Source organism: Coregonus lavaretus (genome assembly GCF_964263955.1).
Source record: "Coregonus lavaretus genome assembly, chromosome: 10".
Lineage (NCBI taxonomy): Eukaryota > Metazoa > Chordata > Actinopteri > Salmoniformes > Salmonidae > Coregonus > Coregonus lavaretus.
In genome coordinates, this window is record NC_139997.1 from 56,467,249 (window position 1) to 56,595,347 (window position 128,099).

Consider the following 128,099-nt stretch of genomic DNA (forward strand, 5'->3'; position numbering starts at 1 on the left):
ATTCCCAGGTGTTTTCTGAAAACAACAAAGATTTGGCAGATACAGTTGTTTTTAATCACCTTTGTACAATTTTCACAAGTACAGTGTGTGGTACATTTTCAAAACTCTAAACACATTTTCAATTGACTGAGTACAGCAAACAAAGTAACTTGTTCACCGCACCGAAACACTCTTTCAATGTGGATACATATTCAATCTAAGTATCTGCTTTTCAAAATGCAATATTCACTATTTTTGATATGATTTTCTTGTCATTTGTTAACAACATGATGAACTACTACATAATCAAACTGCTCAAAACTGATAACTACTGAACCAAAATCAGTTGACAAGTCATGTAGAAAAGGTGATCTTGTACAATGCTGCATGGGGCAGAAATGGCATACAACACCGTGTTACGTTTTTTAAATAGCCAACTGCTTAATAATAGGCTACCTCTATTTCTAATGATTTTGTCCTACATATGTCCTGTTTAAGGATAATGAAACTGTAAGACTGACATATTTCTCAACATGCTCTGTTCACAAACTGCCATTGGATACAAAATATGTTTTAAAAATTGCATGTCAAGTTGTAGTCAAATACTGTATGTAAAATGATGTTTACCATCTACTGCACTTAAAAAATAACAGTTTAGAAATGTGTAGCTTGTATTTTTTGCTATTGGATTACATGGTAGTTAAAATGAAAATAATGTTGAGCCTATCATTATCTGATGTATTGGTGACTAAACTAAATGTTCTCATGGTATTTCATGGAAAACTTTTGCATGAATGACTCAGGCATAATGAATGCACAATCAAAGCTTCTGAACATAAGCTACGGGGCATTACAAGTCTAATCAGTTTAGAGTTTTGTAGGTTTTTAAAATTCACCATGTACTTCTGGAAATAGCACCAAAGCGTTTTTTTTATATAATATTTGGCCTGCCAAGGGAGACTGTGTGTGTGCGGGGACGGTTCCAAGCATAATCGACATAAGCAGTCGCTTAGGGCCGGGGTCGCTAGCAGGCCCCCGATGAAAAAAAATAAAAAAATAAAAATAAAAAATAATAAGTCGCCGTCTCAACTTACTATTGAGGGTAAGAATAGTAGAATACACCAGGTGCAATTTCTAAATTTGGTTGTGCATCAGCAATTTTTCTCTTGTTGTGTCAGTCACTGACAGCCACATATTCAGCCATGTCAGCTAAAGTGCACAAGGGCCCTGACCTCCAGGGGGCTCCCATTGATTTTGTTAGTCATTCTCACTCAGATATTATAACATGGCATTACAAAATGTGTATAATTGCAGGAAATGTGCTTTAAAACTGCAAAAATGTATCTCATCCCCATGACAAAATGAGTAGAATTGCATGACATTTGTTATAAAATTGCTACACTTTCTCTCCATCCCATGGCAAAATGTGTAGAATTGCAGAACACTTGCTTTAAATGTCCAATACAGCCGTTTTCTATCTCAATATCAAATATTTTCTGTGTAACAATTAAGTACCTCACTGTGATTGTTTTCAATTAAAATTGGTCAAATTAAACAAAAATAGCTTCTTAGCAAAGAGCAATTTCTCAAGCAGGGGCCCAACCAAATCTCCCTTAGTGCCCCTAAAAGGCTAGAGCAGGCCATGTGTGTGTGAGTGTGTGAGCCTACTGTGAATTAGCCATGCATTAGTCATAAATTAAGAGAACATTTTAAATGTTGTTACTTTATGTTTTGTCTGCACAAAACACTTTTATTTAGAATTAACTTACACACGTGTCTCTTTGCTTTCAATAGCATTCGCTAGTTGGTTTGAGTTACCTTATGCGATTGCAGATGATTTGTTGGAATATTTGGCCACACTGCCATCCTTTAATGCTGGGCTCCGGAGTGGCTGGGACGGGATCCACGTGACTGCCTGCCCCTTCCCTCACGCAGTTAATTTGTAATAGCCTACTACCTAAGAATGTTTACTCGTTGTGCTAAGTGCTAATAATAAAACACACATTGTAAACGTCTAACTTTCGGTAGTAGACTGCACGTAATGGTCCCCTTTAAAGATATCAAAAGTGTTGCCTAAATTATATATTCACAATAAATTGCCCATGAGTTTGTGTAGATTGCAGTCTACTTATAAGACAACGACTATATGTGTAATTACCAGTACAGGTTATTGCTTTGATTTGTAGTCCTTACTATAGCAATGCAACAAGTTATTGTTGTTGGCGCGCTGGTCTTGACAGACAGTATATTGCTTAGGGCTCTAAATATAGCCTAGATCCTATAATAATTGGGGAGGGTTGATGGCACGTGCTATATGCCTGTGACTTAAATTACCTGTCGATATAGCCCAGTGCTTATCAGTTTTAGGGTTGCCGCGTTGGTCAATCCTGGAAACAATTGCATGGGCATGTCGGATGACGTCTTGTGCCAAAATGTTTCGGTCAGTCCAGAAAGGGGAGGAAAGGTTGTATCTTGTGCGCATGGATGCTGGAAGGGTCATTCAGTGGTGTCGCTGTGTTTCAACAGTTTGTATTACCACGGTGGGAGCGCTGCAGTGGGGAGGGAACGGAGTGAGTATGGAACCACGCCATAAAAGGTCATTGCGCTTTTCCTCGCAGTTTTGCGCTCATTCTTAGTAATTGTTTCAGTTTGAAAGCCATTGAAAATTAAGTTCACAGGTGATGTAACAAAATAAACAATGTTTGTGTTTATCCATAGATTTACACATATCAGGTATGGAGGAACTGGGTCGTCAACATGAATTTTGATACTGCTGATGAAGCCAACTTCTGGAGTAACCGTTCCTCGGAGCTGTACTCGGAGACACAGGCACCGTTATCTGCAAAAAAATCAAACTTTACCACAGTGAATGACACAGACACGAGTCCGCTGGACCTTACCCGAGCCGTGCCCGTTGGTATAGTTCTGGGCGCGTTCATTCTGTTCGCAATCGTGGGCAATATACTCGTAATACTTTCCGTTGTGTGCAACAGACACCTGCGCATCCCAACAAACTATTTCATTATCAACCTAGCCATTGCGGACCTGTTGCTGGGTACCACAGTGCTGCCCGTGTCCGCAACATTGGAGATTCTTGACTACTGGGTATTCGGGAGGATATTCTGTGACATCTGGGCAGCAGTGGACGTGCTATGTTGCACTGCTTCCATCATGAGTCTGTGCGTAATATCCATAGACCGTTATATAGGCGTGCGCTACCCACTGCAGTACCCCTGTATAGTAACGGAGAAAAGAGCCCTTTTGGCCATGCTCGGTGTTTGGGTTCTCGCTACCGTCATCTCCATCGGACCTCTGCTCGGGTGGAAACAACCACCCTCAAATGACGACACAATTTGCCCCATCACCGAAGAGCCCTTTTACGCACTGTTCTCGTCATTGGGTTCATTTTACATACCTCTGGCTGTCATCCTGTGCATGTACTGTCAGGTTTATGTAGTTGCCAAACGAACCACTAAGAACTTGGAGGCGGGGGTCATGAAAGAGCACATGGACTCGAATGAGCTCACGCTCAGGATCCACTGCAAAAACGCACAGCTGCAGGAATACTGCGGCGCAGGCAAGGGCCAGACACGGAGCACTCTGACAGTCAAACTGTTCAAGTTCTCCCGAGAGAAGAAAGCTGCCAAAACGCTCGGTGTCGTGGTGGGCATGTTTATTCTCTGCTGGCTGCCATTCTTCCTCGTGCTGCCCATCGGTAGGTTTGGAGTTTTGTTGAGCAAACTGTTGTTATTCCCCCCTAGTTGCATTAGGTTAAATTTAACCACATAACTGTTAGATAGGACACTGAATGCATTCATTCTGTTTTACAAAGAAACCTTGAAAATGAGTGTGGTCACCAGGCACGAGCACAGAAGGGCTCTACCTGTGCAGAGCACATGCCCCTTTGCCCTTCCGGTCTCCAAAGTGCCCTTTTGGGTGGTGGTATAATTTTCCCCCAAAATATGTTTTTTGTATACATTCGTTGTCATTGTTGTTCGGAACCCACTTCCTGCAAGTAATCAACTTCGCCACCCCCCACCCTGTCTGTTGGTTGTGCCTGTTGATCGTTGTTGTCCTTCCGCGTAACTTTACACACAGACAATGTCAGCTAAACATAGAATGAATATGTTTATCTGTCTCTCTGTGGAAAAACTTCATCGTTGAATATAAATAGCCTAAAACGTTCGCTATGTTATAAACAAGCGAAGCAAGGCCATATTTTTTTAAAATTAAAAGCAAGATAACTGAATTATATAACGCTAGATTATGAAGCTAAATATTGACATCACTTTCATGTAGGCCTATGTGCAATCGATAGACCTACCTAGTTAAACCACTAGGCTACATCTGAGCCGCTACAATGTTCTTATCTATTAGGCCTATAGGCTACTATTATCTAAAAGCTACGCATTTCACTGTAGCCTAACCAATAACCTAAAGGTCAACATATTATGTATATTACTTAGCTTGCTACTTCATGTTTAATTATTTTAATTATTTTAATTGTTTAAGTATTTAATTGTAGAATATCTGTAGCCTAGGCCTACTTTAAGCTCAATTCCTGCCTGACGTTAGACTACAATGATTTGTTGAGCAACATTTGCGAAAACCATTGTCATCATATCCTGTTTTTAGGTCACATTGATATTTTTATAGCAAATGAGGGAATTAGTGACTTTTACAGTTTACACAAACTGAAGATATGTAGAATTTACATAAACCAACATTGCATACAAAATAGCACAAGAAAACACTTAGAGTACATAACACATGGCAAACATAATGCAAACACTTCAATACATAATAGGCTACAGAACATTTCTTCTCTTAATTCGAAAACTGTATTGTGTAAAAAAAAAATATGGATAAAAAAAGAGTGCTTTGAAGAGCCATAAATCATGTAAGAGCTACAGTGTGCTCTTTGGCCTATATACTGGAATCATTTTCAGCACGGGACAGCTCCTGTATAGACCGTTCAGTTTCAGATTGTAACAAGTGCACTACGTGGTGTTTTGGGAAACGGGTGTGACATCTTCGGCCGTTATTTTTAGGATGCATCATTAAAACACTCGTAAGCCTGAATTCCATCGCTAACGGGATTCGGGAAACCGGGCCCTGGCCTTTGTCCCAGTCTGCCCTGTACGGGGATTGCGCACGCCCGGTATCCAAACATGCAGCTTGAGAGATGCGGTCACTGTCCGAGTGTGTGCAGCTAGCTGCCTCGTATAAATATCAGCAGTACTGCCACAACAGCATTATATTTGATTAATACTTGATAACACTTGATTTAGCCTACATCATTCGGTCTGGTTGGCTGATATGCGCAGCCGAGAGAGGCAAAAAGACAGAGGTAGGCCAAATCTCAATCAGTAAAAGAAGCTAGCTAGCAGATCAACATCAGTCAGCTGATAGCCCACCCTCTTTTACCGATGTCAATCATGTCTTTAGGATGCACTGTAACTAGGTTGCTTACAATTTGCGATGATGAGAGAATGTTTTTTTTTTTTTTTTATCGTTACAGGGATTTGGTATGTTATGAATTTCGAGTTATGATGTATGAAAGTAAAACAAAAAATCAAGCAGGGTGCCCTTTTTTCATTTTGAGCACCTGCCCCCTGAAAGGTCTGTGCATGGCCCTGTTTGTGTGACATGAAAGGACAGCATCTATCTGTACATGATATTCTCTGCTAGTGACCTCCAACACACATGCTTATCACTCTCACACAAGCACACAGGCATATACACACACACAGTCTCTCTCTTTCTCTCTCTCTCTCTCTGACACACACACACAGATCATATGTTTTCCACGTACAGTATGCCAATAATGTAGAGTTTTCATAAGTCTGATGGTAGTCGTGTCAAAAATGAAATTATTTGGTTAGGCAGAAAAGGGTTTAATCAGACGCAGTAGGTCTACACCCTTGCCAAAATGTGAACATGGGGCATGACAGTCAAATACAACTTCCTTTTAGTATCAAAATATTAACTTTTCCATTCATTAACTTGCCAAAAATGTTATGATTGAAAAATACCATACTTCCCAGCCAGTGGCACCAGAATTGGGGTAGCTAGGTCATAGCATAAGGGTGCTTGCAATCTGGTGTATTAATACATTATTTATTGTGGGTGTTTTAGCACCGGCAAGCCTCTCTCTTGAGCTTCCAATGTTCCCAGCACCTCTTAAATCAAGCGAGCAACACATTACACATCACAGTGGATTCCTCCTACATCTGTTGTTGACATGGCAAAGTTCAGAGAGATGAAACAGACTTTTATACATTTTTATTTTTATTATTTTTATTGTCATTTAGCAGACGCTCTTATCCAGAGCGACTTACAGGAGCGATTAGGGTTAAGTGCCTTGCTCAAGGGCACATCGACAGATTTTTCACCTAGTCGGCTCGGGGATTAGAACCAGCGACCTTTCGGTTATTGCCACACCGCTCTTAACCACTAAACTACCTGCCGCCCATGTCCTTACCATCCCCTGCCCTCTATATTTACAGAATTATGCCAACCCTGAATACCGTATCCATTTAGAAATGTATACCGTAGCATGCTCATGCTCTTTGAAAGTCTCATTTCCAAATCTCAGGCCCATAATCTTAATTCTCTCCATATGGTCTTCACACAGTTAACTGGAGATTTTTAATTTCAATTCTGTAAAGCAAAAAGTCAATAGGCCTATACCACTAGGAGAGTATATAAATACAGGAGCTACTATATTTTCAATGATTGATTATCGGTATACTAATTATTCTGTGCTTTTACTAAACCAGTGTGTCTATCACATAAATAAATCCTGAATTATTTTTTCAAGGCTGATATTTTTTTCAGTCATGACCGTGTGTGAGATAACAGAAATGGTCAGTTTTGTGGTGATAATCAGGTTATTTGGCTTTTCTCAAATTACCCAGAGTGATAATGTCCAATTGTGGCTCTCTATTGGTTCCTGAGGCCTCCTCAGGGTGTGATAGAAACTGTCTGTGTGGATGACAGAGATGGAGACATATACACACTGAGCAGAGCGGTGACCTAGCCTGGCCACACCATGGAGGCACTGTGTAGAGGAGAAGGATGACGGCTAGTGAAGATCACACAGAGTAATTGATGGTGCACAATCAGACAGTGCTTTGGGTAGAAGCCTAGTTAGTCAAGTTCAAGTTTCACGTTTTTATTGTCACGTGCACAGTACAGTGAAATGCCTTTCTTGCTTGCTCATTGCGGTAATCAATATCAGTAGTACTATAAAAAATCAATGCAAAAAGTCAAGTAGAACAAAAACACACGAGAAATAGAAATAAGAACACAAGAAAGTAAGTAAGCTATATACAGGGTCAGTTCCAGGGTCAGTGCCAATACCATATTTACAATATGCAGTCTACTGGAGTGGTAGATATGTATAGGGCTAAGGTCACTATAGGCATCAGGATATTTGATAAACTGAGTAGCAGCAGCGTATATGATGATTGTATGTGAGTGTGTAGAGTCAGTATGAATGTGTGTGTTATGTGTGAGCAAACTAACATTTAAGTCATTTAGCAGACGCTCTTAGCCAGAGCGACTTACAGGAGCAATTAGGGTTAAGTGCCTTGCTCAAGGGAACATCGGCAGATTTTTCACCAGCGACCTTTCGGTTACTGGCACAACGCTCTTAACCACTAAGCTACCTGCCGCCCTGTGTGAGCCTGTTTGTTTTGGAGTGTCAGTGTGAGTGAGTGTGCAGAGTGCGCGTAGAGTGTGTAGAGTGACTGCTGCAGACGTCTGTGTGTACCATACGGCACCCTGTTGGACCCTCATCCAGACACTCGGGGACTTCTATTAAAGATAATACAAATGTAATTGGTTTGAAGGATTACAGCGTTCCTGACATTGGTTGTAATTTCCTCCTACGGTTTTTGGAATAGGATGTCTGATATATTTGTTATGAGTCCTGGAAGCAACAATAAGCCCTGAATAGCCCTGTCTTTGCTATCTCTGCCCTCAAAATGCTTTGAGACTGCCAGTATATCAGTGATATTATCTACATTATATTAAAACGACATAATTTGTTACATCACCTGTTATTTTTATAATTAAAGCATGGAGAATGGGGGCAGTAATTATCCCAGTTATGCAATAAAGCCCTAGATATAAACAGTAATAATTGGCATATAAATGGTGTTTTCATTGGAAATGAATGGGAGTCCTTACAAAGCACTCTCTTAGACAAATTGGATAAGAAAATAGCTGGGTGAAGAATTCTTGGTGTTCATAGATGCCCACATTCGACAGACTTGTTGCTATTGCAACTGCCAGGATTTTAAATAATCTTTCTGAGAGCTTTTGCAGATTGTGTTTGACGATAGTGCCACTTTTCACTGCTAATGTAAATTGTGCAATTCTCAAACTCTCTGCCTTGACCCGCCATAGGCATGTTTTGTTTTTGTCACCCGACAAACTATAGTGCTCTGTGGTCTATTGTGTCTGTATTTTACGGCTTGTCCTCTGGCGGAGGTGGTGAACAATAGAAGGATAGATTTTATGGGACAAACAGGAAACAGCATTTGTTCAATCGAACACTGATGGTGGTGATCAGTATAGCGGTTGAGGGCTTTAGCTTTTTTAGTCTCACGACTCACCAGATGAACCAAAACATTACCTGGTAAAGATCTTGACCCTCCAATGATTGTTGCTTTCCATGTTATGTAACCAATATTAACTATGTTACCAAGGTTACAGTTAAATGCATGTGGACAATAATATTGCATTCCCACCATATTTAATAGATGTTTCCCAGAATGTTTGAGATTAGTTCATTTATCAACCCAAATTCTCCAGTGAGCTGGACCTTGAGCGTGATATGATGGTGATGGGTTCCTGATGCTTCTAGAAGGCAGGGGGCAGGATTGCAGTGGGAATGCCAGGGTGCTCATACAGTAAGTCCCACTGACTATCATGCCTCTTAAGCCCTCTTTAAAAATGGCTTTAGACATGATATATTCCATGCTTTTGTCCATTCATGTGTGTATGGAGCTGTCCAAGGGCATTACGTTCCCAGGTAGATCTCAGGGTCTTTTGTAGATTCCTTGCCTACACTATCATAATCAGGTATGTGTTAGCAAACATGCCCAAACCAGAAAATAGATAAATCCCTCCATATACACATGAACTGCTCCTTGCTGAATCTGTAGTCAATGCTTCTATCCTAAAATGGAAATACCAGTTATGTAGCTAACATGCGTAGTAAAAATAGTAATTTGACAGCACCAGTGATAAAAGTAAAAATATTCCCAGTCTGTCTGGACCTCTGAGAACTTAATGCGCCCACATTACTGTTGTTTTCTCATGCCATGTTACTCAATCAATGCCCGGGGCATAAAGTTCCTCTAAGGACCTCCACATTGGTAGAAGAGGGCATGGACTGAGAGATTCCATTTGAGATTATTTCTATGTATGGCGATTGATTGTGAAATGTGTCCAGAAACAATGATAGATGGAGGTGTTTGCTGCATTTTCCTGAGTTCTCCTCCCCCTCTCTCTAGCATGCTGTTCTTTAGCAGCACTCAGGACGTAACCAGGAGATGTGTTGAAAGCCAGCAGCCTCACAGGGCACTGCATACTGTAAGCCTACTGTAAATTTGACTGTATTGCATCAGTCTTTACTTTGTTGTTTGCTACCTCTTCTCTAGAGCAACATTGACTACCTTTCTGTGTTTGGCTCATTAGTTTGTCAGAGTTCAGCAGCCGTCAAGCAGGACTCAGTCATTTTGTAGATACGACGGGCAGTCAATGTTGTCTGGGTGTGTGAAAGACGTGGCGAGTAGTAGTGGTCAATTAGTACGAGTAAATTAATCACTAGGAGATGGACTTTGCAAGTGGAATTGAGAGAGAAGTTGGACAGAGTGCACTGTGATTTGTTAGCCTGGATTCCACAGTTGCACGGCACGAAGAAGCATCCTAAATCTTTGCATGTAAGCACTATCAGAGTAAAGTGGGTTCCTGGCTTCCGGTGACTAGGGAGGTTAGGGGATGAGGAGGTTACAGTTTGTGGAATAGCCTTGTGGAGGCTCCAGCTATGAAGGCACTTTGCGCTGGAGAATAAAGCCAGCCAGTAGCACATTATTAAAGTGTAAACACAGTCTCTCCTACGGACAGGCTGGGAAATGAGAAATGTGTCCTTGAATTAGATGGTTCTATGAGCCATGGCTCTATTCTGAGGAAACACTGTAATAACTCTTCTTAAACCTCTCTACATCCCAAAGCCTAAAGAGAGAAATAGGATGGAATGCAACATCTTTCTTTTCAGGTTTTCATCCAATAACGTGACAGCCAGGGCTTCTGTGGCAGGACATACCAAAGTGGATGAGTACCCACAATGCTGAGTCCAAAAAGGCCAAAAAAGGCGATGTGATGTGCAGCACGGGGTTGTTAAAGAGACTCCCAGCAGTGAAGGCCTCTGGGATTAGTGTGCCTGTAAAATGGGGAAGAATTTGGAATGATGACGGATGTCTGTGACCTTTGTTTATGAGCTGGAGACAGCAAAGATTAAACTTGAGAAAATGCTTCTTTGAAATTGATACTGTCTCATGTCGGCACAGTTGTGGTATAGCTTACTGTAATGATTTCTTTATTGGATGAGGCTGCTTGTAAATCCTGCCTTTAACTTTTTTTCATTAGTATTAGAAGCTTAGTAACTTATTCAGAATCAGTGGAAGCGCATGCAATGTCGGTAGGGTTGACCTCAGTGATTAAAGGCCCAGTGCATTCAAAATGCAGTTTTTCCAGCTGATGAAACTAACACTGTAAAAGTGTGAAAACATTTTATTAGTGTTATTTCCTGATAATTGCTGGTTGAAAATACAATCTACACAGGACTTTCTAATCAGCAGATTTGCATGGGCGGGAATTTCGTCTTTCCATGATGGCATCACCATGTGGTAAATTGGTTAATAGACCAATAACAAAGAGTTCTAAACCTGTCTGCCAATAATAGTTAGTTTTCAGTTTCCCCCTCTCAGGCCACTCCCAGACAGTCCTAGAGAAATTATTGCTGGTGAAATAGTTTTTTGCTAAAAAGCTATTTTTGCCCATTTTAATTAAAATCTATTACAGTAAGGTATTTAATTGTGACCCAGAAATTATTTGATATTGATATAAAAACAGCTGAATTGGGCCTTTAAGGAGAGTATAGTACAGTAATGATGTGTGCTGTCAGTGAGTCATGCTATCTTTCTCTAAAACATTCCAAAACAGGAAACAGTCAAGACAGTAGAATCAGCATCAAAATGGTAATACTTGGAATCACTGTGTAATCATTGTAATAATTGGAGACCCACCAATCTCTATATCGCTATAGTGTATGATACTCCCGTGTCATTACACACCAGAGGCACGGGAGTATCATACACTATAGATTGTGCCCTCAATACTTGAATGAATGTATGATGAAAAATAAATCATTTTTCAGAAGTACAATTGAAAATTAGTGTATGACGCTTCAATAAAACCATCAGACAGACACAGAAGCGTGTAGTAAAGAGTTGAGTGAAGCCCCAGCCTGCACTCTTTAAAAGTTCTCATCTGCTTCGTCACTGATTATTGATCTTAAAGGTCTGGGAAGGTGAAAGCTGAGCGATTGAAACACCACCAAGCCTATATTTCACCTTTCCCGTCTTTCCAGATCCGTGGTCTCGAGCGAGAGGAGGATGTCAGTGATACAGTAGTTACCGGTACATTGACTATCTGTGAGGTTCTTTTGATGAATGCTGCCATCTATTGATCACCAAACATAATGGATTAAAGAGATGGTTCAGCATTTACATTGTTTTCTCAGATACAGTATATCTACCACCACATCTTATATCTAAAATGTTAAGTTAAAATATATAACAGATATAAAATATATATAATAACATCGTTTTTTGAAATGTCTGTAAATGTATAACATGTTTTCTCTATGTAATGTCCCAGGGTCGTTCAATGCCAACCTGCGTCCCCCAGAAACGTTCTTTAAGGTGATCTTCTGGCTGGGCTACTTCAACAGCTGCCTGAATCCCATCATCTACCCCTACTACAGCCGAGAGTTCAAACAGGCCTTCATCCGCATCCTCAAGTGCCGCTGCCATCAGAAGAAAAAGCAGAAGGGCTGGAGGGTCTACTACAACCACCGCTCCTCCCACCTGGGCTCCACCAACAACTCCTACTTGAACGGGAGCCAGCAGACCCTGTCCTCTGTCAACCCCAGCCCTCGCTGTGTCAGCAAAGGATCAGGCTCTCGCCTGGAGTCAGGGTGGGGCCGTGGCTCCCTGTCCCCCTGCCCGTCTCTGCCTGGGAGCCCCTTCACCAGCCAGATGAGGGCCCTTCCTGGGGCTGTCTGCCAGAGCACCAGCAGAACCAGTAGAGTCAACCTGGTCTCCCCCCTGGCCGGGGAGCCAGTGCATGCCAATGGACAGAGTGGGAATGGAAAGGTGGAGCATGGCGCAATCAGGGCAACACCTGAGACAATGATGTAATGGCAGTGCGGAGCACCAGTCATAAGCCTGGACAATGCCGTTTGATAGTCTGTACTTATACTTATGTGGGTATTTTATGCTGGATGCTGAAATATGGACAGAAACCTAACTACTGTAGCAGTCTGGATGTAAGATTTACGCATCACACCAAAGGGTCAATGGTCAATGTGTACATAAGTATTTATTACTAAGAGTCTGATTTCTTGTAGTTCCATGTCCTCCAAATGTCATCCTAAATAGTTATTTGTATTATTAAAGGACACTTTTAGATAGAACACTGAAGGCATCTGCTACTGCACAAAATCTTTTCAGAATAACATATGCAGCTCTGGCACATACTACTTTTATTTTTTAAATCGTTTTGGTACTATTTTCACAATTATGTGGTGAATTTCTAAACTCTTAGTACAAAACTCAAAACTGGTAACACTTGTAACACAGCCAGTCTTACATTCAAACCCTTTCATTGTCCATTTATTTTGTTTGTAGGCATCTTTTACCCCACAACCATTGATCCACAATATAGGTTTACTGTGAAATATAATGAGTACATTGGTTTAATCACCAAAACACAACATAATAATATCTTCTCAATTTAATTATTTTAAAAACCAGTTAATCCACTTGCAAAACATGTAAGATACATGTTTCAAAATTGCCTTTTGAATGTAGTATGCTACAGTACTGTAAATTACAGTACATTACACTTTTTTCACATTAGGCAAAACACTTGCACTACCCATTAAAATTGACTGAACATCACATTTTCATAATTTCTATTATCCCATGTGTGATCAAAGGTGTTGTCACTCCCTGGCTCTGGGGACTCTTAAATGTTGAGCCAGGGTGTGTAGTTTCTATGTTGTGTTTTCTATGTTTAGTTTCTAGATCGTTTAGATCTATGTTGGCCAGGGTGGTTCCCAATCAGAGGCAGCTGTAGCTCGTTGTCTCTGATTGGGGACCATACTTAGGTAGCCTGTTGGCACTAGTGGGTTGTGGGATCTTGTTCCGTATAGGTTTGTTGTGTGTAACCTTAAGACTTCACGTATCGTTTGTTTGTTGTTTTGTCGCGTTTGCACAGTTATAATAAACATGTACGCTTATCACGCTGCGCCTTGGTTCGACCAATCTTTAAACGATCGTGACAGAAGATCCCACCAAATGAGGACCAAGCAGCGTGTCCAGGAGCAGACAGCCTGGACCTGGGAGGAGATCCTCGACGGGAAGGGATCCTGGACTTGGGAGGAGATTCAGGCCGGAATGGATCGCCGTCCTTGGGAGGAGACAGTGGAGGCGCGCTATAGAGAGGAGCAGCGGCGGCAACGCAGAAGGTGCCGGCCGAGGAGGAAGCCCGAGAGACAGCCCCAAGACATTTTTTGGGGGGGGCTAAAAGGGTGGTTGGTGGAGCCTAGTGTTAGAGCAGAGCCAACTTCCCGTACTCATGCAAGGAAGCGTGTGACTGGGCAGGCTCCGTGTTATGCGGAGCTACGTACTCTGCCGCGAGTGTTCCGGCACAGTCCTGTACGTCCTGTGCTAGCACCACGCACGTGTCGTGCGAAGATGGGCATTCAGCCAGGACGGGGTGTGCCGGCTCAACGCTCGTGGTCTCCAGTACGCCTCCTCGGTCCCGTATATCCTGCGCCGGTGCTACGTACTGTATCGCCAGTACGCGTGCACAGCCCCGTACGTCCTGTGCTAATGCCTCACACATATTGTGTGGAAGTAGGCATCCAGCCAGGACGGGTTGTGTCAGCTCTCCGCTCCAGACCTCCAGTCCGCCTCCACAGTCCAGTATGGCCCGTTCCTGCTCCCCGCACCAAGCCAGTGGTGCGTGTTCCCAGTCCGGCCCGGCACGTTCCTGCTCCCCGCACCAAGCCAGTGGTGCGTGTTCCCAGTCCAGCCCGGCCCGTTCCTGCTCCCCGCACCAAGCCAGTGGGGCGTGTTCCTAGTCCGGCCCGGCCCGTTCCTGCTCCCCGCACCAAGCCAGTGGTGCACGTCTCCAGCCCGGTCCGGCCTGTTCCTGTCCCTCGCACCAAGACAGTGGTGTGCGTCTCCAGACCGGTCCGGCCTGTTCCTGTCCCTCGCACCAAACCAGTGGTGCGCGTCGCCAGCCTGGTCCGGCCTGTTCCTGCTCCTCGCATCAAGCCAGTGGTGCGTGGGTCCAGTCCGGCACGGCCCGTGCCTGTTCCACTGGTGCCTGGTCCGGCATCGGTCAGCTGCTCCACTCCGGAGCTAGAGCAGTCCGCTCCACCGGTGCCTGATCCAGCTCCGGTCAGCGGCTCCACGCCGGAGTCAGAGCAGTTCGCTCCACCGTCGTCGGGTCCAGCTCCAGTCAGCGGTTCCAGTCCAGACCCAGACGTCAGCCCCTCTCTAGGTTCGGGGTCTCCCACACCAGGGTCCAGACAGGGCTTGGTACTTTGTGGGAGGAAGGAGAGGGGAAGCAGCGCGCCGAGGTCCAGACCAGACCAGGGGCGCAACAGGGAGGCGGATAATAGGTGGTGGTCACGCCCGGAGCCGGTTCCGCCTCCGAGGCGGAATGCCCACCCGGCCCCTACCCTGTTATGTTTAGGTTGCGCGGTCGGAGTCCGCACCTTTGGGGGGGGTACTGTCACGCCCTGGCTCTGGGGACTCTTAAATGTTGAGCCAGGGTGTGTAGTTTCTATGTTGTGTTTTCTATGTTTAGTTTCTAGATCGTTTAGATCTATGTTGGCCAGGGTGGTTCCCAATCAGAGGCAGCTGTAGCTCGTTGTCTCTGATTGGGGACCATACTTAGGTAGCCTGTTGGCACTAGTGGGTTGTGGGATCTTGTTCCGTATAGGTTTGTTGTGTGTAACCTTAAGACTTCACGTATCGTTTGTTTGTTGTTTTGTCGTGTTTGCACAGTTATAATAAACATGTACGCTTATCACGCTGCGGCTTGGTTCGACCAATCTTTAAACGATCGTGACAGGTGTGACCATTGAAGACATATTTCACAATGTAATTAAATTAAAGAATTGAAAGAAACAATGTTTAACAGGCACAGGTTTACAGTAAATATCCTCATTGTTCGTGCAACTGGGGAAAAAGCTTTTGGCATGGCGAATCCAAGCCTGAAGGAGGGTGTTACCCTCATGGAGATAGCAATCATACATCTTCCAACTGTATTGTAATCGTGTGTTTTATTTGTCCTGTACATGGCTCAGTTCATAAGAGCATGGGACTAGGAAAAGGGGATGCACAACTGAATGCATTCAACTGAAATGTGTCTTCCGCATTTAACCCAACCCCTCTGAATCAGAGAGGTGCAGGGGGCTGCCTTAATTGACATCAGCGAGCAGTTGTTGTTTAACTGCCTTGCTCAAGGGCAGAATGGCAGATTTTTTCACTTTGCCGGCTCTGGGATTAGAACCAGCTACCTTTCGGTTACAGGCCCAACACTCTTTTAACCGCCAGGCTACTTGCTGCTACCAAGCAACACTAGAGTTGTGGGTTCGATTCCGACTGGGGTCACATACCAAAATGTGTGCACTGTTTTCACTTTGGATAAAAGTGTCTGCTACGTAAATGGCAAATATTATGGTATTACAGTACTGTACTGGCCAATGCAATTTTAATAAAGCCCCAATAAATGTTGATTTGTTACATACAGTACATCTCTGATCTTGTCAATATCAGATTTTCAAAAAGTGTACTGTGAAGTAAAATCATAAAAGTAGTACATTAGAGTATATATATATATATATATCATACCTTTTATGTGTCTACTTTACAAACATACATTTTCATTATGTAGTTCTCAAAATCTGTAGTAGACAAACCAATTTACATGTAAAATCTATAGGTTTACCAAACATTTAAGTGATCATCAATTAAAAGCAGTCGGATTAAGTAATAGTAAATGTCTCTTAACAAAAGAGAAGAGAATCATATCAAAAGTAATGACTTTATATGAACATGTATTGCAATGTGAAACATGTTTTTCTAGATGAAACACTTAGTCAATTGAAAATGTGCTTAGACTTTTGAAACAACTGCCTTTTTTATTATCTGTTTTTAGTTTTGTACTAAGAGTTGTGAAAATGTACCACATACTTGTGAAAATTGCACCAAAGCGATATAAAAACTGTAACTAGGCCCTTGAAAGGGACCAACTTTGCCCACGTTTTGACTTTGGTTGCACTGCTCTGCATCACAACATACGCGTAGAGTACAAAAAATTAGGAACACCTTTCCATGACATAGACTGACCAGGTGAATCCAAGTGAAAGCTATGATCCCTTATTGATGTCACTTGTTAAATCCACTTCAATCAGTGTAGATGAAGGGGAGGAGACAAGTTAAAGAATGATTTTTAAGCCTTGAGACAATTGAGACATGGATTGTGTATGTGTACCATTCAAAGGGTGAATGGGCAAGACAAAATATTTAAGTGCCTTTGAACGGCGTATGGTAGTAGGTGCCAGGCATACCGGTTTGTGTCAAGAACTGCAACGCTGCTGGGTTTTCACATGTGTATCAAGAATGGTCCACCACCCAAAGGACATCCAGACAACTTGACACAACTGTGGGAAGTAGTGGAGTCAACATGGGCCAGCATCCCTGTGGAACGCTTTCGACACCTTGTAGAGTCCATGCCCTGAGAAATTGAGGCTGTTCTGAGGGCAAAAGGGGGTGCAACTCAATAATAGGAAGGTATTCCTAATGTTTCGTACACTCAGCGTGTATAAAATACAATTGTCTCTAATATCTTTGAGGGTGAGACATATTCTTCTTGTCATAATGTATTTGTTCTATTTGTATGTTTAGTGAAACATTTCTGTATGCTAGCTGGCTGCCCAGTCAAGGCTGTTGAAAGCATTGTGTTGAGATCATTCAGGTTCATTATTGACATCAATCCCCATGTGCATTTGTGTTTGTTCTCTCAATTTAAGAATGTATACGTAATATTCCATAACAGCCACTGTGTAATGTAATATTAAAAATGCAATCTTATTGTATGGAGGCATGTATATACAGTACCAGTCAAAACTTTGGACACACCTACTCATTCAAGGGTCTTTCTTTATTTTACTATTTTCTACATTGTAGAATGATACTGGAGACATCAAAACAATGAAATAACACATATGGAATCATGTAGTAACCAAAAAAGTGTTAAACAAATTTGAGATTCTTCGAAGCAGCCACCCTTTGCCTTGATGATAGCTTTGCAAACTCTTGGCATTCTCTCAACCAGCTTCATGAGGTAGTCACCTGGACTGCATTTCAATTAACAGGTGTGCCTTGTTAAAAGTTAATTTGTGGAATTTCTTTCCTTCTTAATGCATTTCAGGCAATCAGTTGTGTTGCGACAAGGTAGGGATGGTATACAGAAGATAGCCCTATTTGGTAAAAAACCAAGTCCGTATTATGGCAAGAACAGCTCAAATAAGCAAAGAGAAATGACAGTCCATCATTACTTTAAGATATGAAGGTCAGTCAATCCGGAAAATTTCAAGAACTTTTAAAGTTTCTAAAAGTGCAGTCGCAAAAACCATCAGGGGCTATGATGAAACTGGCTCTCATGAGGACCGCCACAGGAAAGGAAGACCCAGAGTTACCTCTGCTGCAGAGGATAAGTTCATTAAAGTTAACTGCACCTCAGATTGCAGTCCAAATAAATGCTTCACAGAGTTCAAGTAACTGCGTGAGGAGACTGTGTGAATCAGGCCTTCATATAAATGGTTGAATGCTGCAAAGAAACCACTACTAAAGGACACCAATAATAAGAAGAGACTTGCGTGGTCCAAGAAACACGAGCAATGGACATTAGACCGGTGGAAATCTGTCCTTTGGTCTGATGAGTCCAAATTGGTGATTTTTGGTTCCAACCGCTGTGTCTTTGTGAGACGCAGAGTAGGTGAACGGATGATCTCCGCATGTGTGGTTCCCACCATGAAGCATGGAGGAGGAGGCGTGATGGTGTGGGGGTGCTTTGCTGGTGACACTGTCTGTGATTTATTTAGAATTCAAGGCACACTTAACCAGTATGGCTACCACAGCATTCTGCAGCGATACGCCATCCCATCTGGTTTGCGCTTAGTGGGACTATAATTTGTTTTTCAACAGGACAATGACCAAAAACACACCTCCATGCTGTGTAAGGGCTATTTGACCAAGGAGAGTGATGGAGCCTTGCATCAGATGACCTGGCCTCCACAATCATCCGACCTCAACTCAATTGAGATGGTTTGGGATGAGTTGGAACGCAGAGTGAAGGAAAAGCAGCCAACAAGTGCTCAGCATATGTGGGAAGTCCTTCAAGACTGTTGGAAAAGCATTCCTCATGAAGCTGGTTGAGAGAATGCCAAGAGTGTGCAAAGCTGTCATCAAGAGTTTGGTCCACCAATATAAAATATATTTTGATTTGTTTAACACTTTTGGTTACTACATATTTCCATATGTGTTATTTCATAGTTTTGATGTCTTCACTATTATTCTACAATGATGAAAATAGTCAAAATAAAGAAAAACCCTTGAATGAGTAGGTGTGCCAAACTTTTGACTGGTACTGTGTATGTGTGATGTATCTTGATTTACAGTACCGTATTGCTGCGTTTGTTGCTCACATCTGCTAAACTTGGGATTGATATTGTATTTATTCATTTAGATGTCTATATATGTGATAGAAAATGTTGTTTTATTTAAGGAGGGAATTTGCTTTTTATCTCAAACAATTTAGAGGGACAGTGTAGTAAAAACATAACTATGCCGATTTAAGATTTAAATTACATATATTAAATGAAATTAAAATCAAAGACTGGCTGTTCAGATTTCAAGTTGTAATGTCACGTGCACAAGTACAGTGAAATTCCTTTCTTGCAAGTTCTAAAGCTCTAAGATGGATCTAAATTTAAGTATATTGTCAAATAAAATGCTTTAATTCAGAAACATTACTGATAATGATAATAGTTGTTAGCCCTCTTGAAAATATGTAGTCATATTAAAATGTAGCAATCTTAATTCAGACAAATGATGACTTTTAATATTTCTTATACCACTATGGTGTGTATTACCAGCTGGACTAAGTGAGGGAGAACAGACCTTTAGAAATGTACAATATAGTACTCCATTACTCCTTCCATTCACTGTATATTCTGTCCAGCAGACACAGGTAAGACAGCACAGAGGTGATATCTGTGTAAAGAAATGGATTTGTAGTACATTGTTATTTTTTAAATGGTTTTGGGTGCGGAGGTTAAATAAATGTGATTTAAGAACGTTCCTGGCTGTTCCTCATCATTTCTCAGTTTCATTATTGTAATGAAAGTTATAACACCCTCCTTTTAAGGGCATGGGACAAATATTTATGGATTCTTATAAGATCACACATTCCAGTATCAACAATATTTATTGTGGGTGACCAACAGCATTCGCTAGGTGAGAATGGTCAGGACCAGAAAATAAGCTCCTTATTAAGTGTGGCAACACATGTTTGTCTGGGTCTTGTGGAATTTGGTAGCCTGAAGTGGTTATAGAATGATGCAAGTAATGATCTTCAGCACTGTCTGTTCCATGGCAGCATGAAATCATAGAAGCAGAGGTCAATGCAGGATGTTTAACATCAGGGTCAAGAACACACTCCTTTGCAAATATGTCCCTAATTCATTCAGTGAAACAGCATACTGTGTACATCATAAAAATAGATGTTCAGCAGAGAATGTGAGAGAGACATTTTCAATGTCAGCATTCAGCTATAAAGCACATTTTGAAGATGTATCTGTCCATGTCATTTGATCTCAATAATACCCTTTTCTCCCTTCCAAAATGGCCCCACTACTTTTATAATTTGTACACAAGATACCAGAATTTGGATTTGTAGAGCAAGTACTATGTAAAAAAAATACTATCTCTTATACATATTTCTGACTTTTTCTGGCAAATAGAAAAAAGTGATCTTGATGATGAATGTTTTAGAGCTAGCTGGGCTCCACAAATGAGAAATGACTGAGACAGGGTTTTATCCAGTCAAATAACCTTCTCTCCACTCCGTCACCAACCAGTTCAACCAAGCCCGTTCATTGATTCCAGAGCCCTTCAATAAACAGAATGTGGGCTAATCTTCACACAGATCCCAGCAAACATTCCCACAGCTTTAGAGAATCTTCCTTTAAGAGTCTCATTAGGTCATTAACATTTCAGTCATTTAGCAGATGTTCTTATCCAGAGCATACATATACATTTTCATACTGGTCCCCGCAGGAATTGAACCCACAACCCTGGCATTGCAAGTGCCATGCTCTACCAACTGAGCCGCACGGGATACAACTAATGTTTTCATAGGAACGTTTCCGTGATGTGCAAGGAATATTTCCAAGAGTCCATTCCCTTAATGTAAAATATAACTTACCCAGAACGTGGTTACCATGTTCTCAGAATATAAAATAATGTTCTAGACACGTTTCATGGGAACATTGCAAGAACATTTATGTGTCGAGTTTTCTGTGGGTTTGGAGAATATTCCATCAACATCCCACCAAACATACACAAAACATAGGGGCTATTAAGGGGTTAATATCTTATATTCTGAGAATATGGCAACCATTTTCTGTGAATGTTTGGTGGGACGTTGATGGAATATTCTCCTAACGTGGCAAAAATGAGTAGGGTTACTCCCACCAGCAACAATGACTGTCCCAATAAGGGATATGTGCTCATTGGGCCAGTATAGTTAGGCCCTGTCCAGAAGAAACCCTAACCCATCTGAACAAGGCACTTTTGTAGATATGAAACAACTTGATATGTCTAAGCAATAGGGTGAATACACTTTGAAGTACATCTGAGCTCTGTTAAAAGTACACTCAAGAAAAACTTGTATTGATCATAGTGATTCAGGAGTATCATTAAAACAGATTAATATGCCCCAAAAACATTAGACAACTATACAGAAATCCCTTAAATTGTTGAAATAAGGAAATCAAATCAATGATGAGAGAATAGTCAAATTAACTGCTAACTGACACAGCCATGGTGGCGTAGCAAGAAGATCTGAGTATTATGAACCAAGAGGTTTGTGAGTTCAAAGCCCAGGTGAGGACATGTTGAATAACAATTACTGTATAAATGATTTGCTTTCATTTTTTACTTATCTGCATTGTTGGTTAAGGGCTTGTAAGTAAGCATTTCACTGTAAGGTCTACACCTGTTGTATTCGGCGCATGTGGCAAATAAAATTTGATTTGATTTGATTTAAATGAACATGCACAATGTAATCATCTGTGTCAAATATGTAAGTTGAAAACACTATCTTAAACACACTGTGTGTGTATGTTTGGTGGGACGTTGAGGGAATATTCTCCTAACCCTCAGAAAACTGGACACATGAATGCTCTTGCAATGTCCCATATAACACGTCTAGAACATTAATGTAGAATATTCTATGAACATTGCAACCATGTTCTAGATAAGTTCTGCTTGACATTAAGGGAATGTTCACCTAACTATAACACCAAAATATTAGAACATTCTTGCTAACATAGATAGAATGTTCCCCTAACTAACGGAAAACTGGACACTCAAACATTAGGGAAACATTACAAAAACGTTTTCTCTCCCCAGAATTTAGAGAGATTAATTCACTGATTAGTAGGTTTTTAATGGTTATCCTCAGGGTGAAACCAAATAATAATTATGTGATAAAACATAGACAGTATTTATGTGAAACATTCATTTGCACATCATCTCTTGCACATCTATCATTCCAGTGTTAATACTAAACTGTGGCCTATTTATTGCCTTACCTCCATAACTTGCTACATTTGCACACACTGTATATATATATATTTTCTGTTGTATTTTTGACTTTATGTTTTGTTTACCCCATATGTAACTCTGTGTTGTTGTTTTTTATCGCACTGCTTTGCTTTATCTTGGCCAGGTCGCAGTTGTAAATGAGAACTTGTCCCAACTGGCTTACCTGGTTAAATAAAGGTTAAATAAAAAAAAATAAAAAAAAGCCAAGTGTTTCCTTAATGACTACATCTCCCAGAGTTCCTCGGGGTCGTAACCCTTATGTGATTGGATAAGCAAGCGGAAGCGCTGTTTACAGAGGAAACGTCATCGTGAGTAGAGGTAGGAATGTACTAAATCGTAAATATGCAATATTATACTCCTTACCGAACAATTTTTTGAATATATGTTTACGTTGGGGTAGAAGTAATTTAGCTTCAAGTATTGAAATATATATAGAATACATAATTCATATGTCACAATGTGTATAATTTGGGTCTGTAACTGTTAGCTAGCATTATGCTAGCTAGCATTACTTAGGTGACTAGCTAGCAAGCTAACGTTAGCTTTATCGCTGAAGTAAAAATGTTTTTTGCTGCCAGATAAGCAAACATAATACTAATATTATGTTAACAGTTTTGTAGCTAGAAGTTAAAGAGTGTCCATGCCTTTACATTCGTGTTAGAGAGCGCGCTGACAACAAGAGGCTTAAACGGCAGGGATACAGTGCCCCTTGACTTATTCCACATTTGTTGTGTTACAGACAGAATTCAAAATTAATTACATTCGTTTCTCACCCATCTACACACAATACCCCATAATGACAAAGTAATGTTTTTAGAAATTTACTGAAAATGAAATACAGAAATATCACTTTTACATTTTAGTTATTTAGCAGACGTCTATTTGTAAGTCGCTCTGGATAAGAGCGTCTGCTAAATGACGTAAATGTAATGTAATGTAAGTATTCACACCCCTGAGTCAATACTTTGTAGAATCACATTTGGCAGTGATTACAGATGTTTGTCTTTCTGGCAAAGTCTAAGAGCTTTACACACCTGGATTGTGCAACATTTGCCCATTATTCTTTTCAAAATTCTTCAAGCTTTGTCAAATTGGTTGTTGATCATTGCTAGACAACCATTTTCAGGTCTTGCCATAGATTCTCAAGTAAATTTAAGTCACAACTGTAACTCGGCCACTCAGGAACATTCACCGTCTTCTTGGTAAGCAACTCCAGTGTAGATTTGGCCTTGTGTTTTAGGTTATTGTACTGCTGAAAGGTGAATTAATCTCCCAGTGTCTGTTGGAAAGCAGACTGAACCAGGTTTTCCTCTAGGATTTTGCCTGTGCTTAGCTCCATTCCTTTTATTTATTTATAAATTTTTATCCTAAAAAACTCCCCAGTCCTTAATGATTACAAGCGTACCCATAACATGATGCAGCCACCACTATGCTTGAAAATAACTAACTCCAGCAACTGAGTTAGGAAGGACGCCTTTATCTTTGTAGTGACTGGGTGTATTGATACAACATCAAAAGTGTAATTAATAACTTCACCATGCTCAAAGGGATATTCAATGTCTACTTATTATTATTTTGACCCATCTACCAATAGGTGCTTTGTGGTTGAATCTGTGTTTGAAATTCACTGCTCGACTGAGGGTACATAGATGTGGTAGTCATTCAAAAATCATATTAAACACTATTATTGCACACAGTGAGTGCATGTAACATATTATGTGACTTGTTAAGCACATTTTTACTCCTGAACGTATTTAGGCTTGCCATAACAAAGAAGTTGAATGCTTATTGACTCAATACAGTTCAGCTTTTCATTTTTAATTAATTTGTAAAACATTTTGAAAAACATAAATCCACATTGACATTATGGTGTATTGTGTGAGGCCAGTGACAAAAAAAATTCTAAATGCAATCAATTTAAAATTCAGGCTGTAACACAACAAAATGTGGAAAAAGTCAAGGGGTGTGAATACTTCCTGAAGGCACTGTATATGAATGCTTCCATACAGGCTTTACACAGTAGGTAGTGTAAAGCATAGCACAGAGAATGTTCGACCAACCTTTACTTGGCGATACTTCCTAAATTCCTGACTTGGAAGACAAGCGCGTCTTCTAAACTTCACTGTGTAGTTGCAGGGGGTTTGTTTGAATGTAGAAAATGCTCTGTTATTCAATTAAATAAAAATGTTTCTCCATGAAGTAATCCAATAATGTGTACGCCGCCATCTTGTCTATTTCAAATGTTCTCTTATTGATTGAGACAGGTAGGTGTCCACCCCAAAGTGCCGCATGTCATGATGACACTTGCCTCTCAATCAATGGGAAGATTTTAAAAAGACAAGATGGCGGAGTACACATTGTTGGATTACTTCATGGAGAAACATTTTTATTTAATTGAATAACAGAGCATTTTCTACATTCAAAAATTGTGTAGGAATGTGAATGGGAAATGTGTGTTCACCAGTATGTCCTAAAACTCTGCTCATCACTACTCAAATTACAACATCATCAGTACTGATTTACCACTCATATACACTATATATATATATATGTGGACACCCCTTCAAATTAGTGGATTCGGCTATTTCAGCCACACCCGTTGCTAACAGATGTATAAAATCGAGCACACAGCCATGCAATCCCCATAGACAAACATTGGCAGTAGAATGGCCTTACTGAAGAGCTCAGTGACTTTCAACATGGCACCGTCATAGGATGCCACCTTTCCAACAAGTCAGTTTGTCAAATTTCTACCCTGCTAGAGCTGCCCTGGTCAACTGTAAGTGCTGTTATTGTGAAGTGGAAACTTCTAGGAGCAACAACGGCTCAGCCGCAAAGTGGTAGGCCACACAAGCTCACAGAACAGGACCGCCGAGTGCTGAAGCACGTAGCGCCTAAAAATCGTCTGTCCTCGGTTGCACCACTCACTACCGAGTTCCAAACTGCCTCTGGAAGCAACGTCAGCACAATAACTGTTCGTCGGAAGCTTCATGAAATGGGTTTCCATGGCCGAGCAGCCGCACACAAGCCTACGATCACCATGCGCAATGTCAAGTGTTGGCTGGAGTGGTGTAAAGCTCGCCGCCATTGGACTCTGGAGCAGTGGAAACGCGTTCTCTGGAGTGATGAATCACGCTTCACCATCTGGCAGTCCGATGGACGAATCTGGGTTTGGCGGATGCCAGGCAACGCTCCCTGCCCCAATGCATAGTGCCAACTGTAAAGTTTGGTGCAGGAGGAATAATGGTCAGGGGTTGTTTTTCAAGGTTCGGGCTAGGCCCCTTAGTTCCAGTGAAGGGAAGTCTTAAAGCTACAGCATACAATGACATTCTAGACGATTCTGTGCTTCCAACTTTGTAGCAACAGTTTGGGGAAGGCCCTTTCCTATTTCAGCATGACAATGCCCCCGTGAACAAAGCGAGGTCCATACAGAAATTATCGGTGTGGAAGAACTTGACTGGCCCTCACAGAGCCCTGACCTCAACCCCATCGAACACCTTTGGGATAAATTGGAACGCCGTCTGCGAGCCAGGTCTAATCGCCCAACATCGGTGCCCGACCTCACTAATGCTCTTGTGGCTGAATGGAAGCAAGTCCCCGCAGCAATGTTCCAACATCTAGTGGAAAGCCTTCCCAGAAGAGTGGAGACTGTTATAGCAGCAAAGGGGGGACCAACTCCATATTAATGCCCATGATTTTGGAATGAGATGTTCCAGGAGCAGGTATCCACATATCTTTGGTCATGTAGTGTATGTAGTAAATAAGTCTTGAAACAACTTGTAAGGTAGTTGTTGTTTTTTTGAGGTTGTGGCAATATCCTGCCATCTGGTGGCGACTAGAAACAATTGCATAATAGGTACTATTACAAGTTGATGGTCCTTGAAAATAAATACACTACATGACCAAAAGTATGTGGACACCTGCTTGTCGATCATCTCATTCCAAAATCATGGGCATTAATATGCAGTTGGTCCCCCCTTTGCTGCTATAATAGCCTCAACTCCTAATATTGAGTTGCACCCCTTTTTGCCCTCAGAACAGCCTCAATTTGTCAGGTCATGGACTCTAAAAGGTGTCAGGCGTTCCACAATGATGCTGGCCCATGTTGACTCCAATGCTTCCAACAGTTTTGTCAAGTTGGCTGACTGTCCTTTGGGTGGTGGACCATTCATGATAAACATGGGAATCTGTTGAGCGTGAAAAACCCATTAGTGTTGCAGTTCTTGACACAAACCGGTGTGCATGGCACCTACTACCGTACCCCGTTCAAAGGCACTTATATTTTATACCCTGTGAATGGCACACATACACAATCCATGTCTCAATTGTCTCAAGGCTTAAACGTCTTTCTTTAACCTGTCTCCTCCCCTTTGTTAGGTTCTGAACATATTTCAAGCTACAATCCAACACCTTCATATACACTGACGGGATCATAGACTGACCAGGTGAAAGCTATGTCATGGAAAGAGCAGGTGTTCCTAATGCTTTGTACACTCTGTATTTTGTTTTATTCAAATAAGTTAGGTTTTTCTAAATAAAAAATTGCATAAAATGACCCGAGAATTTAGTCCGGACTCATTTCGGTAATGAGATTGTGGGGTGACAATTAAAAAAAAATCTGTTAAATGTTAATGTACACTGCTCAAAAAAATAAAGGGAACACTAAAATAACACATCCTAGATCTGAATGTGCTGACAACAAAATCACACAAAAATTATCAATGGAAATCAAATGTATCAACCCATGGAGGTCTGGATTTGGAGTCACCCTCAAAATTTAAAGTGGAAAACCACACTACAGGCTGATCCAACTTTGATGTAATGTCCTTAAAACAAGTCAAAATGAGGCTCAGTAGTGTGTGTGGCCTCGACGTGCCTGTATGACCTCCCTACAACGCCTGGGCATGCTCCTGATGAGGTGGCGGATGGTCTCCTGAGGGATCTTCTCCCAGACCTGGACTAAAGCATCCACCAACTCCTGGACAGTCTGTGGTGCAACGTGGCGTTGGTGGATGGAGCGAGACATGATGTCCCAGATGTGCTCAATTAGATTCAGGTCTGGGGAACGGGCGGGCCAGTCCATAGCATCAATGCCTTCCTCTTGCAGGAACTGCTGACACACTCCAGCCACATGAGGTCTAGCATTGTCTTGCATTAGGAGGAACCCAGGGCCAACCGCACCAGCATATGGTCTCACAAGGGGTCTGAGGATCTCATCTCGGTACCTAATGGCAGTCAGGCTACCTCTGGCGAGCACATGGAGGGCTGTGCGGCCCCCCAAAGAAATGCCACCCCACACCATGACTGACCCACCACCAAACCGGTCATGCTGGAGGATGTTGCAGGCAGCAGAACATTCTCAACGGCGTCTCCAGACTCTGTCACGTCTGTCACGTGCTCAGTGTGAACCTGCTTTCATCTGTGAAGAGCACAGGGCGCCAGTGGTGAATTTGCCAATCTTGGTGTTCTCTGGCAAATGCCAAACGTCCTGCACGGTGTTGGGCTGTAAGCACAACCCCCACCTGTGGACGTCGGGCCCTCATACCACCCTCATGGAGTCTGTTTCTGACCGTTTGAGCAGACACATGCACATTTGTGGCCTGCTGGAGGTCATTTTGCAGGGCTCTGGCAGTGCTCCTCCTGCTCCTCCTTGCACAAAGGTGGAGGTAGCAGTCCTGCTGCTGGGTTGTTGCCCTCCTACGGCCTCCTCCACGTCTCCTGATGTACTGGCCTGTCTCCTGGTAGCGCCTCCATGCTCTGGACACTACGCTGACAGACACAGCAAACCTTCTTGCCACAGCTCGCATTGATGTGCCATCCTGGATGAGCTGCACTACCTGAGCCACTTGTGTGGGTTGTAGACTCCGTCTCATGCTACCACTAGAGTGAAAGCACCACCAGCATTCAAAGGTGACCAAAACATCAGCCAGGAAGCATAGGAACTGAGAAGTGGTCTGTGGTCACCACCTGCAAAACAGTCCTTTATTGGGGGTGTCTTGCTAATTGCCTATAATTTCCACCTGTTGTCTATTCCATTTGCACAACAGCATGTGAAATTTATTGTCAATCAGTGTTGCTTCCTAAGTGGACAGTTTGATTTCACAGAAGTGTGATTGACTTGGAGTTACATTGTGTTGTTTAAGTGTTCCCTTTATTTTTTTGAGCAGTGTATTTAAAATAAGACACTTTCCCAAAAAATTAACATCTTAGTCCTCAGAATGATAGTTGATTTTTGCAGATGCATCATGGTTTTGAAACTCAATTTGCTACAGACATTTTAAAACTGTTGTAATGAGAATCACCCTGCTAGCTGAGATTGAGCGCTCGAGACCACAGATCCAGCTAGCTATGTGAATGATCTTATCTCTGGTCACTGGTATCTCAGTGCACTGTGACATAGTCTATCCTGAGATTAAACTGAGATGCAGGTTAAATTGACAGAATGTAGAACTGACTACAACACCTTCTTCTTATGTGAAGTTTTGTACAGGGAGAAAATTGTATGGATTCCACAGCAGAAAAGGAGTCCGAGGTGCTCCTTGACAGGATGACCAACTCTCTGACCAAGGCTATGAGAGTATCCGAACATCATGAATGTCCAGACAGCCAAAGCACAGCAGCCCACAGGGGTACTGAGCAGGAGGACGATGCCTTTTTTGACTGTGAGGAGTCTCTGGATGGAGCAGACAAGGAAAGGAAGACTGACTGTTCAGAAGACCCACCATTATGCCAGGGAGCAGAGGGAGACAGGAAAGAGAGAGTCAGATTGAACAAAGAACACATCAATGCAGAGTTAGGAGAAGAAGCTGAGTTGTCAGGGGTGAGAACTACAATATTGGGAGATGAAGAGGGGGAGAGAGGTGAAGGGATGGATGAGGAGGAGAAAGAGAGTTGGGATGAGTGCACTGAAGAGGACAAGAGTGTGGCAGTTGAAGGGGGAGATTCTGATACTGAACTGAAAGGAGAAGAGAACACAGCTCCTGAGTTTGATGAGGAGTATCTGAGAGAAGTGGAGAAATACCTGACAGAGGAAGAAAAGGAGGTGAATGTTATCCTAGTCTAAACATTCGTTTCCTACAACATGTTTCTGTTATAATAATAATAACTCACCAAAATGCAAGATGCTTTTTTTTTTCAACTTTCAACCATAATTTGGTGGTTCGTAGGTTGACATTACAAAAGCTCCCCGTCTTTTGTGTTTGTTTGTTTCCTTTGTGCCATAGAGCCGCAGAGAGGGGAGTATGACACTAAAGGACAAGGGGAACAGTCAGTTCAAGAGTGGAGGTAGGCTGCTGTAGGCTAAACTGCTGTAGGATGGCTGTTGGAGGAAACCTGTCAAATAGGAATTGACTGACCCTTTATCTTCCTAGAGCACACTGAGGCAGAGGAGTCTTACACGGCAGCTTTGGGAGTGTGCCCTGTGTGTTACAGCAAGGAGAGGGCTATTCTCTTCTCTAACCGTGCTGCTGCCCGCCTGCACCTGGTAAGAGTGGTTGTAACAATAAACTTAACCAAGTGGGGAATTCTGAGGACCTATCTTGAGTTTATCTAGTTGATTGTTATAACCCTCCTGAGGTTTCCTACATTTCAGTTTGTTTTGTCAAAATATATTCTCAGACGGCTGCCTATATAAATTATAACATAAGGTCTACCTTTTATGACACAATTGTATCAAGTCAATTCTCTTCTACTATTGCAAAGTCAGGTGCACAGTTTAGAGATTGTGGAGACACAGAGCTCTTGTGACACCTAGTGGTACTCTACTGTAACTACAGGTTTGAATTGGAACTATGCTCTTGCCTGATTCATTCTAGTCCTATGTGTCAAGACATCAACAGGTCATTTGGAGTTGATGATATCATCTCATAACTTTTCCACCCAAACAAATATACAACAAAATGCAGACTGAGTTTGAATAAAACCTTCCCCCTCCCCCAATAGGATAAGAATGAGAAAGCCATCGCTGACTGCACAAAAGGTGAGACTGTTAAATCTGTATGTATTGTAATTCCACCATGCCAGATGATTGAACTGTCTGGGACCTGATGTCCTACTTTCCCAGTGTATTCTAGTGAACACACTGCCTACTCCAGAACACCCCATGTTTCTACATATTTTCTGTTCACCCAAACCAGGTGTATCCGGTAAATTGCAGTTGCTATTATCAAAATCACCAACACCGGGTGCAGATTTGGGTGAATGACATTTTGAATATTCATACCCATTGCTACATAACTAGCACTCTGAACAATTGTTTTCTTGTTTCTTCACCTCCAGCCATAGAGTTGAACCCAAACTACATGCGGGCGATCCTGCGGAGGGCAGAGCTCTATGAGAAAACAGACAAGCTGGATGAGGCTTTGGAAGACTACAAGGCTGCTCTGGAGAAAGACCCAAACCTGCCAGCAGCCAGAGAGGCCTGCATGGTTAGTGGCAAAAACTGACATTTAACTCAAAGATAAGATTTAGCAGAACAGAAAAAGCTTGCATTTAACAGTCACTATTCAGTAGATGCACATAGTTCACTTTTAACAATTGGAGAGTATAGTAGCAGGGTTGGTTTTTGCATTTTCTTCTTGCTTACCAACATTGAATGAATGTTGTTAGGGTTGCCTTGGATGAAAAAACAAGAACCATAATAATCCAGATTTTGATATGAGGCCCAGTTATCCGACAATTTCATTGATCTTGCTCGTTCAATAGCTAGGGTTCAAGTTAATCAAATAAAACATGCATTACTGTTTAACATGCAATATTGATGTGAGGCAAACTGAAATGGCTTGGACAAAGAAGTGTTTCTCATCTTTCCATTCAATGAGGCTGTCTGTGCTGTAGTTGGAGTTGGCTGTATCTGTGTCAAGGGTTCTTATTTGTTCTGAATGAGGCCATGCATAACAACAGGAGCCAAGCAGCAGCTCTTACCAATGTAGCCATGAGGGGGCGGCTTACACAACACAAGCTCACAGCACTTGCATCCCAAATGGCACCCTTATTACATATATAGTGCACTAAGTAGTAGAGCGGGGACTACTAATCGCAGGCATTTTGCTGATATCGTTCATTACGATAAATAGCCTATACTAGAGAAATTTGCATTTTTGAAATGAAATACAGTGGGAGAAAAAAGTATTTAGTCAGCCACCAATTGTGCAAGTTCTCCCACTTAAAAAGATGAGAGAGGGCTGTAATTTTCATCATAGGTACACGTCAACTATGAAAGACAAAATGAGGGAAAAAAATCCAGAAAATCACATTGTAGGATTTTTAATGAATTTATTTGCAAATTATGGTGGAAAATAAGTATTTGGTCAATAACAAAAGTTTCTCAACACTTTGTTATATACCCTTTGTTGGCAATGACACAGGTCAAACGTTTTCTGTAAGTCTTCACAAGGTTTTCACACACTGTTGCTGGTATTTTGGCCCATTCCTCCATGCAGATCTCCTCTAGAGCAGTGATGTTTTGGGGCTGTCGCTGGGCAACACGGACTTTCAACTCCCTCCAAAGATTTTCTATGGGGTTGAGATCTGGAGACTGGCTAGGCCACTCCAGGACCTTGAAATGCTTCTTACAAAGCCACTCCTTCGTTGCCCGGGCGGTGTGTTTGGGATCATTGTCATGCTGAAAGACCCAGCCACGTTTCATCTTCAATGTCCTTGCTGATGGAAGGAGATTTTCACTCAAAATCTCACGATACATGGCCCCATTCATTCTTTCCTTTACACGGATCAGTCGTCCTGGTCCCTTTGCAGAAAAACAGCCCCAAAGCATGATGTTTCCACCCCCATGCTTCACAGTAGGTATGGTGTTCTTTGGATGCAACTCAGCATTCTTTGTCCTCCAAACACGACAAGTTGAGTTTTTACCAAAATGTTCTATTTTGGTTTCATCTGACCATATGACATTCTCCCAATCCTCTTCTGGATCATCCAAATGATCTCTAGCAAACTTCAGACGGGCCTGGACATGTACTGGCTTAAGCAGGGGGACACGTCTGGCACTGCAGGATTTGAGTCCCTGGCGGCGTAGTTTGTTACTGATGGTAGGCTTTGTTACTTTGGTCCCAGCTCTCTGCAGGTCATTCACTAGGTCCCCCCGTGTGGTTCTGGGATTTTTGCTCACCGTTCTTGTGATCATTTTGATCCCACGGGGTGAGATCTAGCGTGGAGCCCCAGATCGAGGGAGATTATCAGTGGTCTTGTATGTCTTCCATTTCCTAATAATTGCTCCCACAGTTGATTTCTTCAAACCAAGCTGCTTACCTATTGCAGATTCAGTCTTCCCAGCCTGGTGCAGGTCTACAATTTTGTTTCTGGTGTCCTTTGACAGCTCTTTGGTCTTGGACATAGTGGAGTTTGGAGTGTGACTGTTTGAGGCTGTGGACAGGTGTCTTTTATACTGATAACAAGTTCAAACAGGTGCCATTAATACAGGTAACGAGTGGAGGACAGAGGAGCCTCTTAAAGAAGAAGTTACAGGTCTGTGAGAGCCAGAAATCTTGCTTGTTTGTAGGTGACCAAATACTTATTTTCCACCATAATTTGCAAATAAATTCATAAAAAATCCTACAATTTGTTTTTCTGGAAAATAAATTATCTATTTGTCTGTCATAGTTGACGTGTACCTATGATGAAAATTACAGGCCTCTCTCATCTTTTTAAGTGGGAGAACTTGCACAATTGGTGGCTGACTAAATACTTTTTTCCCCCACTGTACGTTTGCTAATATGGGTAGTTGTTAATGGGAGAATTGTTGGCTACAACCATCAAACTAGTAGTAGTAGTTTCAAATATAATAATAAAAAGAACTGTGGTGCACGACGTTAATGTTGTAAACGTATCGGTCTATTTATCGTTTTCGCATGAATTCAGGCAATTTATCGCAATATGCATTTTTGACCATATCGCCCAGCTCTACAAAGTAGGGCACAATATAGTGCACGTTATAGGGAATTAGGTGCCATTTGGAACGCGGTCGGCCCATCTTGGCCTGGCCTGAAATAGAAGAGTAGATCGAGGCAAGGAGAAGACTGATAAAATGCGGAGAGGAAGGAGTATAGTGCAGTTACTTAGGCTTTGCTTCCTTTCATATGAAAATACACCGGCAGACACTAAATGGTCTCAAAATACTCTGTCAAGTCTATCTCCCCCGGCCCCAACACATACACGTACCAGAGAATCAACTCCATTCCTCCCAACAGCTCCACATTTCCTTTGTTTGGTCTAGAATGGATAATGCGAGATGAGAGCAGTTACAGAGCCTTCAGTTACAGAGCCTTGACTTATTCCACATGTTGTTTTGTTACAGCATGAATTAAAAATTGATTAAATATATTTTTTTATCTGCCAATCTACACACAATACCCCATAATGACAGTGAATTGTTTTTAGACATTTTCTTAACATTTTCAAATTTATTGAAAATGAAATACAGAAATATATCATTTACATAAGTATTCACACCCCTGAGAATACTTTGTAGAAGCACCTTTGGCAGCGATTACAGCTGTGAGTCTTTCTGGGTAAGTCTATAAGCTTTCCACACCTGGATTGTGCAACATTTGCCCATTATTCTTTTCAAAATTCTTCAAGCTCTGTCAAATTGGTTGTTGATCATTGCTAGACAGCCATTTTCAGGTCTTGCCATAGATTTTCAAGTAGATTTAAATAAAAACTGTAACTACCACTCAGGAACATTTACTGTCTTCATGGTAAGCAACTCCAGTGTAGATTTGGCCTTGTGTTTTAGGCTATTGTCCTGCTGAAATGTGAATTCATCTCCCAATGTCTGGTGGAAAGCAGACTGAACCAGATTTTCCTCTAGGATTTAGCCTCTGTTTAGCTCCATTCCGTAGATTTTTTGTATTCAGGACAAAAAGTTAAATTGCTTTGCCACATTTTTTGCAATATTACTTTAGTGGTGTGGTCCTCTGTAGCTCAATTGGTAGAGCATGGCGCTTGTAACGCCAGGGTAGTGGGTTCGATCCCCGGGACCACCCATACGTAAGTCGCTTTGGATAAAAGCGTCTGCTAAATGGCATATTATTATATTATTTAGTGTCTTGTTGCAAACAGGATACATGTTTTGGAATATGTGTATTCTGCAGGGTTCCTTTTAACTCTGTCAATTAGGTTAGTATTGTGAAGTAACTACAATGTTGTTGATCCACCCTCAGTTATCTCCCATCACAGCCATTAAATTCGGTGACTGTTTTAAAGTCACCATTGGCCTCATGGTGAAATCCCTGAGCGGTTCCTTCCTCTCCGGCAACTGAGTTAGGAAGGACGCCTGTATCTTTGGGTGTATTGATACACCATCCAAAGTGTAATTAATAACTTCACCATGCTCAAAGGGATATTCAATGTATGCTTCTTTTTTTGGTTCTTTTTTTAAATCTACCATTAGGTGCCCTTCTTTGCAAGGCATTGGAAAACCTCCCTGGTATTTGTGGTTGAATCTGTGTTTGAAATTCACTGCTCGACTGAGGGACCTTATAGATAATTGTATGTGTGGGGTACAGAGATGAGGTAGTCATTCAAAAATCTTGTTAACCTCTACGGGATTGGTGTCCCATATACGGGACGGTTGAGCTAACGTGCACTAATGTGATTAGTATGACTGTAAATAACAGCAAACTTTCCGGGACATAGACATGTCTTATATGGGCAGAAAGCTTAAAGTCTTGTTCATCTAACTGCACTGTCCAATTTACAGTAGCTATTACAGTGAAAAAAATACCATGCTATTGTTTGAGGAGAGTGCACAACAACAACAAAAACGTATCACCGCAACTGGTTTGATACATTCACCTCTGAAGGTAAATAATATACTGACATTCAGTAATCTTGCTCTGATTTATCATCCTAAGGTTATATTCTCCTACGTTAATTTCATATTTCCACAAACTTCAAAGTGTTTCCTTTCAAATGGTATCAAGAATATGTATATTCTTGCTTCAGGTCCTGAGATTTGTGTATGTCATTTTAAGCGAAAAGAGGTTAAACACTATTATTGCACACAGAGTGAGTCCATGCAATTTATTATGTGACTTGTTAAGCACATTTTTACTCCTGAACTTATTTATGCTTGCCATAACAAAGGGGTTGAATACTTATTGACTCGAGACATTTCAGCTTTTCATTATTAATTCATTTGTAGAAAATTTGAAATAGATAATTCCACTTTGACATTATGGGGTATTGTGTGTACAGTGCATTCGGAAAGTATTCAGACCCCTTGACTTTTTCCACATTTTATTACGTTACAGCCTTATTCTAAAATTGATTAAATTAATGTTTTTCCTCATCAATCTACACACAATACCCCATATGACAAAGCTAAACAGGTTTTTAGAAATGTTAGCAAATTTGTAACAAATTTAAAACAAATACCTTATTTACATAAGTATTCAGACCCTTTGCTATGAGACTCGAAATTGAGCTCAGGTGCATCCTGTTTCCATTGATCATCCTTGAGATGTTTTGACAACTTGATTGGAGTCCACCTGCGGTAAATTCAATTGATTGGACATGATTTGGAAAGGCACACACCTGTCTATATAAGGTCCCACAGTTGACAGTGAATGTCAGAGCAAAAACCAAGCCATGAGGTCGAAGGAATTGTCCGTAGAGCTCCGAGACAGGATTGTGTCGGCACAGATCTGGGGAAGGGTACCAAAACATTTCTGTGGCCTCCATCATTTTTAAATGGAAGAAGTTTGAAACCGCCAAGACTCTTCCTAGAGCTGGCCGCCCGCTAAACTGAGCAATCGGGGGAGAAGGGCCTTGGTCAGGGAGGTGACCAAGAAACCGATGGTCACTCTGACAGATCTCCAGAGTTCCTCTGTGGAGATGGGATAATCTTCCAGAAGGACAACCATCTCTGCAGGACTCCACCAATCAGGCCTTTATGGTAGAGTGGCCAGACGGAAGCCACTCCTCAGTAAAAGGCACATGACAGCCCGCTTGGAGTTTGCCAAAAGGCACCTAAAGGACTCTCAGACCATGAGAAACAAGATTCTCTGGTCTGATGAAACCAAGATTGAACTCTTTGGTCTGAATGCCAAGCGTCATGTTTGGGGGAAACCTGGTACCATCCCTATGGTGGTGGCAGCATCATGCTGTGGGGATGTTTTTCAGCGGCAGGGACTGGGAGACTAGTCAGGATCAAGGGAAAGATGAACGGAACAAAGTACAGAGAGATCCTTGATGAAAACCTGCTCCAGCGTTCTCAGGTCCTCAGACTGGGTCGATGGGTTCTCCTTCCAACAGGACATCGACCCTAAGCACACAGCCAAGACAACGCAGGAATGGCTTTGAGACAAGTCTCTGAATGTCCTTGAGTGGCCCAGCCAGAGCCCGGACTTGAACCTGATCGAATATCTCTGGAGAGACCTGAAAATAGCTGTTCAGCGACACTCCACATCCAACTTGACAGAGCTTGAGAGGATCTGCAGAGAAGAATGGGAGAAACTCCCCAAATACAGGTGTGCCAAGCTTGTAGCGTCATACCCAAGACTCAAGGCTGTAATCGCGGCCAAAGGTGCTTCAACAAAATACTGAGTAAAGGGTCTGAATACTTATGTAAATGTGATATTTCAGTTATTTATTTAAAAACCTGTTTTTGCTTTGTTGTTATGGGGTATTGTGTGTAGATTGATGAGGAGGAAAAAACTATTGCATCCATTTTAGAATAAGGCTGTAACGTAACAAAATGTGGAAAAAGTCAAGGGGTCTGAATACTTTCTCAATGCACTGTAGGCCAGTGACAAGAAATCTCAATTTAATCCATTTTAAAATCAGACTGTAACACAACAAAATGTGGAAAAGTGTGAATACTTTATGAAGGCGCTGTATGTCCTTGGAGGCATGCTGTATAGACCAGCACCCTAGATATAATATGCCAGTAATTACAAAGCAGAGTAAAGGGGTCCTTCTGACCTGAGGTGGATAATGAGAAATTACTGTGATGGATTGGTGGGGAAAACCTGTTTACCTCCCTGCCACTACAACGTCTGAGGTTACTAGCTCTAGTCCAGGGGTTAAGGACAAGTGTAATGCAATAGTCCCACCACAGTGATGTTGTCAAGACAACCACGGGGTAAAGTAGTAGCACCATATCCTTGAAGTTCCATTCCAAACAAATAAAGGTTGTTGTGAGATCAGAGGAAGCTAAATTAAATCTGCTGTGCACTGTTCTGTGTGTGAAACGATGGGCCACAGAATAGTGGTAACCAGCCACATGGCTAGTCATTCACCTTGACTGACTGTCTCTTTCCCTCTCCTCCATACAGAGGCTTCCACAACAGATCCACGAGCGAAATGAGAAGCTGAAGGAAGAGATGATGGGTATGAGACCTTTTTTTGTATTTTTCATCTACTGCTTTTCTCTTGCTTTGCGTAGATTGCACCCCCAGGGAAACATTTCAAAAGGCTAGAGACTAAAGTGCATTCACTGATCAGCAAGAAACACTGAATGGTGCACTGTGATATGTTCAATCAAATTGTTAGCAGGTGAGGGTAGCCCCAACATACCAGTTCAGTGTTAGGGTGGTTCTGTTCCATCGTGGTCACCTATAAGGTCGTGTGGATCCAGCTGTTACTCACTAGGCTGGAAGTGTGAAACAGATTGAATGCTTGGAATTGAAATTGACCACAAAGCAGGAGAGAGGCTGTTTAACCAACATTTCCAATTGATTTTACTATCAATCAATCAATTTTATTTTATATAGCCCTTCTTACATCAGCTAATATCTCGAAGTGCTGTACAGAAACCCAGCCTAAAACCCCAAACAGCTAGTAATGCAGGTGTAGAAGCACGGTGGCTAGGAAAAACTCCCTAGAAAGGCAAAACCTAGGAAGAAACCTAGAGAGGAACCAGGCTATGAGGGGTGGCCAGTCCTCTTCTGGCTGTGCCGGGTGGAGATTATAACAGAACCATGCCAAGATGTTCAAAAATGTTCATAAGTGACAAGCATGGTCAAATAATAATCAGGAATAAATCTCAGTTGGCTTTTCATAGCCGATCATTAGAGTTTAAAACAGCAGGTCTGGGACAGGTAGGGGTTCCATAACCGCAGGCAGAACAGTTTAAACTGGAATAGCAGCAAGGCCAGGCGGACTGGGGACAGCAAGGAGTCACCACGGCCGGTAGTCCCGACGTATGGTCCTAGGGCTCAGGTCTCTCAGTTGGCTTTTCATAGCCGATCATTTAGAGTTGAAAACAGCAGGTCTGGGACAGGTAGGGGTTTCGTAGCCGCAGGCAGAACAGTTGAAACTGGAATAGCAGCAAGGCCAGGCGGACTGGGGACAGCAAGGTGTCATCATGCCCGGTAGTCCTGACGTATGGTCCTAGGGCTCAGGTTCTCAGAGAGAAAGAGAGAACGAGAGAATTAGAGAGAGCATACTTAAATTCACACAGGACACTGGATAAGACAGGAGAAGTACTCCAGGTATAACCAACTAACCCCAGCCCCCCGACACATAAACTACTGCAGCATAAATACTGGAGGCTGAGACAGGAGCGGTCCGGAGACACTGTGGCCCCATCCGAAGAAACCCCCGGACAGGGCCAAACAGGAAGGATATAACCCCACCCACTCCGCCAAAGCACAGCCCCCGCACCACTAGAGGGATATCCCCAACCACCAACTTACAATCCTGAGACAAGGCCGAGTATAGCCCACAGAGGTCTCCACCACAGCACAAACCAAGGGGGGGGGGGCGCCAACCCAGACAGGAAGATCACGTCAGTAACTCAACCCACTCAAGTGACGCACCCCCCCCAGGGACGGCATGAAAGAGCACCAGCAAGCCAGTGACTCAGCCCCTGCAACAGGGTTAGAGGCAGAGAACCCCAGTGGAGAGGGGAACCGGCCCGGCAGAGACAGCAAGGGCTGTTCGTTGCTCCAGCCTTTCCGTTCACCTTCACACTCCTGGGCCAGACTACACTCAATCATATGACCTACTGAAGAGATAAGTCTTCAGTAAAGACTTAAAGGTTGAGACCGAGTCTGCGTCTCTCACATGGGTAGGCAGACTGTTCCATAAAAATGGAGATCTATAGGAGAAAGCCCTGCCTCCCGCTGTTTGCTTAGAAATTCTAGGGACAATTAGGAGGCCTGCGTCTTGTGACCGTAGCGTACGTATTGGTATGTACGGCAGGACCAACTCGGAAAGATAGGTAGGAGCAAGCCCATGTAACGCTTTATAGGTTAACAGTAAAACCTTGAAATCAGCCCTTGCCTTAACAGGAAGCCAGTGTAGGGAAGCTAGCACTGGAGTAATATGATCAAATTTCTTGGTTCTAGTCAGGATTCTAGCAGCCGTATTTAGCACTAACTGAAGTTTATTTAGTGCTTTATCCGGGTAGCCGGAAAATAGAGCATTGCAGTAGTCTAACCTAGAAGTAACAAATGCATGGATTAATTTTTCTGCATCATTTTTGGACAGAAAATTTCTGATTTTTGCAATGTTACGTAGATGGAAAAAAGCTGTCCTTGAAACAGTCTTGATATGTTCGTCAAAAGAGAGATCAGGGTCAAGAGTAACGCCTAGGTCCTTCACAGTTTTATTTGAGACGACTTTACAACCATCAAGATGAATTGTCAGATTTAACAGAAGATCTCTTTGTTTCTTGGGACCTAGAACAAGCATCTCTGTTTTGTCAGAGTTTAAAAGTAAAAAGTTTTCAGCCATCCACTTCCTTATGTCTGAAACACAGGCTTCTAGCGAGGGCAATTTTGGGGCTTCACCATGCTTCATTGAAATGTACAGCTGTGTGTCATCCGCATAGCAGTGAAAGTTAACATTATGTTTTCGAATAACATCCCCAAGAGGTAAAATATATAGTGAAAACAATAGTGGTCCTAAAACGGAACCTTGAGGAACACCGAAATGTACAGTTGATTTGTCGGAGGACAGACCATTCACAGAGACAAACTGATATCTTTCCGACAGGTAGGATCTAAACCAGGCCAGAACTTGTCCGTGTAGACCAATTTGGGTTTCCAGTCTCTCCAAAAGAATGTGGTGATCGATGGTGTCAAAGGCAGCACTAAGGTCTAGTAGCACGAGGACAGATGCAGAGCCTCGGTCTGACGCCATTAAAAGGTCATTTACCACCTTCACAAGTGCAGTCTCAGTGCTATGATGGGGTCTAAAACCAGACTGAAGCATTTCGTATACATTGTTTGTCTTCAGAAAGGCAGTGAGTTGCTGCGCAACAGCTTTTTCTAAAATTTTTGAGAGGAATGGAAGATTCGATATAGGCCGATAGTTTTTTATATTTTCCGGGTCAAGGTTTGGCTTTTTCAAGAGAGGCTTTATCACTGCCACTTTTAGTGAGTTTGGTACACATCCGGTGGATAGAGAGCTGTTTATTATGTTCAACATAGGAGGGCCAAGCACAGGAAGCAGCTCCTTCAGCAGTTTAGTAGGAATAGGATCCAGTATGCAGCTTGAAGGTTTAGAGGCCATGATTATTTTCATCATTGTGTCAAGAGATATAGTACTAAAACACTTAAGTGTCTCTCCCGATCCCAGGCCCTCCAGCTCCAAGGCTCTTACTACAGTAAGAGCCTTGGAGCTGTGCTGGGAAAAACTGCTCAGTACTAATGTACTAAGGCTGTGTAGTAGGACGGAGATAAGTGTATATTGTAGTATTCTCTCATTTGCAATTGTCAGTAGACAATACTGACCTAAATGGAAATGTTTTCATGTGTTATTGGTCATTTAATTGTTTTCATCACAATTTTTGTCATAATTTAGCCTTCATGTATTTAGCCTTTCCCTGTCTGTTTGTCCATAGGCAAGCTGAAGGACTTGGGCAATATGTTCCTACGGCCTTTTGGTCTGTCCACCTCAAACTTCCAGGTGAACCAGGATTCGGGCACTGGATCCTACTCCGTCAACTTTGTTCAGAGTCCAAATAACAACCGATAACAGCATGACAAGGCAGTCTGAGAGCCATCACACCTGGCTGGCCTTCCATCCCCAGAGCTAAGAGACTGACAGTCAGGACCCTCCACTGGTGGGTCAGAGGTCTGAGTGGGATCTGTTTGAAATCCATACGACAAATGAGTCTTTCTTGGTTAAATAAGATGTGATAGTGTGTGTATTTGTGTGTGAGAGTGTGTACTGTCTAACAGTCTGAAAAGTCAACTGTGTTTCCTAAGGGTAGAGACATTCAATTATCAATGACTGTTACTTTGCAGAGTTGTCCTTGTTTTAATAGAGCTATTTCATTTGCCACTTCTTTGAGGTCAGGATGTGAGGATTGAAAGTGGTATTGGCCCCATAAACACTCAGTTTATACTGATGTACAACACATTTGACAACTTCTCAAGAATATCTGTGGTATCACACCTTTTTGTCAAATGAGTTGTACCTCGGTGTGTACAGGGCCAGAGTGTAGTTGTTAAATTGTGTTGAAAAGATTAACTACTCTGTGTAGGCCTTTTTCATTTGCGTAAATATTCAGAGGATATGCATATTGGTGTCAGGTGGTGAATTTCAGTACAATATACAAAAACACCCAAGTACAAAGGCAAAAAGCAGATTTACTGATTTTAGGAGATATACAGAAATTACAAAACAGGATTTCCCACAACCACCAGTCTATGTTAAGTCAAGACATTATTTGATTGTATCAAAACGCATACATGTACACGAGATAGAGAGAGCGGGAGATGAGCCACAGCTGATTCAGTCACTGTGGCTCTCTTCAGCTGCTCCTGACTGACTTGACCATGTGTTTGTTTCCCTTTGGGAATCCCCAATCCTGCCTGTGACCACACAATGGGTCCAGGGTCCAGTCAACTGGCTCTACATGTCTTGAAGTGAGGAGGAAAGTCAGGGAGGAAGATTGTGGTTTTAACCCTAGAGAGTGAGTGAAGAGGGACAGCTGGCAAGGAAAATGACATGTATGCTTAAATTTGCACATTCAATTTCATGTCATCAAAAAATCTATGAGCTGGATGAGGGGGGGTTAAGCGTTACAGCGTGATTGAAATTTAAAGGAAATGTTCCCGCGTTAGCGGAGACTGCATTCACCTTCAACGCTGCATATGTCAGCTCATAAGGAAATTACCTTTACATTTCTTATGCTTCAGTGAAACAGATTGAATGGAGACCTACATGACACTGAGTGGGGAGCGTGATATCTTTGTTTTCCTGTATCTGCCGGTCAACTGTAGATTACACACTTTTTAAGTATTGCAACTCCCCAGGAACAGTCTAGACATTTGGAGGTGTTCAGCTAAGTCCTGTTCTTTAAGGCTGCTTGTAGCTCAGCGGGTAGCTCACTGCAGGATTACAGGAGCTGGTGTAAGGTTGGGGCAAACTGAAGCCCTGTTTATACCTGGTGCTAACGTGTGTCCTGATGTAGTCCACATTCTGATTGGGCCCACATTTTTAGACGGGTGTAGACGATCAAAAGAACTGATGGTGATCCTCCTCCGGAGGTAGTTGGGGAGGAATTGATTTGTTGGATTAAGGGCCTGATTCAATCACATCCACTTTAGGCGACATCCACATAGCTGAATTTTGACGGTGTCGGAGGTGGAACTGAGTTAAATCCACAAGCAACTCCCAGCATTATACCTAAAGTGGACATTGGCTACGGAGTCGCATTAAGAGATATCCCATGCAGCCTTGTTCACAAATTCTAACACTGGACTGTGAGATGTAATCTACACCTTGATTATGCTGATAGAAATCCTCAATCTTTTGTTTGATGATTTTCAATTTGAGCGTCATTATTTCTACGATACATTTGGAAAATATTCAGACCCCTTGACTTTTTCCACATTTTGTTACAGCCTTATTCTAAAATTGTTCTCATCAATCTACACAGAATACCCCATAATGACAAAGCAAAAACAGGTTTTTAGAAATGTTAGCAAATTTATTAAAACAAACAAACTGATCACATTTACATAAGTATTCAGACCCTTTACTCAGTACTTTGTTGAAGGACTGAGTCTTCTTGGGTATCACGCTACAAGCTTGGCACACCTGTATTTGGGGAGTTTCTCCCATTCTTCTCTGCAGATCCTCTCAAGCTCTGTCAGGTTGGATGGGGAGCGTCGCTGCACAGCTGTTTTCAGGTCTCTCCAGAGATGTTCAAATCGGGTTCAAGTCCGGGCTCCGGCTGGGCCACTCAAGGACATTCAGAGACTTGTCCCGAAGCCACTCCTGCGTTGTCTTGGCTGTGTGCTTAGGGTCGTTGTCCTGTTGGAAGGTGAACCTTCGCCCCAGTCTGAGGTCCTGAGCGCTCTGGAGCAGGTTTCCATCAAGGATCTCTCTGTACTTTGTTCCGTTCATCTTTCCCTCGATCCTGAATAGTCTCCCAGTCCTTGCCGCTGAAAAACATCCCCACAGCATGATGCTGCTACTATCATGCTTCACTGTAGGGATGGTGCCAAGTTTCCTCCAGACGTGATGCTTGGCATTCAGGCCAAAGAGTTCAATCTTAGTTTCATCAGACCAGAGAATCTTGTTTTCTCATGGTCTGAGAGTCCTTTAGGTGCCTTTTGGCAAACTACAAGCGGGCTGTCATGTGCCTTTTACTGAGGAGTGGCTTCCGTCTGGCCACTCTACCATAAAGGCCTGATTGGTGGAGTGCTGCAGGGATAGTTGTCCTTCTGGAAGATTCTCCCATCTCCACAGTGGAACTCTGGAGCTCTGTCAGAGTGACCATCGGGTTCTTGGTCACTTCCCTGACCAAGGCCCTTCAACCCCAATTGCTCAGTTTGGCCGGGCGGACAGCTCTAGGAAGAGTCTTGGCGGTTCCAAACTTCTTCCATTTAAGAATGATGGAGGCCACTGTGTTCTTGGGGCCCTTCAATGCTGCAGACATTTGTTGGTACCCTTCCCCAGATCTGTGCCTCAACATAATCCTGTGTTGGAGCTATATGGACAATTCCTTTGACCTCATGGTTTGGACTCCAATCAAGTTGTAGAAACATCTCAAAGATGATCAATGGAAACAGGATGCAGCTGAGCTCAATTCCGAGTCTCATAGCAAAGGGTCTGAATAATTATGTAAGTAAGGTGTGTATATAAACTCAGCAAAAAAGAAACGTCCCTTTTTCAGGACCCTGTCTTTCAAAGATAATTCGTAAAATTCCAAATAACTTCACAGATCTTCATTGTAAAGGGTTTAAACACTGATTCCCATGCTTGTTCAATTAACCATAAACAATTAATGAACATGCACCTGTGGAACGGTCGTTAAGACACTAACAGCTTACAAACAGTAGTCAATTAAGGTCACAGTTATGAAAACTTAGGACACTAAAGAGGCCTTTCTACTGACTCTGAAAAACACCAAAAGAAAGATGCCCAGGGTCCCTGCTCATCTGCGTGAACGTGCCTTAGGCATGCTGCAAGGAGGCATGAGGACTATAGATGTGGCCAGGGCAATAAATTGCAATGTCCGTACTGTGAGACGCCTAAGACAGCGCTACAGGGAGACAGGATGGACAGCTGATCGTCCTCGCAGTGGCAGACCACGTGTAACAACACCTGCACAGGATCGGTACATCCGAACATCACACCTGCGAAACAGGTTCAGGATGGCAACAACAACTATCCGAGTTACACCAGGAACATACAATCCCTCCAACAGTGCTCAGACTGTCCGCAATAGGTTGAGAGAGGCTGGACTGAGGGCTTGTAGGCCTGTTGTAAGGCAGGTCCTCACCAGACATCACCGGCAACAACGTCACCTATGGGCACAAACCCACCGTCGCTGGACCAGACAGGACTGGCAAAAAGTGCTCTTAATAATAATAATAATAATAATAATAATATGCCATTTAGCAGACGCTTTTATCCAAAGCGACTTACAGTCATGCGTGCATAAAAAAATGTTTTGTGTATGGGTGGTCCCGGGGATCGAACCCACTACCTTGGCGTTACAAGCGCCGTGCTCTACCAGCTGAGCTACAGAGGACTCTTCACTGACGAGTCGCGGTTTTGTCTCACCGGGGGTGATTGTCGGATTTGCGTTTATCGTCGAAGGAATGAGCGTTACTCTGAGGCCTGTACTCTGGAGCGGGATCGATTTGGAGGTGGAGGGTCCGTCATGGTCTGGGGCGGTGTGTCACAGCATAATTGAACTGAGCTTGTTGTCATTGCAGGCAATCTCAACACTGTGCGTTACAGGGAAGACATCCTCCTCCCTCATGTGGTACCCTTCCTGCAGGTTCATCCTGACATGACCCTCCAGCATGACAATGCCACCAGCCATACTGCTCGTTCTGTGCGTGATTTCCTGCAAGACAGGAATGTCAGTGTTCTGCCATGGCCAGCAAAAAGCCAGGATCTCAATCCCATAGAAATGTCTGGGAACTTGCAGGTGCCTTGGTGGAAGAGTGGGGTAACATCTCACAGCAAGAACTGGCAAATCTGGTGCAGTCCATGAGGAGGAGATGCACTGCAGTACTTAATGCAGCTGGTGGCCACACCAGATACTGACTTACTTTTGATTTTGACCCGCCTTTGTTCAGGGACACATTATTCAATTTCTGTTAGTCACATGTCTGTGGAACTTGTTCAGTTTGTCTCAGTTGTTTAATCTTATGTTCATACAAATATTTATTTATAAGTTTGCTGAAAATAAATGCAGTTGACAGTGAGAGGACATTTCTTTTTTTGCTGAGTTTATATAAATATATTTTTAATATACATTTGCTAAATTATCAAAAAAACTGTTTTCGCTTTGTCATTATGGGGTATTGTGTGTAGATTGATGAGGATTTGTAAAAATGTTAATACATTTTAGAATAAGGCTGTACCGTAACAACATGTGGAAAAAGTCACGGGGTCTGAATACTTTCCGAATGCACTATAGCCTATAGTTTCTTGTTCTGAACTTCTAATGCAAGTGGGACGGGTGTGGATTCGTGACAATGATTAAGAGCAGCTGCTCACCGATTTGACAGCTCCAACGCAGTTCCACCTCCGACACCGCCAAAACATCAGCTATGCGGGTGTCGGCTATCGCCGGTTAACGCTTGATCTGATTTAATTTAGGCCTAACGCTCAATGGGCAAAGCTTAGAACGTCAGTGGTTGGACTTACAGGTGAGAGAAAAATAAATAGAAATACGCCCTTAGGGAGGTAGGTTGGCGGTGGATGGAGGGCGTTAAATGCGGTTTGCGACAAATTATGTATATAAACCCTAGATTGCTGATGCTATTTATTGGGCGATGAGAGGCTTTGAAGCCACCGGTCGGCCATATTGGCACTCAGAAGAAGCAACCTTCAATAGGAATTAATGGAATTCTACAGTATTTCAATTGCATGTTTTCAAGGATTTTGTTGTAGTGGGGGCATAAGTACTTAATTTATTTTTATGTTTAGCTCACATAATATAATTTGAAAGTATGCATTAAGGTGTCTGTAATAGAATAAAACAAATGTAGACATGAAGAAAAATCCATTTGTAATTCTAAAGCTTTCAAAATATTCGTTATAACGGTGGGGGAGTGCCAAGATGGAGGCGCTGTGGCTTCAAACAGTGCCCCCTCAGTCATCTAGTGTGTGTGTGTGTGTGTATATATATATATATGTATATATATATATATATATATATATATATATATATATATAATATGTGTATATATATATAGTGTGTGTGTGTATCATTGGTTGCGACCCGCAAGGTTGCCAGTTCAAACCCCAGTTGAGATTTGTTTTTTAACCTTAACCAACATTTTTAACATCACATTTCTAATCTACTAACTTTCTGACTGAACAGCTTTAAATATGTGACGAGACTTGAGCTAGTGCCAGAAGGTCACAGGTTCTAATCCTCCCCATCCCCTTTCTCAAAAAAGGTATAATTCAGCGTATTAATGCTAATTTCTATTCTATGTTAAGACAAATATTGCCTTGAGTCAAGAGGGACGATTTAAATGGTTTGATAATCCAGATCTGTTTACACTTCTAAGATATCTAGCTACGTGTCCCCGACTACCTCCTGAGGTGGTCAGGTAGATCTGATCACAATCACTTCTCTTGAAAAATGTGGACACTATCAGAATGTGGACAAGATCAGGACACAGGACGCAAGTTAGCACCAGGTATAAACGGGGCTTGAGACACCAGTATTATTTTTCAAGACCGCATCAACACAACAAAGCACAGCCTTCTGCAAATGCACTGTAATAGCATAGCACATGCAATCTTTATTGCATTAATATTTTTTTTTTTTTACATAGTATTGTTTTTATTCCTTTTTTGTCTTTGCATTTCAAGATCACTGATCAACATACTAAAAACCCTGCAAAATCCTGTGTCCTGTCAACATGTATGTAATACAAATGTAATAGATATCTATAATGGTCAGAGACCCTGTGTGCTCGTCTACTCTGCAGATGTCCTCACTCAAACTAAGGTCACATGCTTGTGGACATGGACGCCTGCTCAAACAAATCAAATGGTATTCAGCATGATGGACAGGCCCAGAGGTGGAGTAGGTCTGCAATTCATTATAAATATATAAATGTTCCTTCTTCCGATACTTAAATAAAAATAATTATGTCGCTGACGTCTCCATCCGACAGTCTCTCAACCAATGGCAGTGTAAAGGACCCATCAGCAGCCCTTCAGCGTTGCAGCACTGGAAGAGAAGACAGAGAGAGAAATGAACACATCAGGGACCTTTTCATCCATGTTCTTTCTGTATTTGGCCTGAACAAAGCAGATTCAAAAGGTTTTAGTGCATGCCATTAAAAAAGCTTTTTATCAAAGCACTGAGACATTGAAAATGCAGACGCTATGGTACATGACAGGAAGTGCACTCCTACAAATACTAAAATGTTCACTGAATAAGGGCTGTAGGTCAGTTGCCAACAACATAAGGTTTTTGAGGGGACTCCAGTGATCTTGAGTGAAATCAGGAATTAACCTCCTACTCCTAACGGTACATTGTTCATGTTGCAATGGCACCATTTCTGGGCTCAAGGACACCCCTAAGGCATTTTGGGAGAGGTCCTGTGTGTCTCAATGAGGGATCTATACCTAAGTTCTGCTGCACGGATGCCTCAGCCTAACAAGTATCTGATTGACAGTGGCAAACCAAGATATACATCACAAATGAGTCATCGTAATCTGTGATAACGTTTCAGCAGTGTGCTGGTCTGCCATGCATTCACTCTACAGATTATTCAAATGTCCTTGAGATTCAACCTTGGTAACCTTGAAATGCTGCTGCTGTGTGGATCGGCTCCTTTATTTACGTAATGTTATGTGGATGCTGCTCCCGAACATGGATATATACACTGAGTGTACAAAACATTGCTCTTTCCATGTCAGACTGACCAGGTGAAAGCAATTATCTCTTATTGATGTCACCTGTTTAATCCACTCAATCAGTGTAGATAAAGGGGAGGAGACAGGTTAAAGATTGATTATTTTTTTTAAAGGCTTGAGACATGGATTGTGTATGTATGTGTGCCATTCAGAGGGTGAATAGGCAAGACAAAATATTGAAGTGCCTTTGAATGTGGTATGATGGTAGGTGCCAGGCGCACTGGTTTGAGTGTGTCAAGAACTGCCAACGGTTCTGGGTTTTTCACGCTCAACAGTTTCCCGTGTATATCAAGAATGGTCCACCACCCAAAGGACATCCAGCCAACTTGACAACTCTGGGAAGCATTGGAGTCAACATGGGCCAACATCCCTGTGGAATGCTTTCAACACCTTGTAGAGTCCATGCCCCGATGAATTGAGGCTGTTCTGAGGGCAAAAGGGGGTACAACTCAATACTAGGAAGGTTTTCCTAATGTTTTGTACACTCAGTGTACGTAGCCTTTTTCATTTGTATTTCAAACAAAAACTCAGTACTATTTCATTTACAACCAAACAATTAGAGGATGGAACCATCAAACTCCCCCTAAATGTTAAATGCCATGATGCCAGTCAAAGATGCATTGCTTTGGATCCACTGACTGACATCCATCTAACAATGGCTTCTTTTAGCCTATGATGTCAATGACCTATGTCTGTTTGCAGGTAAGAAAATCTGTTCAATAAAAGGAATGATTTTACTCCCAAAAAATGCTCCACATTCAGCCCTTTCCTCTCATTATTGTTAATGTACCAATAGCCTAAAGTGGTAGACGGGCTTGACTGGCAAATATTTTTCTACAGGTCTGCTATTTCATAAAAGCCCCACACACATTTGCAGTTAATGGCAGCTATTATAAAGACCACAAGCCACAATTAAAAGGCATGGTCATTGTCAACTTAAAATGCCCCCATTTTAGTACAAAGGGGACAATAGAAATATCTCATTCCAAATGACCAATGTTTTTATTCCAGCTTGTTTCAAAGTGAAACTGAAGGCTTATAAATGGCATTGGATTTGTAGGTGTTAATGGAAGTTGGAGCACTAAAATGAAGACAACTAGGTAAGATTCTTGAAGTTGACATTTTATTTATAATACTTTTTAAAAACATCAGAAAACATTTACACAAGTACTCTTCAACTGTTACTTTTTCAACAGTTTTGTCCCCTATACAGCATTCTCTGATCTGCAAACGGATGATAAGTCCAAAATAGAAGTCAGAAAGAAACAGAGCCAACCGTCATAATAATACACTTTCTCTCTGCTTGTAACAATGGTCATGTCAGTGTGCTCTACCAAGCAATAAGCCTTAGATCTCTACCTGTTCGGGCCAAAAGGGCAAAGGTGAGGCGATGTTGGTCTTACTGTATGTCCCTTAATATTTAGTCAGAGTGGATAGGTATATAGGTAGGTAGGTAAATGAACAGGAACATTTTTAGGAAATGTAATTAGTCATCAGTTTGGTGATGAAATGGTCAAATCTGAAGTGAACCCATAATTACAGAACAGGAGAGGTAACCTTTCCTCACAACCCTTCAGCCAAACAAAAGAAAACCCTTTTTCCATTATTTATCATAAAAATCCATTGAAAATAATTTGATACAGTTTGTACTGTACATAATATATAAAATCAAGATTCGCAGTCGTATGAGATCAGCCAAGCAGTGAAGTGATGGAAGATAATGTTCAGACACACCAAATAAAGTCAAACACATTCCAACTCAAATAGGGTTGAGTAACAGCTGAACTCTGAGAAATCACTGAACTACTTAGTAAGTCAACAAGACATGGCAAACCCATAGTAAAAGTTGTACAAAATAACTGAGCAAAAATAGTCAATCCCTGTAATGTGCCATACCACACGTATATGAGAGGAGTAACTAAAATGGCTTCCCTCTGTCAATGCTAGTTGACTCAATATCATTTTCATAGTAAGCCATCGTTGCATCAACTAACATTTTTGTTTAAAATGTCCCGATGCAGACAATTAAAATCAGTGAATTTAAAACAATTGGCCAATTGGGCATCATTCTATGTATAACAGCATGCAAAATCAAGGAGCTAGATAGGAAGACCAGAGAGTACTAAAACATTCTTGGTTAACTCAGAGGAGCATTAGGTATAGAGACTACAGACAGGACATAGTCAGATGAGGAGCGATAAAGGGGCAGAGGCAGGGGGAGAGGTGAGGAGGCCTATAAGAGGCCCAAGGGGACCAAATGATGTAGCACTGGGGAGGTATGAGGGGGGTGGAGGTGAGCGGGCACGCTCTCAGTACTGTTTCTACTGCCCTGCGGCCATCTCTGCTTTCAGAGGGGGATTAGAAGCAGCGCACCATCCTCCTCTCACCGGCACTTGAGGTGACTTTGGCTTACAGGCACATCCTCACAACCCCGGCTCAACTGTCTGGAAAGCCCTGGCTGGCAGTGTGCCACACGGTGATCAAGAGCTTACCGGCCTGCCAGCTCGCTCCCACAGCCAGTCAGCTCTGTCTGAGATACCGCAGGTACCTAAGCCCCTATGCCTGCTCGGTCTTTACATCCACCAGGGTCCACTTCCTCGTCACATCACAGCTACAGTACATGTCTTCCACCAGCACAGATACATAATGTTTACTGCTGCTCAGATCCTGCAACTTTCCGTTCACAGTTTCTGAAACTGAACCGTTTGTTGCATAGACTGAAAGAAATACACTTTTTGTCTCTTAAGATTGACAGTTGGCAGCAAATCAAGCAAACCTATGAACCCGTGGTGTTAGAAGATGACATAAGCTTCTTTGCACATAGAGTGAAACTTAAAGGCCTCAATTTAAGATAAGGAGAATATTCCAATCACCAACCATTCTGTAAAAAAATCTAAAATGACCAGATTTCCACCAGGTTGGATAAATAAGTGAAATTTGATAAGGAGGATAAAATAAAAATACACTGCCATCTTTATATATGCAGCAATGTGTATAAGACCAACCCAGTCGGTCCCTTTTTGTGTCCTGGTTGTCTTGCCTGAAATATTTAGTTTCTTTCTCCCTGGAAGGTGAGGGTCATGGCAGGTGACTAGCAGGGGAGGGGAGGGGGGGGGGGCATGTTTGCCTACCTTTCCTTTTCCCCAAAGCACACCACCTCACGTCTCGAATTGCGTAAGCAAGGCGCGAACCTCGGGAGTGAGCTGCTTGGCAGCCTTGGCTGCCTCTGTGATGGCTTTACGGTACAAGCCCTTTCTCTTCTTGTCGAAGCGTGACTGAAAGCTTTCTAGAAAGGGGGCGACCTGTGCAAGTGCCAGGAAGGAGGTGGTGGGTGAACCGAACCAGGCGACACGGGCCTCCTGCCTGACTAAGAGCCCATTATCTTTGCGGCTGACCTGGATGCCTAAGACGCGGGCTGGCCACCAAGGGAAACCATATATTTTGGCCCAAACGATGTCCCCTACGCAAATGCTCCTGCCGTCCAGAGAGACACACTTAGACACATTTTTGGAAAACACTTTCTGAGATTTATGGGGCTTTTTCTCTTCCGTAGGTGCAGGCGAGGTGTCAGTGACTGCTGAGGACGTGCCAGGGGCGGGGGGCGAGTGCAAATCACCGGGAGGGGGAAAGTCAAAGGTCTCGGTAGAGCTACACTCTGAGTTTGAGGACTTTAAGTCGTCTGCACTATCAACGCTGCACATGGAGGTATTAGCGGAGTCAGGCTGGCTGGGGTTAAGGGTCATGTACACCACAAGGTTGCCAGCCTTGCTGCCGCGCGTCTCCCGCCTCCCCTCCTGCCCCCCCTGCTCCTCTGGCTCCGCCTTGGGGTCGCTGTGCTCCTTGGCTGTGGGGGGTTCCACTTGGGGCTGGGATTGGGGCTGAGGACTGAGCTCAGGTTCTGGCCCTTTATCTGGGCCCTGGTTTTCAGCAGCAGTGGCCTCGCCTGTGGAGCAGGAGGAGGAGGAGGAGCGTGTGGAGGTACAGCGGGGCGCGCATGGCTTTGGAGGGGACAAACGGCCATTTCCCGGCACTTTCTCGAGGCAAAGCTGCTTACATGTAAAAGAGTCATTCTCTTCATTACGGTACCTTTGGGGCTTGATGCGCATCCTGGGTGGGAGAGGGGTGGCGTTGCTTGGTCCCACCCCGCTGATCTGCTGCAGCCGCCGGGTGAAGTGGACCTTCTGGTGGGCGTGGGCCTCCTGCAGGGCAGCGGCCCTCGTCATGGTTTTGGCGTTGCCACTGCTGCCAGTGACCACTGTAGTCTCTCGCTGCCTCTTCTGCGCCTTGGCCAGTTTCAGCACCTCCCGTGCCTTGGAGTGATCAACGTTTTTGCTCTGCAGCACTTTCTTGGCATTGAGCTGGACTCTGGAGCTGCTGTTGGCCGGTGGTGATGTTGTGGTGGAGGTTGCCCTCAGAACCCTGTTCCCTCCAGCTCCGCCCTTCACCTGGCCCAGAGAAGAGGAAGAGGAGACTTGTATCCCTGAGGCCTGCCGTTTGGATGCCTCAGCAGCACGGCGCTTCTCCTCAGAGCGAGGGTCATTACGTGGCCGCTTGCCGACAGTAGCTGCACTGTCGTTGCGTCTCCGCTTGGCGTCCTCGCCCCTAGAGTCCGACCCAGGGCCTCTGCGTGGCTCCCTCTTGTCCACGGTCGTGACAGCCCCCTTGCACTTGTCACAGAGCACCTGGCGGGGCCGCAACTTGATGGCGTTCATGATAGAGGTGGGCTCCTCGCGGTACAGCCTGCGCTTGGGCCGCTTGATCTTGCGGGGGGGCGGCTGAGGTAACGACTGGTTGTAGGTGTCCCTGATGAACAATGGCGGAGGGTAAGGGGCTCCCTCCTGAAACAGCGGCGGAGGTTTTGAAGTCCATGGGTTAGGCTCAGGCTGGGGGTCAGGGTTTGGTTCGGGGATTGCGACGACTTGGCTGTCAGGGTTTTCCTGGACTGGCTTTTCCACCTTCTCTGGTTGGAATGGTTCTGTCTTTAGCTGCATAGATTCAGGTTTATCCTTGTATTCTCTCTTTGGGAACACAGTGATTGGAATTCCATAGGGTCCAAACCTGAGAAGAGAAAAATGAGAGGATTTAGAAACTATAAAAACTAAACTCTAAACTTGTTTTTTGTTTGTCTTATATTCCTCAAAGATTTCATGCTAATTCAAGATGTTTCTCATTTAGGCCTATATAGGTACATTTAGGACATCAATTTAAAACAATTTGATCCTGAACATTCAAAGAAGAAAGATTAAATTAAGTGTTGCAAAAGATCAAAGGAGCTCCCACAGCCTAAAACACAAAATCACCATAGGTAACTAGAGTGCACAAGGCCCTAAAAACAAAGGGAAAAAAACAAGCCTTGTTTACAATATTAATGCTCAACTTCCCTACAGCTTTATTCATTAAAAGAGAAAGTGAGACAAATAATGTTTTAATAAGGCAGCTACAAGTGAAGGTGGCAGCAGAAACTCCATGACTGTGTTTATCAAACCCTACCCTATGATTTGGGATCAGAACTGACTCTTGGGTTGAAACTGACACACATTTCAACATCTCTTGGGCTGCGTTGACACAGGAAGCACAATTCTGATATTTTTTTACACTAATTGGTATTTTGACCAATCACAGATCTTTTCACATCAGATCTTTTTCAGACCTGATCTGAATTGGTCAAAAGACCAATTAATGGGAAAAAAATCTGAATTGCGCTGCCTGTCTAACAACAGCCTTGTTTTCTCTATTTGACTGAGTGTTCTTCAAAATGAAATTCCAGAAGGAGGTGTAGAGATGTGGGCCATGCAAAGCAAAGCAAAGCAAACCAGACATAGCCTATATGATCACTCACTTCCAATGAAGCAGGCCTAGCCTAAATTCAACGCTACCATTACCCAAAAATGAACAAATCTGAATAAGCCTATAAAAGTTTCAGGGGTGGCTCAGTTGTTACCATGGCAGAATATATTTTTTTAACCCCAGAAGAACCCCTATACACCATGACAACTTCAGCTCAACCAAAATCTTAAAACTGCCGACCCTACTGAACATTCTCCAGATACTATAGGTCAAGAGGTTCAACTACCACTACATAGGCCTAGTTTAGCTCGTTTCTAGGCTGAGATATCATATGCAGTACACTATGTTTCCTACCAAAGCACCTCCTAAAATAATCCCTATGTCACAGAGAGATGACAGAGCTATACAGAGATAGATGGCCTTGGGTAAATGTGTCCCTATGCTGCATTAGTGAGTGCATCAAGCGCAAATACAGGACAAGATTTATCATATGCTAACTCTATTGGACCGAACCACCAACAAAACAATGGATCAATAGCTAGGTTTCCATCCAACTGGCGACAGAAGAAAATATGCGCATTTACCCACCAGTGGTGTTTCAGCCAACAATCAGTGCGTGATGACGTAGTGCACACAAAATGCACCGAATAAAAATCTAAAGTTCAATGTGTTTCCTTCGTATTTTCAACTCTAATTATAGTTTTGTCACAAACTGTTGCGTTAAATATGTGCCTACTCTGGTCTTGGCACCTGCGCTCGAGCCAATAGCTCGCAGATACAGTGTGGATAGGATGTGTGGGTAGGTTAGTCTACATGATGAGATTATTATGGATAAGAGAATATTTGTATTTGTCAAACAGCAGTCAAGCAAGTGCAATGTTAATAAAGACGGTTTGGGAAACGGCTCTGAAATGTAAAGATGCTCTTATGAAGGTTCTAACGATGAACTTAGCCTTGATGCTTTTGGCGTCTGGGCCCTGTACTGTACTGAACTCTACTGTGATGTCCAAACTTGTGAAACATATACGTCTATGATTGTTTCAGATTTGGTCTAGTCCGGAACAACCAAATTAGGTCTTGTTTGGGGGCGTAGCTCATTACAATAATAACCAGTGTGTAGAAAAATACCCAAATATGCAAAAGAAAGATATTGCATATTTCTACCTTTGTGTACTTTAGGGCTGTCCCCAACTAAAAAAAATGTTGGTAGACAGAGTCGTCTGTTCTTTCGACCAATCGATTTGTAAAAATGTTTAAATGTGTATTTTTCCATATATAGAAACATCCTATGTGTGATAATCAAATCAACTATATGCACTGAGCTTGTCTGATGCTTTAAGCGCACTGTTTGATTAAATAATTAAGACACACAAATGACTAGAGGGAATCCAACCTTAATTGATTTGATTGTGCTCAGACTTGCTGCGCTGTGTTAAAAATAAATGACAGCGAGCGACTGTGTGACTAGCACCCGGTGTCCCGCTCTCCTCCCTGCTGCAGCGACCACTACAGAACTTCAAGTGTTTATCGCGCTGTCCGTGTTGCTGAAGCTGCAACATAATTACAGCCATTTCTGACTGAAAAGTTCTGTTAACGAAATACCTCATTATGTTAAGGAAACACATTCCCTATTCCCTCAACCCTTGACTTGCTCTCTTTATGCGACACATGTATGCATTGCATGCACGTGACCAATGGGGCCTGACCTACAGCATATCATAATCACATCAATAAATGGGTTATAACAAACTCTGAACACGTGACAGCAAAATGGATGCAGAGGGCGTGACATACAGTGCATTCAGAAAATATTCAGACCCCTTGACTTTTTCTACATTGTTACATTACAGCCTTATTCTAAAATGGATTAAATTCTTTTTTTTCCCTCATCAATCTACACACAATACCCCATAATGACAAAGCAAAAACATAAGTATTCAGACCCTTTACTCAGTACTTTGCTGAAGCACCTTTGGCAGCGATTACAGCCTCGAGTCTTCTTGGGTATGACGCTACAAGCTTGGCACACCTGTATTTGTGGAGTTTCTCCCATTCTTCTCTGCAGATCCTCTCAAGCGCTGTCAGGTGGATGGGGAGCGTCGCTACACAGCTAATTTCAGGTCTCTCCAGAGATGATCGATCGGGTTCAAGTCTGGGCACTGGCTGGGCCACTCAAGGACATTCAGAGACTTGCCCCGAAGCCACTCCTGCGTTGTCTTGGCTGTGTGCTTAGGGTCGTTGTCCTGTTGGAAGGTGAACCTTCGCCCCAGTCTGAGGTCCTGAGCAGGTTTTCATCAAGGATCTATCTGTACTTTGCTCCATTCATCTTTCCCTCGATCCTGACTAGTCTCCCAGTCAGTTTGGTCGGGCGGCCAGCTCTAGGAAGAGTCTTGGTCTTTCCAAACTTCTTCCATTTAAGAATGATGGAGACCACTGTGTTCTTGGGGACTTTCAATGCTGCAGACATTTTTTGGTACCCTTCCCCAGATCTGTGCCTCGACACAATCCTGTCACGGAGCTCTACGGACAATTCCTTCGACCTCATGGCTTGGTTTTTGCTCTGACATCCACTGTCAACTGTGGGACCTTATATAGACAGGTGTGTGCCTTTCCAAATCACGTCCAATCAATTGAATTTACCACAGGTGGACTCCAATCAAGTTGTAGAAACATCAAGGATGATCAATGGAAACAGGATGCACCTGAGCTCAATTTTTGGAGGGCATAATATTAAACACGAGGTTTGGGATGCTTGTACTCAATTACTGCAATTAGGCCTACATTCAAACTTTCAATCTATTTAAATGGGAGGGGATGTGTGCGGTTCAAAATTAATTGTTTCCCTAGCAGTTACATAAGGGCAATTCCACGGTAACGGATTTACGCTTTGATTCCGTTTTTTCCACTTTAAAATGTATGCCAAACAAAAACCATTGATTTAAAAGTTTTATAAACCATAACTCTATGCACAAGGACTACTTTTAACAATTTCCACTGAAAATGTTACAAAAACTAATTTAGTGGATAGATGCAGATGCAAACTTTGGTAACGGAATTTCGGTAAAATCTCTCTCAGGATTTTATGCAACCACATCTCCCAAAAACGATCTGCTCCGAATTAAGATTCAAAGATGTCTGTAAGTGAAGTGGATTTACATCCGGACCCGGTAACGGAATTACATCATGGGTCCCTGATCTGTAATACCCAGAAATGCATAATTATGGATATGAATGTCATTCTCAGGGGTTGCGCTAAAAAAGATAAGCCTATTTCTTATGCGTCATCTTGCTGCATTTTGTAAACGCTGATCTAAAATGCTTCATATTGTAAGTTCTGCTTGGCATCAGACTCATTTTGTGCTTCAGTTGCACTTCTCCACTCAGATGAGAATTCACAAATGGGCATTCTATCAACAGACAGTGCTGACTAATGTGTAGCTACTTTTCTCTGGTACTTTTCTCGGTGTAGCCTACTTTTCTCCAGTAAAATGTCAGATTAACTTCAAGCATAACATTAGGAAATGTAGCTGGCTACATTCTTTCTATGATAAACATTAGAAATGGCCATGCATCGTTTTTTATTGTACGCTCATTTACTTGTGTGGCTGCTAGCCAAATAGCTTTGCACTTCTTTTGTCATCTGATGAAAATTAAGCTATTTTCTGCCGAATGTGTTGCACTAATGTATTTTCTGTGAAGGAAAACTATAGTTGCACGCCCCTGAGTACTCTATTTAAGCAAAACACTTGACTGTCAATATAAAATGCAGGTGGTATGGTTTAAAACACAGATTTTGTTGATGGTCTGCCTTTTGAAAATGCAGATTTCTGAACTATTAACGCGACCCCTGATTCTCATGTTTAACAAGTTTGGACATCACAGTGCAGTAGAGAGAGCACAGTAGAGTACAATACAGCAAAGCAGAGTAGGGTAGGGTTCAGTACAGTGCAATATAGTTCAGTAGAGTACAGTACAATACTCTACTGTACTACAGTAATGGACTGTACCGTATTGTGTGCTCTACTCACTGTACTGTACTATCCAAACTTGTGAAACATATGTCTATGATAGGTTCAGATTTGGTCCAGTCAGTCTGTGGACGTTACCATCAACGTAAGGGTGGACTGACCAAATGAACTACTTTTCAACATCCATGGACATCCGGTGTTGGTCGGTGCTCAGTGGGTTAGGATGCTGGTTACAGGGGGCTCATGGGTAGGTGTCAGTAAGTGCTGGGAGAGGTGACATTAACTGGAGAGTGAGAGAAAAGGGCAGAGAGCGAGGAAAAAGGGAGAGGCAGGGGTTGTCCAGAGTCAGAGTGGGTTCTTCTTGATGGAAATGCCCATAAGCAAGTAGCCTAGAACTAATCTGGCCATGAGCCCCTCCATTGCTACTTATAAACATAATTGAAACTGCCGAAAGATGCAGATTCCTCTGTGACAGCCAAAACCAAGTGTAAAATTGCACTGGAGAGTTAAGGATTAGTGAGTGTCTCACTCTGATCACAATGAATGAAACAGCCAACAGCAAGAGAGGAACATGCCTTTTTTCACCACTGCCTTGCCTTTCCATCACAGCTTCTCACAGCAGCCTCCTTATCAACCATCACCTTTCATTAACACACAACCACCATCTTTTCCTTCCTCATCAACACCAGGTGACCGTCAGCTAGGCAAAAAGTCGGCCTGGGCCAGAAACAACAGCTAGCCCCTACCCCCTTGGCACTTCATAGATTTGAAATAATTTGATAAATATACAATATGGTAGCAGCTCCAACTTTCCCTCTGATAGGATAGGTGGGTGGAATTTCCACCATATTGTTGCTAATACCCATCTTTCCAGATACATACAAAAGTGCCTTAGTAGGAGACGGGTAGAGTAGATGTTATTTTAGGACCAGGTCGACGTCTATAGGCGAGTTAGTCTGAACCAAAGACAGCGACTCATTTCTCATCTTGAGCACACATCCAATGGGAAAAACAATGATTCCATATGACCTATGCTATGGAACAGACTCTGGCCAATCCCAGGGACAAGGCCTGCACTCAGGGGACTGTTGGAAAACAAAAGCCATAAACCGATCCCTTAGACTCAACAATGACGATCTAAAAATTGAGTCTTTTGTTTGTAGAGAGAGGATGATGCTGATTATCTACAGTACTGTAGAAAATGAAGCAGTAAGGTTTGAGTGGCCTCCATCTTGTCATTGCAATGAACTGGCCATTGTCTTTGGGATGACTGCTGCTCAGGATCTTATCATAGCAACTTACACTAATGTGGCTTCCAAGTTATAGCAAATTCTGCCATGTATTAATAGCGTATATGGTATAACACCAGAAGAATACCCTGAAATTATATGAAGTCCTGAAGAGCAACTCCATAATGAGCTGTAAGCAGCTTGTGAGGGAAACTAAATCACAACAAGGTGTTGATTTCCTTTTTGATAGTTTGGTAAAGTTTTGTGTGTGCCGATGTCATCTTTGCTAAACATAATGAAGATATTCAACATAGTTCCCAGGCATATCAGCAAGTTTAATTATGAACCAAAATATAGACCTGCAGATGATAATGTGAGAGAAGGGAGGGATGGAGGAAAGGTGTTGATGAGACGGGAGACAAATTACAAGGAGGATATAAAATAGAATCCGAAAGGGGTTGTTGATAGTGGCATAGCCACCAACTACCCTACCAACTGCATCATTCTCTAAGTCTGACCTTACACTACAGACTGAGCCTGAGATCACCCTCTTCAGCTGACCTCTGATATACCTGGACTTCTTAAATAGAAACAAAGTTTAGTTTTGTAAACTGAAAAGACTGAAACCGAAAGCACTGCCCACATAATTGGGGATAAGAGCAGTTCCTCTGTATTTTTGTGATGAGTTGTCAAACTACGGAGCTTGACCCCTCGACCCCTGGCAAGAGTAGAAAACTGTCGGTTTAGGTCAGAAGGATGGGGCAGGGGTTTGCAAAGCACAAGGTCTGTTTCCTTTGTTGACAGCTGACAAGTCGGAATGAGGAAGCACCACATCTTTCAGGTGTGAATTGTAGTGTAATATTGTATGTGCATATTGTGCAGTGGATATCAGTAGTAAACAAAAATCAGTGGTGTGTTTCCAGAAGTAAGCTAAGGGACAGAAAAAGTGTCAGGAAGTGACATAGAAAAACAAATGTGGTAAAAAACTAAATATAAGAGACATTTCTGAGAAGGATCATAATATACCTTTTAGAGAGGTCCATCAGAACCCCTGAGAAAATCTTCTCGCCTAACCGAAAGGACACCACCAGTGCGTCGTCGATGATGTGATCCAGAGATACTCGAACTTCGGAACCAAGTATCAGGTTGTCCACTGACTCGGGCTGTACCTCCTCAGTTTCAGCAACGGACATGGGGGGACTGGGTTTCATTACTGTCTCGCTCTCGTGGAAGTTTGTTTCCAAACTCCGCTGTGGTGAGCACCAGTCCCCAAGTTCTGCTGAGGAGGGAACCTGACCCACTGCCATTACAGGAAGCTCGGGACTCGGAGAGTTCTGGGTTGTGATGCTCGAAAAGTCACAAATGTATCCAGTCTCCATGGGTGTTCCAAGGAGTGTCTCTGTCTCTAGAACTGGCAGAGTCTCGACATGGTCTATGTCCTGGGGATGTTCAAGAAAGCCATCTTCCAAAGACTCAGCCTTATACTCGGTACTAGAAGGAGCATCATCTGCGGGTTCGGGCTCCAGTTCAGTCTCGTGAGACGGTTTGATTAAAGCTCTATAGTCACACTCGATAATAGTAGGTTGGGTTAATTCTGTGTTTTGATAGTAATCGATCATGGGCTCTGCTGGTTCTGCCAACGACAGCCCAGCCTCCGTAGCCACAGGATGCGCAGGGAACGAATGCAAAAAGATCACCGATGGCTGTGAATCGGAGATGGAGCTATTCTGATGGCAGGCGTAGGGCTCGTGCTTACTGACCTCGTTTGCAGGATCAACATTCGGCGAAAAAAACTGTTTCAAACGTTCTGCCCTCGACATGGTGTATTTCGAACCATAGCCCTCGCGAGCATGGTTCTCGGTATTTTCTACGCCGACCCTGAGACAGCCTGTATCGATGTGTTCATCCTCTGCACAAGCAGCGAGGGCTTTTCCCGCGGCTTGGTCTGGCCTGCTCACTACCTCCATTTGGACCTGGCTGCATTCCTGAACTGCATCTCCATCCTTGAGTTGGTGAACAAGGTCCATTACTGGCACGTACTCCTGCGTTGCATCGGAGTCGAGTTTGGCCCCCGGCACAGCTGGCACCGGTTCGCGCTCACCACCGTCCCCCGCTGTTGTTGTTGATGCTGCATCAGCTCCTGGCTCCGCAGCCACGGCCGCCATTTTCTTTCCGCTTTGCTTCTACGGCCAGGTCCCGTCCTCTGCCTGTGATAGCGCTAGAGCCCGCCCACTTGAAAGCCAATAACACTTGATAGGCCAGCGAACTATAAAGTTGTAGTTGAGTTGTCAATATCCACGTCATTCAAAGGAAACCCCTGGAAACACTTTTGTAATTGGCTCCCTTTGTCTAACCATCACCTAACATAGCAGGCATAAAATAAACCTTTTGTGAACCTTTGCCACAAGGGGCGATATTGTATTGTCTTTCAAGCATCAACGAGGTTCAAGCAGAGATGTTACAAAATCTACAGTAGGCCTAGCTATATTGACTTTGGACCTTTTGTCTTTGGTTCTAATTCTATCTCTCCCTTCCAACATGTTGTCTGGGCAACACACAATGCATTGCATTTAACACTTATTAGTCACTTTGAGTTCGTCAGGAGGTGACTCACTAGTATAAACTATGCATAACTGTGTCATTATATGTCTCATATGAGGCAAGCAAACACATTATACCAGGGTTCTTCAATTCCGGTCCTGGAGGGCCGAAACACCTCTGTTTTTCATCCTCTCCTTCTAATCAGGGGCTAATTCAGACCTGGGACACCAGGTGAGTGCAATTAACTACCAGGTAGAAATAAAAAACAGAAGTGTTTCGGCCCTCCAGGACCGGAATTGAAGAACCCTGCATTATACAATAAATGCATGTAAAGTAAATTATCTTGACCTGCTGCGTAAATTCTCCTAACCTGTTACGAAAAAGTAACTTCCAGTTGTAGCTCTATCTAAGTAGCATGTTTTTAGGGAGCCTCGGTTTGAGCAGCCTTGTCTTACTGTCCAAATGACAACAACAACAGGCACAATTAATGGCTTTGGTCCTTGGCATAGCCTTCAGCTTCACGATTGCTGACTGGTCTGGTGCAAGGCTTTATAAGGTTTAAGTCTTAGGCCACAATTGCACATTGCTATTTCATTCTCACATTATCTTTGTCTCCTTTAGAAACCAAACTTACCGGTAGGTCTATGAATGCTACAGCTTTACAGTTTCTCAGTTTCTGAAGACAGGATCCAAAAACGAGGGGTCTGCATCCATTTACGTCTGCATAAAAGCTGTGTCTGAATGGATCAATTCTAGAAATACAATGCATTGCTATATCCCTCCTCCATATTATTCAATGGATACTTTACAGGATTTTTATAGCAGCGCCGGCAGTGTCTGAAATACACCCCTGATATAGATCTTGGGCTATAGCAGACACTCCTAGGCCTAATGTGTTCATAGTGAAACTTTTAACCTAAACTTCCTTTTGGGAGCTTTGGGTGGTTCCTCTGGAAGGCACTGTCAAAGCAGCTCAGCAGGAAATACCGTTGGATATTATATTGGGGTGGATGGGAGATAATAGTATTACTTGACAAGGCAGCTGAAATACATTTTCAGTTGAGGAAGAGCATTTGTGTTACAGGTGTGTCCTTTGTGTGAATCAGAGATTATCCATAAGAGATACAGTAGTACCCCTTTTGAGAGTACCACCTTACAAAAATGACTTCTAACAGAGAAAGATTGTATGACATTTGATTTTTATGACATTGACATACATTTGTCAAGTATGACATTTGTCATTGGTAAGGGGTACTTTGAAGGAGTATGGTGCACTATAAAAGTTTATGTTTCAGTGTGTTTTACAGTCTTCAAACTGATTCAACCCTTGAGAGGGAATAAAATGATTTAGCTCTGTGCTGAAGGACACTGTTGAGCATAAAATCATGAAAGAGTTTTATGTGTTCTCATAGCATAGTACAACAACGACTCATGTGATGAAATCAAAGGTAATACAGTATGAGTCAATGAGTAACCAATACCTGAATAAACTTACTTACCTATTCATCTAAATGTTTTAAGCATTTCACATTAGCATTTTTTTACATTTAGAAGAGCATTATGTAATTCGATGAACTATCAAAAACAGTAGCCTACAGTAGGCTAGGTATAGAAATTAGGATCTTATTACATAAGTTATTCAAGTATGTACAGTCAACACTTATGGCACCATCTCATCAAGCATGTGTACAATATTTACTGTGACTTTCTGCCCATGCCATAAGCACAGTATAGCTCATCCACTGGATTGTATAATTTATTATCTGGAAATACACTAAGTGTACAAAACATTAAGAACACCTTCCTAATACTGAGTTGCACTGTATAGCTCATCCTCTAGATTGAGTTGCACTCATGTTGACTCCAATGCTTCCCACAGTTGTGTCAAGTTGGCTGGATGTTCTTTGGGTGCGGACCATTCTTGATATACACGGAAACTGTTGAGCATGAAAAACCAGCAGCGTTGCAGTTCTTGACACAAACCAGTGTGCCTACTACGATACCCTGTTCAAAGGCACTTAAATCTTTTCTGGTTAAATAAAGTAGAATTTTTTTTAAATAAATAATTACTATTTCTGCACATTATCTCCTAAATATCTTGTGATCTATGGGCCTCTGCACTGCGGAGAACTACTATCTCAGACTAGAGGGGTTACATAGCCTGTTACTGTAACTTATCCCCCCCAGAATCTGGGTGATTCAAAACTTGCATTAACAGACCTACCCCTGCAGCCCAATGTGGGGAGAATGAGAGACTTGATCGGGCATTGGTTTCTTTGATATTTCTATTTGATCTTACTGTAACCCGTCAAGCTTTCAATAAAACAGATCAGTGGAGATTACTATTTAAAGTAAACCTACATACAGATTTGGAGCTACAGGAAATGCGAAAGTGTGAGATGTATTCAGTCTTGTGGCTTGCATTTTGAAAGGTCATACTCATCAGGAGAGGTTCTATGACAAGCAGTGGGTTTTACCCTTATGGCTTTAAGGGTATTGACCTGCATGTGTTGCTTCCTCACAAACGCCATTTTAATTTCAAAACGCACTGAAATAAAAACTGGTGTGTGTGTGTATTTCTGCATCGTTTTTGGCAAGTGTTGGGACTTGCTCTGAGTAGTATCTAAAAATAGGAGCCGTAGGAAGTTTGATGTGCAAGTGGTACACTGAATTGCATTTGTGGGCGTGCATTTTTTTGGAAAGGTCTCAGAGGCTAGGTGTGTGGGTATGTGTGTTTCCGATGTGCTCGAACAGACTGTCCACCCCTGACGATTATCTCTGGTGTTCTGGTGATGGTGTAACGAGCTTACTGTCCTACCATGAGCTGATCTTGTGTGCTGCCAAGTTCTAGGTCTGGTCTCATCATAGCGCCAGGCTCTTTGCTCAAGGGTGGAAAATGCAGAGTACAGTTACAGTGAGGGAAAAAAGTATTTGATCCCCTGCTGATTTTGTACGTTTGCCCACTGACAAAGAAATGTTCAGTCTATAATCTTAATGGTAGGTTTATTTGAACAGTGAGAGACAGAATAACAACAATCTAATGCTCCTAATCTCAGCTTGTTACCTGTATAACAGACACCTGTCCACAGAAGCAATCAATCAATCAGATTCCAAACTCTCCACCATGGCCAAGACCAAAGAGCTCTCCAAGGATGTCAGGTACAAGATTGTAGACCTACACAAGGCTGGAATGGGTTACAAGACCATCGCCAAGCAGCTTGGAGAGAAGGTGACAACAGTTGGTGCGATTATTCGCAAATGGAAGAAACACAAAATAACTGTCAATCTCCCTCGGCCTGGGGCTCCCTGCAAGATCTCACCTCGTGGAGTTGCAATGATCATGAGAACAGTAAGGAATCAGCCCAGAACTACACGGGAGGATCTTGTCAATGATCTCAAGGCAGCTGGGACCATAGTCACCAAGAAAACAATTGGTAACACACTACGCCGTGAAGGACTGAAATCCTGCAGCGCCCGCAAGGTCCCCCTGCTCAAGAAAGCACATATACAGGCCCGTCTGAAGTTTGCCAATGAACATCTGAATGATTCAGAGGAGAACTGGGTGAAAGTGTAGTGGTCAGATGAGACCAAATCGAGCTCTTTGGCATCAACTCAACTCGCCGTGTTTGGAGGAGGAGGAATGCTGCCTATGACCCCAAGAACACCATCCCCACCGTCAAACATGGAGGTGGAAACATTATGCTTTGGGGGGGGGGGTTTCTACTAAAGGGACAGGACAACTTCACTGCATCAAAGGGACGATGGATGGGGCCATGTACCGTCAAATCTTGGGTGAGAACCTCCTTCCCTCAGCCAGGGCATTGAAAATGGGTCGTGGATGGGTATTCCAGCATGATAATGACCCAAAACACACGGCCAAGGCAACAAAGGAGTGGCTCAAGAAGAAGCACATTAAGGTCCTGGAGTGGCCTAGCCAGTCTCCAGACCTTAATCCCATAGAAAATCTGTGGAGGGAACTGAAGGTTCGAGTTGCCAAACGTCAGCCTCGAAACCTGAACGACTTGGAGAAGATCTGCAAAGAGGAGTGGGACAAAATCCCTCCTGAGATGTGTGCAAACCTGGTGGCCAACTACACGAAACGTCTGACCTCTGTGATTGCCAACAAGGGTTTTGCCACCAAGTACTAAGTCATGTTTTGCAGAGGGGTCAAATACTTATTTCCCTCATTAAAATGCAAATCAATTTATAACATTTTTGACATGCGTTTTTCTGGATGTTTTTGTTGTTATTCTGTCTCTCACTGTTCAAATAAACCTACCATTAAAATTATAGACTGATCATGTCTTTGTCAGTGGGCAAACGTACAAAATCAGCAGGGGATCAAATACTTTTTTCCCTCACTGTATGTAGCTGTCATAGAGATCACGACAACACTCCTAATGACAGAGGATAACTAAACAGACAAGGAGAAACGGTTGTTGATTCAGAGCCTGTGTCATCTCTATGTAAGGCAGCCTTAGGGCCCAGACTGAGGCAGACCGTAAACTCACCAAGTAATTCACTGTTGACTAACAAATTAAAGAAGGAGTTGCATGGTCCAATCTTGTCCTCTGTTCTGGGGGACTTTGGACCTCTATGTTGCCATTGATGTAGTATTACTGTCAATCAGGTAGGTGCAGTGGGTTTTTCCCCCCATACAATAGTAGCCTATGTGCGAAAGGTGAGTGACCCCATGGTCACCAACTCTCTGACTCGCCATAATACCCGATGGCACCATAAAAGTTTATGGCGTAGTAATGGTAGTGATGTACCCAGTGTCATGAAAGAAGGGTGGAGATGGTGGCCGTGTCTATTTAAAGAAGGACAGGTTGTCACTCAGTACCTTACTCTTCCCTGCTTGCCTTGGAACTAACTGCTTTTCGTTCTCCTCTCCTCTACCCATCAGCTCTCTGTACACCATGGCCTTCGCTGGAAAGTGGGAAACCGAGTCCCAGGAAGGATACGATGAATTCTGCAAGCTCCTTGGTAAGACATTTATTCAAGTTTAATAACCACCTGTATAAAGTAATAGCCTACAGAAACTATGAAAACCTTAGTCTTTGTCTTGACATTTTGAATTCAATTGGTTTATGCAATGTATTGAAAGGGATGTATTCACATCACTGCACATTCATTGGGGATTAGCAGTATCAGTATAGAAAACCGACGGTGCTCCAACTGTGCTCAGACATATGAGAATAGGATTCAAAATTACCCCTAGTCTAACTACATATTTTCTTGTAATCCAAGGCATTCCTGATGACATCATTGAGAAGGGTCGCGACTACAAGCTCATTACTGAGGTGGTGCAGAACGGCAATGAGTTCTCATGGTCCCAGCTCTATCCCACCAACAAGACCATCAGCAACAAGTTTGTTATTGACCAGGAATGTGACATGGAGACTATCGGAGGGAAAAAGTTCAAGGTAAGAATCTGTATGATGTCTCATACAACTTTCAGTCAAAGTTTAGATCAGGGGGGGGGGGGGTTATGCTGGTGTCTGTTGTGTAAGCTTCTTCAGACAAAAGTCACTAGAGTAAAAAATTATCTATGTCTAGGGGAACTTGGATGCATGTATTATAAGACATCTAGATGAAACAAACTGAGATTGTTGATTGAATAAATTCTAGCATGAATAAAAGCATTTTTGTGTCCATCCATTTCAGGCCACAGTTACAATGGAGGGGGGCAAGCTGAGCACAAAGTTCCCTAACTACCACCACACATCTGAAATCAGCGGAGGAAAGCTGATTGAGGTAAGTAAAAGTGGCACTTATGGCAGAAGAAGGTGTATATTAGAGGGGAGAAGAAAAAATACATTTAGGCAGTTCAAGTAATGTTGTATGTGTTTTCCCCCTGTTTAGACCTCAATCGCGGGCTCAGTCGTGCTGAAAAGAACCAGCAAGAAGATCTAAAGACATTGTAACTGTGATATTAGCAAAAAAACTCAAACTGAATAATTAGTAAATAAAGTAAGACTGCACAGCCAACCTGCTGCTTTAGTCTTTGTGTCTCTCCTATGCTTGATGACATTTGCCACATAACGGTAAAGGAAAACCTGTCTTGCCAAATGTCACTACATTTATCATGGGACAACCACTAGAGGGAAATCTATCTTTAAGCACAGTACATTTCAGAAGCAACTTTAATAAAAGGTTGAAAGAATAGTCGAGAGTTTGCTAGACACATTCACACCCTATAACATCAAGATTAAGCATTGAGTAGAATAGAATCTGGAAACCAGTTAGATTTTTCATTTCCACCTTGATATATGTACATTGTTAGGTTTTAGTATTAAACATTAACAAGCAAATAACATGTTTGTGCCACACTGCGTTAATAGCCATTAAGCTCTCTGGGGTAGTCACAACAAAACAATTGGTAGATGAGGGGATGTCTCGGTGTGAATGAGTGCCCCCCTCTCTGGGTAACCAGAGGACCATGCTAGCCAGCCCCTCCCCTCTCTGCTTTGTAAACAAAGCTAGCGAGAATGATCCATTACCCAACCCCTTTGCCCACTCCAGAGTCTCCTCTTCTCAGTTCCTGGGACTGCCTTCAGTACCCCCTACCGATCCGTCCAAAGGGGGGCTACTATAACCTCCCTTTCCTATCATTGGTAATCAACTCGGATTATAAATCACTTTTCCTCTCCCACGTTTTTTCACTAATTAAAAATGTTGCACAACTTTATGATCTGTGAAATGAATACAGGACACAAAGGATGTTACAAAATATCCCAGAAATGTGTGAGTGCAAATGTTTTTTTTATATATATCTTTTTTTCATTGCTTGTACTTCCTTATTTTGTCTTTCAGCCGTGGTTTGTATCTCGAGAGACTAACATGTTTTCATAACTCTTCATTTGCAATGATTCTGTACACAGTTTTTCTTTACACTTCATAACATTCGCCTTTTCATTGTAATACAAATCTCCTCCGTAAGGCCTACAGTATCGATAGTCTCCAGTTTCTTAACTATTTGTTTAGTGGCAAAGGGAGGGTAAAAATGAGGGATAGGAATCTCCTTCATTGTCTTGAGGTCTGTAGAGGAAGGGAGCATCAGGGGAGGCTGGGGTTAGTGGTCAAGAGAGGGTGGAGCTCCTCTTCCCCCGTTGAAGAGCTTTTCATGTGCAATGAGTTGAAACATTCATATTAAACTATTCCCCCTGGGGTATGCTAATCGACTTCAGAGAGGCTTGCTATACACATCTACAGTATATTCTCTACAAAGATGAAAAACTAAGGGTGGAGAAACAATACTGCCAGTCTGGCTTTTGTAAAATGTTGTTTTATTTGCAACTCAATTGACAGAGTAAACACTTTTTGATTCCCCTTCCCCAATATGCGCTTCTCCTGCACAAATGCACATAGCCGTTATCATTGATCCATCAGGGTGGATGTCGTTGGTCCACTTGGATTTCAAGAGTTGAGGCTTGTAGGTGGTTTCAATGTGCAACATTTTCATTTAGGTAAAGAAATCCACTGCCGTTCTAAGCAGTTAAAAGTACTACAAAGCAATTGCAAAAACGAAAGACAAAGTGAGCTTAAAAACACAATAAGATGGCGGTGTGATTGAAAGTAATCTTAACTAAAGTGACCAATCATTAGCCTACATATCACACAAGATAGATTGGTCTTTGATGGTGCATTGAGCTCTTCATATATTCCAACATAAAACAAAAAAAAGTTACAGGTAGAGTCAGTGAAATGACGTAAATGCAGAAAGTAAACAGCATAGTGGGTCAATTTCCACAACTACTAAGAGCTTTGAAGCGCAAGGCTCAACTTCTCCGCTGTTTTTGTCCTGTGGCTACCATGCTGTAACAGCGTGAAGCAAACCCGTGCACATGTGCAGATACTGTGAGAAAAAAACATCAAATATACAGTGGCTTGCGAAAGTATTCACCCCCCTTGGCATTTTTCCTATTTTGTTGCCTTACAACCTGGAATTAAAATTGATTTTGGGGGGGGTTGTATCATTTGATTTACACAACATGCCTACCACTTTGAAGATGCAAAATATTTTTTATTGTGAAACAAACAAGAAATAAGACAAAAAAACAGAAAACTTGAGCGTGCATAACTATTCACCCCCCCAAAGTCAATACTTTGTAGAGCCACCTTTTGCAGCAATTACAGCTGCAAGTCTCTTGGGGTATGTCTCTATAAGCTTGGCCCATTCTTCAAGGCAAAACTGCTCCAGCTCCTTCAAGTTGGATGGGTTCCGCTGGTGTACAGCAATCTTTAAGTCATACCACAGATTCTCAATTGGATTGAGGTCTGGGCTTTGACTAGGCCATTCCAAGACATTTAAATGTTTCCCCTTAAACCACTCGAGTGTTGCTTTAGCAGTATGCTTAGGGTCATTGTCCTGGTGGAAGGTGAACCTCCGTCCCAGTCTCAAATCTCTGGAAGACAAACAGGTTTCCCTTAAGAATTTCCCTGTATTTAGCGCCATCCATCCATTCCTTCAATTCTGACCCGTTTCCCAGTCCCTGCCGATGAAAAACATCCCCACAGCATGATGCTGCCACCACCATGCTTCACTGTGGGGATGGTGTTCTTGGGGTGATGAGAGCTCAATTTTAACTCATCTGACCAGAGTACATTCTTCCATATGTTTGGGGAGTCTCCCACATGGCTTTTGGCAAACACCAAACGTGTTTGCTTAATTCTTTCTTTAAGTAATGGCTTTTTTCTGGCCACTCTTCAGTAAAGCCCAGCTCTGTGGAGTGTACGACTTAAAGTGGTCCTATGGAGAGATACTCCAATCTCCGCTGTGGAGCTTTGCAGCTCCTTCAGGGTTATCTTTGGTCTCTTTGTTGCCTCTCTGATTAATGCCCTCCTTGCCTGGTCCATGAGTTTTGGTGGGCGGCCCTCTCTTGGCAGGTTTGTTGTGGTGCCATTTTCTTTCAATTTTTTAATAATGGATTTAATGGTGCTCCATTACATGAAATCCAAATAAAAATCAATTTACATTACAGGTTGTAATGCAACAAAATAGGAAAAACGCCAACGGGGATGAATACTTTTGCAAGGCACTGTACATATCAAATATAAAGTCAACTAAATGTACATTTGGTCTAATGAAAAAAGTTGCAAATAATAAACATAGCTTGCACTATATATTGAGGTAGGTAAACGTTAAGGTATGCAGGAGGATGGTTTTGTTGTCTGAGACCCAGTAGACTACAGGCCCATGGCCCCTTCATACCATCTGTCAGCAGTAGGGGAAGCAGATATACATTGTGGTCAGGATGTGATCAGTGGAAAAGATTACATTACTCCTCCATCCTCACCCCATCAAACCTGAGATATTTTGTGTACTGGACCCACATATACTTGGCTAATGGTAACAGCATGTATGGCCTGCCTGGATTTAGACGTCACTATATGACAGCATCATGACTCATGACACAGACATCAAGCTCATATTCCATATAAGCACCAAAGAAAAAAGCTGATGCCATTGTTAAGCCCGAGTCATACACTCTCTTAGTTACTTGACTTTTGTTCTTTAATGTTTGAGATATTCCTACTGACATTCAGTGGGTTGTATCCAAGGTAACCATTAATCACAAAACAGCTTAAAGATGGAATCCGCAGTAATGGGAAACAGCGCCACTGTCTGCCCCACGACCATTGTTATTGTTTTTGTTCTGTTGACAAGCAGAGGTATGGAGCGCTGGGGGAGCGTCGCGCATCAAGGAAATATTACAGTGCATTCGGAAAGTATTCAGACCCCTTGACTTTTTCCACATTTTGTTACGTTACAGCCTTATTCTAAAATGGATTAAATTGTTTTTTTCACCCCTCATCAATCTACACACAATACCCCATAATGACAAAGCAAAAACAGGTTTTTAGAAATGTATTCATATTTGTAAAAAAAACAACAACTGAAATATCACATTTACATAAGTATTCAGACCATTTACTCAGTACTTTGTTGAAGCACCTTTGGCAGCGATTGCAGCCTTGAGTCTTCTTGGGTATGACACCACAAGCTTGGCACACCTGTATTTGGGGAGTTTCTCCCATTCTTCTCTGCAGATCCTCTCAAGCTCTGTCAGGTTGGATGGAGAGCGTCGCTGCACAGCTATTTTCAGGTCTCTCCAGAGATGATCGATCAGGTTCAAGTCCGGGCTCTGGCGTGGCCACTCAAGGACATTCAGAGACTTGTCCCGAAGCCACTCCTGCGTTGTCTTGGCTGTGTGCTTAGGGTCGTTGTCCTGTTGGAAGGTGAACATTCTCCCCAATCTGAGGTCCTGAGCGCTCTGGAGCGGGTTTTCATCAAGGATCTCTCTGTATTTTGCTCCGTTTATCTTTCCCTTGATCTTGACTAGTCTCCCAGTCTCTGCCACTGAAAAACATCCCCACATCATGATGCTACCACCACCATGCTTCACCGTAGGGATGGTGCCAGGTTTCCTCCAGACGTGACGGCTGGCATTCAGGCCAAAGAGTTCAATCTTGGTTTCATCAGACCAGAGAATCTTGTTTCTCATGGTCTGAGAGTCTTTAGGTGCGGGCTGTCATGTGCCTTTTACTGAGGAGTGGCTTCCATCTGGCCACTCTACCATAAAGGCCTGATTGGTGGAGTGCTGCAGAGATGGTCGTCCTTCTGGAAGGTTCTCCCATCACTACAGAGGAACTCTGGAGCTCTGTCAGAGTGACCATTGAGTTATTGGTCACCTACCTGACCAAGGCCCTTCTCCCCCGATTGTTCAGTTTGGCTGGGCGGCCAGCTCTAGGAAGAGTCTTGGTGGTTCCAAACTTCTTCCATTTAAGAATGATGGAGGCAACTGTGTTCTTGGGGACCTTCAATGAGGCAGAACTATTTTGGTACCCTTCCCCAGATCCGTGCCTCGACACAATCCTGTCTCTGAGCTCTACGGACAATTCCTTTGACCTCATGGCTTGGTTTTTGCTCTGACATGCACTGTCAACTCTGGGACCTTATATAGACAGGTGTGTGCCTTACCAAATCATGTTCAATCAATTGAATTTACCACAGTTGGACTCCAATCAAATTGTAGAAACAGCTCAAGGATGATCAATGCAAACAGGATGCACCGGAGATCAATTTCGAATCTCATAGCAAAGGATCTGAATACTTATGTAAATATGGTATGTGTTTATTTTAATGTAGAATTTGCAAAATTTTCTAAAAACGTATTTTCGCTTCGTCATTATGGGGTATTGTGTGTAGATTGATGAGGATTTGGTTTTATTTAATCAATTTTAGAAAAAGGCTGTAACGTAACAAAATATTGGAAAAAGTCAAGGGGTCTGAATACTTTCCGAATGCACTGTATGCTGCTGTTCTATCATGTGTGCAATGGTGTCCAAGGGGGAAAAAAGTGTTTGCTGTTTGCAGTAACTTCTTTGTTGTAATATCGCAAACAGACATGGCACTTTCACCCTTAAGGATTCCAGCTTTAAGGTCAACTATACTTTCGCTCATTTTATAGGATGTATCATGTTTGGTGGCACTCTTTCCATCTGATCAAGCAAGGTCCATTTTACAGGTACAGTAAATTGCAGTAAAACTACACAAATAGCAACCCCCCTGGAGAGTGTGGTAGGACATCAGTAGTAGTATTAGTAGTATGACCAGATGAGAATGTCAGCGAAATTGAACTACAAGCTATCCTGTGCAGAAGCCTTCCCAACGTGATCATGGTGTCATTAGCTGCTCAAGGTCCTTGTGACAATGAGAGCAACAGTAGCTGTTCCAGTGAGGGTTGTGTGACTTTCATGGGTTTCAGTCAAAGACACACAGATGAAATGGTACCAGTCAGGAGAATTTACATGAACTGAGGAGAAAGTGTTGCTTTGCCCCCCTGGGGACTAGCTAGTAAAGCATCACTTCCTCCCCTGTGGTTTGATGTGCTGAGAGGACTGATGTGGCTGTTCCCCTGGGAACCATGGCTCCATCTGCTTCCAGGGGCACCAGAAAGGCAAAACAAGATGGAGTCTACTCTACACCAGCCAAGGCCAAAGATGGGTCAGAAATCCTAGCGAGGCATCTCCTACATTACAATACACACTATTTTCACCCAGTAGAAGTTAAAAACACAACATCAAAAAAGAAATGAATTTACACAGCTGTTTAAATACATATTCTTTCAAGTAATACTTCAAACCCTGATATGGTATAGATCATGTAAACAATAGCTAGGACAGACTACTTTCATGATCATAAAGTCATCATTTTGTTTAAGGCAGCCGCATTGAAAGATAATAGTATAAAAAACAGCAGTCCCACATTGAGAGAACTGACGTGGAAGCAGGGGCTCCACACAACCACAGTTGATAGCAGAATCACAGTCTCTCAGCATAGAGCAGGCAGTCACGTGAAGGGAACAGTATGTACTGTATGTAAACAGCTCATCACAAATAGTGTCTCATTTCAAATAGGTAGGGCCTTTGTTAGGTCAATACTATGACCTCAGCAACATCTGCATTGACATTGCTTCTTTGTTTTGGTTTCCTTTGTCCCCAGTGGATGAGGTCAGGACGGATGGAGGAGGACACTGACTGCCCCAGGTTCCGTTTATCCTCCCTCTCCTGGTGTCACCTGTCGAAGCAGCCTGCTGTGAAGGTGTGATGGGAGCCCAGGTAGCCTCCCCCGTACGACAGGCAGTGACGGGGCTCTGCAGCAAGGGCCACTTGCATGGAGATGGGTCCCTGCAGGGGAAGGGAGGAGCGCAGCCCTGAGGCCAGGCTGGGGTAGGAGGGGAAGACACCCTGAGAAACCGAGCCTGTGAGGAGCCCTGTCTGGTGGGCTTGGAGGTAGTCCCGAGACCTGACAGGGCCCAGAGCCTGGGACTCACCTAGCATGTGCAGCTGGGAAAGGGGAGTGGAGTGCTGGGTGAGGTGCTGCTGGTAGCCACCTGTCTGGAAGAGCAGCTGCTGGGAGGTAGGTAAGGGTTGTTTCAGGGTGGAGACAGAGACTGTAGAGGTTGAGGAAAGGGCCTGGGGTTGGAGAGGACTCTGGACAGACGGAGAGTTGGACTTGGATTTGTTGGCCTGTTTCACATCGTAGTCATGGGCACTAGAGGGAGAAAAACAGTGAAAATGATTACTTAACGACCTTTAGCTGATGAACATAAACATCAACATACAGAGGTAATAACTAAGGGTCAATGGTATTAACATTATGAAAAAGCTGTAGAACCTCAATACTCAAATTGCATTAAAATGGAGGAGAAGTGCATACATGGGAAGCATTCAACACCACAGTTTAGAAATGGATAAACTAAGTGTAAGCAGATGTCAGTAAACATGGGGTGTATTCATTAGTTGGATTCCATAGCAAAATGTTTTGTCTGTTCAGGGCTCCAGACTAACATTTTCCCAACTTCTTTAGTTGGTGGCACAAGCCCATGATTTAAGTCGTTCTGGATAAGAGCGTCTGCTAAATGACGTAAATGTAAAAATGTAAATGTAAATTTGGTGGCACCCAACAAAATAAGTTTGGGACGCGTCACACAACAGAATACATTTTAGTCATCATCATATAAAGTCATTATAAAATTATTCACAATAAATTGTTACATCTAACATGTCAAAATAGGGCTCCAGAATTTTCTGATTGTTTTGTTCAATAGAGATGAATTTGCCTTCCTCTTTTGTGCACTAATATTGTATATAGTCCTAATTCAATTGGTGCTTCTTCACTACCTGATGAAGTGTAAACTCAAAACACATTAGCTAGATCTCTAACTCTAAATATAACACCTACTGCTAGTAGGCAAAAAACTTTTTGTAACGGAATCTGACTAATGAATACACCCCTGGTTTGTGACCAGATTAATGTGTGTGTACAGCACATTATGTAAAGCAGTAGTGGAGTCTTACAGCAGCATGAGCTTGATGCACTGAGTGAGGTGTTCCCAGGAGTATCCGGTGAGCAGGTGGAGAACGGTGGACCAGCTTGGGGTGATTTGGAGACAGATGCGGGACGCCGCAATGCAGGCTGCTGCCACCTGGGACGGCCGGAAGCTCAGGAAGGCATGGTCTGAGACACACAAACACAGAGATCATCAGTCTCACTCATTTACTCAACAACGAATGGCCCCACCATTGAGACCAACTGTCTTGCCCATTAGACCACCCTCTGCAGTCACTTTATGGACTTCCATTCTTGGGCACTCCCAATCAGGGCTGTTGCGGTGACCGTATTGTAATGATCAATTGTGATGATCAATTTGAAGAAAGAAGTTCAACAACAGGTTTATACGCATAGGCCTATATATAAGGCCGAAAAAAATAACGATTGTGCCATTATACAATACATAGCCTACCGCATATTACACATGGCAGAAAAACATGAAACAAAACTGATTTAAAACTGATTTGTCTTTGGTACATAATTGGTCTAGCCTATACTACAAAATTAAACAAATTCTAGTAATCGCCTTTGAGTGTGGACAGTACACTACACTCCAAACTTTCTATCCACGAGTTTGGGAGAGAACGTAGAGCCCTAGGTGATGCTGTTGGTTCATTGATTGTGCAGGGCGGCTTACAGTTATCCTACAATTATAGTGCATTTGTATTTGATTTTTAATAGCCTAGTAATAGGGCATTTTTTATATTTTATTATTAATAGGCTGATTAATAGGGCGGATTTCCTCGTCCTTCTCACCAGCCGTGATTTTGGGCAGCTCCATGGTAAGAAATGTGACCGTTCCTGGTGCAAAAACAATGTCCTATTCCGGAGCTCGAGTAAATTACATTACTACGCTGCTTCCGAATGTATTACGTCAGGACGTGGAAATCGATTCTATCGTAGTCCATGTGGGTTTTAATGACATTATGAAGGGCAGCTCTGAACAGTTGAAACTGGATTTTAAAGAGCTGATTGACTCTCTGCTAGACACTAACAAAAAAGCCATCATATCTGTGTCACGATCGTCTGAAGAAGCGGACCAATACGCAGCGCGTGGAGTGAACATAATGACTTTATTTAATAAAGCAACCACGAAAAACAACAAATGACGATAGTGAAGTCCTCTGTAACACTGACAGAAACATGGAACAAAAACCCACAAACCAAGGAGAAACCACACAGTTTAAATATGGCTCCCAATCAGAGATAACGAGCCGACAGCTGACACTCGTTACCTCCGATTGGGAGTCATATGACTAATCAAGAACAATCACCTAGACACCCAACATAGAACATAAACACATAGACTGCACACACCCTGGCTCAACAATAATGAGTCCCAGAACCAGGGTGTGACAGTACCCCCCCCTAAAGGCGCGGACTGCGACCGCGCCTCAAAACCCCCAAACAGGGGAGGGCTGGGCGGGCATACCTCCTCGGTGGCGGTTCTGGCTCCGGCCTAGACCACCACCCCACCATAGTCACTACCCGCTTACGTAGGTTCCTCCAAATGACCACCCTCCACCTTAGCCCCACTAGATTAAGGGCCAGCACCGGACTAAGGGGCAGCACCAGGATAAGGAGCAGCACCAGGATAAGGAGCAGCACCAGGATAAGGGGCAGCACCGGACTAAGGGGCAGCACCGGACTAAGGGCCAGCACCGGACTAAGGGGCAGCACCGGACTAAGGGGCAGCACCGGACTAAGGGGCAGCACCAGACTAAGGGGCAGCACCGGACTAAGGGGCAGCACCAGGATAAGGGGCAGCACCTGACTCAATGGCGGATCCTGGCTGGCTGGCTCTGGCGGATCCTGGCTGGACGGCTCTGGCGGATCCTGGCTGAACGGCTCATGGCTGGCTGAAGGATCTGGCTGCTCATGGCTGGCTGACGGATCTGGCTGCTCATGGCTGGCTGACGGATCTGGCTGCTCATGGCTGGCCGACGGATCTGGCTGCTCATGGCTGGCCGACGGATCTGGCTGCTCATGGCTGGCTGACGAATCTGGCTGCTCATGGCAGGCTGACGGATCTGGCTGATCCTGTCTGGCCGAAGGCTCTGGCTGATCCTGTCTGGCGGAAGGCTCTGGCTGATCCGGTCTGGCGGAAGGCTCTGGCTGATCCTGTCTGGCGGAAGGCTCTGGCTGATCCTGTCTGGCGGAAGGCTCTGGCTGATCCTGTCTGGCGGAAGGCTCTGGCTGATCCTGTCTGGCGGAAGGCTCTGGCTGATCCTGTCTGGCGGAAGGCTCTGGCTGATCCTGTCTGGCGGAAGGCTTTAGCAGCTCCGGTCTGGCGGACGGCTCTGACGGCTCATGGCAGACGGGCGGCTTATGCAGCGCTTGGCAGACGGACAGTTCAGACGGCGTTGGGCAGACAGGCAGTTCAGGCGCCGTTGGGCAGACGGGCAGTTCAGGCGCCGCTGGGCAGACGGGCAGTTCAGGCGCCGTTGGGCAGACGGGCAGTTCAGGCGCCGTTGGGCAGACGGGCAGTTCAGGCGCCGTTGGGCAGACGGCAGACTCTGGCCGTCTGAGGCGCATCGTAGGCCTGGTGCGTGGTGCCGGAACAGGAGGTACCGGGCTGAGGACACGCATCTCAGGGCTAGTGCGGGGAGAAGCAACAGGGCATGCTGGACCCTGGGGACGCACCGTAGGCCTGATGCGTGGTGCCGGAACTGGAGGTACCGGGCTGAGGACACGCATCTCAGGGCTAGTGCGGGAAGCAGCAACAGGGCATGCTTGGCCCTGGGGACGCACCGTAGGCCTGATGCGTGGTGCCGGAACTGGAGGTACCGGGCTGAGGACACGCATCTCAGGGCTAGTGCGGGGAGAAGCAACAGGGCATGCTGGACCCTGGGGACTCACATTAAGCCTAGTGCGGAGAGCAGCAACAGGGCATGCTGGACCCTGGGGACTCACATTAAGCCTAGTGCGGAGAGCAGCAACAGGGCATGCTGGACCCTGGGGACTCACATTAAGCCTAGTGCGGAGAGCAGCAACAGGACGCACAGGACTCGGGAGACACACAGGAGGCTTGGGGCGTGGTGTAGGCACTGGTGGGAAAGGGCTGGCGACGCGCACCGTATCCCTGGTGCGAGTGGCCGGAACAGGCCGGGCTGGGCTGGCGAAGCGCACCGTATCCCTGGTGCGAGTGGCCGGAACAGGCCGGGCTGGGCTGGCGAAGCGCACCGTATCCCTGGTGCGAGTGGCCGGAACAGGCCGGGCTGGGCTGGCGAAGCGCACCGTATCCCTGGTGCGAGTGGCCGGAACAGGCCGGGCCGGGCTGGCGAAGCGCACCGTATCCTTGGTGCGAGGGGTCGTAACAGGCCGGACCGTACTGGAGGCACACACCACTGGCTCTACCCCGGGAACTGGAACGGGCCGGACCGGACTGGATACACACCTCAGTCTCTCACGCCGTGCCTCTACATCTCCTTTCCCTACTTTGGCCAGTGACCCCCGTAACCTGGTTGCCTCTTGAATTCGCCCCTTCTCTGCCTCCGTTAGCCCCGTCGTCCAAGCCATGTGCCCCCCCCCAAAAACTTTTTGGGGTTGCCTCTCGACCTTCCGACGATGGCCCTGCTGACGCCGTTGCTCCTCTCGCCGTCGCCTCTCCACCGTTTCGCTCCATGGACGGCGATCCATCCCATCCAGGATCTCCTCCCAAGTCCAGGACCCCTTTCCGTCCAAAATCTCCTCCCATGTCCAGGAAGCCTTTGGAGCTGGGTCCTGTTGCCGCTTGACACGCTGCTTGGTCCTTCTATGGTGGGTTTTTCTGTCACGATCGTCTGAAGAAGCGGACCAATACGCAGCGCGTGGAGTGAACATAATGACTTTATTTAATAAAGCAACCACGAAAAACAACAAATGACGATAGTGAAGTCCTCTGTAACACTGACAGAAACATGGAACAAAAACCCACAAACCAAGGAGAAACCACACAGTTTAAATATGGCTCCCAATCAGAGATAACGAGCCGACAGCTGACACTCGTTACCTCCGATTGGGAGTCATATGACTAATCAAGAACAATCACCTAGACACCCAACATAGAACATAAACACATAGACTGCACACACCCTGGCTCAACAATAATGAGTCCCAGAACCAGGGTGTGACAATCTGGCCCTGTGCCCTCTCTGAATCAATCAATCAATCAATCAATTTTATTTTATATAGCCCTTCTTACATCAGCTAATATCTCGAAGTGCTGTACAGAAACCCAGCCTAAAACCCCAAACAGCTAGTAATGCAGGTGTAGAAGCACGGTGGCTAGGAAAAACTCCCTAGAAAGGCAAAACCTAGGAAGAAACCTAGAGAGGAACCAGGCTATGAGGGGTGGCCAGTCCTCTTCTGGCTGTGCCGGGTGGAGATTATAACAGAACCATGCCAAGATGTTCAAAAATGTTCATAAGTGACAAGCATGGTCAAATAATAATCAGGAATAAATCTCAGTTGGCTTTTCATAGCCGATCATTAAGAGTTGAAAACAGCAGGTCTGGGACAGGTAGGGGTTCCATAACCGCAGGCAGAACAGTTGAAACTGGAATAGCAGCAAGGCCAGGCGGACTGGGGACAGCAAGGAGTCACCACGGCCGGTAGTCCCGACGTATGGTCCTAGGGCTCAGGTCTCTCAGTTGGCTTTTCATAGCCGATCATTAAGAGTTGAAAACAGCAGGTCTGGGACAGGTAGGGGTTTCGTAGCCGCAGGCAGAACAGTTGAAACTGGAATAGCAGCAAGGCCAGGCGGACTGGGGACAGCAAGGTGTCATCATGCCCGGTAGTCCTGACGTATGGTCCTAGGGCTCAGGTTCTCAGAGAGAAAGAGAGAACGAGAGAATTAGAGAGAGCATACTTAAATTCACACAGGACACTGGATAAGACAGGAGAAGTACTCCAGGTATAACCAACTAACCCCAGCCCCCCGACACATAAACTACTGCAGCATAAATACTGGAGGCTGAGACAGGAGCGGTCCGGAGACACTGTGGCCCCATCCGAAGAAACCCCCGGACAGGGCCAAACAGGAAGGATATAACCCCACCCACTCCGCCAAAGCACAGCCCCCGCACCACTAGAGGGATATCCCCAACCACCAACTTACAATCCTGAGACAAGGCCGAGTATAGCCCACAGAGGTCTCCACCACAGCACAAACCAAGGGGGGGGCGCCAACCCAGACAGGAAGATCACGTCAGTAACTCAACCCACTCAAGTGACGCACCCCTCCCAGGGACGGCATGAAAGAGCACCAGCAAGCCAGTGACTCAGCCCCTGCAACAGGGTTAGAGGCAGAGAACCCCAGTGGAGAGGGGAACCGGCCTGGCAGAGACAGCAAGGGCTGTTCGTTGCTCCAGCCTTTCCGTTCACCTTCACACTCCTGGGCCAGACTACACTCAATCATATGACCTACTGAAGAGATAAGTCTTCAGTAAAGACTTAAAGGTTGAGACCGAGTCTGCGTCTCTCACATGGGTAGGCAGACTGTTCCATAAAAATGGAGATCTATAGGAGAAAGCCCTGCCTCCCGCTGTTTGCTTAGAAATTCTAGGGACAATTAGGAGGCCTGCGTCTTGTGACCGTAGCGTACGTATTGGTATGTACGGCAGGACCAACTCGGAAAGATAGGTAGGAGCAAGCCCATGTAACGCTTTATAGGTTAACAGTAAAACCTTGAAATCAGCCCTTGCCTTAACAGGAAGCCAGTGTAGGGAAGCTAGCACTGGAGTAATATGATCAAATTTATTGGTTCTAGTCAGGATTCTAGCAGCCGTATTTAGCACTAACTGAAGTTTATTTAGTGCTTTATCCGGGTAGCCGGAAAATAGAGCATTGCAGTAGTCTAACCTAGAAGTAACAAATGCATGGATAAATTTTTCTGCATCATTTTTGGACAGAAAATTTCTGATTTTTGCAATGTTACGTAGATGGAAAAAAGCTGTCCTTGAAACAGTCTTGATATGTTCGTCAAAAGAGAGATCAGGGTCAAGAGTAACGCCTAGGTCCTTCACAGTTTTATTTGAGACGACTTTACAACCATCAAGATTCATTGTCAGATTTAACAGAAGATCTCTTTGTTTCTTGGGACCTAGAACAAGCATCTCTGTTTTGTCCGAGTTTAAAAGTAAAAAGTTTTCAGCCATCCACTTCCTTATGTCTGAAACACAGGCTTCTAGCGAGGGCAATTTTGGGGCTTCACCATGCTTCATTGAAATGTACAGCTGTGTGTCATCCGCATAGCAGTGAAAGTTAACATTATGTTTTCGAATAATATCCCCAAGAGGTAAAATATATAGTGAAAACAATAGTGGTCCTAAAACGGAACCTTGAGGAACACCGAAATGTACAGTTGATTTGTCGGAGGACAGACCATTCACAGAGACAAACTGATATCTTTCCGACAGGTAGGATCTAAACCAGGCCAGAACTTGTCCGTGTAGACCAATTTGGGTTTCCAGTCTCTCCAAAAGAATGTGGTGATCGATGGTGTCAAAGGCAGCACTAAGGTCTAGTAGCACGAGGACAGATGCAGAGCCTCGGTCTGACGCCATTAAAAGGTCATTTACCACCTTCACAAGTGCAGTCTCAGTGCTATGATGGGGTCTAAAACCAGACTGAAGCATTTCGTATACATTGTTTGTCTTCAGAAAGGCAGTGAGTTGCTGCGCAACAGCTTTTTCTAAAATTTTTGAGAGGAATGGAAGATTCGATATAGGCCGATAGTTTTTTATATTTTCCGGGTCAAGGTTTGGCTTTTTCAAGAGAGGCTTTATCACTGCCACTTTTAGTGAGTTTGGTACACATCCGGTGGATAGAGAGCTGTTTATTATGTTCAACATAGGAGGGCCAAGCACAGGAAGCAGCTCCTTCAGCAGTTTAGTAGGAATAGGATCCAGTATGCAGCTTGAAGGTTTAGAGGCCATGATTATTTTCATCATTGTGTCAAGAGATATAGTACTAAAACACTTAAGTGTCTCTCCCGATCCCAGGCCCTCGCAGAGCTGTGCAGATCCAGGACAGCTAAGCCCTGGAGAAATACGCAGATTCAAAGAGGAGTCCGTAATTTGCTTTCTAATGGTCATGATCTTTTCCTCAAAGAAGTTCATGAATTTATCACTGCTGAAGTGAAAGCCATCCTCTCTTGGGGAATGCTGCTTTTTAGTTAGCTTTGCAACAGTATCAAAAAGAAATTTTGGATTGTTCTTATTTTCCTCGATTAAGTTGGAAAAGTAGGATGATCGAGCAGCAGTGAGGGCTCTTCGGTACTGCACGGTACTGTCTTTCCAAGCTAGTCGGAAGACTTCCAGTTTGGTGTGGCGCCATTTCCGTTCCAATTTCCTGGAAGCTTGCTTCAAAGCTCGGGTATTTTCTGTATACCAGGGAGCTAGTTTCTTATGACAAATGTTTTTCGTTTTTAGGGGTGCAACTGCATCTAGGGTATTGCGCAAGGTTAAATTGAGTTCCTCAGTTAAGTGGTTAACTGATTTTTGTCCTCTGACGTCCTTGGGTAGGCAGAAGGAGTCTGGAAGGGCATCAATGAATTTTTGTGTTGTCTGAGAATTTATAGCACGACTTTTGATGCTCCTTGGTTGGGGTCTGAGCAGATTATTTGTTGCGATTGCAAACGTAATAAAATGGTGGTCCGATAGTCCAGGATTTTGTGGAAAAACATTAAGATCTACAACATTTATTCCATGGGACAAAACTAGGTCCAGTGTATGACTGTGGCAGTGAGTAGGTCCAGAGACATGTTGGACAAAACCCACTGAGTCGATAATGGCTCCGAAAGACTTTTGGAGTGGGTCTGTGGACTTCTCCATGTGAATATTAAAATCACCAAAAATTAGAATATGATCTGCTATGACTACAAGGTCTGATAGGAATTCAGGAAACTCAGAGAGGAACGCTGTATATGGCCCAGGAGGCCTGTAAACAGTAGCTATAAAAAGTGATTGAGTAGGCTGCATAGATTTCATGACTAGAAGCTCAAAAGATGAAAACGCCATTTTTTTTTTTGTAAATTGAAATTTGCTATCGTAAATGTTAGCAACACCTCCGCCTTTGCGGGATGCACGGGGAATATGGTCACTAGTGTAACCAGGAGGTGAGGCCTCATTTAACACAGCAAATTCATCAGGCTTAAGCCATGTTTCAGTCAGGCCAATCACATCAAGATTATGATCAGTGATTAGTTCATTGACTATGACTGCCTTTGAAGTGAGGGATCTAACATTAAGTAACCCTATTTTGAGATGTGAGGTATCACGATCTCTTTCAATAATGGCAGGAATGGAGGAGGTCTTTATCCTAATAAGATTGCTAGGGTGAACACCGCCATGTTTAGTTTTGCCCAACCTAGATCGAGGCACAGACACAGTCTCAATGGGTATGGCTGAGCTGACTACACTGACTGTGCTATTGGCAGACTCCACTAAGCTGGCAGGTTGGCTAACAGCCTGCTGCCTGGCCTGCACCCTATTTCACTGTGGGGCTAGAGGAGTTAGAGCCCTATCTATGTTGGTAGATAAGAGGAGAGCACCCCTCCAGCTAGGATGGAGTCCGTCACTCCTCAGCAGGTCAGGCTTGGTCCTGTTTGTGGGTGAGTCCCAGAAAGAGGGCCAATTATCCACAAATGTTATCTTTTGGGAGGGGCAGAAAACAGTTTTCAACCAGCGATTAAGTGCTGAGACTCTGCTGTAGAGCTCGTCACTTCCCCTAACTGGGAGGGGGCCAGAGACAATTACTCGATGCCGACACATCTTTCTAGCTGATTTACACGCTGAAGCTATGTTGCACTTGGTGACCTCTGACTGTTTCATCCTAACATCGTTGGTGCCGACGTGGATAACAATATCTCTATACTCTCTACACTCGCCAGTTTTAGCTTTAGCCAGCACCATCTTTAGATTAGCCTTAACGTCGGTAGCCCTGCCCCCTGGTAAACAGTGTATGATCGCTGGGTGATTCGTTTTAAGTCTAATACTGCGGGTAATGGAGTCGCCAATGACTAGGGTTTTCAATTTGTCAGAGCTAATGGTGGGAGCCTTCGGAGTCTCAGACCCCGTAACGGGAGGAGTAGAGACTAGAGAAGACTCAGACTCAGACTCCGACTCGCTACATAATGGGGAAAACCGGTTGAAGGTTTCTGTCGGCTGAATGAGCGACACCGGTTGAGCATTCCAACAGTATTTCCCTCCAGAAGCCATGAGAAAGTTGTCCGGCTGCGGGGACTGTGCGGGGGGATTTATACTAACGTTACTGTCTGTACTTACTGGTGGCACAGACGCTGTTTCTTCCTTTCCTACACTGATATTACCCTTGCCTAACGATTGCGTCTGAAGCTGGGCTTGTAGCACAGCTATTCTCGCCGTAAGGCGAGAATTCTCCTGTATATTATGAGTACAGCGACTGCAATTAGAAGACATCATGTTAATGTTACTACTTAGCTTCGGCTGTTGAAGATGTTGATGAACCATGTCCAGATAAAGCGTCCGGAGTGAAAAAGTTGAATAAGGGAAAAAAGTTGCGATGGAAAAAAGGAAAATAACGTAAAGTTGGCAGCTAAAACGCACAGGAAAATGACTCTTCTGTCTCGGGATAAACGTCCGGGGTGAAAAAGTTTAACGAAAAAAGATGAGTGAGGACAAAACTAAAAAGTTGGTAAATTTGTTGAACACAGAGATTGATTAAACGTTTATTAAAAGTAAAACGTGAATAGTTTGGCAGGTAGCCAAGTAGCAACAAACAGCACAGCAGTACATTGAACGCTTTATCTGAATTCTTGCTCTTCACAACTTGCTACATGATTATGGCAGCTCAATGGGTGTAATTTTTGTTGACAATTTCGATACCTTTTGGAAACAAAACACGTTTTATAAGGAGGATGGGATCCACCCAAATAATTTGGGTTCCTGGATCCTTTCACAGCATTATAAGGCTGCGTTGAGACAATGACTTATCAATGACCCATGCCCAGCTCAGCTAATCCCTACCATTGTGATGCAGAGTTGTCATAATGCTTCAGCAAATGTACATTACACCAGGGGTGTCGGTAGACACAATATAAGTAACCTAGTTTATGTCTCTCCAATGCCCTGAATGCCTCTGCTGATCCTACATCATTTGTATGCAGTAATCATGTGCCTAAGAACCATATTTATACTGTTAGCACTGAGCCAGTGTGCCCTAGGAGGAAGTCCACTGTGTGCAGCTCACCCTGCACTAACATAAAGAACATGAGCACATCTACTGCTGCTAAGCTTCCCAGTAAAGCAATAAAAACAAATAAGCATCCTAGAATAGCCCACATTAACATATGTAGCTTATGAAACAAGGTTCATGAAATCAGTCATTTGCTTGTAACAGATTAAATTAATATTCTGACTATCTCTGAAACTCACTTAGATAATACCTTTGATGATACAGTGGTAGCAATACAAGGTTATAACATTTACAGAAAATATAGAAATGCCAATGGTGGAGGTGTTGCTGTTTATATTCAGAACCACATTCCTGTGAAGATTAGAGAGGATCTCATGTTAAATACTGTTGAAGTAATATGGCTACAGGTTCATCTGCCTCGCCTAAAGCCCATTCTGGTGGGAAGCTGCTATAGACCACCAAGTGCTAACAGTCAGTATCTGGATAACATGTGTGAAATGCTTGATAATGTATATGATATCAATATGGAGGTATACCTTCTGGGTGATTTATATTTGTTGGTCCGTGGTGTGTAATGAGGAGCAAACATACACTGCACTTGACTCATTTATGAAATTGCTTATTCCAGTTACTAATAAGCATGCACCCTTTAAGAAAATGACTGTAAAAACTGTTAAATCCCGGTGGATTGATGAGGAATTGAAAAATGGTATGGTTGAGAGGGATGAAGCAAAATAAATGGCAAATAAGTCTGGCTGCACAACGGATTGGCAAACGTATTGCAAATTGAGAAATCATGTGACTAAACTGAATAAAAATGAGAAGAAACTACACTATGAAACAAAGATAAATGACACAAAGAATGATAGTAAAAAGCTTTGGAGCACCTTAAATTACATTTTGGGAAAAAAGGCAAACTCAGCTCCATCATTCATTGAATCAGATGGCTCATTCATCACAAAACCATCTGAATTTGCCAACTACTTTAATGATTTTTTCATTGGCAAGATTAGCAAACTTAGGCATGACATGCCAGCAACAATTGCTGACACTACACATACAAGTATATCTGACCAAATATGAAAGACAAGCATTGTAATTTTGAATTCCGTAAAGAGAGTGTGAAAGAGGTGAAAAAAGTATTGTTGTATATCAACAATGACAAGCCACCAGGGTCTAACAACTTGGATAGAAAATTACTGAGGATAATAGCGGATGATATTGCCACTCCTATTTGCCATATTTTCAATTTAAGCCTACTAGAATGTGTGTGCCCCCAGGCTTGGAGGGAAGCAAAAGTCATTCCACTACCTAAGAAGAGTAAAGCCCCCTTTACTGGCTCAAATAGCCGACCAATTAGCCTGTTATCAACCCTTAGTAAACTATTAGGAAAAATGGTGTTTGACCAGATACAATGCTATTTTACAGTAAACAAATTGACAACAGACTTTCAGCATGCTTATAGAGAAGGACATTCAACAAACACAGCACTTACACAAATGACTGATGATTGGCTGAGAGAAATTGATGATCAAAAGATTGTGGGGGCTGTTTTGTTAGACTTCAGTGTGGCTTTTGACATTATCGATCATAGTCTGCTAATGGAAAAACGTATGTGTTATGGCTTTATGAACTGCCTTAATTTTGCTGGACCCCAGGAAGAGTGGGGATCCATAATAAATACAAATAAAAATACACATTACCTTTAGCTATATAGAATAGCTCACCACTGTACATTTCCATCTCCCTCTTCATTCCTCTCTCGAGCACGCAGAGGGGCTGTCAACCGTTTAATGAAGTATGTTTTGTTGTGAAAACTTGTTACTATCGATGTTCCCAAACGGATTTCACTTGGTTTCCCAAATTAAGCTCTGGGTAGCTGCAGAAACAGGGTTGGAGAGCCCATGGCATACAGAGTTTGGGCGAAATATCACCTGTCGCGCAGCGAGCGCATGCTCCTCAAACAGTGGTTGATGCATGGAGTGAAATAAGTGTTCTTATAAGCCCAGACATTTCTATAAACCCGTGTGAAAGCAGAGTTTTGATTAAATTGAGAATAGTCTAATTGGTGAAAATATGATCACTTAATGAGAGAACAGTGTGTGAAGCCTGAAGCAAGGAACAGAGCGCACATTTTTTTTTTGCGACTTTCTCAAATCATCAATAGCCTATAGTCTCATCATGCAGCCCATATACATGCATGTTTTGATTTCTAAGACATTCTAAGGGTTGTATCATTCATAACTAAAGTTGCCAAAGTTGCTAAATCTAGGGTATCGGACCTGTTTCAAATGATCACTTTTACGCTCAACATAGCCACTTCATATGCGCTCTCGCTCCGGAATGGGAAAAATATCCTTTCTATTTTATTCAGCTAAGTTCAATCATATTCTTCTTACTATAAAATCATATAATATAAAATAATGGCACGGGACTTATAAGCATATCTTGTCAGCTAAGTGAACAAGCCTACAGCCTATGGCATGGAGCATAGCCAGATAAGATACAGTAGGCCAACTCTTATTGTCTTTTGCATGACAATAACCGTCTGACAACATTTCATGACCGCCACAGCCCTACTCCCAATCTCATCCTCACCTTGCAGTGAGACTTCCAGGAAGTAGTGTGTGTACTTGTCCATGAAGGCTTTGGTCTTGTTGAGGGAGGAGAGGGGCCAGCCATTGTGCAGGTCTCCCTCCTGTACAGCAGCATGGAGGTAGTAGTCTATGAAGTGGGCCGGCGTGGGCATGCACAGGTTCCAGCCAAACGTCTCTAAGAGGAGGAGCTCCATCTTGACCAGGTCCTTCTTGCTCAGGGACAGGTTCAGACTGCACATGAAGCCCAGAGAGTTTAGCTGCTCCAGCTTTGGTACACGATCCTCCTTCTCCTCAAACTTACCTAGAGGGGAGATGGTGTTACGGTGAGTGAAAATTGAACACATTTTGTAGATGGTGTGATTTTTTTTTTGATAAGAGTGCTTATAGATGTATACTTCACAACTAATTATAAACTGGGTTTTTCGAGCCCTGAATGTTGATTAGCTGAAAGCCGTAGTACATCAGAACGTAAACCATGGGTATGACAAAACATGTATTTTTACTGCTCTAATTATGTTGGTATATTGTCAATATACACCGGCAAAGGGCTTTATCCAGGCACTCCACATTGTGTCGTACAGAAGAAAAGCCCTTAGCCATGGTATATTGGCCATATACCACATCCCCTCGAGCTTTATTGCTTAAATATTACACATTCTATTCACTATTCACAAACTATTCGTAAGTTTTGTATATGTGCAAACAAAATACATTCCTATATGGTCTATGGTGTGACCCTAGCGACAAATTAACCTTAAAGATATGCAATTAACAACTGAGGATTCTTATTCTCCTCCCCCCCCCCCCACTCTTCCCTTTCACTGGGTGTGAAACTGGTCACAGCTAAATCCTCATGCATCTCACCCTGGAGTCAGATGCTCCAACAATGCAGGACCCCTGGCCCCTGACCTCTGGAGATCAGGCCTGGGCACTTGCGATGGCTGATCGCACGCTCCGTATTTCAAAGCCATATCAGATATCTTCATTGTAAAACAGTGTGCTTTGAGCTCAATAATAATAACTGAGAAATACAAATTATACCTACAGAAAGCTGAGACCCTCTTCTCTTTAATATGGAAAACGAGTTGCTTCCAAAGTCGTTTTTTCCCCACAATTGCATTTTGAAATGTTATACACAAGGGGGACACAAGGGGGAAGAGAGAGTGTGAGAGGCTCGCTCATTACATCAACCGGCCCCAGCAAAACAGGCCGGTAAAGCGGCAGGACAGACACCTTTATTACAGGAATCATTATGATAAACAATATATGCAATTAACAACTGAGGATTCTACTTCTTCTCCTTCCCGCCCCACTCTTCCCTTTCACTGGGTGTGAAACTGGTCACAGCTAAATCCTCATGTATCTCCCCCTGGAGTCAGATGCTCCAACAATGCAGGACCCCTGGCCCCTGACCTCTGGAGATCAGGGTGTGTGTATGTTTTCAAAGGGGTAAAATAATTACCCCACTTTTTCTTATTTAGTCATTAAACATTCCATTGTAATGCAAATATTTCAGCTCAGAAACATTAACTGAAAAGGCCCAACAGTACGTCCTTTCTTTCTTTATCTTTTTACAAGAGGGATCTTTCTAACGCTCTAACATTTGGAACATCTCAAACTTGGACTTTCACTGAAATCCACAATGAACACATACATTTCATAATTATCTGTGGGCGTATTAATTCCTTCGGATCATCAATAAACCTCAAGGGGATTTCTGTCTCGCTAATCGAAATATCAGGAATCTTACGGAGTATTTCAACATAAACTTTCCCCTCCAGTCCTCATGATCACATCCATTTGCAAAATGTATTCAGACAGAGCCAACATTTACAACATAATTCAAATACTATTGCATAAACTTGCATAATTATCTGCATGGAGCAATAGTAATGCTACAATGCAGCAACCTTTATTTGTAAATGCTACATTACTCGCTCAGTGAATGCAACTTCATGCTATCGGCATCCTCCTCTGACATGCTTTGTTTTGGTAAACACCAACCCTGAACTAGTTAGCATAAACTCTCTGCTTGCCTGGCCATCCTGGGAAATCCAACATGCAGATTTGACAGTTATTATCTCACCTGAGGGCCAGGGACCTGCTTCATCCCTACAGCCCTTCCTCTCTCAGGGAGGTGAAGGGGTAATCATTGTTTCAGAAAGCAGAAACATACCTGTACAATGTGACATCTCAAAACACAGATGGTACGATACAGAAGTGAATGTTGTCAGTTTGTCAGAATGCTGTCACTTTAGGCTTGCATGTCTGTTATTGTACTCCCGAGTGGCGCAGTGGTCTGTGCCACTAGAGATCCTGGTTCGAATCCAGGCTCTGTCGTAGCCGGCCGTGACCGGGAGACCCATGGGGCGGCGCACAATTGGCCCAGCGTCGTCCAGGGTAGGGGAGGGAATGGCCGGCAGGGATGTTGGTAGAGCATGGCGTTTGCAACGCCAGGGTTGTGGGTTCGTTTCCCACGGGGGGCCAGTATGAAAAAAATTATGTGTGCACTCACTAACTGTAAGTCGCTCTGGATAAGAGCGTCTGCTAAATGACTAAAATGTAAATGTTATTGTATTTCATTTTTTCTTCATTACCCACCCAAACTAATCCAAGTCTGCTAACTAAACTGTAAAGGTCTGAAAAGGGTTATTTATTTTATGTTCTACTTTATTTATTTTTGAATACCTTAAGACCTAAAAAATATGCTGCTAAGAGACTTCATGTGTAAGGCTGCTACTCACCGTTATGCTGCAACCCTGTAATGATAGTACGGGGCGGGGGGAATGGGGAGGGGACTGGGGGCTAGGGAAGGGGGGGGGGGTTCTCACTACACACAATGCCCCATAATGACAAAGTGAAAATATGTGTTTAGAATGTTTTGCTAATTTAATGAAAATGGTATAAAGAAACATTTCATTTACATAAGTATTCACACCACTGAATTTCCTTTGGCAGTGATTACAGCTGTGAGTCTTTCTGTGTAAGTCTCTAAGACCTTTGCACACCTGGTTTGTACGTTATTTGCACATTATTATTTTTTTAATTCTTCAGGCTCTGTCAAATTGGTTGATGATCATTGCTAGACAGCCATTTTCAAGTCATGCCATAGATTTAAGATGGATTTAAGTCAAAACTGTAACTAGGCCACTCAGGAACATTCAATGTCGTCTTGGTAAGCAACTCCAGTGTATATTTGTACTTGTGTTTTAGGTTATTGTCCTGCTGAATTTGTGAATGTGTCTCCCAGTATCTGTTGGAAAGCAGACTGAACCAGGTTTTCCTCTAGGATTTAGCCTGTGCTTAGCTCTATTCTGTTTATTTTTATCCTAAAAAAAACTCCATAGTCCTTGCCGATGAAAAGCATACCCATAACATGATCTAGCCACCACCATGCTTGAAAATATGAAGAGTGGTACTCAGTGATGTGTTGTGTTGGATTTGCCCCAAACATAACGCTTCGTATTCAGGACATAAAGTTAATTTATTTGCCACACTTTCTTTGCAGCCTTACTTTAGTGCCTTATTGCAGACAGGATGCATGTTTTGGAAATGTTTTATTCTGTACAGGGTTCATTCTCTTCACTCTGTCATTTAGGTTAGTATTGTGGAGTTACTACAATGTTGTTGAGCCATTCTCAGTTTTCTCCTATCACAGCCATTCAACTCTGTAACTGTTTTAAAGTCACCATTGGCCTCATGGTGAAATCCCTGAGTGGTTTCCTTCCTCTCTGGCAACTGAGTTAGGAAGGACACCTGTATCTTTGTAGTGACTGGGTTTATTGATACACCATCCAAAGTGTAATTAATAACTTCACCATGCTCAAATGGACCGTAGCGTTTGGGGCAAACGCTACGGTCACAAGACGCAGGCCTCCTAATTGTCCCTAGAATTTCTAAGCAAACAGCGGGAGGCAGGGCTTTCTCCTATAGATCTCCATTTTTATGGAACAGTCTGCCTACCCATGTGAGAGACGCAGACTCGGTCTCAACCTTTAAGTCTTTACTGAAGACTTATCTCTTCAGTAGGTCATATGATTGAGTGTAGTCTGGCCCAGGAGTGTGAAGGTGAACGGAAAGGCTGGAGCAACGAACAGCCCTTGCTGTCTCTGCCAGGCCGGTTCCCCTCTCCACTGGGGTTCTCTGCCTCTAACCCTGTTGCAGGGGCTGAGTCACTGGCTTGCTGGTGCTCTTTCATGCCGTCCCTGGGAGGGGTGCGTCACTTGAGTGGGTTGAGTTACTGACGTGATCTTCCTGTCTGGGTTGGCGCCCCCCCCTTGGTTTGTGCTGTGGTGGAGACCTCTGTGGGCTATACTCGGCCTTGTCTCAGGATTGTAAGTTGGTGGTTGGGGATATCCCTCTAGTGGTGCGGGGGCTGTGCTTTGGCGGAGTGGGTGGGGTTATATCCTTCCTGTTTGGCCCTGTCCGGGGGTTTCTTCGGATGGGGCCACAGTGTCTCCGGACCGCTCCTGTCTCAGCCTCCAGTATTTATGCTGCAGTAGTTTATGTGTCGGGGGGCTGGGGTTAGTTGGTTATACCTGGAGTACTTCTCCTGTCTTATCCAGTGTCCTGTGTGAATTTAAGTATGCTCTCTCTAATTCTCTCGTTCTCTCTTTCTCTCTGAGAACCTGAGCCCTAGGACCATACGTCAGGACTACCGGGCATGATGACACCTTGCTGTCCCCAGTCCGCCTGGCCTTGCTGCTATTCCAGTTTCAACTGTTCTGCCTGCGGCTACGAAACCCCTACCTGTCCCAGACCTGCTGTTTTCAACTCTTAATGATCGGCTATGAAAAGCCAACTGAGAGACCTGAGCCCTAGGACCATACGTCGGGACTACCGGCCGTGGTGACTCCTTGCTGTCCCCAGTCCGCCTGGCCTTGCTGCTATTCCAGTTTCAACTGTTCTGCCTGCGGTTATGGAACCCCTACCTGTCCCAGACCTGCTGTTTTCAACTCTTAATGATCGGCTATGAAAAGCCAACTGAGATTTATTCCTGATTATTATTTGACCATGCTTGTCACTTATGAACATTTTTGAACATCTTGGCATGGTTCTGTTATAATCTCCACCCGGCACAGCCAGAAGAGGACTGGCCACCCCTCATAGCCTGGTTCCTCTCTAGGTTTCTTCCTAGGTTTTGCCTTTCTAGGGAGTTTTTCCTAGCCACCGTGCTTCTACACCTGCATTACTAGCTGTTTGGGGTTTTAGGCTGGGTTTCTGTACAGCACTTCGAGATATTAGCTGATGTAAGAAGGGCTATATAAAATAAAATTGATTGATTGATTGATTGAATGTCTGCTTTTTTATTTTTACCCATCTACCAATAGGTGCCCTTATTTGCGAGGCATTGGAAAATCTCCCTGGTCTTTGTGGTTTAATCTGTTTAAAATTCCCTGCTCGACTGAGGGACCTTACAGATAATTGTATGTGTGGGGTACAGAGATGAGGTAGTCATTCAAAAATCATGTTAAACATTATTATAAAACACAGAGTGAGTCCATGGAATTTATTATGTGACTTGTTAAGCACATTTTCCCTCATTAACTTATTTAGGCTTGCCATAACAAAGGGGTTGAATACTTATTGACTCAAGACATTTCAGCTTTTCATTTTAATTAATTTGTTATGTATTTAACAATAATTCAGGCTGTAACACAGCAAAATGTGGAAAAAGTCAAGGGGTGTGAATACTTTCTGAAACATTCCTTTCTGAAAAACAATTGCAACGCTAGCTATTCTCTTGGAATTTGAAAGGCAGACATTGTCCTATTAAACATTCCAGCTGTCTTGATATCCTAGCAAGAAACCATCCTGTTATAGCAATGCCCGATAAACACATCTGCTCCATAAGGATGTACATAGAATGCAGAACCCTTTATACAAACTGCCTTATTTTTCATCAGCCCCAAACAAAACTAAAAGGTGAACTCATAATGATACATAATAAACTCAAAATCACCAACTTTGGTGAAGGCGAAGACCAAGAAGGCAGAATCACTTTCCTTAAATGTATCGATAATGGAAGAAAAGATGCCTTTATTAATGTGTACGCTCCAAATTCATCTGATCCTACTTTTTTGATTCTCTGAACAGCATATTGTTAGAATTAACTGAACTCCATCTGGTTATTGGGACAGACATGAATGCCATTTTGGACATGCAAGACAAATCTAACAAGACCAACAACAAACCACACGCAACCAAGGCTCTCCAGCATATAGACTACTTTCTGATTACAAGCTCATTGATGCCTGGCGAGCACATAATCCGAAAGCAAGAGAGTACACTTTCTACTCAAACAGGCATAAAAAATTATCCAGAATGATTTTATGCTATTATCTACACCTCTACTTTCTTTAATCAAGAAAATAGAAATTCGATATATGAGCTTGTCTGACCACCACGCTTACTACTGCCAACTTCAAATCTTAGAATCTACTAAATGAGCCACAAGATGGTGTTTCAACGTTTCATTACTACAAAATCCTACATTCTGTGATCAATTTGAAATGTACCTAAATTAGTTAACAATGATCAATAAACTTGATTCTATGGGATGCCACCAAAGGTTTTATAAAAGTAACGCAACTGCATTTGCATCTGGGTTGAATAAATCACAATTAAAGTAGATGTCAGAATTGGAAATGTTGTTAACTGCATTTGAGTGTTCTCAACAAACACTTTTCAGACCAGGTAGCTATTACCCTTGCCAAAGTCAAGACAGAACTTAATTTATTGATAGAGAGCAGAATTTGCCATCCATCGAGTTAGATCGTCTTTGTCATTTACTGGCCAACAAGCCAGTAATGATCAATTAGCTGATTTAGCTATTGAATCTGAAAAAGGGGAGTTACAATCAGAACCCAAATTAATCAGATTCTCCTTCTATAAAGAACTGTACACCTCTGATAGTAAATCAACACCAAACCAGACTAAATCCTTTCTAAAATAATTAAGAACTTCTCTTCTCTCAACAGAAGAAGCCACCTCGCTGGGAGCCCAAATCTCTCTCAATGAACACAAAAGGGCATTGGATAGCATAAATAAAGGTACATCACCTGGATGGGATGGTATTCCTCCTATTTAAACATTTGGAATCAATGAAGTGCACTATTGCTCAAAATGATTAACACAGCCATTCACAAAGGTTAATTTGGGAGAGAGATGAATACAGCACTAATTTCGCTTTAATAAAAAAAGGTAAGGATGCCACCCAGTGTTGTCACTATCGCCCCCTTTAACACCAATTTCCCTCAAATCTACTGATCACTTCATCTCATTATACGCAGATGATATTTTACTTTATCTAGACAATGTATCTCAATCGCATTAAAGATCATAGATAAATTCAGCTTAATCTCAAGTTATAAAATGAATCTACCCAAATCAGCCCTACTGCCTCTTAAGACATTGATGGAGGACTCCATCTCTGCTTATGGAATCCCAATTGTTTCCCATTTTAAATACTTTGGACTAGATATATTTCCTCCCTTAGATAAAACCATTGGCAGAAACTTTAACAGAACGCTCAAATCAATTAAATCCGACCTCATTAGATGGAATAATATCCCAATCAGATTATGTGAGTAGAGTTGAGCTGTTGGAAATTCCGCTCATCAAGCTGCGCTCCACGTCCTTTTCAACCGCTCCGTGCTCACAGGAAAACAAAATGCCACTACAAATTCGCTCCATTCATTAAAATCACAATTTAACAAACAACCATCTATTTTCTATGACTACCTGGACCTACCATTTGGTTTTGAAGTATTGAAAGCAAACATTTACATTTACGTCATTTCGCAGACGCTCTTATCCAGAGCGACTTACAGTTAGTGAGTGCAAACATTATTATTATTATTATTATTGTTTTGTTTTTTCATACTGGCCCCCGTGGGAATCGAACCCACAACCCTGGCGTTTGCAAACGCCATGCTCTACCAACTGAGCAACAAACCATATGATTTGAATGAAAAGTATTTTAATAAACATTTTAGTCATTTAGCAGACGCTCTTATCCAGAGCGACTTACAGTTAGTGAATACATATTTTTTTTATACTGGCCCCCCGTGGGAATCGAACCCACAACCCTGGTGTTGCAAACACCATGCTCTATCAACTGAGCTACATCCCTGCCGGCCATTCCCTCCCCTACCCTGGACAACGCTGGGCCAATTGTGCGCCGCCCATGAGTCTCCCGGTCGCAGCCGGCTGCGACAGAGCCTGGATTCGAACCAGGATCTCTAGTGGCACAGTTAGCACTGCGATGCAGTGCCTTAGACCACTGCGCCACTCAGGACATAAACATGAAAGGACATAAACATGAAAAGGTGAATGTAAGAAGCGCTCATCATTTCAAATAGGCTACATGTCATATTAAACAGCATATAAACACTCTAAATAGGTCAGGAGACAGACAGGGAGCCTACAAAGGAACGGAAATTAATTATTTAGGCTATTTATTTAAATTATTTCAAGGCTATAGCCTACAAAGAAATACATTGTGAAGCATTTGCGTGTGACACACTAGGCTGGTAGGGAGTCAGGGACATTAAGCGCTCAGCATTTAAACAACATTTTGTTGTATTAAATCATTATAGTCTATAAATTGTGCATATAGGCTGTGATTAACAAAAAAATTGCCTTATTAGGCTCAGTGCCTTTTAATTCATTTTTAGAAACACCAGTTTGGCCAGAGTCTGTGGGTTCAGGCTCATTCAATGGTGTCTGGAGAGCAGGCCAGCAGCGGAGAATATCCTCTCCGTGCTTGCAGAGCCACTGGGGATGCTAAACAGCCTTTTGGCCACTCTTGCCAGGCTGGGCAGGGATGCAGAGTTTTTTAGGCAAAATAACCCAATCAAAACGGAAAGCTCCTTGAAAGTTGGAATATGGCAGGCCTAGATAATATAGATAATAGAACAAAAATGAAGGAAACTTTTAAGAGATCAGATTTTTTGTTTATAAATACTTTGCTACAATGACACACTTAATTAGCTACCCACCTCGTTAATTTATTTTAGCATGTGCACATAGTATGTACACTATCATGCTTTCGGGATATGCGTCTTTTCAGATTCCACAATGATTATTTAGTTGTGGACACTACATCACCACACTCCCTCTCTTGCTCTTGGTCCTCATCGTTGTAAGTCACCTTGATTTTGCACCTGTGTGTAAAGCGAGGGGCTATAGCAGCACACAAGTAGACTACAAATGCATGCTGGGCCCAGCATGCCCTGAGCTCGTGAACTGAGCGCTACTGGAGCAAAATTGGAGCGGGCAAGAAGGCCGACACTCCAGCCTTTGGGAATCTCGCACCACGCTCCAGTCAAATTGGGCACGCTCCGCTACTCGCTCCCCTCCAGCTCCACTCACATACTCTGATCCCAGTTGCTTTAACCGGCAGAATATCTATTGTCAAAATTAATATATTGCTAAGGCTGAATTTCTGTAGTTCAATGCTTCCCATGGCTCCCATTTCTGGCTTTTGGGATAAAATTCATAGTGCGGTTTCAAAATGTATGCGTTAAGGTAAACGATCCCGGAGAAAATTAACAAACTTACAAAGAGGGAAAGACGTAGGAAGACTATCCATACTAAGCTTTAAATTGTATTTCCAGGCATTTCACCCCTTCCTAAATTGGTTTAGACATGATTATTCTGCCCCTGGCAGAGTACAGAGAGAAATATGGTGTCTCCTATTACCCTGAAAGAGGTGGTATTCACTGATATATCCCTTAAACAATGTAAACTGTGCTTTGGTCCTATTATTGCTCACGCAATTTCTATTTGGACTTGGAATCAAAATTGCATGCCCATACTCCAATATTTCACAATAATGCCTTGTGATCTGGAGGTCGACATTTTGCACACCCCCCAATGGTCCAAATGTGGAATCCGTATACTTGCCGATATCATGGACAGTAATGGTTTGAGAACATTCCAAGATTTGAAAGATACATACACATTACCAAGCAACTCCTTTTTCGATATTTACAACTTAGGTCAGCTAACCCAACTCCTCAGGACCTGAAGTAAGGATATGCATATTCTTGGTACTATTTGAATGGAAACACTGAAGTTTGTGGAGATATGAAATTAATGTAGGAGAACATAACACAATAGATCTGGTAAAAGATAAAACAAACGTTTTCTATTTTTATTTTATATAATCTTTGACATGAAAAAGAAAAGCATCAAACACACTCCATGGCACAAAAACAGGCGCACTGGAAAATACAAGGCACACGGGAAAATACTCCCGTCGATACAAAATACACGAACTCCACCAAGCTTCACTAACCTCCACAATAAACAATCACCCACACAGACAAAGAAGCAGAGGGAACACTTATACAATGACTAATGAGGGAATAAGGACCAGGTGTGTGTGATTGAAGACAAGACAAATGGAGTGATGATAAATGGATTGGCAGTAGCTAGTAAGCCGGTGACACCGAACGCCGAAACCTGCCCGAACAAGGAGGGGAGGCAGCCTCGTCAGAAGTCGTGACAGTAACCCCCCTTGCCGCGCGCCGACCCCAGCTTCGGGGACGGCCGGAGGACGCGGAGCACGGCGAGCCAGATGGCGACGGTGGATATCCCATAACATGGAGGGATCGAGGATATCCCTCACCGGGACCCAGCACTGTTCCTCCGGACCATACCCCTCCCACTCCACGAGGTACTGAAGGCCCCCCACCCGACGCCTCGAATCCAGGATGGAACGGAGAGAGTACGCCGGGGCCCCCTCGATGTCCAGAGGAGGTGGAGGGACCTCCCGCACCTCAGACTCCTGGAGCGGACCAGCTACCACCGGCCTGAGGAGAGACACATGAAACGAGGGGTTAATACGGTAATCAGGGGGAAGTAATAACCTATAAGTGACCTTGTTTACTCTCCTCAGGACTTTGAACGGCCCCACAAACTGTGGGCTCAGCTTCCGGCAGGGTAGGCGGAGGGGCAGATTCCGGGTCGAGAGCCAGACCCGATCCCCCGGTACAAAGACGGGGGCCTCACTGCGGTGGTGGTCAGCGTTGGCCTTCTGACGACGCACGGCGTGTTGGAGGTGAACGTGGGCAGCATCCCACGTATCCTCCGCGCGCCGAAACCAGTCATCCACCGCAGGAGCCTCGGTCTGGCTCTGGTGCCACGGTGCCAGAACCGGTTGGTAACCTAGAATACACTGGAAAGGCATTAGGTTAGTGGAGGAGTGGCGGAGAGAGTTCTGGGCATATTCTGCCCATGGCAAGAACACCGACCACTCCCCCGGGCCGGTCCTGGCAGTAGGACCGCAGGAACCTACCCACGTCCTGATTTACTTGTTCCACCTGCCCATTACTCTCAGGGTGGAACCCAGAGGTCAGGCTGACCGAGACCCTCAGACGTTCCATGAACGCCTACCAGACCTGGGGACCTCGGTCAGACACTATATCCTCTGGTACCCCATAGTGCCGGAAGATTTGTGTAAACAGGGCCTCCGCAGTTTGCAGTGCCGTGAAGGAGACCGGGCAGAGGAAGGAGGCGGCAGGCTTTAGAAAAGCGGTCCACAACGACCAGGATGGTGGTGTTACCTTGAGAGAGGGGAAGATCAGTTAGAAAATCAACACTTAGGTGAGACCATGGTCGTTGTGGAACTGGTAAAGGTTGTAACTTACCAGCTGGGAGGTGCCTAGGTGCCTTACTCTGGACGCACACTGAGCAGGAGGAGACATACATCCTCACATCCTCAGCCAAGGTAGGCCACCAGTATTTTCTGGTCAGGCAGCACACTGTACGGCCGATACCTGGGTGACCAGAGGAGGGTGACGTGTGTGCCCAGTAGATCAGACGATCACGGATAAGAGCAGGCACATACTGTAGCCCATCTGGACACTGAGGTGGAGAGGGATCCGTGCATAATGCCTGCTCTATATCCGCGTCCATACTACCGGCGCCACAATTCAGGAGGCCGGCAGTATGGGAGTGTTGTCGCTGGGCCTCTCCTCTGTGTCATACAGCCGGGACAGTGCGTCTGCCTTCAAGTTCTTCGTACCCAGGATGTATGATAGAGTGAAGTCAAACCGGGTGAAGAATAGGGCCCACCTGGCCTGGCGAGGATTCAGTCTCCTCGCTGCCCGGATGTACTCCAGGTTACGGTGGTCCGTCCAGACGAGGAAAGGGTGTTTTGCCCCCTCGAGCCAATGCCTCCACACGGTCAAGGCTCGGACAACAGCCAACAGCTCCCGATCACCAACGGCGTAGTTCTGCTCCGCCGGGCTGAGCTTCTTCGAGAAGAACGCACAGGGGCGGAGCTTGGGTGGCGTACCCGAGCATTGAGACAGGACAGCTCCTATCCCAACCTCGGACGCATCCACCTCCACTACGAACGGTAGTGATGAATCGGGGTGGGCCAGTACTGGGGCTGAGGTGAACAGACCCCTCAGTTTGCTGAAGGCCAGATCAGCCTTCAACAGGGAGGTAATGGGAGCTGCGACCTTGCCAAAGCCCCGGATAAACCTCCGATAGTAGTTGGCAAAGCCAAGGAAGCACTGCACCTCCTTAACTGTGGTTGGAGTCGGCCAATTACGCACGGCTGAAATGCGATCTCCCTCCATCTCCACACCTGAGGTGGAAATGCAGTATCCAAGGAAGGAGACGGACTGCTGGAAAAACATACACTTCTCTGCCTTAGCATAAAGGTCATTTTCCAACAGTCGGGCCAGCACCTTGCGAACCAGGGACACATGCTTTGCGCGTGTAGCGGAATACACCAGGATGTCATCGATGTAGACCACTACACCGCGACCAAGCATGTCCCGAAACACCTCGTTCACAAAGGACTGGAAAACTGAGGGAGCATTCATCAAACCATAGGGCATCACCAGGTATTCATAATGCCCCGTTGTTGTGCTGAATGCTGTCTTCCACTCATCTCCCTCTCGGATACGCACCAGGTTGTACACACTCCTGAGATCTAATTTGGTGAAGAATCGTGCCCCATGCATTGATTCAATCACTGAAGGAATGAGGGGGAGAGGATAACTAAATCTTATTGTCTCCCTGTTCAGTGGTCGATAATCAATGCACGGGCGCAGACCTCCGTCCTTCTTCAGGTATTCAGAGGGAATGTGCACGGTGGAGGTACTGTCTAGACTTTCCACCGTGGTTGCACCAACGGAAACACCTAGACACCTACCCTGACATTCTCGCGACCACCCCGTGAGAACCCTCTGCGGCCATGAGAAGGTGGGGTTGTGGAGTGCTAGCCAAGGGATACCTAATACCACAGGGAAAGCAGGAGACTCAAATAGTAAAATGCTCACAATGAGTCTCCTGGGTAATCATGGTGACTGGTGCAGTAACTTCCTTAACCAACCCAGACCCTAATGGTTGACTATCAAGTGCTCTGATGGGGCGTGGAATGGATAGGGGAATCAATGGAATGCCTATACGGTGTGTGAATGCCCTGTCCATAAAGTTCCCAGCTGCGCCTGAATCGACTAGCGCCTTACACTGGGGAACTACCATGTGCTCAGGAAAGGAGATTTTACAGTGCGCAGCAGAGGGCTCTGAACGAGTGTGGGTGTTCGATACCTGGGGTGATGCGAGAGTGCCCTGCCTGCCGCCTCTAAACCCAGAAGAGTGTTGACGAAAACGTGTGGTGAAATGTCCCTTCGCGCCATCAGTGTGGCCCTGGCGCTGTCGTCCTCCGCTCTCTCGGCAAGCGGCTCCACCCATCTCCATCGGTTCTGGATCCGAGTCGGCAGCGATGGAAACGGACCTCCTCCAGGACGTCCTCTGGATGCCAGCAGGTTGTCCAAACGAATGGCCATGTCCACCAGTTGCGAGAAGGACAACATGGTGTCACGGCAGGCTAGCTCACGTCGGACGTCCTCTCGCAGATGGCACCGGAAATGGTCGATCAGGGCCCGCTCGTTCCACCCGGACCCAGCTGCCAGAGTTCGAAACTCCAATGCGAAGTCCTGCGCAGTCCTCGTCCCCTGCCTCAGGTGGACCAGCCGCTCGTGAACTCCCCGTAGTTCTCCAAAGTGGCTCCTCCTTCGTTCCACACCGCGTTGGCCCACTCCAGGGCTTTCCCTGAGAGGCAGGAGACGAGGGCGGCCACCTTCTCCCGCTCCGATGGGACCGGCCGGATGCTGGAGAAGTAGAGCTCCAGTTGGGGAAGGAATCCTTGGCACAGCGCCGCTGTCCCGTCGAACTCCCTTGGTCGGTATATCTGGATCCCTCTGGGTGCTGGGGTGTAGGTGGTGGGATCCGGTTGGCCAGCTGGTCTCGACGGATCGGGCTCTCTCCTCTCCAGGCGTTGGACGACCTGAAGAACCCGATCCATCGCTTCACCCAAGCTGGGTGGCATAGTTGAATGCTCCTGGACCCGTTCCATGACTCCAGGCATGCGCATCTCTCCCGCTGACTCCATAGCGGGTGGGTGATTCTGTGATGAGGTGGTGTTGAAGGAGTCAGGCGCAGGAGGGTAAATCACAGAATAACGGACTTTAATCCGCAAAATACAGGTTTTACGCAGAAATGCGTCAAACACACTCCAGGGCACAAAAACAGGCGCACTGGAAAATACAAGGCACACAGGAAATATTCCCGTCGATACAAAATACACGAGCTCCACCGAGCTTCACTAACCTCCACAATAAACAAATCACCCAAACAGACAAGGAAGCAGAGGGAACACTTATACAATGACTAATGAGGGAATAAGGACCAGGTGTGTGTGATTGAAGACAAGACAAATGGAGTGATGATAAATGGATTGGCAGTAGCTAGTAAGCTGGTGACGCTGAACGCCGAAACCTGCCCGAACAAGGAGGGGAGGCAGCCTCGGCGGACAGATCCAATGCCTCCCAACACAGAAGTGAACTATTTAAGATAAGGGCCAAGTTAGCAGCCAACACTAATAAGTGAACACACCATCAACAAAGTGGAAAAATATATATAAAATATATAAACTCAGCAAAAAAAGAAACATACCTTTTTTTCAGGACCACCACCTCATCACTGTCTTTCGAAGATAATTCGTAAAAATCCAAATAACTTCACAGATCTTCATTGTAAAGGGTTTAAACACTGTTTCCCATGCTTGTTCAATGAACCATAAACAATTAATGAACATGCACCGGTGGAACGGTCGTTAAGACACTAACAGCTTACAGACGGTAGGCAATTAAGGTCACAGTTATGAAAACTTAGGACACTAAAGAGGCCTTTCTACTGACTCTGAAAAACACAAAAATAAAAATGCCCAGGGTCCCTGCTCATCTGCGTGAACGTGCCTTAGGCATGCTGCAAGGAGGCATGAGGACTGCAAGATGTGGCCAGGGCAATAAATTGCAATGTCCGTACTGTGAGACGCCTAAGAGAGCACTACAGGGAGACAGGATGGACAGCTGATCGTCGTGGCAGACCACGTGTAAAAACACCTGCACAGGATCGGTACATCCGAACATCACACCTGCGGGACAGGTACAGGATGGCAACAACAACTGCCCGAGTTACACCAGGAACGCAAAATCCCTCCATCAGTGCTCAGACTGTCTGCAATAGGCTGAGAGAGGCTGGATTGAGGGCTTGTAGGCCTGTTGTAAGGCAGATCCTCACCAGACATCACCAGCAACAACGTCGCCTATGGGCACAAACCCACCGTCGCTGGACCGGACAGGACTGGCAAAAAGTGCTCTTCACTGACGAGTCGCAGTTTTGTCTCACCAGGGGTGATGGTCGGATTCGCGTTTATCGACGAAGGAATGAGCGTTACACCGAGGCCTGTACTCTGGAGCGGGATCAATTTGGAGGTGGAGGGTCCGTCATGGTCTGGGGTGGTGTGTCACAGCATCATCGGACTGAGCTTGTTGTCATTGCAGGCAATCTCAACGCTGTGTGGTACCCTCAGCACGGGGGCCCCTCAGGGATGCGTGCTTAGTCCCATCCTGTACTCCCTGTTCACCTACGACTGCGTGGCCAAGCACGACTCCAACACCATCATTAAGTTTGCTGACGACATAACGGTGGTAGGCCTGATCACCGACAACGATGAGACAGCCTATAGGGAAGAGGTCAGAGACCTGGCAGTGTGGTGCCAGGACAACAACCTCTCCTTCAACGTGAGCAAGGCAAAAGAGATTATTGTGGACTAAAGGAAAAGCAGGGCCAAACACGCCCCCATTCACATCGACAGGGCTGTAGTGGAGCGAGTCGAGAGTTTTAAGTTCACATCACCAACAAACTACCATGGTTCAAACACACCAAATCAGTCGTGAAGAGGGCACGACAACACCTTTTCCCCCTCAGCAGACTGAAAAGATTTGGCATGGGTCCCCAGATCCTCAAAGATTTCTAAAGCTGCACCATCGAGAGCATCCTGACCGGTTGCATCACCGCCTGGTATGGCAATTGCTCGGCATCTGACCATAAGTACATCACTGGGGCCAAGCTTCCTGCCATCCAGGACCTATATATTAGGCAGTCAGTGGAAGGCCCAAAAAATTGTCAAAGACTGTTCTCTCTGATACCACACAGCAAGTGGTACTGGAGCGCCAAGTCTAGGTCCAAAAGGCTCCTTAACAGCTTCTACCCCCAAGCCATAAGACTGCGGAACAATTAATCAAATGGCCACCCAGACTATTTACATTGACACCCTCCCTCCCCCCTCTTTGTTTTTACACTGCTGCTACTCGCTGTTTATTATCTATACATAGTCACTTTACCCCTACCTACATGTACAAATTACCTGGACTAACCTGTACCCCAGCACATTGACTCGGTACCGGTACCCCCTGTATATAGCCTCATTATTGTTATTTAATTGTGTTACTTATTTTATTTTTTACTTTAGTTATTTAGTAAATATTTTCTTAACTCAATTTTCTTAAAACTGCATTGTTGGTTAAGGGCTTGTATGTAAGCATTTTACGGTAAGGTTGTATTCGGCACATTTTATTTTATTTTATTCTTCTCTCCAACAGCTTTAATTACTATGCAGGCAAGGGATGTGGGTAAGGCAGGCCTTATGGTTTGTACATGTGATAAGTTCCCTTGGTGACTGACAGAGGTCTGGGGGCTAGCGGGGGGGAGGGCATTGCCTCTTATACACACAGCTGTCACCAAACATTTTTCGACAAACCACACAACTACAGGCTGCAGCGCTGCTCACTCTTCCTGCTTTCCTTTTCACATCAAATATGATTTTTAAAAACATACACCAGTCCAAAGTTTGGACACACCTCCTCATTCAAGGGTTTTTCTTTATTTGTACTATTTTTTACATTGTAGAATAATAGTGAAGACATCAAAACTATGAAATAGCACATTTGGAATCATGTAGTAACCAAAAAAGTTTTAAACAAATCAAAATATATTTTATATTTGAGATTCTTCAGAAGGTAGCCCTATTTGGTAAAAGACCAAGTCCATATTATGGCAAGAACAGCTCAAATAAGCAAAGAGAAACGACAGTTCATCATTACTTTAAGACATGAAGGTCAGTCAATACAATATTTTGATTCATTTAACACTGTTTTGGTTACTACATGATTCCATATGTGTTATTTCATAGTTTTGATGTCTTCACTATTATTCTACAATGTAGAAAATAGTAGAAATAAAGAAAAACCCTTGAATGAGTAGGTGTGTCCAAACTTTTGACTGGTACTGTATATGCACATGTAGTGGAAAACATTTACATGTAGCTTTCTGTAAAAGAGCGGGATAAACAAACAGAATCTACTCAAAAAGAAGGACATTGTAACTGAAGTATCTGAAACTTGTCACTATAATATGAAGTGTTCTAGAGATACTCCTACTACTGTTCCATCTTTACCAGATTTACTGTTAGCGGTTCAGTAGGTGACTTACTGGCTAGGAGGAGGCAGGAGAGGGCAATGACGTAGAGCTGGCGGACTGCCACGTCGTAGTGGTCCATGAACAAGTCCAGGAGGTAGACGGCCAGGTGGCGAGCCGCTGGGCACAGTTGGTAGCGGTTACTGAGGACAGCCAGCAGGTCAGCAAAGTAACGCCGCATCCCAATCTGAGGAGAGTGGGACTTGTAGGTGGGCAACTTCAGCTCCTGAGGAAAGGAGGCAAGGAGAGGAGACAGGATGAAAGGGAGTAAGGATATTGCAGACCGCAGAGTTGAATTGCGTATACAGAAAAAACACAGCACTGTGTCAGGAGGTATGTGAGAGCATGAGCAAAGACTCCACTTTCAAATGTCAATCACAGCCAAGAAACTGCAGCCAATTTTTGACCATGGGCCTAAAATATTGCTCAATAAACTGTGAAATTCACTACATGACCAAAAGTATGTGGACACCTGCTCGTCGAACATCTCATTCCAAAATCATGGGCATTAATATGGAGTTGGTCACCCCTTTGCTGTTTTAACAGCCTCCACTCTTCTGGGAAGGATTTCCACTAGATGTTGGAACATTGCTGCAGGGACTTGCTTTCATTCAGCCACAAGAGCATTAGTGAGGTCGGGAACTGATGTTGGGCGATTAGGCCTGGCTCCCAGTCAGCGTTCCAATTCATCCCAAAGGTGTTCGATGGGGTTGAGGTCAGAGCTCTGTGCAGGCAAGTCAAGTTCTTCCACACCGTTACGCACTTCAGCACTCGGCAGTCCATTCTGTGAGCTTGTGGCCTACCACTTCGCGGCTCTAACAGTGCAGAAATTTGACAAACTGACTTGTTGGAAAAGTGGCATCCTATGACAGTGCCACGTTGAAAGTCACTGAGCTCTTCAGTAAGGCCATTCTACTGCCAATGTTTGTCTATGAAGTTTGTATGGCTGTGTACTCGATTTAATACATCTGTCAGCAACGGGTGTGGCTGAAATAGCCAAATCCACTCATTTGAAGGGGTGTCCACATACTTGTGTATATATAGTAGAGATTGATTTTGTTTGTAACTATGCAACTTGTTTTTCCTCCAGACCAGTTGCCAACTATAAAAGCCTCTTCTTCACGTACATTGTTAACGTTAATGTTGGAGGGAAATTAAACAGGAGAAGTGAAAAACATTAAAGTAACCCACTACCCTTGATTAAATATTTTCTGAATAATGTATTAATTAGCATCCCACAGACAGCCAAGTGAACAACCTATCCTATTCCAGATCTTGCAGCATGGAGAATAAATACAGTGCATTTGGAAAGTATTCAGACCCTTTGACTTTTTCCACATTTTGTTACGCTACAGCCTTATTCTAAGAAAAAATAAAATACTAATAATCCTCAATCTACACACAATAATACACCATAATGACAAAGCAAAAACAGGTTACTTACTTAAAATATTCAGACCCTTTGCTATGAGACTCGAAATTGAGCTCAGGTGCATCCTGTTTCCATTGATAATCCTTGAGATATTTCTACAACTTCATTGGAGTTCACCTGAGGTAAATTCAATTCATTGGACATGATTTTGAAAAGGCACACACCTGTCTATATAAGGTCCCACAGTTGACAGTGCATGTCAGAGCAAAAACCATGCCATGAGGTCGAAGGAATTGTCTGTAGAGCTCCCAGACAGGATTGTGTGGAGGCACAGATCTGGGGAACATTTCTGCAGCATTGAAGGTCCCCAAGAACACAGTGGCCTCCATCATTCTTATATGGAAGAAGTTTGGAACCACCGAGACTCTTCCTAGAGCAATCGGGAGAGAAGGGCCTTGGTCAGGGAGGTGACCAAGAACCCGATGGTCACTCTGACAGAGCTCCAGAGTCCCTCTGTGGAGATGAGAGAAGCTTCCAGAAGGACAACCATCTCTGCAGCACTCCACTAACCAGGCCTTTATGGTAGAGTGGCCAAACCGAAGCCACTCCTTAGTAAAAGGCACATGACAGCCCGCTTGGAGTATGCCAAAAGGCACCTAAAGACTCTCAGACCATGAGAAACAAGATTCTCTGGTCTGATGAAACCAAGATTGAACTCTTTGGCCTGAATGCCAAGCGTCACGTCTGGAGGAAACCTGGCACCATCCCTACGGTGAAGCATGGTGGTGGCAGCATCACGCTGTGGGGATGTTTTTCAGCGGCAGGGACTGGGAGACTAGTCAGGATTGAGGGAAAGATGAAGGGAGCAAGTACAGAGAGATCCTTGATGAAAACCTGCTCCAGAGCGCTCAGGACCTCAGACTGGGGTGAAGGTTCATCTTCCAACAGGACAATGACCCTAAGCACACAGCCAAGACAACGCAGGAGTGGCTTCGGGACAAGTCTCTGAGTGTCCTTGAGTGGCACAGCCAGAGCCCGGACTTGAACCCGATCAAACATCTCTGGAGAGACCTGAAAATAGCTGTGCAGCAACGCTCCCCATCCAACCTGACAGAGCTTGAGAGGATCTGCAGAGAAGAGAATCTGGGAGAAACTCCCCAAATACATGTGTGCCAAGCTTGTAGCGTCATACCCAAGAAGACTCGAGGCTGTAATCGCTGCCAAAGGTGCTTCAACAAAGCGTGATATTTTCGTTTTTTTATTTGTAATACATTTGTACACATTTCTACAAACCTGTTTTTTCTTTGTCATTATGGGGTATTGTGTGTACATTGATAAGGGGAAAAAACAATTTTATCCATTTTAGAATAAGGCTGTAACATAACAAAATGCGGAAAAAGTCAAGGGGTCTGAATACTTTCCGAATGCTGAAAATGCACTTTATATATGCCAGCATAGACATAAATAAAATACTAATAAATAATTTGGTGGGTGCTTATATTTGTCCTATTTTGGGAATGTATTTTTTGCATATCCCAACTCTCCCTGAGACACCCTCGGAGAGAGGGGTCAAGGTCAGGGTCTGCCATTATAAATGGCTCTAACCGCTAGGCTACCTGCCGCCCTATTATCTCTATTTAATTTTGTGTCTGGCAGGGTCACTCTGTTGCTAGGCAAAGAAAGACACAGAAGATCCAAATCCAAGTATTCATACTGTATCTCAGAGTGGCAACAAAAGAAGCATCAATCTCTACTATATATACAAAAGTATGTGGACACCCCTTCAAATGAGTGGATTTGGCTATTCACATTTACATTTTACATTTTAGTCATTTAGCAGACGCTCTTACCCACAACCCTGGCGTTGCAAACACCATGCTCTACCAACTGAGCTACAGGGGACCCTATTTCAGCCACACCCGTTGCTGACAGGTGTATAAAAAATGAGCACACAGCCATGCAATCTCCATAGACAAACACTGGTAGTAGAATGGCCTTACTGAAGAGCTCAGTGAATTTCAACGTGGCACCGTCATAGGATGCCACCTTTCCAACAAGTCAGTTCATCAAATGTCTGCCCTACTAGAGCTGCCCCGGTCAACTGTAAGTGCTGTTATTGTGAAGTGGAAACATCTAGGAGCAGTAACGGCTCATCTGCGAAGTGGTAGGCCACACAAGCTCACAGAATGGGACCGCCGAGTCTGTCCTCGTTTGCAACACTCACTACCAAGTTCCAAACTGCCTCTGGAAGCAACGTCAGCACAAGAACTGTTAGTCGGGAGCTTCATGAAATGGGTTTCCATGGCCGAGCAGCCGCACACAAGCCTAAAATCACCATGCGCAATGACAAGCATCGGCTGGAGTGGTGTAAAGCTCGCCACCATTGGACTCTGGAGTGATGAATCACGCTTCACTATCTGGCAGTCCGACGGACGAGTCTTGGTTTGGCGGATGCCAGGAGAACGCTACCTGCCGAATGCATAGTACCCAACTGTAAAGCTGGGGGAGGAGGAATCGCCCAACATCAGTGCCCGAACTCACTAATGCTCTTGTGGCTGAATGCAAGTCCCTGTAGCAATGTTCGAACATCTAGTGGAAAGCCTTCCCAGAAGAGTGGAGGCTGTTATAGCAGCAAAGGGGGGGACCAACTCCATATTAATGCCCATGATTTTGGAATGAGATGTTCGACGAGCAGGTGTCCACATACTTTTGGTCATGTAGTGTACAACCCAGCAGAAAAAAAACTGCTACTCTTCTTGCAGAGAAGTGCTATTAATACATTGAACATCCGTTGGTGAGCACTGAGGACACAGGTAAAGGCTTCCATAGCAACAGTCAGTGGGAAAGAATGGTTTGTGCCCTTTTTCATACAACCACCCTGGAGAGGCATTAAGCTCTCATAAAACACCATGCCTTTGAGCAGGGGTAGAACGAGTATTTAAATATCCTACCCATTCCCACCAACAAACATTTGTTTAAAATGTTGTACTATCTAAAATGTCAAGATACTGTCTCAAAAGATCATACATATAGGATATGTTTCTTAATTTGTAGCATTGTGTGGCGATTTACATCTATCCACGTTGCAGAGATCAGCATAACAGGGCCGCCGTCAAACATGTGGCGAACTGGCTTTTGCCCCAGCACTTTTGATTTGGTTTAATAAAAAATAGAAAAGAGGGACAAAGTACTATTGTTTAGACTAGGGGTGTGAACGTTTTAACGAAATTGGGACATTAACGTTAAGAAAAAATCCCTAACCGAAAAACTGTTGTTGTTTTTTCTTCCACAAAATGTAAATCACATTGCAGTTATCACAAAACTACCACCAACAGGTCCCGAACATCATAATAAATGGAAACATAAAAATGTGACAAATACTTAACGTAAAAATGCTGTTACGTTAGTAGGAGATATGCATCTTTAAAATGATTTGCCACGGATATACGCAATCTGCACGTCATCGTCATTAAGTAGTCTCCTGAGTGGCGCAGTGGTCTAAGGCACTGCATCGCAGTGCTAGCTGTGCCACTAGAGATCCTGGTTCGAATCCAGGCTCTGTCGCCGCCGGCCGCGACCGGGAGACTCATGGGCGGCGCACAATTGGCCTAGCGTTGTCCAGGGTAGGGGAGGGAATGGCCCGCAGGGATGTAGCTCAGTTGATAGAGCATGGCGTTTGCAACGCCAGGGTTGTGGGTTCGATTCCCACGGGGGACCAGTTTGAAAATATATATATATGTATTCACTAACTGTAAGTCGCTCTGGATAAGAGCGTCTACTAAAATGTAATTAAGTTGGAAAAATGCTCTGCCCATATCGAGTCTGCTGCTGTGCTGTTCTTTTAGCCGACCAACGTTATGACGTAGCGATTGGTGCTTTGGAAACATGCTGAAGTATGGACTGACAGCTGGGAACATGTCTACAACTTCATCAGCAAGTTGTCAAACTATTGTAAATAAGTTACAAGCTGAAGCTACACGCTGTTTATCAGTGCAGTGGCCAACATCAGATAGCTAGCTAAAATTTGATCCCTGTGTTTGTCAGTGAAGCGAGCTAGCAGCAGGCAGCTGATGAAATCACTGGCAACTGATATTTTATTTTTATTTTTTTTTATTTCACCTTTATTTAACCAGGTAAACCAGTTGAGAACAAGTTCTCATTTACAACTGCGACCTGGCCAAGATAAAGCAAAGCAGTGTGATAAAAACAACAACACAGAGTTACATATGGAGTAAAACAAAACAAAGTCAAAAATACAACAGAAATACATATAATATACAGTGTGTGCAAATTTAGCAAGTTATGGAGGTAAGGCAATAAAATAGGCTATAGTGCAAAATAATTACAATTAGTATTAACACTGGAATGATAGATGTGCAAGAGATGATGTGCAAATAGAGATACTGGGGTACAAATGAGCAAAATAAATAACAATATAGGGATGAGGTAGTTGGGCGGGCTAATTTCAGATGGGCTGTGTACAGGTGCAGTGATCGGTAAGGTGCTCTGACAACTGATGCTTAAAGTTAGTGAGGGAGATAAGTGTCTCCAGCTTCAGAGATTTTTGCAATTTGTTCCAGTCATTGGCAGCAGAGAACTGGAAGGAATTGCGGCCAAAGGAGGTGTTGGCTTTGGGGATGACCAGTGAGATATACCCGCTGGAGCGCAGACTACGGGTGGGTGTTGCTATGGTGACCAATGAGCTAAGATAAGGCGGGGATTTGCCTAGCAGTGATTTATAGATGACCTGGAGCCAGTGGGTTTGGCGACGAATATGTAGTGAGGACCAGCTAACAAGAGCGTACAGGTCACAGTGGTGGGTATTATATGGGGCTTTGGAGACAAAACGGATGGCACTGTGATAGACTACATCCAATTTGCTGAGTAGAGTGTTGGAGGCTATTTTGTAAATGACATCGCCGAAGTCAAGGATCGGTAGGATAGTCAGTTTTACGAGGGCATGTTTGGCAGCATGAGTGAAGGAGGCTTTGTTGCGAAATAGGAAACCGATTCTAGATTTAACTTTGGATTGGAGATTCTTAATGTGAGTCTGGAAGGAGAGTTTACAGTCTAACCAGACACCTAGATATTTGTAGTTGTCCACATACTCTAGGTCAGACCCGTCGAGAGTAGTGATTCTAGTCGGGTGGGCGGGTGCAAGCAGCGTTCGGTTGAAGAGCATGCATTTAGTTTTACTAGTGTTTAAGAGCAGTTGGAGGCTACTGAAGGAGTGTTGTATGGAATTGAAGCTCGTTTTGAGGTTTGTTAACACAGTGTCCAATGAAGGGCCAGATGTATACAAAATGGTGTCGTTTGCGTAGAGGTGGATCTGAGAGTCACCAGCAGCAAGAGCGACGTCATTGATATACACAGAGAAAAGAGTCTGCCTAAGAATTGAACCCTGTGGCACCCCCATAGAGACTGCCATAGGTCCAGACAACAGGCCCTCCGATTTATAATAATAATAATAATAATAATTTGACACATTGAACTCTATCTGAGAAGTAGTTGGTGAACCAGGCGAGGCAGTCATTTGAGAAACCAAGGCTATTTAGTCTGCCAATAAGAATGCGGTGGTTGACAGAGTCGAAAGCCTTGGCCAGGTCAATGAAAACGGCTGCACAGTACTGTCTATTATCGATCGCGGTTATAATATCGTTTAGGACCTTGAGCATGGCTGAAGTGCACCCATGACCAGCTCGGAAACCGGATTGCATAGCGGAGAAGGTACGGTGGGATTCGAAATGGTCGGTGATCTGTTTGTTGACTTGGCTTTCAAAAACTTTTGAAAGGCAGGGCAGGATGGATATGGGTCTGTAACAGTTTGGATCTAGAGTGTCACCCCCTTTGAAGAGGGGGATGACCGCGGCAGCTTTCCAATCTCTGGGGATCTCAGACGTTACGAAAGAGAGGTTGAACAGGCTAGTAATAGGGGTTGCGACAATTTCGGCGGCTAGTTTTAGAAAGAAAGGGTCCAGATTGTCTAGCCCAGATGATTTGTAGGGGTCCAGATTTTGCAGCTCTTTTAGAACATCAGCTGTCTGGATTTGTGTGAAGGAGAAGCGGGGGGGGCATGGGCAAGTTGCAGCGGAGGGTGCAGAGCTGGTGGCCGGGGTAGTGGTTGCATATCGCGGGGGCTATTTGATGCTAATGCAGTACGCCACAGGATGTTTTTGTGCTGGTCAAGGGCAGTCAAGTCTGAGGAGAACCAGGGGCTATATCTGTTCTTAGTTCTATATTTTTTGAATGGGGCATGTCTATTTAAGATTGAGAGGAAATTACTTTTAAAGAACAACCAGGCATCCTCTACTGACGGAATGAGATCTATATCCATCCAGGATACCTGGGCCAGGTCAATTAGGAAGGCCTGCTCGCTGAAGTGTTTTTGGGAGCGTTTGACAGTGATGAGGGGTGGTCGTTTGACCGCGGACCCGTTACGGACGCAGGCAATAAGGCAGTGATCGCTGAGATCCTGGTACAGCAGTAGAGAGATGTTTTGTTTTTACTTTCTCACTGTCTATCAGACTCTAGTGTCTGTGTCTGCCCCAGTGCCCGTGTTTCATAGTGAGTGACAGGTCGTGGGTGACAACGTTCACAAATCGATTTAGAATTGTAGAAAATTGGTAAGTGTCAGTTGGGACGTCGAGTGCGCATCATCTCAATGCTCATTTTGGCCAAAACACTTGCAGACTCGAGTGATCACTATTGAATACAACAGCAAGTGGCCACTCGACAAAGGGACAAATGTTCGGTTTGAGATTCAGCCAATGACTGCGGTAGATAGAACTTCATTGCTAACTAGTGGTCATACGCAATAAGACCATATTCTGCATTGTGCACATTCAATTTTATGAATTTTCCTCATGATTTGTCAACTCGTGCACAATTAACCTCTACTTCAGTCTGATCAACTGTAGATTACTGATACAAACCACAGCTGCAGGTAGCCTAGGGAAGCCTATGCGCTCTGATCCCCTCTGGCCAGGGGAAACGAAGCGGTAACATCGTGTATTTATAGCCTAAGCTATGTACTGTAATTATAGCCTAAAATAGGCCCATTTATTTGTGCTAATAGAAAATGTGAATGTGATGAAACTTGGTTTATATTCAAACTTCGGGTGGCTAGGCTACCTAGGCCTTTTCAATCCCAAACTAGACTGGACTAGTTGACTGGAATTAATCAATCAACACCATATTGTGTGAGTTACTTTTTAATTACAGATGCAAAGGCTTCCGATGCAAGCCTGCGTAAAGCAAGCTCAGACCTGTTAGTTCTATTGTTCAATCGCAGTTCTCTTTGTACGTGTAGTTATAAAATATAATTAATATGAACAAGTACAAGGTTGCTGCAGTTTCACAGGGTTTAAACATTCAAAGCAATTCAAATTAGGGGTGGAAAGAGTACTGAGATATTACATTTACATTTTAGTCATTTAGCAGACGCTCTTATCCAGAGCGACTTACAGTTATTGAGTGCATACATGTTTTTGTTTTTTTCATACTCAAGTAGAAATACTGTTACTTACATACAATTTTACTCAAGTAGAAGTAAAATTACTGACTTTCAAAATTACAAGTACTCTGAAAAACTACTGTAATTACAGTAACGAGAGTAGCTGTAATTCGTCACTTTACACTGTCCTTGTGAAAAGCACCTGGTTTAGCTCTGATGCATCCATTTGCTGAAGTATTTATTCCATTAAGCAAATACTGTATGTGAGGTTATGCCTGTCACATTCTATTTCTGAATACCTGGTGATAAAATCTGATCTGGCAAGTAGTTGCCAGAGTGTAAATTATTTCAAACTTGGGCAGTGTAAGAAAGTGTCAACATCAAAGCTCTGGAGACTGCATTCCTTCACGATGAACAAGGAATGTCAGCATAAAGTCATACATCACTTCAGCCCCATTATCTGTCGCTGTTTTAGATCAGTGTGTTTAAGGTTAGCTATTGGGTAACAGGCAGGACGAGAGGGACTTCATATCTATACTGAACAAAAACATAAAAACAACATGCAACAATTTCAATGATTTTACTGAGTTACACTTCATATAAGGAAATTAGTCAATCAAAATAAATTCATTAGGCCCTAATCTATGGATTTCACATGATTGGGCATAGGCCCACCCACTTGGGAGCCAGGACCAGCCACTGGGGAGCCAGGCCCAGCCAATCAAACTGAGTTTTTCCCCACAAAAGGGCTTTATTACAGACAGAAATACTCCTCAGTTTCATCAGCTGTCAGGGTGGCTGGTCTCAGACGATCCCACAGGTGAAGAAGCCGGATGTCGAGGTCATGGGCTGGCGTGGTTACACGTGGTCTGCGGTTGTGAGGCCAGTTGGACATACTGCCAAATTCTCTAAAACGACTTTGGTAGAGAAATGAACATTCAATTTTCTGGCAACAGCTCTGGTGGACATTCCTGCAGTCAGCATGCCAATTGCACGCTCCTTCAAAACTTGAGACATCTGTGGCATTGAGTTGTGTGTCAAAACTGCACATTTTAGAGTGGCCTTTTATTGTCCCCAGCACAAGGTGCACTTGTGTAATGATCCTGCTGTTTGATCAGCTTCTTGATATGCCACACCTGTCAGATGGATGGATTATTTTGACAAAGGAGAAATGCTCACTAACCGGGATGTAAACAAATTTGTGCACAAACTTTGAGAGAAATAAGCTTTTTGTGCGTATTAAACATTTCTGGGATCTTTTATTTCAGCTCATGAAACATGGGACCAACACTTTACATGTTGCGTTTATATTTTTGTTCAGTATAATAATGTTGAGTCTTTGGCAAGAGAGTAGTCCTGAAATCAGGATAAACGCAAACGCTCCACGTCCAGCCAAAGAGCTTCCACTTAGCAGTTCCTACAGGAAGTGGGCATGACATACAGCCGGGGCATAAACAACCACAAACAGCCAGAGCGAGCCATGTTGGCGCATTTCCACTGAGGATTTACCCTGGTGTTTTACTTAAAAGGCTTAGACTTTTCTGTTTCCATCTACGCGGTCCGCCACCCGTGTCTCACTGGGCCATGGCTCTGGCGGACCTGCTCTAAGTTGGTGCCAAGGCAAGGCCACTGGTACTTTTCAGCCGCATTTACATAACAATGGCTAACTGTGAACTTTAACACCTTCTCACAAAGCAACTGTTTTGATTATGCAGAGGTTGTTGATTCTGCTCTTCACAAGTCCTCACTATCAGCCTTAGCTATTGAAACACAATTTCCCTAGTATAACATCAGAGTGTATACCATGGGTATGACAAAACATTTATTTTTACTCCTCTAAATACGTTGGTAACCAGTTTATAATAGCAATAAGGCACCTCGGGGGTTTGTGGTACATGGCCAATAAACCACGGCTTAAGAACAGCCCTTAGCGATGGTATATTGGCCATATACCACACCCCCTCGGGCCTTATTGCTTAAGTGTAACACACTGGTGTTACAGTTGAAAAGCAGCAGAGTGGAGTAGTCAGGTCCTCTGTCCTCCCTAATCCAGTCAACACAGACAAACAACAACCCAGCGTTTGCCCTGAACAAACCTCCTCCACCCATCCGCCCACCACACAGATCTCCTCTTAGTTTAGCTGGAGGCATCAGCTCATATGCGCAGCATTTGCTCACAATACGCATTGTCAATTTGACTAATTACCAATTATGATGACCCATCAATACATCTCTATTTCAAGACGTTTTGGGGTTTATTATTGTTCACAGATTAAGTGTCAATCCCTGATAGATGGTGGAAATCCTGGTCTACAAAATAGAATAACACGAGTCATATAAGTGCATCTATCTGACCATTTACATAAGATGTGTCCCAGGCTGTGGTAGAGGTTCTGATGACCAGACAGGGATAACCAACTCAATCGTTACAGGGGGACATGTGACATTTCACACCTTAGCATCGAAAACAGCAAGGAATAGATGAGCTCACTACTGGAATTTGTTTTTTGTTATTGTTACGGTATTTGTGTAATTCAACTAACTGCGGATGAAAAAGATTTCAAGAACCATCAGAGCATAAGAATGAGACATTCACCTTTATTCGTAGAGACGTGTGGATATCTGCAGCGAGCTGGCTCTTCCACCACTGCCCCTCGCGTTCCATCTTGCCAGTAGTGAGTCGTGCCCACGGTCCACCCTGAGGAAAACATCAAGCAGTGCCCAGAAACTGATTAGATCCCTGCCCCAACTAATCTACATCACTGGTATCATCTCATTCATCAAGGCACATTTAGGGAAACTGACAAGTTTAACTTGAATTGTTGTATTAATTAATGCGTTATTTCAGTGGTACCCATATCATTTGGATGTTGAAGCAAAATAATGCACTCAAACTGTCATAGTAGTGTGTTGGACGTGTGTAGTCATCGAGTTAAGAGTTCAGAGACAACCAGGTGCTATAGCGGATTGCAGTTTTCATTACACTTGGGTAATTCAATTAATATGTAGCCAATCTAAAAACCAAGCACCTCACTCACAATCGCCATCGGTATTGCAAAAGGTATGCTAATGTTCAGATACATGTGAATTGTCGGCTTCGTTCACATAAATTGTTACTTGTTTTAATTTACCACGCGTGGCAATTCACCTAACCGCTAGAAAGTTATGAACAACCAATCGGATATTTCTGAGAATTGTTCAACGCAACATGACTGTACAACGGAAACTGTTGGAATGGTTAGCCTACAACGTGCAAAACTAGTTACATGCTGGATTGTAGGCTAGTATCTACTTAAACGTTACCTTTCAACCTGCTTTTACCACTGAACACTGCAACACTCCGGAACCCCCGACCCCTTTGTTTCAAACCAACCGCAATCTGAGATTAAATCCTTCGCCGACAGTTTCCCTACACATTTAAACACCTTCAACAACATCAAAAGAACCAACTCCTAGTTTAATCGTCTCAAACCCATGAACTCAAACCTAAAGACCAGGATATTGTGGTTGAATTATGTTTGTTTTTATTTACGCCCCTCTTCATTCGCCCCCTGTGATGTGATCCTTGTTCTCAATGGAACTCGGTCAGACAACTAACCACACGCCGCTCTCCCTCTTAGCATGGAGGAAAGCTGGAATGGTCTCTGTATATAAAGAAAGCGCCCTCAAACAGCGTGGATATTCTATGTAACATCCATACTTGTAGGCTACATTGTTACAGGTCTTGAACTTCATGTTTTATAGTCTAGGGAGATCTATTTGAAAATACATTAGGCTATTGAATGGTGGTGGTACAGGTCGTAGGCCTATATGTCTGGACAAAGTTATCATAATAATATGTTTCAATAATAATAATAATCTATATCCTATCTTTTGTGAACTAGAGGAATTACACCAAAACCTGCATCAGTGTGTCAATGCAATCAGACCATGTATGTAGAACAATGGCATCGACCACAGTGATTCTTATGCCATTTCTCTATTTAACCAACAGGTGGCACATGAACTAATCTATGTTTGCCATGGATCCATTTTCATAATCCTAAGCATACTTTATTCTGTCATGCATTTTTAGAGAGATACTTTCATGATATTGCTGAGGAAATGGTCATGTGTGTGTCTGTATGTGTGTGTGTGGGCTGGTTGATTTGTTTGGATTTCCACAGCAACAACATACATATTTTCCATGATCGCACAGTCTGTTGCCATATAAGCCTAAACATTTATGACCTGTAGGGTTATGTACCATGCATTTTCCATTTGACCAGGTCAGCATAATTTCATGCAATTTGTTTTCGTTTTTATTTGTTTAGAAGAGTGCACGAGTGCATGCAAACTAATAAGGAGTGAGGAATGCAGGAGTAATCATACCCTGTCCATTACTGCAGGGCCATTCCCACATACAGACCCCTCAGTCACCCCAGACAGGGTACAGCCTTATACAAACACATAAGTTAACACCATAGTGTTACAGTTGATCCCAGCTGATCTGCAGGGACTGGGGCTATGCACACCACAGACATCTCGCAGAGTGGGTCTTTAGCACACACAGCACTACCAGATCGCTCTTTGAAATGCTGTGAATTCCATGCCACCAAACTATTTGGCGCTGCCATGGTAAATTGGACCATATTTCCATTCCCTGTCTTCTTGGTATGGTTGGTATGGTAGTGTACCATCGGGCGCATGGCCCAGCATGGACGTTTGGCGCAGCACCATGACAAATTTAACACAGGGGGATTTCTCCGCTGCTGATTAATGATCCCACAGCAGCACTGTTACAACAACAGTCAAGAAGTCAAAACGTGCAAAAAATAAACACTTATACTATAGCTATCAAAGTTAATATATCTATTATGTGTCCACTGTGTCCTTACGTATATATTTACTAATTATTACATACACTTAAAATCAAAGTTCTGGGCCGTTCCACCAATTCGGTGCCTTTTGACAAATGTAACTTGTTCTGGGTCGTCCAACAATTCGGTGCCTTTTGAGAAGTGTAACTTGGTAAAAAACAAACATTTTAAAACAAATGTTAACATTCTGTCATAAAGAGCACATGTTCAACTTCATAAAAACAGGTATTCCCATCTCAAGAGGTTAAATAAAAAAGTATGACTATAGTAAGTACATATTAAGTGCCAAATAAAGTAACAGGGTTGACCATAACAGGGTTGACGATTTCTTCTTAAATCGGCCATAAAATCCCCTCATGACAGGGAGAATGGAAGCTTTTTGTGTGCAACAAGGAGTGGCAATTTAATGCAAGCTTCACCCCCAGAAATGAATTGTTAAAACATTTCTAGCCTGTCTATCTATGGGTAACAGGGTTGACGTGTTATGCTTGACCCGCTCAGTTTTCCACCACAAAACAGTGTTAAAATCTTCCTAGAAGTGAATCAGGGTTGACGGAGGGACATATCAAAATGCTGAATTTTGGCACTTTAGCAAGTCTTTATAATAATAATAATATGCCATTTAGCAGACACTTTTATCCAAAGCAACTTATAGTCATGCGTGCATACATTTTTTTTGTATGGGTGGTCCCGGGGATCGAACCCACTACCTTGGCGTTACAAGCGCCGTGCTCTACCAGCTGAGCTACGGAGGATTTATTGGGTGGTCTTTTGTATCCCCCTAGTGGTCCAAATGTGGACTCTGTACCATTGCCGATATCATGGACAGTAATGGTTTAAGAACATTCCAAGATTTAAAAAATACATACACATTACCAGGCAACTCCTTTTTTACCAGGCAACTCCTTTTTTTCTTTATTTCCAACTTAGGTCAGCTGTGCCCAACTACCAACCCATCCAATGATGGGATTTATAAATAAATTATCTAGGCCCCCGAAAGGACTGATCTCTATAATATATAAACAACTTTTGGAAAGTGCATATTCTGAGTTAGCCATTAAAAAAGTATGGTCCACATATCAAATTGAATGTGAACAACTTTTTAACTGGAACAGAATATGGAAAAATATGATCTTGGAAACCCATAATTCGAACCATCAACTTATACATATTAAGTTTGTTCACAGACTGTATTTAACACCAAGGAAACGTTTTAAGATTAAATTGGCCCCAACTCCCAAATTATCACTGTGTCCCCTAAATCAGGTAGGCATGTTTCTTTATATGATGTGGGAGGGCCCTGCAGTTAAATGCTTCTAGGGCAAAGCTACAAAATTAATTTCAAAGTGCATGAATGTAAATATTCAATGCTTAGCATCTATTATGATACTTAACAATGATAGCTCCTTGAATCTCTCAATGAATCAGAGATGATTACTGCTGGCAGGCAAGCACTGCCGCAAAAAAAAGATGTTGGCTCTTATATTGCAATCACCTCACTCTCTCCCAATTCGCCAATGGATACAGTTACTATTAGAAGTTATAATATTAGAATTATCGACAGCGAGAATGAATGGTGCTAGTCAAGGAACAATTGAGGTCTGGACAAATATACTTAACTCTGTAAAGAATAATCTCAGCTAAAGCCTAACACATACAAATAAACAATCCATAAAGCCCAACACCTACATACAAACAATATATACAGTACCAGTCAAAAGTTTGGACACACCTACTCATTCAAGGGTTTTTCTTTATTTAGACTATTTTCTACATTGTGGAATAATAGTGAAGACATCAAAACGATGAAATAACACATATGGAATCATGTAGTAACCAAAAAAGTGTTAAACAAATCAAAATATATTTCATATTTGAGATTCTTCAAATAGCCACCCTTTACCTTGATGACAGCTTTGCACACTCTTGGCATTCTCTCAACCAGCTTCACCTGGAATGGTTTTCCAACAGTCTTGAAGGAGTTCCCACATATGCTGAGCACTTGTTGGCTGCTTTTCCTTCACTCTGCAGTCCGACTCATCTCAAACCATCTCAATTGGGTTGGGGTCGGGGGATTGGGGAGGCCAGGTCATCTGATGCAGCACTCCATCACTCTCCTTCTTGGTAAAATAGCCCTTACACAGCCTGGAGGTGTGCTGGGTTATTGTCCTGTTGAAAAACAAATAATAGTCCCACTAAGCCCGAACCAGATGGGATGGCGTATCGCTGCAGAATGCTGTGGTAGCGATGCTGGTTAAGTGTGCCTTGAATTCTAAATAAATCACAGACAGTGTCACCAGCAAAGCACCCCCACACCATAACACCTCCTCCTCCATGCTTTACGGTGGGAAATACACATGCGGAGACACAGCGGTTGGATCCAAAAATCTCAAATTTGAACTCCAGACCAAAGGACACATTTCCACCGGTCTAATGTCCATTGCTCGTGTTTCTTGGCCCAAGCAAGTCTCTTCTTCTTACTGGTGTCCTTTAGTAGTGGTTTCTTTGCAGCAATTCGACCATGAAGGCCTGATTCACACAGTATCCTCTGAACAGTTGATGTTGAGATGTGTCTTTTACTTGAACTCTGTGAAGCATTTTTTTGGGCTGCAATTTCTGAGGCTGGTAACGCTAATGAACTTATCCTCAGCAGTAGAGGTAACTCTGGGTCTTCCATTCCTGTGGCAGTCCTCATGAGAGCCAGTTTCATCATAGCGCTTGATGGTTTTTGCGACTGCACTGGAAGAAACTTTCAAAGTTCTTGAAATGTTCCGTATTGACTGACCTTCATGTCTTAAAGTAATGATGGACTGTTGTTTCTCTTTGCTTATTTGAGCTGTTCTTGCCTTAATATGGACTTGGTCTTTTACCAAATAGGGCTATCTTCGGTATACCCCCCTACCTTGTCACAACACAACTGATTGTCTCAAACGCATTAAGAAGGAAAGAAATTCCACAAATTAACTTTTAAGAAGGCAGACCTGTTAATTGAAATGCATTCCAGGTGACTACCTCATGAAGCTGGTTGAGAGAATGCCAAGAGTGTGCAAAGCTGGCATCAAGGTAAAGGGTGACTATTTGAAGAATCTCAAATATAAAATATATTTGGATTTGTTTAACACTTTTTTGGTTACTACATGATTCCATATGTGTTATTTCATAGTTTTGATGTCTTCACTATTAATCTACAATGTAAAAAATAGTATAAATAAAGAAAAACCCTTGAATGAGTAGGTGTGTCCAAACTTTTGACTGGTACTGTATATTCATATTTTTTTACTTTCTTTGCTTTCAGGCCCATGGGGAAGGGGTGGTATGGGGAGGGTTTTCTCTGGGGGGTGGGGGGTGACTGACAAGGGGGGGTGGAACACATGGTTTCTGGGAGTGGTGAGTGAAGGGGGGGAGACATGTTGGCTGGGTGGGTTTGGGTAAATGGGATGGGAGGTTGGGGGTGGAGGCCCACTTTTTAGTTTTATTTTCCTGTTTATACTGAATTTATTATTATTTCAACTTTAAAATATGATGAAAAGGATCAATACTTAGTAGTTATGTACTTTTTGTAATGTATTTTTTATTTTCTATTCTTTCTTTCTTCTTCTGAGTGGCAGCCCATAAATGGAATATGAATTTAAATAATGTACCTGTAACCCCCTCAATGAAAACAATTACAAAATAAATAAATTTTTGGTCAAAAAAAGTAATAATTGAATACCTGAACCCTACCCCCCCCCCCACACACACACACATTCACATGTGGTCTGTATAAAAGGGCACTACATTTAATATAAAAGCCTTTTCAAATTCAATATTGGTGAACAATTTCTACTTAAAATATCAAAGGGATGCAAAAGGTCCTCATTTCGTGGTACGACCCTATTAAGGAAACGTCTAGGTTCATCCTATACCTACAGTATCCCCACCATCAAATAACACAGATTCAATGTACAGGAGCCATTTAGTGGCCCAGCACTTCCCCGCGCACCGCACCCACAGAACCCCAGGCCTATCTCCCTGATGATAGTGTTATGGGGCTGCAGGGGCTATATTTAGCCAGCCCTGTGACTGTGAGTACGCTGGCCATGCTAGGTGGATTCCAGTGGTATGCTCAGCTCCAGTACAACCCAACCACCACCTGCTGCTAGAGCTAACTGCCACACCGTCGTTTCAGCTCCCACTGGGCCTGGACCACATAGCCCCAGGCCAAACCTCAGGAGGAGAGAAAAGAAGGTCAGGCAGTCATCCAGTCTCCAGTCATCCATTTATTTAGGTTGGCCTGGTGATTTTTTTTTTTCGTTCTATTTTTTGTTACATTTGAGATCTCTTGACATTTAAAGGCGTATGGTTCTTTGGTTTCAGGTTTTGTTGGAGGAGGATTTGACTGGAGTGGTGGTTGATGTGTGAAGAGTTTTCTCCAGGCTGGGCTTTAGGATCTGGTCAGACGGCTCAGGCTGACATGACATGAGGGGAGCCTCCTTCTGCTTCACATGAAGGTAACTGTAGATCATAGATGTCTTACTGGAAGTGTCAGTTGGTCTCACTTTTACAGACACTTTCAACAAGAACTATCATCTATAAACACACGGTCACTGGAGAATGCCTTCAAGTCAGATCAGATACCTTCAGAATCTCACTTACCTAATAACTACATGAATTTTCACAAAATTTCACAACCCTGATAGAGATTTCAAAGATAATGTAGATATTATACATTTACTGTTAAATACCCAGATACATTTTATTTTATACTTTAAAATGTTTATATAATTTACAAAAATAGATTACAAAAGTTAGATAAGGGCAATTTGGTGGTAACAGAGTGATGCTGAGACTCAGATTTTTCACTTTAAAATGTACAGTACCAGTCAAAAGTTTGGACACACCTACTCATTCAAGGATTTTTCTTTATTTGTACTATTTTCTACATTGTAGAATAATAGTTAAGACATCAAAACGATGAAATAACACATATGGAATCATATAGTAACCAAAAAAGTGTTAAACAAATCAAAATATATTTCATATTTGAGATTCTTCAAATAGCCACCCTTTGCCTTTATGACAGCTTTGCACACTCTTGGCATTCTCTCAACCAGCTTCACCTGGAATGGTTTTCCAACAGTCTTGAAGGAGTTCCCACATATGCTGAGCACTTGTTGGCTGCTTTTCCTTCACTCTGCAGTCCGACTCATCCCAAACCATCTCAATTGGGTTGAGGTCGGGGGATTGTGGAGGCCAGGTCATCTGATGCAGCACTACATCACTCTTCCTCTTGGTAAAATAGCCCTTACACAGCCTGGAGGTGTGTTGGGTCATTGTCCTGTTGAAAAACAAATGATACTCCCACTAAGCCCAAACCAGATGGGATGGTGTATCGCTGCAGAATGCTGTGGTAGCCATGCTGATTAAGTGTGCCTTGAATTCTAAATAAATGACAGACAGTGTCACCAGCAAAGCACCCCCACACCATAACACCTCCTCCTCCATGCTTTACGGTGGGAACTACACATGTGGAGATCATCCGTTCACCCACACCACGTCTCACAAAGACACGGCGGTTGGAACCAAAAATCTCCAATTTGGACTCCAGACCAAAGTACACATTTCCACCGGTCTAATGTCCATTGCTCGTGTTTCTTGGCCCAAGCAGGCGTCTTCTTCTTATTGGTGTCCTTTAGTAGTGGTTTCTTTGCAGTAATTCGACCATGAAGGCCTGATTCACAGAGTCCCCTCTGAACAGTTGATGTTGAGATGTGTCTTTTACTTGAACTCTGTGAAGCATTTATTTGGGCTGCAATTTCTGAGGCTGGTAACTCTAATGAACTTATCCTCTGCAGCAGAGGTAACAGAGGTGGGTCTTCCTTTCCTGTGGCGGTCCTCAAGAGAGTCAGTTTCATCATAGCGCTTGATGGTTTTTGCGACTGCACAAATTTTCCGTATTGACTGACCTTCATGTCTTAAAGTAATGATGGACTGTCATTTCTCTTTGCTTATTTGAGCTGTTCTTGCCATAATACGGACTTGGTCTTTTACCAAATAGGGCTATCTTCGGTATACCCCCCTACCTTGTCACAACACAACTGATTGGCTCAAACGCATTAAGAAGGAAAGAAATTCCATAAATTAACTTTTAAGAAGACACACCTGTTTATTGAAATACATTCCAGGTGACTACCTCATGAAGCTGGTTGAGAGAATGCCAAGAGTGTGCAAAGCTGGCCTCAAGGCAAAGGGTGGCTATTTGAAGAATCTTAAATATAAAATATATTTTGATTTGTTTAACACTTTTTTGGTTACTACATGATTCCGTATGTGTTATTTCATAGTTTTGATGTCTTCACTATTATTCTACAATGCAAAAAAATGAAAAAATTAAGAAAAACCCTTGAATGAGTAGGTGTGTCCAAACCTTTGACTGGTACTGTATATACTGACATGCACAAGGACTACTTTAAAACATTTCCACAGAAAATGGTATAAAAACATATTTACTTGAAGAACAGTGCAGATGCAAAGTTTGGTAACAGAATGACAGCACACACAGCACAAAGTTGTTACCAAACTTTGCGTCTGCACTGTTCTTAAAGTAAATGTGTTTTTGGATTTTTTTTTTGTAGAAATAGTTACAAGTATTTATTTTGCATAGAGTTGTATGGTTTGTTTAACTTTGCAATCATTGATTTTTGTTTGGCATACATTTGAAAGTGAAAAATCTTTGTCACAGCATCACTCTGTTAGCATTGAATTGCCCATAAACAAAACATGATTAAAAACTATGTAGTTGCATGTTAGGATGTAATTACATCTCATTCAAAGGCACCAACATCTGAATAATAATGTTTTTTCTTTCTGTAATTCTGATTAAGGTGCAGGATACAAAGAAATGTCTACTGAATCAAGCTTTGAACCCTGAAAAACTATTAAGGGTGTGACTTAGAAAGTAAGACAGCCTCCTACACTGCATTTAAAATACAGCACTGTGGCAGTAGAGATATGTCAGAAAAGACCTCTCCATGTGATATTATTGACGAGGAGGAGGAGGATAGAACGTTGACGCCAACTGATGACGTCAGTGATTCGACTAGTTCCTACTGCACTGCCCTATGTTCACTAAGTGATTTTGGCGAGGTGGAAGAACCAAATGACAAACCGTGTCCTGAGCCCCAACCTCTAGTCTCAGCCCCGCTAACACCACCTTTACCTCAAGATAGTGATGTTGCTCTACTGCTTGAGCCCTGTATAACCAACCTGACAGAGGAGGGAAAGACTTCAGACGGGTCAGGTGACACATCAGATAAAACTTCTGCACCCAGAAAACGGGATACCTTAAGTGGCACTGTCACTGGCACCCTCACTGATACTGACACCAATGAGGGGCCCCGAACCTCTCAACCCAGATTCACCTCCAATACTATTTTGATCAGACCCAAAGTAAACCAATACAACCAGGACAGGGGACGAGAACACATTGGCATAAAGCCAAATGAGGATTCCACAACACAGGGTAAAAAGCACGGAAAGGGTCCCAGTATCTGTGGTACTGAAAGTAAACTCCTTAGCAGACACCCCGTGGATGGTGGTCAGGAGGAGGAGGGTGAGGGGCTGGGGCTGGACTGCATGGGGGCCAGCAATAGAGAGGAGCAGACTGAGCTGTCACTCAGAGCCAGGAATAGAAAAGCGCCTGCAAGCTGCATCTCGACACTCACAGTCGGCGAGCTGCAGTCAGGAATCCCGGCGTGTTGTTATTCAGAGTGTTCCCTCGCAACCGGGCAGCAACACCAACGGCAGAAACCTCCCGGATCCCAGAGCTTGCCAACGGACA

At 43.6% G+C, this 128,099-nt stretch overlaps 5 protein-coding genes across 6 annotated transcripts; 3 read left to right on the forward strand and 2 right to left on the reverse strand.

The window, feature by feature from the left end:
• Nucleotides 1-2,528: 2,528 nt before the first annotated feature.
• On the forward strand, nucleotides 2,529-12,724 carry LOC311136157 (alpha-1A adrenergic receptor-like). Its single transcript, XM_084170247.1, has 3 exons — nucleotides 2,529-2,575; nucleotides 2,698-3,694; nucleotides 11,935-12,724. The coding sequence occupies exons 2-3, from the start codon at nucleotides 2,737-2,739 to the stop codon at nucleotides 12,474-12,476; spliced, it is 1,500 nt and encodes a 499-aa protein (XP_084026373.1). The 5' UTR covers nucleotides 2,529-2,575; nucleotides 2,698-2,736; the 3' UTR covers nucleotides 12,477-12,724.
• Nucleotides 12,725-22,534: 9,810 nt separating this feature from the next.
• On the forward strand, nucleotides 22,535-41,461 carry LOC311136089 (tetratricopeptide repeat protein 1-like). Of its 2 annotated transcripts, XM_084170170.1 has the most exons (9): nucleotides 22,535-22,568; nucleotides 26,628-26,695; nucleotides 28,731-29,292; nucleotides 29,474-29,534; nucleotides 29,621-29,733; nucleotides 30,192-30,228; nucleotides 30,528-30,676; nucleotides 37,544-37,598; nucleotides 41,059-41,461. In XM_084170170.1, exons 3-9 carry the CDS (start codon nucleotides 28,753-28,755, stop codon nucleotides 41,190-41,192), a joined length of 1,089 nt encoding a protein of 362 aa, XP_084026296.1. In that variant the 5' UTR covers nucleotides 22,535-22,568; nucleotides 26,628-26,695; nucleotides 28,731-28,752; the 3' UTR covers nucleotides 41,193-41,461. The 2 variants fall into 2 exon arrangements, with proteins under 2 accessions (XP_084026296.1, XP_084026297.1); XM_084170171.1 differs by lacking the exon at nucleotides 26,628-26,695.
• A 6,045-nt stretch (nucleotides 41,462-47,506) lies between these two features.
• On the reverse strand, nucleotides 47,507-61,735 carry pwwp2a (PWWP domain containing 2A). The gene is made up of 3 exons (XM_084170169.1): nucleotides 60,583-61,735; nucleotides 51,704-53,630; nucleotides 47,507-47,880 (listed from the first exon to the last, which is right to left on the reverse strand). Exons 1-2 carry the CDS (start codon nucleotides 61,719-61,721, stop codon nucleotides 51,731-51,733), a joined length of 3,039 nt encoding a protein of 1,012 aa, XP_084026295.1. The 5' UTR covers nucleotides 61,722-61,735; the 3' UTR covers nucleotides 47,507-47,880; nucleotides 51,704-51,730.
• A 5,270-nt stretch (nucleotides 61,736-67,005) lies between these two features.
• fabp6 (fatty acid binding protein 6, ileal (gastrotropin)) lies at nucleotides 67,006-68,013 on the forward strand (the record flags this gene model as incomplete). The annotated part of the gene is made up of 4 exons (XM_084169901.1): nucleotides 67,006-67,083; nucleotides 67,348-67,523; nucleotides 67,765-67,854; nucleotides 67,963-68,013. The coding sequence occupies exons 1-4, from the start codon at nucleotides 67,017-67,019 to the stop codon at nucleotides 68,011-68,013; spliced, it is 384 nt and encodes a 127-aa protein (XP_084026027.1). The 5' UTR covers nucleotides 67,006-67,016.
• A 6,663-nt stretch (nucleotides 68,014-74,676) lies between these two features.
• Nucleotides 74,677-118,913, reverse strand: LOC311135596 (cyclin-J-like; the record flags this gene model as incomplete). Its single annotated transcript, XM_084169606.1, has 6 exons — nucleotides 118,725-118,913; nucleotides 118,018-118,119; nucleotides 106,612-106,822; nucleotides 88,751-89,050; nucleotides 75,964-76,123; nucleotides 74,677-75,157 (listed from the first exon to the last, which is right to left on the reverse strand). The coding sequence occupies exons 2-6, from the start codon at nucleotides 118,084-118,086 to the stop codon at nucleotides 74,677-74,679; spliced, it is 1,221 nt and encodes a 406-aa protein (XP_084025732.1). The 5' UTR covers nucleotides 118,087-118,119; nucleotides 118,725-118,913.
• Nucleotides 118,914-128,099: the final 9,186 nt, after the last annotated feature.

Excerpts from the sequence above, each read along its gene's own strand:
- pwwp2a (XM_084170169.1), bottom strand. The coding sequence starts at position 61,721 with ATGGCGGCCGTGGCTGCGGAGCCAGGAGCTGATGCAGCATCAACAACA. Across the intron at positions 53,631-60,582 it reads CTGATGGACCTCTCTAAAAG|GTTTGGACCCTATGGAATTC; the intron begins GTATATTATGAT and ends TTCTCTTCTCAG.
- LOC311136157 (XM_084170247.1), top strand. The coding sequence starts at position 2,737 with ATGAATTTTGATACTGCTGATGAAGCCAACTTCTGGAGTAACCGTTCC. Across the intron at positions 3,695-11,934 it reads CTTCCTCGTGCTGCCCATCG|GGTCGTTCAATGCCAACCTG; the intron begins GTAGGTTTGGAG and ends GTAATGTCCCAG.
- LOC311136089 (XM_084170170.1), top strand. The coding sequence starts at position 28,753 with ATGGATTCCACAGCAGAAAAGGAGTCCGAGGTGCTCCTTGACAGGATG. Across the intron at positions 29,535-29,620 it reads CAGTCAGTTCAAGAGTGGAG|AGCACACTGAGGCAGAGGAG; the intron begins GTAGGCTGCTGT and ends TTATCTTCCTAG. Across the intron at positions 29,734-30,191 it reads CTGCTGCCCGCCTGCACCTG|GATAAGAATGAGAAAGCCAT; the intron begins GTAAGAGTGGTT and ends CTCCCCCAATAG.